Here is a 113,221-nt window from a genome sequence, read left to right on the forward strand (position 1 = left end):
ACATCATCTAGGTCAGTCTTCTCAAACATGTATACAAATTAGGTAGGGATTTTCTGAAAACGAAGATTCTGATTTAGAAGGTCTAGGATGGGACCCAGATTCTACATTTCAAACCAACGTGGTGCTGATACTGCTGGTCCACTGGTTATAATTTGAAGAGCAAAAAGTCTAGGCCTCATTTTACAAATGAAGTCCAGAGAAGTGAAATGAGAATGATTTTATCATTGATCCAGTGTTTTTCATTCTTTAGCATAAATTTAAAATACCATGAATTTGAAACAGAGATTGAGTGATTTCTGTCAGATAAAGGAAAAAAATTAACTTCCTAAAATTCTGAGTTTTGTTTTTTATTTGTTTGTTTTCCATGACCTAACCACATGCTTAAAAATGCTGCCTGTATTCATTGTTATTAGAGAAACACTTTAGCCCACACATAATTGTTCATATCACAATCAATTAACAGGTTCACTGTGTTCCCATAGAGGCATAACAATGTACTGAGTGTCATGTCATGGCATATTCTTTCTTATTCGACAACCTTTTATTTAGTCTTAATTATATATACATATATATATATATATTTTAATTTACCTTTATTGTGAAAAGTATTACATATGTCCCCCTTTTTCTCCCATTGATCCCTCCCCCTCCCCCCCCCTGCCTTTCCCACACTATTGTCTGTGTCCGTGGGTTTTGCATATATGCATATAAGACTTTGATTAATCTCCCCCCACCACCACCACCTATTTTAACTCAGTTAAACAGTTCCAAAGATGCTGGTTATGTTCTGCAAGACACTGTTCAGTATGAGGCTGGGTTATCCCATCTCCTTCCTCCACCTCAAAACTAGAAAGAAAGCTCGAGATAAGAAGAGAAACAGGATGTCTTTCTCCACTTTCTGATTCAGTAATTTAAAACTACAACTCAGAGTTCCCTTGAGAGTTAGTTTAATTTACTGAGTCCTTGGTGGAACTCTGCCAAAGTTTTTTTTAATGCTTTTAATATAATTTTAACACTTTTTATAGTAATATTAGGAAATATTTTAATATATATGTGAATTATTAGGTCTCAAGTCTCGCTATTCCTCTTGGAAAGCTAATAGAGGATCACTAGAAAATGAGAGAAGGTGCTTCTTTCTTAGAGCTTCTCACCCTGAGCATCTGAGTGAGCTGCCTTATCTCTGGAAGGGGGGAAACAGAATGAAACTTAGGCCTAATAGCTTCTTACTTTAAACATGAATTATCTAAACACGCAAGTAATATCAAGAAACATCTGCTCTATGTCCACTAGGTACAAGGCTCTACATTTTAAAGAATAAAATGTAAACTCCAAAATTTTCCCCTGAGTCTGGCTGGGGTAGTCAATTTGGGAAGGCCACACATTAACCTGTGATAAATAATAATTCAAGATTATATGATACTCCAAAGCAATAAAGCAGTACAAAAGAGATTGCTAATTTTGTGGAAATGCGGGTAAGATCTATAGAAATTCAGAGAAAGAAATCATTATGTACAGCTAGGATGGAGATTTTTAAAAAAATCTTTGATAGCAGTTATCTCAGGTGATAAATGTACTATGAAACGGAAGCATTCTTTCATCTGGAAAGTGCTTTATCAAGGACTAACTGAAAAAAATCCTTTGCTAACGTGTAATAGTCAGAATGTAAGTTCAAAGGGATGTGAGACCCCCTGGGAAATTTACATGAGATAGGGCAAAGGCTGCTATTTAGCCTTCCAAGGTCTGCATTTCTGGCAAATGAGGGGTACATGATCTCAAAGACCATTTCAGTCAAAAACTGTAAGATTCTGGGACCCCTTGGAGACTTTTGATTTGAAAAGTTCACTAGACAGTGAGCTTCCCCAATACCTAGCAAAGTCTATGGCACTTGGTATTTGTTGGTTAATAACAGGAATCTTCAATCAGCTTTTCATTCACTGAACGTGTTTGTTGAGGGTTTACTATGTCATAGTCCCATTGTAGACATGGAGGTAGGAATACAAAAAACTTAACCTCAAGGAGCGCACAGTAGCAGATGTGTGCCAATGTTTATTTAAAAATTCATGGTAAGGACCAAGATAATTCAATGGGGGACATAATAGGGATTTTTGTTGTTGTTTTTTTAAGCAAATGATGTTGTAACAACTGGATATCCATATATAAAGGAATAAAGTTGGAACCTTACTTAAACCATTTACAAAAATTAACTTAAAATGGATCAAAGATCTAAATGTAAGAGCTAAAATTATAAAACTCTTAGATGAAAACATAGTAGTAAATCTTTGTGACCCTACATTAGGCAATGGTTTCATAGACTGCACACCAAAACACAAATAACAAAAGAAAAAATTAATTGCACTTCATTAAAATTAAAAATGCTGGTATTTCAAAGGGCACCATCAAGAAAGTGAAAAGCCATCCCACAGGACTGGAGAACACATTTGCAAATCATATCTCTGGTAAGGGAGTAGGTTTCAGGTACATAAGTAACTCTTACAACTAAACAGTAAAAAGACAAAACCTCAATTTCTCTTTGTGGGCAAAGGATTTGAATAAACATTTCTCAAAAAAAGACATACAAATGGCCAATAAAAACATGACAAATATTCATCATCTTAGGGAAATGCAACTTAAAATCACAATGAGAATCCACTTCACATTAGGTGGACTATAATCAAAGACGAATAATAACAAATGCTGGCGAAGATGTGCAGAAATTGGAACCCTCACACATTCCGGTGGGAATGTAAAGTGGTGCAGCTGCGTTGGAAAACAGTTTGACGGTTCTTCAAGATGCTGAACACAGTTACCATATGACCCAACAATCCCACTCCTGGTTATATAACTAAGAGAATTAAGAACATGTCAGCACAAAAACTAGTGTATGAATGTTCACAGAAGCATTATTTGTAATAGCTAACAAGTGAAATCAAACCAAATGTCCATTAACTGAAGAATGAATAAACAATATGTGGTATTTCCACAAATGGAATAGTATTCATCTATAAAAAGGAACGAAGTACCGAAACATATTACAATGTGTATGAACCTTAAAAACATTAAGTTAAGTGAAAGAAGCCAGAGAGAAAAGATCACATGTTATATGAATCTGTTTGTATGCAATGTCCACAATAGGCAGATCCATAGACACAGAAAGCAGAGCAGTGGTTGCCAGGGTGGCAAGGAAGGGGGAATGGGAAAAAGAAATTTTTGGAGTTACGAAAATGTTCTAGAATTAGATAGTGGCAATGGTTATACAACATTGTGAATATACATTAAGTTGATACAACATTGTGAATATACATTAAGTTGTACACTTTAAACAGATGAATTTTGTATTACGTGAATTAAATCTCAATTAAAAACAAACACCTGGTAAGTACTGTTAGAGGAATATACACAGAGTTCAATGGGAGCAGCTAGCTCCATCTGGGAGAGGCTGTGAAGGCCGAAGGAAGAAAATGTTGAACAGAATCTGAAGAATAATGCAGGAGGCGACGGTGGAGAGAGTTAGCATATGGAACAGGCCTTCTGTTTTTTTGGAGTTGGACTTGGATTCCAAAGCTAGTCCTGCCACATACTAGCTGTGTAACTTTAGACAGGTTACTTAATGCCATTAAAATGAGTATCCTCATCAGCAAAATACCTACTTCATGAGCTTGCTGTGCAAATTAGATAGGACACTGTGTAGAACACTCAATAAGTATTCAACAACGGTAGCCTTCTCTTTCTTCCCTCAACCTCTACTTATTGCTATTTTAGGTTGGAATTAATGTTGAGTGTAAATGCAAAGCAGAGAAAAAACCTCACTCGTTTCTGGTGAGAAATTCAATGAGGCATAAGTACAAAGGCAGTTGGAAGTAGGGGAAGGTGTTTTAGAGTCAGAAAATAAAGACTCTGTAAGCCAGGGAAGGAGCTTTGGATTTAGTCCTGTGATTTAGTCCTAAATCAGCTAAAGGTTTAGGGTAAAGAGGAATGTAAAAATATTTGTTCTTTAGAGGAGAACAGAGGAAAGCATGGCTCAGAATGGACGAGAATGGTATCTTTGAGACCTCAAGAGAGGATGCAGATTCTTAACTTCATTATGTGTAAAACAAGGCCTGCATCTTAGGGGACTTGATGTGGCCTACTTGCTGATAATGATGAGGTCCTAATGATTATTTGATGACAGATTTTCTATATTTTAATTGCTTGCACCATCAAGTATTTTGATAAAATGAAACCTTTGATGATTCCAGCAAAAGAAGGTACTTATTGTGGGCGCAGTGCAAACTCCAGTCTGAGCACTGCGTGACAAAATTGAAAGCCTTTGTTCTAATTTTGACTCAAGCAGGTTATGTAACTTGCTCTGTATTTATTTCCCTTTCAGAGAGCAAATGACACTTTAGCCTAACTGACTTCAAAATATTTTGAAAATAAATAAACATTTCAAATCTCTTTGAAGTTCATTGATGGAAAGTACCCTTTAAATACAAAACTTCATTATATAAATAGACAGTGAATTACTATTCTTTTCCTGAATCAATTTTAGTGTTCCCCGTTTCTGGTCTTGCCCTTGAATATTTCTACAATTACAACAACAACAACAAAACCTTCTGAATTCTTATTCTGAAATAATGTTTCTACAGTATATTGCAGTAGGTGTAAACCTTAAACACACGCACACAGTGCATTGCAGTTATAAAATACTTTGACAAATACAAAGACAAATACATTTAGATTAATTGATTTCTCCCAAAAGCTCATCTGGTAAAAAATTACTGTTATTTCTGCTTTAGTGATGATCAACTTGGTACTCAGAGAGGTGAATGAGTTGTCAAAAAGCACTGGCTGGAAATGCAAAGGACCAGTTCTTAAACTAAGCTTTTTAACTCCAAATTTCTAGCCCTGCCTATCTTCTTGCATTGAACTAGACAAAGATTTACACACACACACACACACACACACACACACACACACACACACACATTTAATTACCTACAAAATATTCCATACCTGTTACAGAAAATGGATTCCTTCTGGGCTCTTAAATATATCATATTGAGACAGGAAATTTATTGTAGATTAAGATTAAATAGTATGGTATTGGCTAAGAGAGAATTACAGCTTTTACATATTTAATTTTCATAAAACTACTTCAAATAAGTAACCTAAGCATTTCTCAAAATATGTCAATGTTACAAAATTACTTGAATAAAACTATATATACATTAAGTCATCATAGCAGAAATTGTTCTGCAATCAATGTATATTATACTATGCATTGTATAAGTAGATAATGTATTTAAACTACCACATAGCAATAATAGTTTATATCTTTCATCTGAAGAATTTAATCAGGAAATAAACCTTCATAATGCTTAAACTAGGTTAGAAATGTATTAAACATGCTTTTTGGCAATATATTTTATGATATTTTGACATCTGGATCTTGGTGATCTTACTGACAGAAGAGAGACTACCCCTCCCAGAGCTAGCTAACTTCTCGAGACAGCAAATGACTCCCTGTGAATGTGCTTCTCATATAAAAACCAATGAATCCAAAACTCATATTTCCAACCACCTCCTTTAGCCAGCTCTAACACACCAAGTCAATATTTTCCCTAAATCACCTCAGGGCCAGGTACTGGACTAGAGACCATCCCTATGGATCAGAGCCTGCCAACATTATTCAAACTATCCAATACCAAATTTTCTCACACTTTCTTACACTGCTTCACCCATTCCTTCCTGAAGAAAACACAATAAAGGCTCTTGACTATGCTTTCTCTTTAACTCTTTCTGTCCCTGACCCAGGTACTTCCCCATGTGGCCCTGCATGGTATAGCATGCCCCATTCTCTTGGGAACTGTAAATAATAAACTCCTCTTTTAAAGGCAGTCGTCCCTGTATGTTACCTTACCATACCTGATTAAAACAAATCCCAGGTACAAATCCAGACAAGTATAGTATTGTTTCTTCACTAAGAGTAAATGAAGAACTGAAGAAAAAGGAAAGCAATGCTCCATTCATCATGCACAGGAAGTGAAAGATCGAATACACTTTTTTTCTCCCTAGTGTGTTACTTACAAATTTATTTATTTTTACAACACTTATTTACTGATAGCTTATTATGTGCCTGGCACTGTGCTAGGCACTGAATATACGGTAACGAACAAAACAGGTGTGATGCCTGTTTTGAGATTCCCATTTCAGAGAGAAAAAGTAGGTGAGAACACAAGTGAACAAACACACAATTACAAACTGTATGGTACCTGCTTCAAAGGTAAATATGATATAGTGATAGAGAATTTTGGTGGAAAGGAGTCTATAAATAGATCAGGAAAAATCTATACAAAGAAATAACATTTATGCACAGAATTAAAGGGAAACAAGGAACTATACTTGCAAAGTATGATGAAGAATATTTCAGGGTTGTATGGAAGGCCCTGAGGTAAGCAAAGCTTGGCATGTTGAAGGAACTGAAAGGAAACCATGACACTGACATGGAGAGATACACTTTTAAGCGAAAAAAGTTGCCAAAGAGTATGTGTAGTCCAATACCATTTATTAATAAAAGACATATATACACTTATATGTATATCAGTACATGCAAAATCAAGATGAATATACAATGGGCTGTTAATAATGATTATTTTGGGGCATGGAAAAAGTGAGTGGATCATAGTGGACTTTCTACTTCATATATGTTCCTGCATTATTTAAATTTTTGCACAATTTTATATTCAGGATAGACTAAAGCTAAATATTAAAATTAAATTCTGTATCTTTGTATACTGTCAAATAACTTTCCCCAACTTTTCATCCCTTTTCTATCTTTGCATGTTCCATAACTGTATGTTTTTCTGCCTTCTGTTGTCTCTGGCATTTTATGTATTTATGAGAGACTTATCTCTATACTTACTTATCTCTCATAAATGGAACATTACAATTAAATTTTAATATCAAACTGATATGACAGTTTATTTTTATACATTAGGAGCATACAGGCAAAAATTTATTCTCTGATACTGACACTAAATATTTTACAATACAGCAGATGCAAGTTTAAAAAAATGTATGATGCTAACTTTAAAAAGTAAGCCCTATGATTAAAATCATAACCTTTGGAAATAGGATAGGAGGATTAGTTTCCTTTACTTTAAGCATAATAATATGAAGCAAAATAACAACAAAAAAAGGTGAGCATTTATTACACTGTATTGTTAATATACATTATTTCTATTTTTACTTAACTTCAACAATAACTGTGTGGCAATTATCTCTGTTTTTCAGATTAGGAAACTGGGGATTAGAGAGGCTAAATAACTTCATTCAATGCATATTTATTGGGCACTCAATTTAAAAAAATATATATATCTTTATTGATTTCAGAGAGAGGAAGAGAGAGGGAGAGAGACAGAAAAATCAAGGATAAGAAAGGCATTGATTGGTTGCCTCCTGCACGCCCCCGACTGGGGATCGAGCCTGCAACCCCTGCATGTGCCCTGACCAGGAATCCAACCGCGATCTCCTGGATCCTAGGTCCATGCTCAACCTCTGAGCCACGTCAACTGAGCAGGCACTTAATGTTTTAAGAACTGGGAATACAGTGAACCAATGAGGAGCTTACTACCTGAAGGTTGATGGGAGTAGTGAATAAATAGACCAACATGTACATAACGTAATGTCTGGCGCGTTGCAGAAAGTGAAGTGAGACAGGGAAAGAAAGTGACGGGATGGCCATATTAGGGGAGGTGGTGGGGAATGCGCTCTGAGAAGACATGTGAGCAGAGCCCCGAAGGAAGTGAGGAAGTGAAATCTGTGTGAAAGACACTCCCAGCTGGGGAGTAGCAAGAGCAAAGGAGGAAAAGCAAGGAGGCCAGTGTGGCTGAGGTGGAGTGAGCAACACAAAACTCTTGGCTCTCTGCTAAGTGTGATGGGAAGCCACTGGAGAAGTTGAGCGGTGACAGGATCTGATTTACAATTTTGAAAGTTTACTTAGGCTGCTGATGAGAATAGATTACAGAGGAACAAGAGTAGGAGCAGGATGACCTGTCAGGAGCGACTGCAGTGGGCCAGGAGAGAAATGCTGGGCCTAGGCTGGTAACAGCGGAGGTAGTGAGAAGTGTCACATTCAGTTTGTATTTTGATGATTTCATGTGTGTCCATGGTGGTGTGACCAGAGATGAGGTTATATTCTGAAGGTGGAGCAGACAGACTTGCAAAAGGTCACACAGCTAGTGAGGAGAAGAGCCAGTATTCATATCTAAGTTTGTCTGATTCTAAAGCCTTGCTCATAACAGCTCTTTTAGGCAAACACTAAGCATAAGAGCAGAGTGAAAGTGAAAGTACACTGCGTCTCCAAGTGTTGATTGAGCACCTGCACGCTTGAAGTAAGGCTTTGGGGTACAAGGCAAAAAACTCTGGACTGGGTGGATAGGAGATCGGAATTCAAATTCTTCTCTTGCCATGGATTCTTCCTCCGTGTGGGTCACATGATGTCTAATGTTCCTTCCAGCTTTAATGTTCGGTGTTTCTACTATTCAACACCTGGGGAGATACAGCTGACTGTGTATAGTGCTGCCCACAGGTTTACAAGGGAAGATAAGACTGATAATCATATGATTAACCTACTGAGAGATGGCAGGACTAGAGACTGTTTTTTCAGTTTCAATACTATTTGGTTTAGTAAAAGTATTTTGTTAGTATATTACTTTCAAGGAAAAGACACAGAGAGTCTATACATGGTCTCATTCTAATTTATAGGGTACACTAGAATTTCATGCCTCATTCATCCAGTTATTCAAGTAGTCATTTCCTCAACAAGCATTTATGAGGGAACTCATACAACTTAACAAAAGGAAGACAAACAACCCAATTAAAAAATGGTGAAAGGACCTAAATAGACACTTCTCCAAAGAGGACATACAAATGGCTAAGAGGCATATGAAAAAATGTTCAACATCGCTAATCATCAGAGAGATGCAAATTAAAACCACAGTGAGGTATCACTTCACACCTGTCAGAATGGTTACCATCAACAAATCAACGAACTACACGTGCTGGTGAGCGTTTGGAGAAAAGGGCCCCCTAGTACACTGCTGGTGGGAATGCAGACTGGTGCAGCCACTATGGAAAGCAGTATGGAGGTTCCTCAAAAGATTAAAAATTGACCTGCCATTTGACCCAGTGATCCCACTTTTAGGAATATATCCTAAGGAACCTGAAACACCAATCACAAAGAACTTATGTAGCCCTATGTTCATAGCAGAACAATTTACAATAACTAAGATCTGGAAACAGGCCAAGTGCCCATCAGTGGATGAATGGATACAAAAGCTGTGGCACATTTACACCATAGAATACTACGCAGCTGTAAAAAAGAAAGATCTCTTACCCTTTGGGACAGCATGGATAGAATTGAAGAATATTATGCTAAGTGAAATAAGCCAGTCGGAGAAAAACAAGTACCACATGATCTCACTTATATGTGGAATCTAATAAACAAAATAAACTGATGAACAAAGTGGATCCAGAGACATAGAAGCATGGAATAGACTGAGGGATATCAGAGGGAAGGCGGGGAGGGAACAGTGGGTGGGGAGAGATTAATCAAAGAACTTATATGTTTATAAGCATAACCCATGGACGCAGACACTGGTATGCGGAAAGCCTGGGGGTGGGATGGAAGCGGGGAGAAGGGGATCTGTGGGTATAAAAAGGGGACATCTGTAATATTCTCAACAATAAAGATAAACTTAAAAACAAACAAACGAAAACAACAACCAAAAAAACTACTGAGTATTAGCATACTCAATAGTATTTATTGAGCAAATCTAGGTGGAGGGAGACCTATGAGAGCTCTCACAGGCTAGTTGAAGCGTAGAACAGTGTGTGTGCTGTATTAACTACCCTGAAAGGGCCCAGCACAGCTGATCAGTGACATAGAATAGAGGTCAGCAAACATTTTCTGTAAAGGGCCAGATAGTAAGTAGATCATTATAGTGTCTGTAGCAACTTCTCAGTTCTGCCCTTGTAGCACAAAGGCAGCCATTGACAGTACATAAGTGAATGAGTGTGAATGTGTTCTAATAGACTTTACTTATGGACACTAAAATTTAAATGTCACGTAATGATCACTTGTCACAAAACATTCTTTTGATCCCCCTCCTCCATCATTAGCAAATGTAAAAACCATTCTTAGCTTGATTGCTGTACACAAACAAGAAGCAGGCTGTATTTGGCCCCGTGGGCTTGTGTTAGTCTGTCTGCGCTTGTGATACTGCGATTTATAAGAAATATATATTAGGTCTTTGGCCCCATTCCTGGCACAGAGTTCCTAAAACCCTTGTAATCCCCTCTTCTCAAAGGAAGGGAGAGGGACTGAAAGTTGAATCAATTACCACCAATAGCCAATGATTTAATCAATCACAATTATGTAATGGAACCTTTTTAAAAACCCAAAGCACAGGGTTTAGAGAGTGTCTGTGAGGTGAACCCATGGAGGTGCTGGGACAGTGACATGCCTGGAGAGGGCAGGGAAGCTCTGTACTCCTCCTCGCATACCTTGCCCAATGAGTCTCTTCCATCCGGCTGCTCTTGGAAGAAAGGGACTTTTTATACTCATCTTTGTATGTTTCATCCTGCCTCATAGTAGTTGCTATATATTTGTATCTATTAGAAAACCACATTAGCAAACTAGTGGTCATCCCCGCTTGTTCCCTGTGGAATTCTGGTTTGCAACCCCTACTAAGTGCTCAGCACACTCATGTCGAAGGCGTAGGATAATCAGGATGAGCCCTTAACCAGCCACCGCACAAGCATCCTGAACGCTACCTTTGAGATAGAGGAACGGCTGGTTCGGACCCCCAAACTCCAATCTGCCCTGGGGAACAAGCCTTGCAGCCACCAGGGCATTTCCTTTCCCTCTGAGACCTTCGCACCCAATTCTGTAGTTTCTTTCCGCTCGCTCTTTGCAGTTTGCATAAACTTTGGCATGCTTTATATGTTCTTCAAATTTTTAACTTAACAGAACTTTTCTAATTTTGGTTACAGACCCCTCTCCAAGAGGAAGAAGACCCTGGGCAAGAGAAAGAGAGGAATTGGAGGTGAGACATTCTGGCATCTGAACCGCGCAATCCGGTCAATTCCGAGGCCGCAGGGCCAGAGTTTGGAGGGGGAGTGGAAGCCCACGACCCCACGTGACCCCGGGGGCCCGGGGCTGGGCCGACCCCGCCCTCCGCCCGCCGCCGCGGAGGCTGGGGTGAGGGGGGCGCATGCGCAGCCCGCGTTAGTGATGGAGGAGAGAAGATGGCGGAAGCGGAGTGAGTGACTTGCTGGTGACTGATGTCGTAACTGGGGGGCGAGTGGGGGCAGCGACACGTCCTCCAAGGGGGAATCTCCGGGCTCTCTCGCGGGCAGCGCGGGGAAAAGGAGACCCGAGAGTTTCCTGATCGTGGAGGAGCCCGCTTGACCCGTGTCGGGGGGTGGAGGCGACCTGTGAGGGTCCAGTTACCTCCAGGCGGGAGCGCCCCTTTCGCTAACTGGCCCTGGATCAGCGGGGCCCTGCACTCAGGGTCACCCCTGGGACCCCGGCCGCTAGGGTCTTCCGAGGGATGAACCCCCGTGGGCCTGTCAGGCGCTGTCATCCCTGCAAGTGGGCCCCGCGGGCAGCCTTGTGACGGCTGCCTGCGCCGGGGGCCCGCGGAGGCTGGCGAGGGCTGGGCGGGCACTGCCAGGCCTCTTTCGCGCTCCCCTCTTTCCCGCTCTGGCGCCACCCCGCTCCACCCTGGGGGAGAACCCGAGACCGGGGGCTGCTCACCGCCCTCCCCCAGGAGGCGTGGAGGAGGCGTCCCAGCGCCGGCCTTACAGCGGCGGGGGCTCCGTGGGTCTGGCCAGGCTTGAAAACACCCTGGAAGGGAAGATCCTTTTTCCCTCGGGTCTCGGGCAGCAGGGTTCATGCGTCCCCAGGGGGCCACATTCCTGTGTGGCAGTGTGGTGGTATGCCTAGTTAGAGACGCAAACTTAGTGTCTACGGGGTAGGCCTCTTGGGCACCAGGACTACCGGCTGTGTTTTGCACGCATTACTATGCATAGACCGTGGAGTTACAAAAATTGTTCTTCTGTGCCAGGTCTTCAAATGCATTTCAGTGGTTTGGCCGATTCCACTCACCGATGTTTAGAATTGTGCCTACAATTTGGATTCTCTGTGACCATTTTTGGTTAGTTACCGAACTGCTTAACATAGGGTTTGGGATTGAGGTATGGTTGAGCGGAATAGCACTCTAAAGGCACCAGAATTTAAGCTGGCTTTTTGCATATCACCGGTAGGAGGTTCAAAAGTGTTATGACAGACAGCCAGTAATTTGGAAAAAGTTTACTTTATCTACCACTAAATCTGTATGATGTTAAACAGTTACTATAAGATGCTGTGATTTCATGATTGGAAGGCAGTTTGAAAAACTATTTAAAAAACCAACAAAGAAGGGTAAAGAGTCATTTACTAATCAAAAAAGTAAGTGTAGTCATTTCCCCCCCTTTTTTCCTTTCACCTCTCTGCTTATTAAATCGATATTTTTAAAAAAACATTTGATTCCTTGAAGAGCATGTAAATATTTTTTACATAAATGATTTAAAGAACAAAGAAAACTTGTACATAAAAGGACACCATATGGGAATAGTGTATGTGTACACAATTAGTGCCAGATTCCTTTGTCTTTTCCTGAAGTAGAAAGTGTTCTTGTTATATTCTTGTCAATGCTGCTGCTAATGTGAGGTGGGCCCGATTTTGTTTCTTGGAAGAAAAGACAGGTAAGAAAGGCAGATAAAATCAGTATAGTCTCTGTGCTTTTCACCATTGTGGTGCATTTCTCACCCTATGCAAAAACTACTTGTAGTTCTAGTTTCTAACAATATTGAGGCCCTCAGAATTGACCTAAAATAAAATGTTTGAATTTATTCAGGTAAAAATTCTGTATTTGGTAGAATTTTTTAAAAAAATATGTCTTTATTGATTTCAGAGAGAGGAAAAGAGAGGGAGAGAGAGACATAGAAACATCAATGATGAGAAAGTCATTGATGGAGCCCACAACCTGGGCATGTACCCCGACCGGGATCAAATCCTGATCACCTGGATCCTAGGTCGATGCTCAACCGCTGAGCCACGCCCGGTCGGGCTGGTAGAATTTTATACAATAGTGAAGTGAGTTTTTAATATTAGAGGGAAATAAAGTCTTGTACAAAAATGTACTTTACTCGCCATATCTGAGGGAAGTGACATAATTATGCTGTTTTCAAAATTTGGGACAATTCTTTATGAAAAAGAGATTTTGGTAAGGAAGTGGGGAAATTGTCAGCTCTTCTCTACCCAGTCAGAGTAATCTGCTTATGAGTGTAACTCATTATACTTATTAGATGTTGTAAGGACAGTGTTGTAGAGTAGGGAAAAAGGCAGTGTGATTTTTCTTACTAACTTCTTTTCTAAAATAACTTATTTTTAAAGCAAGTGTATATGGTAGCCAAAAACTAAACTATTTATCACAAGCCCTTAGGCACCCTATTTTAATGAATAGATAAAAATGACTTTAACTCTAATTAGTATGTTCAAAAGAATGTAAATATATATTTTAAAGCACTTTTATGTTGCTGGAGTTTTATTTTCCTAAGTAGTTTAGTATTCACTCATCACCTGTTTTGGTTTCAAAACACTCATCTTTTTCAGTAATGAAAAGATAAACTTTAGACCAGGCTTTATCTGAGTTACATATCCTGGATCATTTGAATTCAAATTTAGTTGGTATTAAGTATTAAATATGCTATATATTTGTGAAGTACTTTTTCTTTCTAAGTGTTTATGGTGACTGTGTGCTGTGTTTTGAGGGCCTTCTTAGAAACTTAGATTGTTTCTTTGAAATTATTAAATATTCTTTAAAACCCATAAGATAATGCTTTTGCCAGTACAAACCCTTTGTGTTATCTGCCAGATTTAAGGACCACAGTACAGCTATGGATAGTGAACCAAACCCTGGAACATCTTCTGTGTCGACAACAACCAGTAGCACCACCACTACCACCATCACCACTTCCTCCTCTCGAATGCAGCAACCACAGATCTCTGTTTATAGTGGCTCAGATCGACATGCTGTACAGGTATTTCAATTAAAATGATGGGTAGACTAAGATTCAGGATGTCATTATTTTTTGCTTATGCCAGATGAATCTGTTGTTTCATATCCAATGAATTATATGATATCCTCTAAATAAGTACAGAGTTGTTAATGTTTGAAACAATCAAAAAGTTATTTAATAATCATTCTGTTGAGAGGGCTTACGCTTGTCAGAGTGTAGCTTATAAAATATGTAAGGGAAATTATGATCGGAAGGTCTCTAGCTACTGGGGCAATGTGGAGATAATCTAGGGCTCCAACATGCAGAATGGCTCTAGGTTTTTTTGGGTTATTTTATACTTGAACCCATAATATAGACTTAGGGAGATCTATTCAGGTCTGTAGATGTGTTAAGGGGTTCATTTTAAATGTAAGTGGTCTAAGAACCCTAAACAGAAGGATTCATTATAAAGCTCTTAGGGGCAGAGGTGGAAAGGAATATTTAAATAGGAAAAATCTTAGGCTCTTCACTTAGTTGAGAAAATTAAGTTTACTTGGTTAACCTTTATAATAATGGAAGCTGAGGCAATATAGTATTGCATAAAAAGGACATGGGCATTGCAGTCTGATTCGCTCTTTGTTTGAATTCCACTTTCTTTATCACTAGTAGCTGTATAGTCTTGTGTGGGAGACATAATAGCCTCAGGAAACTATTAAATGAGGATGAGACCACCTACTTTATTAGTTATTATGAGGATTAAAGGAAGCATCTAGAACTGTGTGGGCACATTAGATGTACTGAGCAAGTAGTAATAATAGCTAACATTTATTGAACAGTTTCTATGGGCCAAGCATTTGATAATGTTTTGCATGGATTATTAGATACTATTACTATCTCCATTTTACAAATGGGACAACTGATGTTTTAAGTAGGCTAAATAACTTTCCTAAACTCACAAAGCTAGTAGGTTCTTTGATTTTAGAGTTGTGCCCTTAACCACTCTGTGAGTTCTTATTTCCATTATACCTGCTTATTCTCTCTAGAATCCCCATAATTGCATTCTACCCTGAAAATAACTTTGCAATATAATCCTCTCCCTGTTCATTTTTCTAGAGTGGATATCCCAGTATAATGGCTATTTAACTGTTGTATGGTTTAGGATTCTGAAGTTACCATGGGTGGAATCAGAGTTGTTGGAGACCTAGTCAGTTCAAAAATTCAAACGGAAATGCAGAATGTGTTTTTAATGCTCTTTATCTTTCTCTGAGACATGGGGAAAGAGTATTGAGATCTTTGAACATATAGATGATGTGATATTTTAATATGCCATTTTGTTCTCTAGTTTTTACCTAAGCTGGATGTGTTAATAAAAAGTAGGGTTATGTACAACATAGGGAATATAGTCAATAATATCAAAATAACTTTGTATGGTGATAGAAGGTTACTAGACTTGTAGTGGTGATCATTTTGAAAGGTATATAGATATTGAATCACTGTGTTCTAAACCTGAAAGCAATGTATTATTTTATGTCAACTGTACTTTACTAAAGCATTTTTTAAAGTGTTACTAGAGATATGTAGATATAGATATATCTCACAAATAGCACTAACACTAGTTTGTATGATATCATAGAATTGCTTCCCCTAAAATACAGTTAAATCAATATTTATTGAACTACCTAAGTAGTTCTTTAATGCCTTCCAACTTTCTTTTTCAGTCCTGTGAATTTTCTTTATCATTCTCATTCCTTTAGAGGACCAAAATAAGAACAGTGTGCTCTATCTTTAACTTGTATTTAAAAAGCCTTTCTCCCATCAGTATAGCATTGAATGGCAATGAAAGTCTATGCTGACAATAGAAAAATTACTATACTCTGACAGAAGTATCTGTCAATAGATTATTCATTTGTTACAGAATTAGAAGAACATACATAGATTTACCTGACCAAAAGATATACTGTTATAATCCTAAATTGATTCTGGTCTATAGTTTCCTGCAACTAGGGGTCAGAAGCCTATAGTGCTATTGGGACAGGAGTCTGTAGCAAGTATAGCAATCTGTAGTTGGAGACATAAGTTAAGAACATGTGAAAGTAAACAACATAAGGAAATATGCTTTCATGGAATTTGGATAAAGAGACTCATGGCTTTGTGGTTCAGGTTGTCCTCAGACCCTAAAGCTGTAGGATATGGCTCTATTACTCCCTTTGCTCTTTTAAAACACTGTGGTTCAATGCTACTGTTAGGGTTCTGTGCTGTTTCAGAGTCACTGTGGGCATGATGTGACTTTGAGATGTGGTTGCAGAGGACTGGCATAGTCTGACTTACTGATTTGGACAGATAAAGAAATTTTCTCTGTTATTAGAATATTTGTCTTCTTTATGTTTATTTATGAAGTTTCAGGCTCAGATTTTATATTTTACTAATATTTATAGTAACACTTTAACAGGAATTTTTTTAGTGAGAATAGTTTTATTCTATGTTGAAACAACTGAAACAAGGAATCTGACATTTAAAAAAAATTTTAAGTGTTTGAAAAATTACATTTGAAAAGTAATTAGTAATTTTCTAAAAAGTAAATTGCTTTGTAATTTTATATGATTATTAATATAATACCTACTCATTCTAAGTTTTTTTCAGACATTTAAAGAAAAGTACAAATGAGAGGGTAAAAATCACCTCTAATCCAGTTACCTATCAGTAGTCTTTTAATGTTTTCCTGAGTATTCTTTCAAAATTTTTAATATAAAAAGGCATTTTATTCTATACACTGCTTAACAATCTGCTTTTTTCACCTTATGATATATTTGGGAATTTTTTTGTTTAATAAATATAGATATATATGTACTGTTTAGTACAGTAGCTACTAGCTGTATGTGGCTATTTATATTTAAATTTAAATTAAGTAAAATTAAAAGTAAATTCCTTAATTGCACTAGCCACATTGTAAGTGCTCAGGAGACACAGGTGCTAGTGGCTACTATATTCGACAGCTCTGATCCACATTACTATTTGTAATGGCTACAAGGTTATACATATTCCTCCCTACACCCAAGCCATGAATTCTACCAAGTTTTATTCAAAACGCTTATACCAGTTTACATTTTTATGACCTTTTATGAGAGTACCTGTTTCCCCAGTTAGTAATAGTAGTATTTTAAATCTTCATCCATCTTAAAGTTGGAAAATAGTATCCTGTTTTAATTTGTAAGTTTTGTCTACTAATGTGATTGAAGATCTTTTCAAATACTTGTTTGGACCTTTTATGTGAATTGACTATCCTGGGTAATTTTAATTTGCACAGATTTAATTTGTACAATCCTAGTGATATGTAATTAGGAGAGATATTGAATACTAAAGTAGTGAAATTTTAAACTATCACTTTTTTAATACTTTATTTTATGGTTACAACTAAGGTTAAGATGGTTTGACACTGGTTCAATTGATTTATCACAGGTAATTCAACAGGCATTGCATCGCCCCCCCAGCTCAGCTGCTCAGTACCTTCAGCAAATGTATGCAGCTCAACAGCAGCACTTAATGCTGCACACTGCAGCTCTTCAGCAGCAGCACTTAAGCAGCTCCCAGCTTCAGAGCCTTGCTGCTGTTCAGGTGAGACTGAAATAAATGAAGAATTATGAGGCCAAAGTTGACATTATTTGAGGAAAATAAATTGGGTATTATTCCAGAGTTCTCAGATGTTTTGTGATGATTTTTCTTAGGGAAATATAATAGGCTGCCAAATGGAAGTTAATTTTAAAAAAATGATGGATATATTTTATATGTTTTGTCCCACTGCTTTTTAACTACATTGCAGAAATGCTATGCTGGTGTCATGATTTTGCGTGTAAAATTCTAGGTACAACAGTGAAAACTTAGGGTTACATAAATTGTATTTACATTTTAACAAAAAGAGGATTTTTTCAGTATGCAAGTAATTTACATTATTTAAAAAATCAAATCGTATAAAATGTTTATAAGAGGTAAACTAGAAGTATTCCTTTTCTACACCCACTGCTGTTTTCCACTCTTCAGAGTTGGCCACTGTGCCAGTCTAATATGTATCCCTCCAGAAACTTTCTGTATAAAGATATGCATATGCACTTTCTAAAATCTAATCATACTATTCCTACTGATAACAGGATGACTTTATGATTAAATGCTTTTGTTTTAAAAAAGATTTTCATTATTATTTTACTGTTTATTTAAATAAAACTATATGTGAGATTTAATCTTAAATCTTACTAGAGGAAGATCTTAGTTGACTGAACCTGTAAAAGTTTTATTTCTATTGTAATCACATCCCCAGCAGTTGCTTTTTCTTGGTAGTGTAATTTTAAATAACATTGTGTTTGTGATATGAGTTAGGAAACTGAAACCCACTGGCACTTGATGTAGCTTCATTTTCTTTTTTGTAATGTTGGAGTGGTGATTCCACTTCAAAGAAGACAGAGGCTTATACAGTAAAACAGACAATGAGTGCAACTATTAAAATAATATTACCCTTTGGGTCCTCTGTTTCCACCATTCAGCTTTTTTGTTTTGTCTTAATCTGTTTGGCCAAAGCTTAATCCATGTTGACTGTAAAATGAATTGGTTCATACATAGACATTTTGACTTTTATTGTGGTTTTGTGGTAGCCTGGTACCAGAAAGTTTTTAACTTAAGGTTTTTATAGACATAGTATAAAGATCTTATTATTTTAGGCAAGTTTATCCAGTGGAAGACCGTCTACATCCCCCACAGGAAGTGTGACGCAACAGTCAAGTATGTCCCAGACATCTGTAAGTGCCCTAAACTTTTTCCTGGATTTAAAAATTTTAATTACTGCTTTCCAGAAGTAAACTGTTAATATTTACAAAGCTGTTAATTGTGTATTTGTCAAAATGCTATTTAAATAACAAGTACCTAGAAATAAGAATGATAAGGTTGAAGAATTCAGAAATAATGTTAAACTTCTGAAAATCTGAGTCTTAAAAAAAATATTTTTGTATTACTTTTTATACATGTTTTCTCATGGATTGTATTCAGATTCTTTATGGTTCTAAATGATTGCAGTTTTCAGCATGTATTGAAAGCCTGAAATATACAATGCAGGGGTATTAGGCCCTGCATTTACTGTGATATACTACAAAATGTCATATCCTTGGTAGACAGCTAAATGTTTTTAGTTTTTTCTGTGAAATTCACATTTTAGCAATTATACTTTTCATCTTATACTTACTTGAGTTATCAGGGTCAAATTCATAATTAATCCACTGAAGATAGTGTAATTTATTTTGAGACAGGAATAAAAGAAAGCTGGTTTGCTCTATTGTATATATAATATACTGGGAAATTGTGTTTAACTTTTCATTTTGATATAATTTAAAATTGCAAGAATAATAAAAAAATTTACTCAGATTTACCAGTTGTTAGCATTTTGGCTCATTGCTTTATGATTCATTTTTTCTCTCTACATGTTTACGTATTATCTTTTTCTGAATCATTTATGTGTAAGTTGGGACATGTTCTTTTACTCCTGAATATTTTGATATATGCAGTATTTACTAGAAACAAAGTTGTTCCTTTACAAAGCCACATAAAAATGATCAAATTCAGTGAACTTAACATTGCTACAATGTAGTGTATATTAAATTTTATCAGTTGTCCTAGAGTTCTCAACCGCATGGCTATAGATGTTTTGGACCAGATAATTCTTATTTTCTTTTTAAAATTTTTATTTATTGATTTAATAGAGAGAGAAGAAAGGAAAGAGAGAGAGATGTCCATTCGTTGCTCCACTTATTTATGCACTCATTGGTTGATTCTTGACTGGAGGTTGAACCCACAGCCTTGATATATCAGGACGATACTCTAACCAGCTGAGCTACCTGGCCAGGGCTGGGCCCGATAATTCTTTGTTTGGGGGGCTGTCTTGTGCATTATAGAATGTTTAGCAGCATCCCTAGCTTCTATCCACTTAGATACCAGTAGACTGTGGCCCTCCTCCTTCCTCCATTGTGACAGCCAAAAGTGTTTCTAGGCACTGCCTAATGTTTTCTGGGGACAAAATTGCCGCTGGTTGAGAATGATTCAGTTAACCTAATAATGTCCTTTCTAGCTATTTTTTCCTGATACAGTGTGGTAATACTTTGATGCTTTGTAAAATTAACTCAAATAGAATATAGTTTGTAGATTGCTAAGGAATTGAAGGTGAACTTGTGCTGTACTTCTTTAATAAGGAAAGTATCCTGGAATATAAATAAAATTAGTTAAAAAAGAAGTTACTTATGACTTGAAAATATTAGACTGAAGAAAATGAAAAACCTAAGAAATGTAATATGGCCCTAAGCATTAATATTATAGTTATGGTTATTGATGTCAGATATGTCTAATTAATACTTTGGTAGTTAAGGAAAGGACTAGTAAGTATTTTGTGGGCTGGTTAAGAACCTTATAGACAAATTCTTTATTCCATGAAATACTGGAATAACATTAGACAACATAGAGATAAGTGTTTTTTAATGTTTTTCGTCATATTATTACAAGGTATCCTTTTAAACTCTTTTTCTCTCATGATTTTATGTATGTGACTTTCACAGAAATTACAATTTCATTGGTTGTGCTTAATTTTTATGACATTGTTAGTGCTACTTGTCATAAATCAGGCCATCTTGTGTGATAAAGTATGCCAGAGACAGTGAGTGGCTAGTGGGGAAAAAGAAGTAAGTAGGGGAATGGATATCCAGGGGGAAAAAGGAATAACATATTACATTTGTTTTATCTTCTATTCCAACTGAGCATTAGCTCAAGTGAGTTGACTAGCAGTTCAAATTATGATACCCAATGTTGCTTAGTAAACTTAGGTCAAACTTTGAAAGAGGGGCAGAGCATGGTAGCAGAAATCTCTAGATAGTGACTGTAATGATCTGTCAGATGGCAGTCTAGTAGTTTTCAGAGTTTAGGTTGTTTTGAGGTAGGTTTCCAGATAACAGTGAAAGCCATGGGAAATGGTCCAGCCTCTAGTAGAAAAACGGGCTACAAGGTAGGTTGTCAGATTATCAGCCAAAAAGGCTGGGGTTTAGAGTAAGAGTGGGATCCCAATGGGGAAATGGAATATTGTGTTTTTTAAAAATGGAGTCAGAAGGGGTCAATGGGGAGAAAAGGGAACATCTGTAATATTTTGAACAACAAAAAATACTAATAAAAAAATAAAATAAAAAGTCAAAATCCAATGATACCACTTGGGGAAACGATGTATGTAGAGAAATCTATTGTTAATTGAATGTATAGGTAAAAAGTGGATGCCAGCATTCTCTACTTTCCCCTCATTAGAACAGAAAGACTAATTCTAGACTCTAATGAATAGTAAGTCAGTAGTGAGTGTTGATTTTATGATTGTTTGGCTCTAAAACTAGTTGGGACTAAGCCTTTAGATGTCTTTGTACTTAAAATTTAGTTAAACTTGATTTGCTAAAATGAAATCTAAACCAATTAAAAATTCTTCTGCAAAAAAAAGACATCAACAAAGTTAAAATAAAAAACAAAATGGTTGAGAATAGACCATATTTATCAACCAGCTTATGTTTGTGAAATACCAAGGGCTCTTTTGCATCAGTAAGATAAACAGTGAGAATCCACAAAAGACCTGCATTGGTAATTTTCAAAAGAAAGACTGTTTTTGGCTTTTAAACACATGAAAATATATTTATCATGTTAGTAATAAAAAAATGTATGTAAAAACAACGATGGACTATTTTCACTTCTCAAATTAGAAAACAAAGAACATTGAGACAATACCCATTGTTGGCAAGGACATGAGAAACTAGGTAGACTCATTCACTGTTAATGGGAATATAATTGGTACAGTTTTTCTAGATGGTTATTTGGCAATGTGTATGAAAATTTAAACTGTGCATACCCTTTCACATGGCACTCTCATTTTTAGTGATATCATTTACTAAAAAGGACAGATAATTATGCAGAAATGATATAGGTAATTATGCAAATAGACAGGGTTTATAATAGTGAGAAATTATAAATAATATATATGTCTTTTAATTGAGGATTAATTAAATAAATGATAGTTAATTTATACAGTGGAATATTATAGCTACTAAAAATGCTCTGTGTATTTACAGAGAGGCTTAGATTTTCATTAGGTATTAAGCTGAAAAAAAGTAAGAATATATAGTACCATCTCATTTAATTTATTTAGGTTATTCTATTTTTCTTTCAGTTCTAAACTTCCCATTTGGTTCTTCTTTATATCTTCTGTTTCTTTGGGGAGAATATATTTTTCCTTTGTTTTAGGCAGGCTCATAACTGCTTGTTCAAAGATTGTTGCTTTAAAATCTTTGTCAGATAATTATAATCTCTTTCATCTTGGTGTTGGCATTTATTTATTGATTGTCTTTCAGCCTGAGAGGTCTTTCTAATTCTTAGTATGGTAAGTGATTTTTGATTGAAACCTGGTGTTTTCAGTATTATGTTATGAGACTATGGATCTTATTTATTTAAGCTTTCTCATATGGCAGTAAGGAAGTGCATGTGTCACTTCCTTACTGCCATATGGGGGTAGAAGTCCAGGTTCCCCATTTGGTCTCCATTGACACCCAACGGGGTGCTCCTTGTAATTGCTGAGTGGAGGTGAGAGTTCTGGCTCCTCACTAGGCCTCCACTGATGCTTTCCTGGCTGGCAGGGATAGGACTACCCTTTACTGCTTCCCACATGGTCTCTTTTGGTTCTGCAGGATCAGGTGGGTTTGTGGTGGTGGTCTATTTCTATCTGGCTGGGATGAAAGTCCTGGCTCTCTACCTGGCCTTCTCTGACATTAACCCTTTGGAAGAACTAGGGGAGTTGGGGGTGCCTCATTACAGTTTGGCGAGGTCTTTGCTGCCGTGGGTGTGGGTGGGGCCACATTTTCTGTGGCCGAAGTGGAGCAATTAAAAAAAAAAAGTTTTCTATGTTGGCAGGCTGTCTCTTTCCCGGTCGTTCGGCTAGAAATAACAGGCTTCTGTTGGGACTTCTTTTTGTCTGCACCCATTGGTGTTTCAGTGTTACTGATTTCTTTAACTCAAAGTTTGGGTTATATAACACAAAAAGAAAACCAAGTGAGATCACAATCACATTGTTTTCTGGGTCCTGAGGTCTCGGCATTCTGCTTTTCTCCACCTTTGGGATTGTCTTGTGTTTGTTTTATATGGAACATCCAGGGTTTTCAGTAATACTTAGGAAGAGGAATAAGGAAAAGCATGTCTATTCCATCTTCCTGGGAACAGAATTCCTGTCATTAAAACTTATTTTTTAAAAGTTATATCTATATATCTGATTATGCAGGAAGAAAATCTATAATATACAACAGTTAATCAGTGGTTATGTCTGAGGAAGTAGATTGAAAAGCTTTATTTTGTTAATTTTTATATTGCCTAAATAAAATATGAATATACTCTCATTGTCTAAGTGACAGACAATACAAATGTATAGAGTAAAAGTGACACTCCCCCTTCAGTAGTCCCTTTTGCCCTGACAGTTTTTTGTGAAGCTTTCCTATCTTATTACTGTATGTTTCTATGCATAAATCTAAATAGATAGGCTTATGGTTAATTTTATTTGTTTTCATGTAAATGAAGTGCCATTATTCTATATACTTTCTCTTCTATGTCTTTGGGCATTTTCAGCTGGAAAGGATTATGTGGCTGGAAATTGCAATCATAAGTCTCTAAATGACTCAAGGACTGTTTGTGTCTCATTCTCTTTCTCTTTCTTTGTTGTTTTTTGGTCCTGGAGTCTACATTAATCCCAGATGTTTTGACTTTAATTTACTATACTGTTCTGTCAAAAGGGAAAAACCTTATTTTTGATAGCTTTCTAGTTATGGTGCTACACAACATGAGCTTTTGAAGCCTAGTTAGTTTTATGACTTCATTTATATATTCATACATGAGTATTCATTCAACAAATATTTACTGAGCATTAAATATGTGCCAGACACCCTTCTAGCAACACAGCAGACAAAATCTCTGTCTCTATGAAGCTAGGAATAGACAGATAGTAAACTAGTATATAAAATGTCAAATGGTGGTAAGTGCTATAGAGAAATATAAAACAAGGAAGGGGAATGGGATGAGTGAGATTGCTATTTTTAATTAGAGTGGTCAGGGAAAGCATTACTAATAAAGATGACATTTGGAGGATGGTGAGAGGCAAACATGCTCAAGGAACAGAAAGGAGGGCACTGTGGTTGGAGTGGAATGAGAGAGTGGGAGTGGGATTAAGAGGTGTTAGAAACGTAATTGTGATCCTATCATGAGGAGATTATAAAACCCTTAAGTTTTGCTTGGGATGAGTTTGGAAGGTATTGGAGAATTATTTCAGTGGGGAGGTGACGTGATCTCACACAGGTCTTAACTGTAATGTTGAGAGTAGGTTCTAAGGTACAAAGGTAGAAAGAAGCAGGGAGACAAGTTAAGTGGTTCTTGTAATAATCCAAAAGAGAGTTACTGGTGATTTGGACCATGATGTGACAGTAGGAGTGATGAGAAGTGGTTAGCCAGAGTCTGAATATTTTTTTCTCTAATATTTTATTATAGAAATTTGGATATGTTTTGAAAGTAAAGCTAACAGGATGTGCTGATGGATTGAATAAAAGATGTGAGGAAAAGTGAAGAGTTGAGGATAACTGTAGTATTTTGCTTGAGCATCTGGAAGAATCTGCCAAAGCAGATGTTGGAGAAGAAATTCAGGAGTTTGGTTTGGACATTTTAAGTTTGTGATGCATATTAGACATTCACCTGTAGATGCCGAGTAGGCACCGGATATATGAATTTGGAGTTCCTTTGGGAGGTCTGGTGATTATTGATGTCTTGTGCATCTTATTGAAAATTCAAGTCATGAGAGTACATGATGACTTTACTATCAGTTATGGGACATTATAAGAGAAAGTTTGGTAGAATGGAGATGAAGGACCTGGGTTCTAGTCTTAATTCTATGATTGACTAGTGACGTGACTTAGGGCAAGTCATTTAAATTTTCTTATAGTCCAGTGTGTGTTTTTAAATGTAAATTTAAGGTGTCTAATTAGGTGGTTTTTAGTCTTTCATTCAGGTATCTCTGGGTCTGAGTCAAGGATAAAGTGTAGAAGATGGTGCTATGCACTGAATTGCATCTTCTCAAAATTCATATGTGACTGTATTGGAAATAGGGCCTTTCAGGAGGTGATTAAGGTTCAGTGAGGTCATAAGGGTGCGTCCCTGATCCAATAGACCTGGTGTCCTTATAAAAGAGGAAGAAACACCAGATCTCTCTCTCTCTCTCTCTCTCTCTCTCTGTTTCTGTTATGAGAGGGTACAGTGAGAAGGCAACCATCTGCAAGAGAGCTCTCACCAAAACTAAATTGGCTGGCACCTTGATCTCAGACTTTTCAGCCTCTAGAACTTTGAGAAATAAATTTCTGTTGTTTAAGGTACCTTGTTATGGCAGCCAGAGCTGACTCAGATAGATGGGGCTCTGGGCCTTATCCTGAGCTATAGACAAAACAGTTCTGTGATCTGTTCGAATCTGGGAGTTCTGAATAAGACTGCATTTAAGGAAAGATTTCTATTAAAAAAATGTTTAAGAACCAGTAGCTTAGATGTTAATCTATGATTCTGTCAGGGTTTTAAAAATATTTGTTTATATGTATTATAAAAACAGTGCCTGTCACATAGTAGGTGTGTAATAAATTTTTGTTGAAAGCTGAAGTTATAAGAGTTATAATAAACTAGAATATGTAATGCATAATATTAATTTTAACGCTTGATTATTGAAAGTAGGTTATCTGCAATGCAGAGAATCATTTTAGGATATATTCTGATTGCCTGATGTTGAGTTATAGGAGAGAGCCTATACCCTTATCTTAGTGATGAGATTCTTTTGTTGCCAGTTATAGGCAGACATCCAATTAGCACGTACTATATATCTATTGTCTATAGTGCTGGTTTTCCTGGGGGTACAGATGAGTAAAAGTCCCTTCACTCAGGGACAGTAATATACATTTGAAGAACTATACCTAGACATATCAAATACTGAGCAACATAACAGTATATAATTAAGTAATAAATGCCATAGGGGTTAACAGAAAACAGATCTTTGGGGATTGGAATAGTTGGGGAAGGCTTCTTGTATGAGACTTAAGCTGAGCTTTAAAAACTGTGTAGAATTTGCGGAGAAGAGGACTCATAATGAGATCATGATCCTGAAACAGCAGTACTTAGTTTCAATAATTTATTCCTGAGTGGGATTCTCTATTAGTCTCCCATGCTCATGGGGATAGTCTGTGTCACTATTATATATATTAGATATATAGGGTGACCACCTAAATGTATACACACACTTTGAGTAATTATAAAGGCAGTGTTTATTAAAATACATTTCATTTTCAAAATTGAGCTATCAGCTATTACAGTATGTATACATTTTTTTGAGATACCCTGTATATCTATGATAAAGTTTAATTTATAAATTAGGTACAGTAAGAGATTAACAACAATAACTAATAAAATAGAACAATTATAAAAATACACTGTAGTAAAAGTTATGTGAATGGCATTGGGGCCATTATTAAGTAAAAAAAGGGTTACTTGAACACAAGTGCTTCAATATTGTGACAGTTGATTTAGTAGCCGAGACTGCTACTAAGTGACTGACGGGTAGGTAGTGTATACAGTGTGTATATGCTGGACAAAGGGATGATTCATGTCCCAGGTGGGATGGAGCAGGATGGTGCAGGATGGTTCAAGATTTCGTCATGCTACTCAGAATGACATGCAATATAGAACTTATGAATTGTTTATTTTTGAAATTTTCCATTTAATATTTTTGGACTACCTTGCAGAAAGCAAAACCACAGATAAGGGAGGACCACTCTATGAATTATTGTTTGTATATACAGTGCAGTCACCTTTCTCTCAACATGTTCTTCTCATATGTGATTTATACACACACACACAGACACTTGTATGCATTTATATAAATAAGGTTATATTACATGTAATTCTGTAGTTTTTTCACTTAACCATGGGTCATTAAGATATTTTCATTCCATATAATACATCCTTATTTTAATGTCTGTGTACTGTGTCTCCCTGTAGATATACTCAGTTGATTCTGATCAGTCAGTTGTTAGCAGTGGCTCTGAAATGGACTTTGGCTCTAGAGAGTACTCTGGGCCTGAGACCCTGTGTAACCTCCTTTTGGGGACACCAAGGCGTGGTTGGGAGTTAAATGGCTCTTCTTAGCAGACCTGGCTTTCTCTGATGACTCTTGGAATCAGTGCCAGTGGGAAGAAAGCCTCCAGAAATAGGGCTTAAGCAGTAAGTTCCTTTATGAAGTGTGGGGCTTGAGGTATGAAGTGCCAGGGTTGGCCAAGGTTTTAAAGTGAAAGGGACTTAGGAGTGTTGGGATGTAATTGACAGAGAACTTGCTAAGGGTATCTGGCTCAGGTCAGCAGAACAAAGCAGAAAAAACAGGAGAGCTTTATCAGTTGTGGAAAGGAAGGAAAGTTTCTTTTAGGCTAGCTGTGGAGATGGACTTCTTCCAGAGGTGAGTACTGATCTACTTACTCTCATGGGTTGGGCATTTATTAGTAGACACTGCCTGACATGTTATTTGCAATATGGAACTTAAAAATAAACATGATGTTTGTTCTTTGATCTCACAACTGAGACAAAGTGGAATGCAATGCAGGTGGTTAGGAAGTAACTATTTAGTTTTCTCACTTCCTTTTTTTCTTTTTTAAGACAAAGAAAAGCATTCTGTCTGTACTTTGTGTTCTACTTCCTTTAAAGAGTACATCAGGCATTTTAGCTATCAGCTAGTCACTTTTTAAAAAGACTTTCATTATGTTTTTAAAAGAGTGTGTGATGTTTGCTTTCTAGAGTCAGTTAGCCTCTCTTTTCCTCTCCCTTTACATCACTGACTGAAAGAAAGTGCGAAGGTATTGTTACTGCAGAGTGACCCAAATTATTGAGCTTTCAAGGTATAGGAAAGCCCCCTGAATGCCAAAATACATGAGTCTGAAAACCTGGGTTCAGTTTTACACTGCTAAGTGATTTAATATTTGGAGCAAGGCTTTATTCAAAATGTCTGTTTGTAGAGTGATATTGAAAAAGATTATGTTTTGCCGGGGTTACTAAAAATTTATTATATAGCACATCTCTACACTTTTGCTCTGCTTTGTTAAAAGCTAAACCAAAATTATTGTTTCCCCCCTCCCTCACCCCCCCCCCGCTCTCTCTCATAGACACACAGTCATGCTCTTTGTGATGGGCTTATGTATTATACAGAAAGTCTGAAGTATGACTTAAAATAACATGACATTTATTAACTTAATAAACTTATTGAGTAAAGGCACTTTTACAGATTTTGGATATATGAAGATGAATAACACATGGTCCCCACCCTTAAAGAAATAAGTTATTGTTTAGAAGTGTAGAAATATATGCCAGAAGTATCTGGAAGATAACAGACAAAAAGGAGAGGAAATAGTTTTATTCCGGGATGCAGGGATGCCTGCAAAGAGCTGAAGATTTTCGAAAGGGAGTTGTTCACTACTTAGGTGGAGTGGGGGTGGGGTCTGGGGGTCAAGGGATGATCAGTCCAGTCCAGAGCATTGTTACCAGGGCCATAGAGGCCTCACAAATCATGATATTGCAAATAGCTTCATATGGCTAATGTGAAGGATATTGTATGTAGGAGTAGGAGGACATGATACTAGAGAGTTTGGGGAGGTTGAATGTTATCCAGAACATTTGTAAATGGTTAATTAATGTTAATAAAATCAGGGAAAGATTATCTGGCAAGGAGGAGAAGGCAAGATTTCAAGTAGGGGGATCAATTTGCAGCTGCTAAAGAAATCTAGGTGGAAGTGACATGGGCCCAGACTCTCAAACTAAGTGATTGAAAATCAAAATGAAAATGAGGAGACTAAAGGTAGAGAATCAGTAAGATACATGTGTGATAAAGGACAGGGAAGAATCAGGGTAAATCCCAGGTAATCTGTTCTGGGGGATTTTAAAAGATGCTGGTGGCCATTTGAGAAGCAGTTGGTTTAAGAGCGAATAATAGTGAGCTTGGTGTTTGAGCATGTTGGTTTGGAGTTGGTGAGAGACATCCAGTAAGATGTGTTCTATAGGTATTTGGACCTGGAGCTCAGAATAGGAGTTTGTCATTAAGGATTGAGAGTAATCATGAGTGAATTTTTTGAAACTATGGGAATAGATGTGATAATTTAGGAATTTAAGAAGTGTTGAGGACAAAGCATGAACATTTTGGAGATGAGTCAGAAAGAAGGTCAAGAAGGAATGGTCTGAAAAAAATTCACTGAACTTGTCAGAGGGCACTGGTTATTATTGTTAATGGGGTTTTAGTAGTGTGCTAAGGGTAAAAGCCATATTGCAGACTAATTTTGTATATTATATTTATATACTGAATTACAGGTTTAGGTATTTTATTAAAATTAAGAAATACATAAAAGATACAGCCACATTTAGAGGATTAATTAACCAGCCCTTGTATACCTTCTATACAGTTTTAAAAAAAATTTTATTTTAAAATAGTTGTAGACTCTTTGGAAGCTACAAAAATAGTACAGAGAAGTCCTCCTCTATAACCTTCACTTAGCTTCGTCCATTCACTTGTTCAGTTTAACAAATGTCCTGGACTAGTGCAAATGCTAATGTTTGGGATGGATTATGGAACTGTACAGGTAGTGTAAATTTGTATTCTGTACCCCAACATGGTGTAAGCCTGGAATTTTTATTTTCATAGGAGCCTCTCTTCCCCACACTGGGAGCAAGGCAGATGGCAAGCTGCCTTACTGTTTCTCAGGGCATATGGGTGGAGCTTTTCCAGCTTCCTTTTCACATATTGAGCAGCCCGTTTGAGGATCTTGGCTCAAAATAGGGGTTTTACTTGCAGCTCTCCTTGAAATAGGCTCAAAATTAGGTCTATATCTGTAGGTCAGTATCCCCCTAGACTACCTTGGTGTCAGCTGGAATTTTAGGTCTTTGAATTTCTTCTTTTCTGGCACCCAGAAATCCCCCCCGTTTTTAAAATATGTTTTTATTGAGTTCATAGAGAGGAAGGGAGAGGGAGAGATAGATAGAAACATCAATGATGAGAGGGAGTCATTGATTGGATGCCTCTTGCATGCCCTTTTGGGGACTGAACCTGCAACCAGGACATGTGTCCTGATTGGGAATTGAACTGTGACCTCCTGGTTTGTGGGTTGATGCTTAACCACTGAGCCACAGCACCCTCCCCATTTTTTCTCCTCACCTGAGGATATGTTTATTTATTTATTTTTAAAATATATATTGATTTCAGAGAGAGGAAAGGAGAGGGATAGAGAGATAGAAACATCAATGATGAGAGAGCCATTGATCGGCTGCCTCCTGTACGCCCCCGACTGGGGATCGAGCCAGCAACCTGGGCATGTGCCCTGACCGGGAATCGAACCCTGATCGCCTGGATCCTGGGTCAATGCTCAGCCGCTGAGCCACTCCCGGCCGGGCGAGGATATGTTTATTGATTTTAGAGAAAGAGGAAAGGAGAGAGAGAGACAGAGAAAGAAAGGGAGAGAGAAACATCAATGAGAGAAACATCGATTGTTTGCCTCCCATTTGCACCTCAACTGGGGAATGAACACGCAGCCTTTTGGTGTACAGGAAAATACTCCAACCGAGCTACCAGGCCAGGGCTCCCCTTTTTAAATCTAGCTATACTAATTTTTCATGTTGATTTAGCATTTCAGTGAGTGTATTTGAGCACATGTATATATGAGTCCAGTTTACCTTGTTGCTTGAATCAAAAGTTTAATAAATGATTTCTTAATTTCTTACTTCTTAATTTTATTTTCTGCTTTGTCTACAAAAAGGATTTGAGGTCATTAAAAATATTATTTAGCCCTGGCCAGGTGGTTCAGTTGGTTGGAGCGTCATCCTGAACACCAGAAGGTTGCAGGTTCAGTTCCTGGTCAGGGCACATACCCAGGTTGTGGGTTTGATCCCCAGTCAGGGTGAGTATGGGAGGCAACTGATTGGTGTTTCTCTTTCTCTCTCTCTCCCCGCCTTCCTCTCTCTCTCTCGAATGAGTAATAATAAAAAACATATCTTCTGGTGAGGATTAAAATATATGTATATGTTATTTATTTTTAAAATGGATTACATGAATGTGGTATGAAATTGGAAAGATAAAAGAGTATACAGGTCTCCCTTTGCCCTGTTCCCTACTTCACCCAGTTTGCCTTCACAGATACAACCAGTTACTAGTCTCTTACATATCCTAGAACTGGACTGTGCATTAGTTTATTCTTTAACAGTAGTTTTAAACTTTAAAATAGTGTGTATAATTTAATTTTATAACCAGTGTTCAGGATTTTTTCATCTGCTTGACAAGTAGCAATTGTAGTTTCTTCTTTTCTGAGAGCTTTTGAGGGAGATTGTTACACTAATTATATGTTACATGTATATTTTTATGTATATGAATGGATTATCTGTGTTTTAATTTTTGTTCACTTCAAAAACCCCTCAGAATGTGACAGAATCTGACAAAATAGTGTAAACTGTTGATTTGAATGTTTTAAGTTATTATGTGGAATATTAAAATAATGGAACATGAGGCCTACTTTTTGGGAGGTAGTGAAAATGATATTTTAAGGTACTGGAATCGTATTAAAACACATTGAGGCTAGCCTTCAGAGTTGTTCTAATTACTAACCAGTAAATGCTATTGTTTACATATGTGCAAAAAGTTGCCCAAAGAAGTGAGGGGGGTCTGTCAAAATTGAAGTCCTCCTTTTTAGGTTCTTTAGCCACTGTGTGTATATACTGTTGATTGCCTAACTGCAGCTTGGTGAAGTGAAATTCAGTGACATAGAAGCCTATGACCTAATATGTTTTCTTCCTTAGATCAACCTCTCCACTTCTCCTACACCTGCACAGTTAATAAGCCGTTCCCAGGCTTCCAGTTCTACCAGCGGCAGTATTACCCAACAGACTATGTTACTAGGGAGTACCTCCCCTACCCTAACTGCAAGCCAAGCTCAAATGTATCTCCGAGCTCAAATGGTAAGATGTGAGCTACCAAATTTTTTTAGTGTTTAAGGACTTAAACACTTAAGACAGATCAAAATGTTTCTTGATTTGATGCAATAAGAGACATTTTTAATATTAAGATTTGTTTAACAGATTTTTTATGTGCATGTGCTTAGCTATTGTACATTTATATCATGAAAATTCTTTTAATTGGTAGGCCTTCTTGGTGTATCAAATAGTAATCAGCAACATTGGGAAGCTGACAGATCCATAACAGAGGAGAGATACTTTTTAATATCAAATTTCATTGATTTCAAACCTTTTTTCACATTTTAACATCTGAAACTGAGATGCATTTTATAATTGATGGCATCTTACAGTTATAATTGGTACTTATAGTGATACATAAAATCATTGTATGTCTTTGACAGATTTGATGAAATAGAAATGTTAAAACTTGGTTGTTAACTATAAATTAGAATTCATATTGTAGCATCTTCTGAAATCTGGATTGGAATTTCTGGTAATTTACCAGATGATTCTTAGCTTTGGTTATTCCCATCTCAAATTTTGCAAGGTGATTTGTGTTCTTAAGCTCACATTGATCTTTTATTAATACAGGAATGTAAACTTGCCTATTCTGATTTCCTAATTTAACTGTTGAACTTCTTTAAGGAATGCAGAAATTGGCTGACATTTACTTTATTTGATGTCTTTACAGGTAGCTAGGCAAAAACTTTGGCCCTTGCATATATTTATTTACTTTCTTTTTTGGTCCAGTGAATTGAATATATATCTGGATCCCCAGATCTCCACTAAAGCTACAAAGAAAGTTCCCCATCGTATTTCTGATAGGAAACAGTGACATGACCCACCTTTTATTTACAGATTATTCAGTAGACATTGCCATATTTCTGTTTTTTTCCACTATAGCTCTTATTTAATTAATAATATGCTTCAGAATTAGGCTGAAACATTTGAAATGATTGTAATTTGACTGTTTGTGACCCCTTGGCAGTTTCATATGGTTCAAGTTAAATAGAACATTTCTTTAGGTTTAGTGCTTTCAGCTGTTTGCACTGGAAATTAACTTCTCGTGAAAGTTGTACTTCTTTGTTTAATTCACTTAAATTTAATATACTATAAAGAACTGAAGTTTAATTGGTAATTTTAATTTAAACAGGAATGGTTTTTGAGAAACTGAGTAACTCAGTGCTATTTTGAAATAGAGTATTTACACATTCTTGGAAACAACTGTCATAATTTACTAAATTGGATTGGATAATCTCTGAGTGGATTGTATTACCTTTTTAAATTAATGGCATTCTGTTTCAGTATTGAAAAAATCACTTGAAAGAGATCTTGATTATTAGTAAATAAATCAAGTATGTCCTTTATTATTATTATTGTTTTTTTCATGTGAAGCTGTTTTTGCAAGCTGTTTTGTTGTAGAATTTTCACATGTTCTTCTATTTACATTTAGAATGAGTTTTTCTTTACAGATGGTTTTAAAATCAAGAGCAACATAGGTTTGTACTGTAGATCCTATGTAGCTGAGTGAAATATTGTAGTATAGTATATGGTATAGTTATCTTTTGTGGTAAAGAGGACTGAAAAGACTTCTGGGGGTTTCTTTTCATGTTTCTCACTTTAATTTGTATTCAAGAGTAGTGACTATGCTTGTCTATTATAATTTACGTTTTAGGAATCCTGCCACGGTTGTTTTGAGTTGGGAGAAATTTAAGTATAATAGCTTATTTGGGGCAAAATTTGGTGTGAGAATTTCGTATTACTGAAATACATACTCTTTTGAGCACTGATTTATTTTTCTACTCATCAGAATCACACGCTGTTTCAAAAATGTCTATGATTTTTATTTTTTTTAGTTCTCTATTATCAGAAACTTCTCTTTGTCATGTAAAACCTTTTTGCTTAGGAGACAGTCCTAAATTGCATTGTCTTTCTGTCACAAATTTCAGTCTCCCTTGCCTGCTATACATTGTGTGTGAGACATGTTCTTTTGTCTTAGGCTATATATTTTTTTGGTTTTTCTGTCTGTACAGCTGATTTTCACACCCGCTACCACTGTGGCTGCTGTACAGTCTGACATTCCTGTTGTCTCGTCATCATCGTCATCTTCCTGTCAGTCTGCAGCTACTCAGGTGAGCTTGTCTAGCTTCGCAATGTGGTACTTGAGATCTGGATCTTCAGGTTAAAAGATAAACACACTGGTGTTTAAATTACTGATGGTTTTAGTTCTCTTTATCATACATTTCAGATTGAAATTTAATAAAACACAGTAAGAACTTCAAGAAAGTTGTTTTTCTTCTATAGAAATTATAATACCATTAAACACAAATATTTAGGTTATTTTCCATTAGTGAAAATGAGCTTTTGCTATGACATTGTGTTTAGTTCTGTTGTAAAGCAGATTTATTTCTTATTTTGTGAGATGAATTCTTTTGTGTATAAGCAGTTATGTAATAACAGTCAAGATGGATTTTAAGATTAAAAATGAATTAAATTGGGTAAATTTTGAATTTAAAAAATAGAATAGAATATTACTTTGTTTGGTACTATGGAAAAAGTGAGCCTTAACTTTCTCCTCACACCATTCACAAAAATAAAATAGCAGTAGAATGTACACCTAAAGGTAGCAGCCAAAAGTATAAAACCTGTAGAAGAAAATATAGGACATAATCCTCACAATTCTAGGGTGGAGAAAGCTTTCTTAGGTCACAAAAAGCACTAACCATAAAAGGAATTAAGTTGGACTTTATCAAAATTAAAAATTGTTCTTTAAAAGACATTGTTACAAAAATGAAGAAGCAAGTCACAGGCTAAGGAAAATATTCACAATACATACATCTGACAGTGGACTTGTGTTCGAAACGTGCCAAGTATGCTTGCAATTGAACTGTTCAGTTAAAATTGGGGAAAAGACTTGAACACTTCACAAAAGAAGATATACAAAAGGTCAACAGCACATGAAAAAATGCTCGCCATAATTCATCATTATAGAAATGCAAATCAAAACCACAGTATCACTAGAATGGCTGAGATGAAGGAGACTGATTTGTGAAAATGTGGAGCAACCATATTCTCATACATTGCTAGTGAGAGTGTAAAGTGGTACAGCCACTTTGGAAAACAGTTTCAGTCCTTATAAAGTTAAACATATGCTTATGTGACCCGGCAGTTTTACTTCTACATGTTTACTGTAAGAGATTTGAAAACAAATTTACATAAAGATATGTAAATGAATGTTCATAGCAGCTCTATTCAGAATAGCCCCAAACTGGAAACAGCCAATGTTCTTTAACTGGTGAATGGAAACAAATAGTGGGATATTACTGGTGGGGGGAGAAAGGGACACAAAAAAACTGCTAATGCATCTTAGAAACATCATAATTAGTAAAAGAAGCCAGACACCAGAGAGTACGTACTCTGATTTCATTTACATGAAATTCCAGAACAGACAAAACTAATCTAGAGTGAAAAAAATCAGATTGGTGGTACCAGGGGCAGACAGTGGGGGAGACTGACTTGGAAGGGGCATGAGTGAACTTCCTGGGTGATAGAAATGTCCTATATTTTGATTGGAGTGGTGGTAATATGTTGTATACATATGTCAAAACTCTCTGAACTGGTTCATTTTATTGTATGCAAGTTACACCTCAGTAAAGTTGGTAAAAATGAATTGAGTAAATTTTAAATGAAAACAATTGAGTAGAATATTACTTTGTATGGTACCATTTTGGTATTTTTCCATAGAAGTTAGTATATCTTAGGATCATCCTTGGCTTCTTATTTTTAATTTCAAGAGTCTCAGTCTTCTGGTAAAAAGCAAAAAATGAGATAATAATAATATTCTTTATACTTTTCATAGACCCTCTTATATATTATTGTATTTAATAATAAAGGCTACTTTTAATATATTAGCATATAAAGATGTTGACCAATTAAATTCCAAGTTTTTTCTAATGCGCTCTGTGACCCTCCACAATTCCTGAACTTCGTTGAACTTTAGTTTCCATATTTACAAAATGAGACCAATGAGACCTTTGTCTTTTAACTTTAAGGTTTTTTTTAGCTCTAAGTTTTTAAAATGTCTCTTTGTGAAATGGATTTGTGGAAGTAATGATTTTCCTGTTTTGTTTTTTTTTAAAACCTAGTAGAGCTAGACTATTATCAACTTCCAGAATATTTTGTTTTATTTTTTATTTATATTTTGTTCCAACTGAAATTTTAATTTTTTTACAAGTTGTATACAATAAAACAAGATAAAATAAATTGAAAGCATGCAAGAAAAAAAGCACAAATAAAGGCAAGTGGCATGGAGGTAGGAGTGAGGTGGCTATTTAGATTATATGCTTGAAGTCTTGCATGGTGCTTAAGTTCAACTCCCACTTCAGTTATTTAGTAGTTGTATGGCTTTAGACAAGTTGCCAAACATCTCTAACAGGCACATACTTGCCGGGTGGGTTGAAAAGTGAGTAATATGTATGTTTAGTGTCTAGAACATCATAGGCACTCATTAGTACTTTTTTTGCAAGTGGGGGACTAGGAAGATCTGGGTCCAAATTCTGACTTCAGCGACAGTTGCCAGTTTTGTCACTTGCCAGTTGATTGATTTTGGACAAGTTCATAGTATAGCATAGTGTTTATAAGTTTGGACTCTGAAACCAGACTCTCTGGGTTCAAATACATGCTTTCTCACTTTCCCATTGGATATCCTTAATCTCTTGCCTCGGTTTCAACAGTATAAAATAAAATAAATATTTACAAAATAATTATAATGCTTATTTTATAGGTGGTAGTGAGGATTAAATATGTTAATAAATAAAAAAAATAGAACATTGTTTCATACATAGTTAGCACTCACTAAATGTTAGCTTTTATTATTACCTTTGCTAAGCCTCACTTTCTTCACTGTAAATGAGAAGCGATAGCTCAGAGTTGTTAATAAGGAATAAATGAGACAGTAATCAAAGTACTTAGTATACTGACTGGCACATAAGATATTACATGCCACTAATTACTGTTTTTGTTATATATTGTCTAAAGATGAGTCACAAATGTGGTTCTTAGCTTTGAAGTAGCTAATAGTGAAGAGAGACACAACCATTTAAAAGATTTACAGTTTCCAAGGTAAAAATAAACGAGTTAGGAAAATACAACTAACATGCTCTCTAGAGCACAATCTGTTTTGTGGGTTCTCATGGAGAAAACATCTTACAGTGTCTTTAATAGTATAATGAACATAGTAATTTATAAAAGTGGCTTCAGTTTGATGTGATACAGGTATGACGCTCTGTGATAATCTAACTTAATTCAAGGGTAGACTTTGAGGAGCCTTTAGGAATTTCTCTACAAAAGTTTTTCTCTGCTATGCTTTTGAAATGGCAGTGAAGGAGGCTGGCAGTGGTAAGTGATGCTAATACTTTGAATATTCTAGTGGTAACTTTCTTCAAGTTCAAGGATGTTAGTTTTGGAAAATTTGTGTTCCACTTTATTAATTTTAAAGCTTATATTTTCAGTTTTTAAAATAATTAGTGTGTAATTAAGAACTACCAAATTTGAAGTTTTATTTTAGTACTCTTTAAGTGATAAAAGTCAACATAACAGTTAATTTTTCCTTAATATTAAAATTTATAGCATATTGTGAAAAAATGAGAAATTTGGAGTATTTTACCCTTATTTACTATTTTATTTTTATTTTTTATTTTTTCTCTTTTTTTTAAAGAAGGAAGGAAGGAAAAAAGAAAAGAGAGAGAGAGCCTTATTAACTATTTTAAATGCTCCATCCTTTTCTCCACAGTGTAAAAAAAAACTTTTTTTGGTTAAAAAATTTTTTCAGAAAGCTATCATAGAACTAAAATATGTTTATAGAAAAGAAATCTTACTTACCATGCTATCTGGGGAATGCTGTGAGAAGTGAGAAGAAAACAGCCCTTTGGATTTAAAATCTAGAAATTCAGCTCTGTTGCCAAAAATGTGACATTAACTCTTAGTTTCCTCATCTGCAAAGAAGGGATGCTGCAGCAATTCACACAGTATTTCTTAGATTCAAATCGAAAAATTGGTATGAGAATATTTGGGTAATCCACTGTAAAAATGTAAGGTGTGAATTTAGCAAAAATACTTCACTTGAAATTTAGTCTTCTTCAAAAGTCAGAAAGTTTCCATAATTTGATCATAGGAAAAGTTTAGATGAAATGAAAGTTGGACTTCAGAGTACTCTAATATTCTTTATTTAGAAAGGGTGTGTTCTCTTCAAAAGTGAAGCTCTGTCAATGAAATTTGAATATGTGATCTTCTTATTGATAGCTAAGTTAACTTTGTAATGTACTTTAGAAGTATAGTTTACATGTTTGAAATTTATTGTAATATTTAAGCCAAGGTGACCATAGATACGTATTATAGCCATAGTCTAAAGTTTATCTATTCATATAAGTAGTATATGGTATAATATATAATATCAAAAATGAAAATATAACATATATTTTCTTTCAGAATTCCAGAAAACAAAAGGAAAATTAGAAGAAAAGAGTATATTATTTTATAGAAATAGACTTCTGCAGGTTTTAGGGTTCATTGTGTCAAATCTTCATTTACATTGTGAATATATATGCTTTTCATTTGAAGAAAATTTTTTAAATTTTCAAGTTTTTAATGTGTCTCCACTAGATAGTTGTTGAGTTTTTTGGTAAAATATGAAAGGAAAACCATAAATAGGACTAAATACAAAAAAAAAAAAAAAGAGCCATGTAATATGTATTTCAGAATCAGATACAGAAGAATACTTCCAACTGTGACGTTTCTGTCATGTCTGCCTGTGGGAAGTACAAACATGAATGTCAGAGATGAGAGCCTCCCAGCCAGAACCTCCCCCTTTCACAGACACAGACATGAATAATTCTAAAATAAGCTGGCCATTAGTCGGTGCTGTAGGCCACTGGTCCAAATTCTATGGGGGAAGCATTAGATAAGGGAAGAGAAATTATTTCTAACCAGGGACTTTGGGGAGGATTCTTTGGGATTTTTACTGGGCCTTGAAGAAGCGTTGAGGAAGAATGGCATTTGAGGCAAGAGGAACTTGAGCAAGGGCTGTAAATGAAGGAAGTGCAAGGTAGTTTGGAAAAGGGCGAGTAGAACAGTATGGCTAGAATGAGTACTATGGACTGGGATAGTGGAAAATGCGCTTGACGTGGCTTGGGCCTTGACTTTGAAGGGCTTTGAGTGGCAAGCTAAGAAACCTGGGTTTTAGCACATTTTATTTTGGCATTACATTTCAATAATACAGCAGTTTTTAGTCCATTTATATTGTTATGAAATATTTGACAAAAATCAGAGAAGATGCCCCATATGATCTCACTTAGAAGATTCTTTCAGTAGCTTAGAATAGAGTGATGAAAACCTCAACTACCCTGAAACATTTGTTTAGCATCTGCTATTGACTGATCACTGCATTTGGCCCCTGGAAAGAGAATGTATAGCATTTGAACATCAGTTAAAGATATAGTTGTAGAGACAGGACACACATGAAACTTAAGAACATTTATAAAGGGCAATATATCATTTGCTTTGTCACTTTAGAATTTCTCTTACTTCAGTTTCCCTCCCAGGGTTAGTGCCAACATAAATGTATTTGGTGCATTCATTCCAGACAGGAAAAAACTTAGGCAGCTACTGGAGAGGCATATTCTGCCTGGATGTTTGGAAATGTTATAAACCTCATGTGACTGTAATTGGGATGATCCTTGCCACCATCCAGACTGGCCATATGTTTAGAATAGCACCAAGTATAGACAGGAGCCATCACAGAAACCATTTCAAGGCCATGCACAATCTTTTCAGTTCATGAGGTCCGGTTCTCAAAGGCAAGTGAGTGTTCCATACAACAACAACAACATCTAACTAACTTATCTTATAAAGGAGTTAATGGGAAATTATTTTCATAATTATCACAGTTGGGTAGGTGATTTGATGAATTAGGTTTTTTACGATTAGTGTTCCCTTATAATCTCTATAGTGCTGGTAACTTTTTTGTTATCTTTCTTATCTTTATTAAGACAGCAGTATTGTATCCACATTCTCCTAATTATGTAAGTTCATGAGGTACTTGTAAACTTAAAATGTTTCACAATCCTGGTATGGAACAGTTAGATTGAGGCTGAAGGAATTGCTCATTCTGCCCTCTACACCTTGGGCAACTTTGCTCAATTTTCCCCTTTATTTGGAATGACCTTCCTCTTTCTTCTCTTTGGCTGTCTCCAAGCTGGTAATAATTTTAAAGTGCAGTATGTTGCAAAGTAGTTTACTCATAGTTCATAGTTCACATATATACACATACGTACGTGTGTGTGCATACATATATATACATTCCATTTTTATTGAGTTCTTAATGATTCTTTCTTTCCCTTAATGTCTTTTTAAAAAATATCACTTAATATTTAAGATTTGATTACTTAGAATAATAACTCCCCTTTCCTTCAGGATTAATCAGTTGTTTCAGGTACTTGGAGCTTTATGTATGAGAAGCATATTATAAATGTGTTGTCATTTTTATTATAATGGTAATGATTACCACATCAATTAATACCATCTGTTTCATCCTTATTTTTTGTTATGTGGTTCTTAGGTTCAGAATTTAACATTACGCAGCCAGAAGTTGGGTGTGTTATCTAGCTCACAGAATGGTCCGCCAAAAAGCACTAGTCAAACTCAATCATTGACCATTTGTCATAACAAAACAACAGTGACCAGTTCTAAAATCAGCCAACGAGATCCTTCTCCAGAAAGTAATAGGAAAGGAGAAAGTCCAAGTCTGGAATCACGAAGCACAGCTGTCACCCGGACATCAAGTATTCACCAATTAATAGCACCAGGTGGGATAAAACTTTTGTTGAAAATAGTTGCATTATTCATTTTCTCAGTAGACAGAGAAAAACAAAAGATGTCCATTACGTAAATAAGAACGATACTTTGAAAGCATTTTAAAATGTGAATTTAATAAGTTAAAAAATAATATCTCAATATTGTAACTTGAAAAAAGAGAAATCAAAAGAGCCCAACAGCTAAAACAAATTATAATAATAAAATAGATTTTTTGGGGGTCAATTGACATTTGATTAACATCTTCATTATATGCTGGTCTCCCACTATAACAATAAAACCTTTTAGCTTTAGAAACAAGATTTGCCTGTGGTTCATTTAATATGCTTCAGTAGAACAAAAGTAAAAGCCTTTAAAAGAAGTATTTTGTTGTTGTTTAAGATTGTTATTAGTGGGAGGAATTTATCACTTTCCAAAAATAAGGATTAGGCACAGTTATTTTCCTTGCCACGTTGCTTTTTTCCATCTCAGATTTCATCTCTGAGAGGAAGATGTCAGGGAATCGACTAAGTTATTTTCATTCTCATCAACCTTTGAATCCCATGTGCACTCCGTTGCTATCTACAGATAACCTTGCTTCATGGTTCTCATGCTGAAAATGTTGGGGCCATCAGAGCCAGTTTTCTTACCATCTCTTCTATTCACTTCAGAATTTGTGAGTGTTGAGCTTTCTTCACTTCTAATAAGATAAGGAATTATCTGCTTTGTTCTTTCAAGTTAGCACTTTGTGCTTGTGTCATTGATGGCATCATTTTTACCGGCTCCTGATCTTCTCTTATAGTTATTACAGCATCTTTTGTCTCCCTCATGCTGGATTTTTTCCTTTGCTTCTCCAGCATACTTAGGTCTCCCCTCCTCTTAATATATATGTACATGTTTTTATACCAGTACAACTATTGTTTATTGAAAGTATGTGTGTGTTGTGTTTGTGTGTGTGTCAGTCATGCACTGGGCAAGACACTTCACATACGTTTCATTTAAAAAAAATCCTTCTCTTATCCAACCTCATCAGGCAAGCATCTTCTTTCTAGCTTTTTATAACTCTGCATTACTTTTTAAAGATTTATTTTATACTACTAAAGTCTGCATTTTCTTCACCTAAACCTATTTCTCTTTATAAGTTTCCTCTGTGCTAATATAATATTGCCCACATTCTCTAAATCACCCAATCTCAAAATGTTGGAACTGTTTGATTCCCCTAGTTACAAATCTCTCATTGCTCTGAACTTGGATAGCATTTTAATGCTTTTTTATGGCACTTTCTCTTTTACAGTTATTTATATACTTGTTGATCTTAACTTCTCTAGTAGGCGGTAAGCTCTTTGAGGGTACTTGTGTCAGGCACTTTACATTTATTAACTCTTTTAATCCTTTTTTCAGAGTCACCTTTTCATCCTTTTATCTTGACTGTCCTAAGTTATGCCTTATATGTATGTCTCTGCAGTAGGTGGACAGTAAGTATTTGTTGGATTAATAGTTGATTTTTTTCTGTTTGAATCATGGACGTTATAGCACATTTTTTTCCATTTGTTTTAATTAGGTATCACTGCTTAGAATTCTTAAATCTGAATCTTAGATAAGTACAGGCTTTGTTATAATGTGTAAATTAATAAATTTATTCATAGTTAGTTAGATGTGAATTCTTTTTTATAAACATCTGTGTGCCAGGTTCTGCTCTCTGTATGGCTTGATAACAGGGTTTTTATACTGAATTGTCTGGAGTATCCTTAGCCTCAAATCAGCCTCTGGCCAGTGTTGATAGGAGTCAGTGAGGAGTAGCAGTGATCCACTGTGCTTGGAATGACTGCCTGGGACAATTTCTAGTGATTCTGATAGTTTTGATAGATTATAATGGAGGGTAGGTTAATTCCCTTCCAAAGAGAATGCTACCTTCAGAGAAAGCTAGGAACTCTTTCAGGGTTAGTTCAAGCAAGGAGATCTTTCCGATTTCAGTCTCCCTGAACTCCCAGTACCTGGTTCTAAGTTGGCACTTATTCTTCCCCCTTTTACTGATAGTGCAATAATATCCTTATAGTTGTCTTCCTCTGATGGCCAGTGTTTTATGCAGGTATGGAGGAGACCAGTAAGCTGAAACCATCAGTCTCAGGACAATTGCAATTCCAAATTCAAATGTTATGTGTATTAACCAAACTCTAGTATTCTATGTTGTTGTTGATTAGAAACAAAACCAAATAGAACATCCTAAGTCATATAAACTGTTGCAGCTACCAAATTATACATTTGTTAAAATGTGTTCAAACCTTACACTGTGGTTATTCAAAGCAATTTGTATCTTCTGGCAAAAGCTATATTTTCTACCCTTTTAGATTTTCTGCTCTTGTTGGTGGGAAGTTAGTTTGAAGCTAAGCTTTTTTTTGGGAGATTCGTAGATTAGTAATTTGTCCTTTCCCTCAATTAATAAAATGCTTGTTCCTACAAGTCACTTTCAAATATTAAAAAAATCTACTGTGTTCCAGTGTTCCAGTGTAGTCTAATAATTATTATAATGGACAAGGTTATTGATTCCTTCTATGTATTTTTAGGGTGCTAAAGTTTGGTTTTCTTCATTTCTTTTTTTTTTTTAAATCCTCACCCAAGGATATTTTTTCCATTGCTTTTCAGAGGGAGTGGGAGAGAGAGAGAGAGAAACATCAATGTGAGAGAGACATCGATTGGTTGCCTCCTGGCATGCGCCCCAACCAGGGTCGGGGATTGAGCCTGCAACTGAGGTACGTGCCCTTGGCCGGAATCAAACATAGGACTCTTCAGTCCACGGGCTGGCAATCTAACCACTGAGCCAAACCGGCTAGGGCTCATTTCTTCTTGAAGGTGGAGTTCCCACTTGATAGTTAATAATCCTATTTTTATTATATAAAATAAGGCAAATGTCTGGAAATTAATTGTAACTATATTAGACCTAAGTTTTTTATAGCAGTTTTTAGAGCTTTTATGAAATTAGTCTAGTTGGAAAAAATATGTACCCTTTTCTTGCAGACATAATAATTCATTGTGTAATGAAAAGCCTATGTTAGTCTCCTCAGACTGCCATAAAAAAATACCATAGACAGGGTGGTTTAAGCAACAGTTCTGTAGGCTGGAAAGCCTAGGATCAAGATCTGGCAGTGTTTAGTTTTTGGTGAGAGCTCTTCCTGGCTTGCAGATGGCTATCTTCTTGCTGTGTTCTCACATGGCCTTTCATCTGAGCACTAGCAGAGAGGATAGTGAGCTCTCTGGGGTCTCTTCTTACAAGGGCACTAATTCTCTTAGGTCAAGGTCCCACTTTTCTGACCTCATTTAACTTTAATTACTTCCATAGAGGCCCCATCACCAAATAGTCACATTAGGGTTTAGGGCTTCAACACACGAAATCTGTGGGACACAGACATTCAGCCCATAATAGGAACCCAGACTCAGTTAGGACTATGGGTTTTTGTGATTTCAGCCTAGTCACTTAATGCTCAGAGTTTCTTCACCTGTAGTATTTTGGATTAGTGTAGTACCCTATCTACCCTAGTTGTTGTAACTATTGAGTGAAATAGTGTATTTAGTATTTAACAACAATATATTATTTCTACTATTCTACTATATAAGTGAGAAATGATGCCAATCATAAGTTCTCCAAATATAATGCCACCCTGACAATAAAGTGTTTATTAAAACCAGAAAAAAACAAGCATTATATGATTTTCCAGAGCACTAGGGCTTTTCTTGTACAGAAGTATTGTTTCAGATAGCCTCATAATTATTCTGTAATAGATGTGCTTGTCAGTTGGACTTACAGACTAATGTAATAGACTCACACTTTGATTTTTGGTTAAAGAAAATTTTAATCTAGGTGAAAGGATAGACTATTAATCTGTTGAATTATCAACTCTAGAATATAAAAAAAATCGCTTACTTCTAGAGCAGAGAAATAATTTTTATTCCTGTGAATATAATATCCATTGTACTTAAAGAATATGTTAAATTTTAATTATAACTTAAAAATTGAATTAAAATGGGTCTCTGCTGTTATGCTTGCAAACACTCTATTTCTTTATTTGTAAAAAGGGACTAATACCTATCTAATTCATAGGCTTTCTTTTTTTAGCACAGTGAGTGTTGTGAAAGTACCTTGAGCCCATTGGAGGAAAGGCACTCTATAGAAATCCAGAATTTTATTGAGTAGTCATTATAGAGGCTTTATCAACACATTTATGAAATGCTGACATAAATTTTCAGGTTTAGTTTGAAGTGCTAGTCTGGTTATGTGAAAATCATTTTGTTAGATGAAATTATAGACCTAATTTCCATTAAAAAAAAGTTCATGGATATTTGTTGAACCTTCTAAATGCCTCTTTTTTGAGATGTTAATCAGATGTTAATTTCCTTAAAGGATCTCCAAAATTTTTTTAAAAAACCAACCAAACGCAGAAATGTAAAAAAAAAAGGTTGTCAGAAGTTTTTATAAGGCCTTTGTCACAAATGTGGCTGAATATAAAAATAGATGCAAGATGTTTCTCTATCCTAACAGTCTGAAATTAAGAAAAATTTTTGCCCTATTTTTAGATCTATTTTAAATGTGTATAATTTTTTACATGATATTAATATTAAGCAGTCTTTTCCGTTTATCTTCTAGTGAACCCAGTTTCTTTTTATTTTTATTTTCAATTATAGTTAACATACAATATCATATTAGTTTCAGGTGTACAGCATAGTGACTATACATTTATATATAGTGAACCCAGTTTCCAGTTTTATTTAGATTGAAAGGATTTCACCAGCATCTCCCTCTATGAAAACATAAACTATGCAAAAGAGGCATAATGATGGGGATATTTGATTTTGTTAATGTTTTATATATGTTATCCCTTTCGTGAATGGTTCCTTTGTGGAGAAAACTGGTACTGTCACTTAAAAATTACTGTAGGTTTTTTTGTTTGTTTATTTGCTTGTTTTTGTCGGGGGTAGGGGGAGGAAGTAAAACAAGATTCTTTATTTAGACAGTGTAACTTTTTTACTGCCTTGTTGTTTCTGCAAGCAAAGCTCCTAGATTTGGAAGGGCCCCTGAAGTTTCATTTCTTAGTTACAGAGGTCATTTGACAGTGTGCCAGGAACTATACGTTGGTTTCGCTTAATTGGATTAACTTTTTGTACAAAAACATTTTATCCTTCTGGGTCAGATAACACCAGCTCTTTGTCTTGGCACAATTTTGTAACTTATTTGGGAAGGTTTATAAGTAATTACATTCATGAATAGTTGGAAGAATGTTTACACGCAGATTAGAAAGCATGAGATTTTTATTTTATGGATTTAATATTGCATTTTTATGATTTTGAAGTTATCTTATATATATTATACTTGGTTAGTGATACTCCTCTTCTCCCCAAAGAAGGAAGTCAAGTGGATAAACTGTGTTAAAAGTTAATACAGATTTTTCTGGGGACCTATAAAATTTAATAAGAATAAATCATGTATAGTTTCAGATTTATAAATTAATTGTTTTAGGCAATTTGATCACAGTGCAGCTTATTTTATGAAATCTATAGTTTTCTAAGGAGAAGCTGTTTGTCATTACACTTTCAAGTCACTCTTGTCTGGAAGACTTTCAATAGATTTCTGAAGATTATGACCTGATGTAAAAACTTTCCTTCTTTAAATTTGTTTTAAAAATTCTATGTTTTTGAAATAAATACTAATTGTCATTTTTTCTCTCTCACAGCTTCATATCCTCCAATTCAGCCTCATCCTCTAATAAAACATCAGCAGATTCCTCTTCATTCACCACCTCCCAAGGTTTCCCATCATCAGCTGATATTGCAACAGCAGCAACAGCAAATTCAGCCAATCACACTCCAGAATCCAACTCAAGATCCACCCCCATCCCAGCACTGTATACCACTCCAAAACCATGGCCTTCCTCCAGCTCCCAGTAATGCCCAGTCACAGCATTGTTCACCAATTCAGAGTCATCCTCCTCCTTTAACAATGTCTCCTAGCCAGTCACAGTCAGCACAGCAGTCTGTAGTGGTGTCTCCTCCACCACCTCATTCACCAAGTCAGTCTCCTACTATAATTATTCATCCACAAGCACTTATTCAGCCACACCCTCTTGTGTCATCAGCTCTCCAACCAGGGCCAAACTTGCAGCAGTCCACTGCTAATCAGGTGCAACCAACAGCACAGCTGAATCTTCCATCCCATCTTCCACTTCCAGCTTCCCCTGTTGTACACATTGGCCCAGTTCAGCAGTCGGCCTTGGTGTCCCCAGGTCAGCAGATTGTGTCTCCAGCATCACACCAGCAATATTCAACCCTGCAGTCCTCTCCAATCCCAATTGCAACCCCTCCGCAGATGTCAACATCTCCTCCAGCTCAGATTCCACCACTGCCCTTACAGTCTATGCAGTCTTTACAAGTGCAGCCTGAAATTCTATCCCAGGGCCAGGTTTTGGTACAGAATGCTTTGGTGTCAGAAGAGGAGCTTCCAGCTGCAGAAGCTTTGGTCCAGTTGCCATTTCAGACTCTTCCTCCTCCACAGACTGTTGCGGTAAACCTACAAGTACAACCACCAGCACCTGTTGATCCACCAGTGGTAAGCCCTTGGAAGCTCTTTGACTTTCTTGCTGAACTGAAAGTAAAAACTATTTTCTCCTACATTATGTTACATTGCTAGAGCTACATGCCTGTAAATTTTAAAAGCTTGAAATTTACATCTCTCAGTGTCTGACAAACATACTGTATGGGCAAAAAAATGGCCATTTGTTGTAGTATGGTTGCATGCTTGATAATTTGTGATGGTTATTAAAGTCCCTCGTTAATTTTATTACTATTTAAACAAATCCATCTGCTATCTTTACAGAGTTGATTTTTTTTCCCCAAGGGAATACATTTGAACCAGTGTCATCTGCACAAAGTTTTTTCTCTTAAGGTGATTATCCTTCATAGATCCCTTCTGTTGGCTTGTATGTTCTTAAACGTATGGTTTATCTAGCTAACCTTTTTGGTTGTATGCATTCTGAAGTCCTGGGCCTTTAGAAGCTTTTGTTTCAAAGTTGTGGTGTGCTTGTATGATACAATTTTTGGTAAAATTATATTTTGTAATTAAAATTGTAAAAACATTTATTCTAGGAAACAATGCAACTTTGCAAAAAAACTAAATGTAGATCATCTTTCAGAATTATTAAACTTCTAATTTTTAAATTTCTACTAAGGGAGAATATATACTTAAAATACTTCTCAATTAAAAAGCTAAAAAAATGTCAGTGAATGAATTGAATACTGAGGATGAAAAAATCCATTGGGAGGAGTAAAAGTTTTGAATAATTGAGATTGTGGTGAAATCAGAATAAAGCTCTAAAAATGGTACATGTTGCCTAGAAAGGAAAATTGTCTTGAAAAATGTTTTTCACATTTATAAAATAATTTACAGTAAAAATAGAATAAGGTCTTGAAATTTTTAGTCAGAATGATGAAATTCATAATTAATTTATAACTAAGGAAAACAGACTTCCCAAAAGGAGGTTTATATCTCTGTATAAAGATCTCACTGAGGGGATTTTATCACTTAAAGACCAATACCCATTTGCTTAGAAAGGAAAGGATGTTCAAGGTCTGTTCCTTAATGGGAAACATTTTGGACCTCATGATGCAAATTTATAGATCCTTTATTCTTGACTGTAATAGGCATAAAGAGATTGAATTCCATGTCCTGTTCACTTTTATTAAAAACAGAACTTGACAAAAACAACAATGGGCATCTAGAAATAAGCTTGTCATTCAATTATCATGTCTCTGTATTTTCTTTTAATGGCATTATGGCGAGTGTACAATGGCTATTTTAACAAAAACACACACAGGCTTCTAAGTGTACAGTATCTTCAAAGAAATCAAATTTAATTAAAGTTTGTATTCTTACTTTTTTAGTTCAGTGAATTGGTTTTTAATAAGTAAAAAATAAAATTTCTTTCTATGCCTTATATTTTTCTAATTGTTTTTGTTAGGGTAAACTTTGGAGGAACACATTTGGGATAGAAATATCAAAAACATAACACTTGAATTAAAGTTAAAAATATGTATGGTCTAATTTGTTATTTCCTTCTCTCTTAAAATTTTTTAAAAAATTTATATTATCTCATTTTTGGAAGGGGGGTGTGTGTGTGTGTGTGTGTGTGTGTGAAAATAATTTTCTCTGCTGTCACTGTATGGTCATACTTGCTATCGATATTTCCGTGTTATCTTTCTTATGCCTTCCTGTGAGTACCATAGCCTATTTATTAAATTGATATATTTTTCTTTTATTATCTTTGACCAAATGTGGTTTTTTTAAATCAAAACATTTCTTCACCAATTAATACCTTTTTTCACAATTTCCTGTTGATCAAATATTTAAAGGTAGATATATTTACTTCTTAAAAGATTTGAAATTTTGAAAAATAAATGTGAATTATCAAAGTAAAATAAGTATGTTTTTAAATAGAAATATTTGTAAAAGATGTAAAACTAAGGTTTTTGATTGATATTTGGATATGATAAAATGTGGTGAGAGTAGATAATTTAGAACTAATCAATATTTTATGGTTTAGTCAGGAAAGGAGACAGATGGCACTAATGTACTTTATTGAGGTAAGTCTGGCAGGCATTGCTTGTTTTAGAATAGTTATTATGAGCTAAACAGAAATTGTGATGTGCAGTTTCCTAATGATCTTACCAGCAAAACCTCCACCACTTTGCTTTATTCAATATTTTAGTTGTTGCCTTTAGATTTTTTTTTTTATGCTGATGGTGCCAGATGTCTGTGACAGATGTGCTTTTGTCTAATTCTTTTGTTCATTAACTTATTTTGCCTTTACATGGGCAATTTGGAAGAATGTATAGTGCAGCTTAACTATAAAGAATGAAAAAGTATTTTACGGTGTTCTTTGATGGGTTATTTCAGAATATACTATTTGTGATATGCCTCTTTTTATCCTTTAAATCTCTCATTATCATTATTTTTTTAAAAGCAGAATTCTATGCATGATCAAACTTTGAATCCTTAAAAGGTACTGTAGAAGGTGTTTGAAAAACTTGTGACAGATTAATATTAAAGAGAGTTTAGCATTTTAAGAAAAGATAACAGTCTTTGGAGGAAAAGTAATATCTAAGAAAGGAATGCTACACAGATAAAGTTGAACTGGTTGATAAATTAATACTAGTCTAACTACTTCTGCATCAACATCCCTACCACTCCACCAAATTAAGGTAATCACTACTACAGCAGATGCCCCTCACTAGAAGGTTCTCTTTTTCCTTTAACCTCAGGACTTTTTTTTGGATGACTTTCCCTGTATTGGACATTAGCATCATTTAAAAAAAACTTATCATGTAAAGATATTAGCAGCTATCATTATTGCACACTGTTCAGTAATGAACAACTGCTTTCACTTCTGAGGATCCAGACATGAGGCGAGGAATCTGTTGGTGAAACAGGTTTCCAGATGTAGAGTTGTGAGCAAATGCTTTGAAAATGTTGCTTACTTAGTAGCTGATATTATATTTGATATAAAATTATCAGTAACAATAGGATTAAAAAAAAATTTAAGGCAAAAGATTTCTTAGTAGAGGCTTGGAAAGTTAGTTTAAAAAAACAACTATCGCTGTTGTTAAATATGCCTTTGTGGATGAAACTTTATAGCCCTTTTTATATAACATTGGGTTTATTCTGGTTTCAGAAATCTTGATCATTTTTATATTTGATTTTATGTATTTCAAACTTTATCAATTGATTAAAAATACATACAATATTAGATATCATTTAAAGTTTTTTGTTAATGTTGAAAGGTTTTTGTTTTAACATTTATTAGAAATATTAATCAGTTTGGGCAGATCTAATCTTAAAAACTCACAGCCTTTGTAAATTTAAGTAATAAGCTTTGTACATAAAAAGAAGGGAGGTGAACTACTTTGTGGCTTTTAAAAAAAGTCTATCATTTTTTAAAAACAATGGTTAAATAAGTGATGACAAATTAAGTACCTGTGTCAGCCTCTAGAAGTGGACTTTTAAAGTTCAGTATTAAAGTTATTGAAAAATTAATAATAAGCTCTATTTTGTTAATATGGTTCCTTCTCTGAGTGCTTTTGAACCATGTTTAAGTATAACTTTTACCACTGAATAACAAGGTAGTTAAGTTAAAGACTTAAACACTTTCATGTGTAATTATAGAATAATATTAAAGAATTAAAATTAATGCCTCAAATGGGTTTGGATGGTGTGTGTGTGTGTGTGTGTGTGTGTGTGTGTGTGTGTGTGTGTGTGTGTGTATTATTTCAGGGACAGATATTTTCTCATACCTGATATTTGCTTATAAAAAAAAATCATTAGATTCTTGAGTACTCAGAACATTAAAGAAAGAAGTAATTGCATACATTCCTTTTTGTAGGTACTCAGATATTACTTTTCATAATTTAATCTTTCACATAAATATAATAAAGAACCTGGGGTGTAGTTGTTTAGGCAGTACACTTCCTGATATATTGTGTTTCATTTTGGAGACTGACTTAGTGTGCTTGTGGAAAATAGTATCTATTTTGATTTATCACAATTAGAAGTTAACAGAAACAATAGTAAATTTCTAAAATAGACTATATAAAATCAAAACATTTCTTTTACTTCTCAAAATTAAAAATATGTCCTGACTTGACAGTCACCTTTTTGGAAACATTAGTTATTTGTAACATAGATACTTACTGATCCACAACTTGCTTTTAGTGAAATATTGTCAAGTATTTGCAAAACTTCATTTTTAAAGTTTTCTTTTCAACCCGTCAAATAATCATTTGCCTTGTTTTTAAATTCAAAACACTCGAAATTTACTTTTTTTAAATTAAATTAGGAACACCTTACTAAATGTATTTTTTAGCAACATTTTAAGGCAGTGTGGTTTGTTGTTGCAGGTTTATCAAGTAGAAGACATGTGTGAAGAGGAAATGCCAGAAGAGTCAGATGAATGTGTCCGCATGGACAGAACCCCACCACCACCTACGTTGTCTCCGGCAGCTATAACTGTGGGGAGAGGGGAAGATTTGACTTCTGACCATCCTTTGCTAGGTAAGGAAATATCTCAGTTTGGGGGCATTTTCTATTAGATAAATGTTAGTAATGGGAAACTTGTTTTTTTCCACTACAGATGGTATTAAACTAATTTGTTATGTAATTAATTTCAGTAAAACAGATTAGAATTAAAGATTTTTTTTGAAGAGGAACAGTTAGACCAATTGATGAGGAACTGCCCAAATGAAAAATATATTGTAGCTTCCTAATTTTTATTGATTTGCACAGCTATGTTTCATATGATCATTCAGATTCATGTGTCAAACTATTTCTGTCTTAAAAATTGGAATAAATCAAAGTTTTATCAAAAGATTTCAACTATACTTTCCCTAAATCACAAAGCATTCTAAGTAGTATTTGGCATTCCTCCTAATTGCTTGTGCTCTAGACTGAGTAAATGCTTTTGAAAGTGTTCTTTCCCATACATACTTAAGCCTGACTATTTCTTACTAGAGATGGATTAAAAAATTATTGAGCTTAAGCATTCAAATTCTGATTCACTACGTTGGTGCTACTTTAAGTTCAAGTATATCTTTTATATGCTCCTCCTCACAATATCAAAGTGACTGTGAATCCTAGATATTTTACTAAAACATTAGTATGATCTGTTGCCCAGTGTCTAGGTCCTAAAAAAGATACATTCTGTGTTTGTTTTTTTAAATTTATGAATATTTTATTTAGGTCAGGGTTTGGCAGACTAGCTCACACTTTAAATCTTTCCTGCTGCCTGTTTTTGTTTGACCCATGAGCTAAGGATGGTTGTAAATTTTTTAAATGGTTGAAAAAAAATCAAAAGAAGAGTAACATTTCATGTTCTGTGAAAATTATGTGAAATATAAATTCCATTGTTCTTTAATACAGTTCTCTGCAATATAGACACGTTCATTTGTTCAAATACTATCTATGGCTACGTTTGTGTTATTGCAGCAAAGATGAGTTGCAAAGACCATATTGTCCTTCATAAAATGTTTGTTTACCCCTGATTCTGTTAACACTAATGTTGGTTCAGGCTTTGTTGTAAGTATTCCGCTCTGTTGACCATCTCTTGGTCCCTGTGATCATTTCAGGTAAGAAGACCTGAACAAGCATGGAAACAAATTATAATGGGGCACTGACTTTGCTGCCACAGTAACCCTTGCCCTCTCTTTTCTTCAACATGCCACATCTCTAACTCTTCTTTTCTCTCCAGCTTTTATTCCCTTATTACAGATGTGAATCTCTGGAAACATAGTAGGGGGAAAATCAGTTTTCTTCCAATTTTTCCCCTTCCTGAAAAATAGAAAACATTTAGTCAATAAAATTATATAAAATATTTAAGACAAGTTTAATATTATTGCCTTTGTATATTCAAAACAATACTTCAAAAGATAGATTTATGCCCGGCCGGGCATGACTCAGCGGTTGATCGTCGACCTAGGATCCAGGCGATCCGGGTTCGATTCCCTGTCAGGGCACATGCCCGGGTTGCGGGCTCCATCAATGATTCTCTTGTCATTGATGTTTCTATCTCTCTCTCTCCCTCTCCTTTCCTCTCTCTGAAATCAATAAAGATATATTTAAAAAAAAAGAAAGATAGATTTAAGAAAATCTATAGTATGAAATTTTTATGTTTTCTGTACACTGAAAATGGATTTATGTTGCTGCAGATTTTCTGGAATTTTGGTATAAAGGCAGAAATAGAAGTATATGGTAATTGGATAATAACCTTGCATTGAGACTGATAAGCATCACTAATGGTACTCAAAAGAAATTGTAAAATTTTTGAAATATTGGAACACAAGAATATCTTTACACATGAGTCAAGGAATGTAGTCTGAGATCCTGTCAAGCATATCTCTCTAGCTAGATTGTCTAAATACAATGTAGACTGTTGAGTCTTCCTATAATTTACTTCATACTTATTATTCTTTTGTAATATAGAAGGGGGGAGAGCAAGAAGGCTGATATTTAGGATAACCCTCATCAAATCATGCAATAAACTAACTTGCAAAATAGACTTGTTTCCGTCTAGGATTCCATTTTCATAAATCTCTGCTCTTTTAAAATTTTTCTCAGATATCTACTCACTGATATTCCTAGCTATCAGCTGGTTTCATCTTTCCACTTTCATGCAGGCAGTAAAGTTTCAGTGCTTTCGAATGGCTGGATAGGTACAGTCTCCATTGCAGGCAGTCGAGGCTGTCTTACTGTGGTCTCCCATAGTTTGAAAGGGAGGAATTGCAGTGATCCAGCCCAACATTTTGCAATTGCCTGGTAGTACAGTGTTCCCCAAATTGACATATACAGCACCACTGAAGAGCTTAAAACACACACAATAAAACAGAACATTTGTGCATGGATTTGGATTAGCCTTACTCCTTGATATAAAGGTGATGTGACCTGTGTAGTTCATTAAAATGTTTACTTATTCTGTGGATTTCATGATTCTTTTTTATATAAGCATACTTTCAAGGTGCTTTTATTCCCCCATACCATTTGGAATATATAAACAGTAACATAGGGAGTTTAAATCTATGTAGTTTAAAATTTTTGAAAAAGCAACAATTTTAGTAATCTTAATTTGACATTCTAAAACATATTCATGTCTTATGGGACAGTTCTTTTTAGCTGTGGTTGGAATGATAACTGAGCAAGTTATCTGAGCAGATTAAATGAGATAATAAATACAGAGTTTTTAGAAAACCTTTTAAGCACCAGATATGAGCTAGTATTGTTATTAATGATTATTTTTAAGTTGTCTTTCATATTTGCCTGGGCAGAATGCTAAACATTAAAAAAATGATTTTTTTTTTCCAGAGCAAGTAGAATTACCTGCTGTGGCATCAGTCAGCGCTTCAGTAATTAAATCTCCTTCAGATCCTTCACATGTTTCTGTTCCTCCTCCTCCACTCTTGCTGCCAGCTGCTACCACAAGGAGTAATAGCACATCGATGCCCAACAGCGTTCCCAACGTAGAAAACAAACCTCCACAGGCCATCGTTAAACCACAGATCTTGACCCATGTTATTGAAGGCTTTGTGATTCAGGAGGGATTGGAGCCATTTCCTGTAAGTAACAAGCAAATTTGTATTTTAAAAATAATTTGTGTAACATTATTTTAAAATGTAACCTATTTTCTAATAAAAAGCTTGTAAAAGTTGTCACTCTTTTATCTAGAATTTCTCTCTCTATATCATGTCTATATTCCAAATATACTTCTAAAATTTTATGCTATTTAGATATATAAACTAAGGAGGAAAACTTGAGGATATAAAGATATCGGTTTTATAATTTTTAGAGAAAAGTACTTGGAAATTTATTCCAATGAAATAAAACCTTCCTATATTTTCTTTTTTAAAAAAAAATATTTTAAAAATTGATTTCAGAGAGAGGAAGGGAGAGGGAGCGAGACAGAGAAACATCAATGATGAGAGAGAATCATTGATTGGCTGCCTCCTGCACACCCCCTGCTGGGGATCAAGCCCACAACCTGGGCATGTGTCCTGACAGGGAATCCAAATGAGATCTCCTGCATCATAGGTCGATGGTCAACCACTGAGCCACATGGACTGGGCCCTATTTTTTCTTTTCAAGGGGAACTGAAATGACACCTAAAGTGTATTTCTTTAAAAATTGTGTTTCTAATATAATGTGATACTTAGTGAACTTTAACTTGAGTACAGAAAATAACAACTTCCCAATGACCTAATCCTTCTGAAGTTACCCAGTTGGTGGTTTATAATTAGCAAATAGATAGTCTCATTATTCTTAAATATCGACCTTCATCAGATTTTTAAAAATGCTTTAAAATGTTCACTTCAAAGTATCTATCACTAAAAGTCTTATAATTTGAGACTAGCTGTATATGCTCCTCTCTAGAGATGAACATTTTTCCTTAGAAAATAACTTTTAAAAGAGTGGCCAAAATAAAAGAAAACAAAATAGTTTATTTTGAAGGTCTTTGAATCATCTGATTTTTGAGATTCATGGGTAGTGAAGATCTTACATTGTGATAGTTGGTTGCCTAATTAATTGCTTTTTTTCAGTTTACCCTGGATGTATTAAACATAGATGTCCTACAAGAATCCTGATTTAGTGAGGGGAGGAACAGTCATTTCTCTCTACTCCTCAGTGTTTGGATCCTGGCTCTGCAGCGTACTGACTGTGGGAAGTCACTCAGTCTTTTTGATCTTCATTTTGCTCATCTGGCAAATGGAGATGATACTTTGCTCTTAAGATTGTTGTAAGGATTAAATATGCATAAATGCTTTTGTGTAGTACTGGCACTTAACAGGCATAGCTATTATTATCACTATTACTAGTGACAGTTACAACTTTTTTTTAAGATTACAAAAAAAACAGAAAATTTGGGAAATGTACAGAAAAACCTCCACTAATACAGCGATGTGTACATTTATATATATATATACACACATATATGTATTTTCATATGATCAAGATGATTATTATATATGTTGTTTTGCTTCTTTCACTTAGTATGTCTGGAGCACTTACTTTGTCATATGGTTAATAGTACTTTGGAAACATTTTAAAAGGTTATATTATATTCTACTTTATGTACAACCGTAATTTATGTAATCGTTTCGTTACTGTTGGACATTTAGGTTTCTGTTTTTTCACTATTCAAATAGTCCTGAAGGGAATCTCTTTGTATATAAATTACCCACATTTTAAACAATTTCTTTGGCATAAATTCCTTAGAAGTACTGGTATTGGATAACATTATATTTGTAAGATTTGATATATATTACTAAATTATTTTCTGGAAAGATTATTTAAATTTATTAACACACCAGAAGTGTATACCCTTAGCAGCACTGAATATTATAGTTTTTTACAGCAATAACTTTTATAAATTTTACTTGAGGCATATTAAATATACCAACTGAAATCAACACAATTTGAAAGCCTGTTGTGGATTATTCTCTAAAGTTAAATGTAGAAATTTTCAGTAAGCTATTGTTGGCCGAGTGTAGCAGATATTGGAGAATTAACCAGCATTCTTTTTTGTTTGTTTTGTTAATCCTCACCTGAGGATATTTTTTCCATTGCTTTTTCAGAGAGAGTGGAAGGGAGAGGAAGCGGGAGACAGAAACATCGATGTGAGAGAGAAACATCAACTGGTTGCCTCCTGCACGTGCCTGTGACCGGGTGTGGGGAGCAGACCTGCAACCCGTGGGTACGTGGGCTGATGCTCTAACCACTGAGCAGCATGGGCCAGGGCTTAACCAGCATTCTTAAATAGAAAAGAAGTTCTATTTTTCAGATTAGCTGAGGGTTCACTAGCAAATCAGTAAATATTTTTGATCTGGACTGTTTTTGCTGACACATTTCTAAATTAAGTATTATTCATGACTTAACTAAGTATATTGAACGTAAGTGAATTTTTTGTTGTTAATTCTAATGTTTGCGGATTTTTCCATTTCTTTTTGTGATTCTAGTGGATTTGGTTGCTGAACTAAGAATCTGGAGACTTGGGTTCTAGTTCTGTTTTTGCTGTTGTCAAGAAATCACCTAAACACTTTGAACATTAGTTCCCTTATCTCTATTTACTTATTTTAATTTTTAAGTATAGTTGGTATTCAATATTATATTAGTTTCAGGTGTACAATATAGTGATGTGACATTTATATATCTTATGATGTGATCACCACACTAAGTCTAGTAATTATTTGTTATTGTACAAAGTTATCACAATATTATTGACTGTATTCATTTTCACCTTTTTCACCCAACCCCTCCCCCCTTCCCTCTGACAGCCATCAGTTTGATGTTTCTTTGAGTCTGTTTTTGTTTTGTTTGTTCCTTTTGTTTGTTTAGATTCCACATATAAATGAAATCATATATCTTTTTCTTTTTCTGTGGGACTTATTTCACTAATACCCTCTAGGTCCATCCATGTTGTCACAAATGGCAAGATTTCATTCTTTTTCACGGCTGAATGACATTCTATTACATATATGTACCAACATCTTTATCTATTTGTCTGTGGATGGACACCTAGGTTGCTTCCATATCCTGGCTATTGTAAATGATGCTGCAGTGAATATAAGGGTGTATATATCTTTTTTTTTTTTTTTTAAATATATCTTTATTGATTTCAGAGAGAGGAAAGGAGAGGGAGAGACAGAGATAGAAACATCAATGATGAGAGGGTCATTGATTGAGCCCGCAACCGGGCATGTGCCCTGACCGGGACTCGAACCCTGATTGCCTGGATCCTAGGTCGATGCTCAACCGCTGAGCCACGCCTGGCCGGGCAAGGGTGTATATATCTTTTTGAATTAGTGTTTTGGATTTCTTTGGCTATATACCCAGTAGTGGAATTGCTGGGCCATACAGTAGTTCCATTTGTAGTTTTTTTTTTGAGGAATCTCCATACTGTTTTTTTGTTTTTTAAAATATATCTTTATTGATTTCAGAGAAAGGAAGGGAGAGGGAGAGATAGAAACATCATGATGAGAGAGTTGTTATTGATCGGCTGCCTCCTGCACGCCCCCAACTGGGAATTGAGCCCACAACCCAGGCATGTGCCCTGAATAGGAATCGAACGGCTATCTGTTGGATCCTAGGTTGATGCTCAACTGCTGAGCCATGCCCGGTGGGGCTGCGTGCTGTTTTTAATAGTGGCTGCACCAATTTACACTCACACCAATAGTGCACAAAGTTTCCCTTTTCTCCACATACTTGCCAATACTTGTCATTTGTTGAGTTCTGCAAATAAAAAGCTTCGTACATAAAAAAAATCTTGAAAAAATTTAAAGAAACTAGCAAATAAAAATTTATTATTGATTTTTAAAGAAAAGACTTTTTCTTAACTACTTGACTAAACTAGGATGCTAGATTCCATTTGATAGAGATTTTGAAGCATCCACATTGCTGACGACCTGAACTATAAAGTGCTTATGTCCAGATAGCCCAGCCTTTTCTCAAGGAATAAAGCACTTAATGACTGTATCTGATCAATTGAATGAGCAAAAGACACAGATACCATTCTTTTCAAAAGGTTTTTAACCAACTTATTTCTAAAAGTCTTTTGAAAGATTATTTCATTTTATTCTCTCTCTGTTTTAAAGGTGAGTCGTTCGTCTTTGCTAATAGAACAGCCTGTGAAAAAAAGACCTCTTTTGGATAATCAGGTGATAAATTCTGTGTGTGTTCAGCCAGAGCTACAGAACAATACAAAGCATGCAGATAATTCATCTGACACAGATGTGGAAGACATGATTGCTGAAGGTCTGTGGATTTCACTTAAGATACCCTTTAAATTAACTGACTTTTACTGCTTCAAACAGGACATGGATTTTTATTCTGCACAGATTTTTTTAAAAATTAATTTTATTGTTGAGAGTATTACAGATATCCCCCATTTTCTCACCTTTGCTCCCCTCCACCCATCTCCCACCCCACCCCAGGCCTTCACTTGTCTATTGTCTATGTCCACTGGCTATGCACATATGCTTATAAGTGCTAGGGCAAGAGAAACAACGGAAAAAGTAAACAAATGGGACTACATTAAACTAAAAAGCTTCCGCACAGATTTTTAATTGGAAGTATTTACTCTTAGTCTAATGTAATACATTATCTGGCTAAAATAATGAAAAAGCTAACCACATTCTTAATAGCTAAATAATAATAAAAACAAGATTGGTGTTAATTTGCATAATGTCATTTTGACTTTTGAAAGAATGTGGGTGGGAAAAATTCCATTATACATGAAAGTAATTAAAAATTTTACCCAAGCAACTAATTTTCTGTCTTTGTTTTTTTAAGCCAACTTAAATAAATGACTATTTTATTGAGTTTGCTAAAAAGTTTAGAGCTTCTGAATTGATTGGTTTTAGACTTTCCATATTCTGATGTTTGATATCAGTTGGGTATTACAGCTATATTAAGGATGTACTCTTCAATCAAGAGGTGATTAAATTTGTCCAAAGGAAAATTTGAATACTGAATCTTCTTAATGTCAAAGGATCTTTTTTATAGACTTAATTATCATAGTGAATATTCCATCAAAGTCAGAGTAGTATACAAAATGACTGCAGGAGAACAAATACAAATAAATGCAAAAATGATATCTTTTATCTTCCATTGATTCTGATCATAGTCCTGACATTTCCTGTAGCCCAGGCTCTGGTAGCAGATGATGAACACGGTGTCTCAGGAATTGCCTTAGCCATCCTGCCAGAATGCCTTCATTCATTTGCGGGGGTACTTTCAATCCTCGTCCGGGGAGATGCCCTGCGTCTAGCGCAGGCACCAAAGCTCATGTCCCACGAGGTGCTTTTTGAAGTGGTCCTCCTGCCGAGCGATGACTGTGTCTTACTCATCTTCATCTTTTTTACAGTGCTTAATAAAGTTATTTGCACATGTTGGAGTCTTAGCAAAGTGAACCTTTAAAATGTATTGCCTATGTTTATAGAGAAAACTCCGTAAAATTTTTATGCAGGACAAGGAGGGAGTTTATGGAGGTGGTTGGTTTTGGAGGCTTTGCCCTGCCAAAGTGGCTGTGAATTGAAAAATTTGAAGATCATTCCTTTAAGTTTCCTGGAAGGTCTGAACTAGCAAGCATCCACCCAAAATAGAGGCTAAAAGAAAATTTGCCAGTATTAAGTTTGTAAGTTTTTTCCTTTGTTTCCTTCTTTTTTAGAGACATTAGAAGAAATGGACAGCGAGTTGCTCAAGTGTGAATTCTGTGGGAAGATGGGATACGCTAATGAATTTCTGCGGTCAAAACGATTCTGCACTATGTCATGTGCCAAAAGGTATTTCTTTTATTTTGAATTTCCTAACGCACAAACCAACACCACTGTAACAAAACTAAAAAACTTGTAGAGCTTACCAGTAGTCAAAACTAGATATTACAAAATAGAGAAATACTTTCAAATAGACATTATGTGGAACTACTTTGCTATTTAGTTATTAAATTTTGCTCTTCGAAAAGCACATATTCATAACACAGTTAATTTTACAGTATAATCTAATACTGAAGTAGCAATCTCCTAGTGGTAAGAATATATGCTTAGGAGAATCCCTCCTGTTAATACACTACTAGTCCTCAAGATATCAAAACAATTTTTGTTTTATCACCTGACCTTTTTATCAGTATTGAAATACCTGAACTTACTTTGTTTTCTTTTAAAATGTTTTGTTTTAACTGTATCCTATTAATTCTAGATTTCTAAATAGAACAGCTGTAGTATGTTCTCCACATTGTTATATTATCAGCAAAATATCTATCTTTTCTAAATCTGTATTTGCAATAGTAATAACTGGTAAAGTAGTATTGATAATAAAACAGGTAAAATAGTATTGATAATAAAAGGAATGTTTAGTATCTTTATTCACCTTGTTTCGTTTAGTTTACATTTTTTAAAAATGCCTCTGATTCTGATAATGGTGAAAACTCATTAACAGGAACGTCATTTAAAGTGAAGTAGAGAGGCCAGAAAAGGGGAGCTCTCATGCCCGATGTTGATCACAAGGCATAACAGGGAAACTTTGTAATAATACCCTTCCCAATTTACTTTTCCCCTGTATGTAAGAATTTCCTCTCCCTCACTGAGGAAATGGAATAGAAAAATAGAAGAGCAGAAGGAAGAAGTGTCTGGTGCTTTGTGTTTCACCATGGTTGCATGTACTGGGTGCATTTCCTCGTTCTTGAATAAACCCATTTTTGCTGGAGAAATACCTGGCTGACTTTTTGTTTACAGTCAACATAATAAATCCTAATATTGGTATTTACCACTACAGGTGAAGTGTATGCACAGGTTGATCATTTTGAAATTTGTTCTCTGTTCCAAAAAGAGTTTAAGACCTTAATTTTGTACATCTAGGGAATTTCTTGCTTGAACATAGTATTTAGTATGGCGCTACTAAAATATACTTAGTAAAACTTAGTAACTAAGTTTTATACTACTAAATAAGTAAGAGAAGTATTTTCCTCCCAAAATGGGTTTTGATTTCTCAGTTATCAATCAGTTATTCAGATATTCTTTTGTTATTGATAATCCTGATAAAACTATCTAACTCCTAGTTAACTTGGGAGTTTTCCAATTTGTGTATACCACAAGAAAGAATAGTGGCTCTGTGGTTCTAAATGATTAAAAACTCTGAGGGAAAGGGTTGCTTTTCAGAATATTTTAATTTCTTGACTTTTTAGAAATATTTCAAGACATTAACACTACCATCACTCTTCTCCCAGAGATGGTTGCCGAGTTGCCACATTGTTACACCTTTAGGTGAGCCTCTGTAGGAGGTTGGGACCCTAACAGGGAAAGCAGGCGGGAGAGCCAGGAGGAGAGGGTAAATTAGGTCAGGGAGGGGCTGCTGCCCTTTATACAGCTGTCTTGGAGATCTAAATATTTGGGGACTAAACAACAAGCATAAAGTTCCTCTTTTTTCTGATCTTTAGTCAACGGGGAAAGGAGTTTTGTCAATTGATAGGAATGGAAATCAGAAACTGATGAGTTGAGCCCATTGAAGAGCATAATGAACATAGCAGAAGCTTGTTAAATTGTTTTAGGGTAAAATGAAGTGGTTATAAGGACACTTTTTTGTTTTTTATATTTTTTTGGGGGGGGAAACCATTCTTACAGTGCTCCTTACTTTCATCTGATATTTTCATAAAACGTACATGAGGAAAATTTATTTTCCATCTGTATATTGGCCCTAGAACAGTTATCAATAGCAAAGTGAATTGGGATTTATTCTTGTCATATTTCTGAAAATCCTTAGAGCAAAAGAGTTCTGAATATATGAAATTACAATGGCAATTTTATATGTGTAAAAAAAGAGGAACTGCATGTATTTTTCTTAGCCTTTCTGTAGCTTTTCAGAAATTTGTCTCTTATATTCTTCTCACTATTCTTTCTAGGGACATGGTTGGTCTGCCCAGGCTGTCATTCCTGTAGCCTATATTTATATGGCCCCTAAGCTAAGGATGGTTTTTAAATTTGGGGGTAGTTGAAAAAAAAATCAAAAGAATAATATTCTGTAAAACATGAAAATTATGGGAAATTCAGATTTTAGTGTTACTAAATAAAGGTTTATTGGAACACAGCCATGCTTATTCATTATTGTCTATGGCTGCTTTCATGTAATAATTGCAGAGTTGACTAGTTGTGACAGACTTGAGTGGCCCATAAAGCCTAAAATATTTACTATCTGACCCTTTATAGAAAAAGTTTGCCGGCCCCTGTTTTAGGTCCTTGGAATCCTATAAATGGCATAGGACTGTTTTAAGCTGTCATTATGCCTTATAAAGGTCTATATTAAAAAATATTAGATAGTCTATCAATTTCAAAGTATTATGTATTTTTAAATTTCCTGAAGAATGAGCTATGAATTGCTTGTGTAATTTTGAAATCTCAACTTTACATTTTCACTCTTTGATTCAGTAATATACTTGAAAAATCTTCTAGTAGCCATTTGAGATTTTCTTGTTTTCTACTGTTTTAAGCTTATTTTTATTAATCTCTCTTCAGAAATTATTACTTGGGAAAATATCGGTTTGGATGAACGTTTAAATAGTTAATCTATAACTTCTTTTTCTCCTGGAACCTTGAATTACTCTGCTGCTGTAAACATCAGTTGCCCTCTCTGTTTTGCAGACAGTCTCCCACTGTCATGCTGTTATTAGGAAAGAATATCATTACCTGTCCAGTATTAGATTGAGAGCTTATTATACAGATACATACAGAGGCCAGTTTTTGACTGTTCATATAAGTAAATCCATTGACCACTATTGTTTACTGTCTGAGGTTTATAGTTCTTAATGAAGTATATGCCACTTACTGATTCACAAATTCACTTTAAAGTCATAACTAACTACTAAATAGAGTGTCCCATATATCATTTAATATTTTTTCTTACTTGAATTTCTTAGGTACAATGTTAGCTGTTCTAAAAAATTTGCACTTAGTCGTTGGAATCGTAAGCCTGATAATCAAAGTCTTGGGCATCGTGGCCGTCGTCCAAGTGGCCCTGATGGGGCAGCAAGAGAACATATCCTTAGGCAGGTCTGTAGAAACCTTGCTTCAATGTACAATACCCTTTTCAGTAATGCAAGGAAAGTGCAATGCTGTATTTTACTTGTACTACATTTTCCAGCTTCCAATTACTTATCCATCTGCAGAAGAAGACTTGGCTTCTCATGAAGATCCTGTGCCGTCTGCTATGACAACACGTCTGCGCAGGCAGAGTGAGCGGGAAAGAGAGCGCGAGCTCCGGGATGTGAGAATTAGGAAAATGCCTGAGAACAGTGACTTGCTACCAGTTGCACAAACAGAGCCCTCTATATGGACGGTTGATGATGTCTGGGCTTTCATACATTCTTTGCCTGGTATGTAATTCAGCACTTTGGCCTTAATGTTTTTCTTGTGCATTCACATACAGGAATGATGTTAGATCCATCCACACCTGTTGCACGAAAGGGCTAGAGAAGTGCTTATGTACATGTATTTAGTTAAATGACATTTGCTATTGAAATGTGATCTGTTTCCTCTTGCTTATTCCCTCAGCACAACTGGGTGTTTTCTCATATCCCCAAGTCGATAAAAACTGACTAGTCCTGCTTCTGCTGTGACACCTCAGCCGGTGAAGATATTAAAGGTGCTCTCTTCTCTTCAGTCTGATTTCTCTCGAGAGGTCAGTAGAGAGATTGAGTCAGACACTTCTTCCCTTCTGCTCTTCTATTTTTCCATTCTTTTTCCTCCTTATTTCCTAATTTAACCTTTTTTAAAATAAGAGAGACTATAATTTTTTTAATATTTTTGAAAACTAACCAAGACCTTTAGAGTATGTTAAACTTTTGATTTCTTTTAGAAAAATCAGGCTGGTTCTTTTAAAAGAAGCTACATTCTTTGCAATAAGTAGATATCAAGAACAGTTCCAAAGTTTGATTTTTTAAGTAGACAACTAACATTCATTTATGATATTCTATCCCAGTATTGAGGTAACTTTCTTATGTTTTTCTGCTCTCTCATTTTGGTATTCTTTCCATCAGCTTAATCTTTATGTTCTTTATCTTTTTTCTTTAGTGTGACAATAATCTTCTATATCCACTTTCTCCAAGGGGTTGGCTACTAAAGACATCTGCACCTTTGCTCACGATGAGAGCCACACTGATTATATATGTTAAGATAATATATTTTTTGGCCTTATGAAAATGGAACACAAGGAGATTTTAAAATATTTGTGCCATTTGGGTTTTATTGTGAATCATACCATTTATCTTGACACAAGCTTTCCAGAAAAATATATCCCCTTTGAGGTTGTCTACAGGCTTATTAAAATTAATCCAGCTATTTTTGCTAATTAATCTTTCTATGAAAGTGACCACTGCCTCGAAGCAAAATTACAGCTGATGTGCTGTGAGAGTGAAGAAAGTATATTCAGCAGTATTACTGCTTTAAAAAAAATTTTATCAGCCATTTTACCTTATATACAGAACTCTGAGATTTTATTATTTTTTCAATAGCTATTTTTAGAAATGCTAAATAAGTTTTATTTGTTTTTTTAAAGAAAAACAAGATATGATCACTTTTAAAGAAAGAATAAATTGTTTAAAAAGGAATACGTTTTCCATGGGAAGATATTTAAGCATGCACCTAAGAAAATTTAGGTGTGAGTTAAGTGCTGACCATGTGGGTTTAGAATCTGCTTTAAAACTGATGTATTAGAGGATGGTGACTCTTTACTGTTTGTGGTTTTAATACTTAATGAAACAGATTTTAGATTTTAGACCAGTTTAGATATCTTGAGATTTAACCGTAAAATCCATAGTGATCCCCTGGGCTAAACTTTGATTCTGTCATCTTCAGAAGTAGTATGTTTTCCAAATGGGGCATATGAGCTCTTTGTTAGCAGAGTTTCTCCTTCGGTGGAAAATATTTCTTTTCCTTTGGGAGTGAGGGGTGGTTCACGTCCTGAAGAAAGTAGTTGTCTATCTAATAAGTAATAGATAGTGCTGAGTCTTCTGTCACTTCACATGCTTTTTTAGGGCTAATTTTCTAATTTCCCCCAGCATCTATTTGCCGTGAGGCTACTCTTGGCTGCTTTTACTAGAACAAAGGCTAAACTCCTTTGTCTCATTCTTGCTTCATTTGAGTTTAAAAAATATATTATTGCTTATAACTTGAGATGCTTGTCTTACTGAGTTCATCAAAACACTTAATTTTATTGCCTGTGTTTAGAGAACATTACATGTCATTAAGAGGAGACTGCTTTATAATTAAGAATTGCTTGGGTCTGCTTAATATAACTGCTTTTCTTTTACTGATTAAATGGGAATATTTCCAGACTGCTTTGATAGATTAAATAACAAGCTTATTTTTATTTTTGTGATCGTTGTATCTTCTTTCTCAAAGTTTTTCTGTGTATAATGCCTGTAGCTTCAGGTAAATTTCATACCAGAATAAGCTTTTATCTTCATTTCTCTATGTTCTTCTGGCCTTTGTAAACTTCCTTTTGAGCCTCTTTCAGCTCATTCAGGGCTGGGGTTTTTTTGTGTCTGTGTTTTTCTGAGTAGTCTATTCCCAAGGTTTTTTTCATAGAATGAACAAGCTTGTAAATTTTGTCATCTTTTGTATTTTGTTTATTTCCAGTTGAGGATGGGCTTCCGTCTTTTATCAGGGCACCTATGTTTACTCCTAGAGTTTTCACTTGTCTTTGTATAATGTCATCTTGTGAACCGTTCTGGCAGGACCATAATAGAGGCTGGATGCAGTCAGTGCACCTGAACCTCAGAGCTGTTAGCAGGATGAAAAATTTTCTTCTAACTTTTTGTGCATTAAAAAGTTCTCTACGGAAATGATTCTTTTTCAGTTAATTGCAGTTATCTTCTTTAACTCTTCCTTCAAACACTGAACTGCCTTTTGCAAATATCAGTTTATTCGGTACTTATTGACCTGTGAATCTGCAGATTTGATTTCTCTGTAGGCATATGAAGTGTCGGAATCATATAAAACATGACTATTAACAGCTTTTCATAATACTAATATTGGGACTTGCTTATTCTGTAGTCTCCAGTGGCAGGTAGTATCTTTCCCCCCCACCTACAGAGGTCATTTTTTGTGCAGAGTGAGTTTATTTTGGGTTTCTCTGGAAAAGTGACTGGATGCTTGCAGTTCAGTTGGGACCCATGTCCATGTTTCTGGTCTGTGCACATCCTGATACTTGCTTCTGGTGACATAAAGGCAGCTGCGCTGACTGGTTACTGCAGCTGGGGTCTAATTTGTACAGATCCCTAGGGTGCCAGCCATTTTACAGTAGATTCCAATGTAAGAAACTCATTGAACTTTAGGTCAGTATACCTGAGCATCCAGAATTTAAAAAAAAATTCCTTTTTCTCTAATGATTTTCTGAAAGCATATTTATTTCTACTTTTTCTTTTTTAAGTTTAGTTTTTCATTTCTATACTAATGTAGTACAACCCCCTTTTTTGGTTGGCTTAAGAAAGTTGTGATCTAAAATTCTGAAGATAATGTATTCATATTTGATCATGTTGTTTCCCAAACTCTTTTTGTTCTTTATTATTTTGCTAATACATTTATTGTCCACCCACAAAAAGACATTTGAAGAGGGATCTCATAATGCAGAGGAACAAGAACATGCAATATATTTTCCTCATGGAGAGCTCCTTGTTTCTATTCCCAAATGTAGCTCTTACGGTCTTCATTACTTCTCATTGCTCCTGTTTTCTGAATCTAAGTAAGTCCTACCCTATCTTTCTCTCTCTTCTTTTCTTTCGTGTGTTCTTGTAAGTAAGACTGAAGAGAGAAGAACATTAGTTCTTTCATATAAAGAAGGATGAAGTCACAGCTAGACGCAAGATTAGTCAGTTTTGTCTGCCCAGTTTTGAGAGCTACCTCTGGGAAAAGAAAAGGGTCTTTTCTACGGTGAGTAATCCCTTTTAACTATATAATTTATTTTATATCGTAAATGGGGAAAATCATAAAAATTTTGCATAGGATACTTTGGAAATGTCAATTTTTAGAAGTCTGAGAAATTACTAAAATACTAGAGAAATTGATAAGCTGGCTGCTGTGTAGGAAACAGGAAAGATACAACCAACAAAGAAGGCAAAAGAAATAACCGAAGAGAAAGATGGCCACACAGCCCAAACCAGAAAGTGTTTGTGTCACTCTTACAGGTGGCTCTTCTGCAGCAGGTTCTGTGTTTTGCTCACTGTTTATTTGCTCATTCAGTCCTTCACTTACAAGAGGATATATTTGAAAGAAAGGTAATTTCTTCAAAGTTGTGGTATCTGAAGATGTAACGTAACCATTTCCATTTTTATTCTTTTTCTTTTTTTCCCTTAGAATGCTGATTTGGATAAAATAGAGTTTAGGCTGTATTTATTCTTAAATTTATTTTTATAATTTTACTGTCTGAGGAAGCTTCTACATTTTGCATTCTCTTCTCTCTTGGTTCCTTAATTCATTATCTTCCCTGCTAGTTTATCCTTAGTGGGGAAGTTTATTGAGTAACCTGACTGTGCAAAATTTGGTAGATAATAAAAACATTTGGGGCTCAAGTAGAGGCTAGCATTGTGTTTGTTACCCGGTAAAGCACCTGGTTTAAACTGAAAACTAAAATATTGGTTATTTGGCAAGAGATTAGTTAGTAAGCCCCTAATTTCAATGAGAATTTGTGTTTCAAAAATGGAGATGAGTCCAATGATATTAAGATTTAAAGTTACAAGTTGGGCAGTGTAATACATTTCAGCATTACTGCAGTAGAGCAATACTAAAATCTTGATGGACTGGTTCTATCCTGAGTGAACAATAAAAATGTTTTAGATGTGCTTGCCAATTGAAGGTTGTAAATTAAAATAAGGGACAAGCAATAAAGTCATACTCTGGTACATAAAAAAATATTGTTAAATTGTTATGTAAACGGCAGAACATTATATTTTACTCCTCTATACCTACATGTGAAGGGTATATTATAGAAAGACAAGTTCATGAGGTATAACAGCTAGTTAGTCTAAACTTGTTACATGTGTGGCATGCTTTGAGGTGACACCATCGTCCTTTTTGTGAAGATATGCTGTATCTAGACTGATCAATCTGTACATTTTACTTGACTCTTACTAATTATTTCTGTTATTTTTAGAACAAGAATTCCAAGTGAATTGCTTTACCTGGATTTGTATTAATTTTTATTTTCAGGATGCCAAGAAATACTCTCTTCTTCAGGAGTGAACCTAAAACTACCATAAATAAATTTCATTTATTTCTCAACCTGTATTTCAGATACTCAGACCCAGTGAGAGCATAACTGTGACTATTAGGAGTAAAGTCTAATTGTTGTGTATTAATTCTTTCTTCCTCTGATCAAATTCCAGGCTGTCAGGATATCGCAGATGAGTTCAGAGCACAGGAGATTGATGGACAGGCCCTTCTCTTGCTAAAAGAAGACCATCTTATGAGTGCAATGAATATCAAGCTCGGCCCAGCCCTGAAGATCTGTGCACGCATCAACTCTCTGAAGGAATCTTAACAGGATCATGAGGCTTTGAGATAACAGTTTTACTCTTCTTAAATGAACTTGTAAGGTAAAGGCTCAGGTTGGCCTAGAATATTATCACTTACTGTGGTGAATAGCCAAGCACATTGGGATCTCCACATCAAAAGCTGACATTTCTTCTACAGATATAATAATTCATCGTACATTTTCATAATTAGCCAACATCGATGAAATTAATTTTACAGGTTACACAACATTGAAAGACTTGTTATAGAGGGCCATGATATTTTTCAAAGAAGCGTGTTATAGTAGACACTTTTTTAAAAAGTAATGTTTATCATTAATATAAAGAATCCTTTTTAAAGTAATTTAATGATTTACATTTCTCCTCTTTTGATCCATTTTTGTTATACATTTTTCTATGCTCTAAGTTTTCCATAGGTTGTAATGAGAGATAATTTAGGAATAATTTAGGAGTCCAGTGACTGGAATTGTATGCCATGAGATATCAGTGTGCATTAAAAAAAAAAAATGTTAGAAAGTTGCTTTGTCTATAAAAAAGGATTGCATTGTAGCAAGAATAATACTCACCTGGAAGTCAGAAGAGTTGGTTTCTATTCCAAACTTGACCAAGAGTTTGGTGTAGTTGAAAAAGTTTTCCTCTTAGTTTTTGTAGAGCAGTGGTTCTCCCAGAGATGAGTGTTTCGTATGTGTGGGTTTTTTTTAATTAAAAAAATATGTTTTTATTGATTTTAGAGAGAGAGGAAGGGAGAGAGAGAGAAACATTGATGTGAGAGCAGGACATCGATCAGCTGCCTCCTGCGCACCCCTTACTGGGAATCAAACTAGCGACCTCTTGGTGCGAGAGTTGACGCTCAACCACTTAGCCACACCTGTGACGCCTGGAGGTCAGTTTTGCTGCCCAGGGGACATTTTGGTTGTCGTAGCTTGGGGGGCGTGGGAGGGTTGCTATCAGTATCTAACACATGGAGGACAGGGATATTGCTGTATATCTTACAATGCACAGTATAGCTCTCCATAACAGAGTTATGTGGTCCAAAATGTCAGTAGTGCCAAGGTTGAGAAACTGATGTAAGAGTGATAAATGTTTCTCTTTTTTACCCAAAGGGATACATTATACAATGGAAGTATATTAGACAGCATCAGTATCCTGGTGAAGTATTTTTCTCAGTGTATGCACACTAGAAAAAGGGGGGGAAATCCATTAAATTGGCCGGTAAAATAAGGACAGCATACAAATAATTTGACTCAGAAGACATTGATTCATATTATCTTTCATATCTCTCTGCTCCTCTGTACTAATTAAGGCATAATCTGATTATACCTTATGAACCAGTGTACATAGAACCTTTGCTGACAAGGCAATAGTTTGTGGCAGATATATGTATTTGGTCTTTGGAGTTTTTCTGATGTTGAACATGCTGGGTCTAGCTAGAAAGCGTATTCCTTTTTCCTGACTAAACCCTTGCATGCCTCCTGCAAAGCACTTACCAAGTGATATCTCTTGGAGAGTGAGATCTCATTTTATACGGACATGTTTTAGAGGAAAATTTTTAAAGCAAAACCTTTCACTGAACGCTTAGCGATCTCCTAGAATGACACTAAAACAAAATAATTATGGGAGCCCTGAGAGCTTTATAGTCCTGGACATCAAAAATTTGTTTTAATCTTTTTTTTAATCTTTACCATACAATGGAAATGTTTTAGTAACTGACGGAACACACATAGATATTTGGCAAAAGTGGGGAAGAGTCCATGGGTTTCAGTCATTGTCACTGCTCTTTTCAAAAAGATTGTGTTGAGCTAGTAAAAGACTAAAGATGTCATTAAAGACATCACAGATATTTATCTTTTGGCTTTGTGTACATTAGAGAATGTTGATTATTTTTATACAAAAATACAGCGGGTAATTTTTTTAATCTTTAGATGCCTCTTGTTTGAATGTATGCTTTGTGGGATTCTTTTGTGTAGTAATGTTTTAAAAAATGATGTTTACTGATAGTTGCGTGTAGGATTAGAATGTGTAATATAGTGTAAGGCTCATGTTCCAGACCTACGATAGCTTGTAATCCACGTTACATATTTCTTTATATCACATTTTTAATTATTGGATTAAAGTTTCAAGGAAAGGTAGGTACTCTAGTAAACTTTCACTTATTAGCATTTAATCATTGTGACAGAGTTGTCATATGCTTGACTTTCCCCCTCATGTTGCAATTTCAGAACACAAGTACAGGCTAGACAGTAGTGGGAGATGGTTCACTGTTCGGCGGTAGGGGCACAAACAAAAATCTCCCTTGGAATTAAAACTTTATCATAGAAAATCCACAGACAATTAGTATAAAATTATTTGGGGACAGATTCCCCTTGCAATAATGATTGCTTCCCATAACTATATTATCTTTACCTTTAAGGTGCTAGCTTTGAACTGTTATAGGTTCTTTTATTTACACCCTCTTCTAATAGCAGTCATGATGTACTTACTAAAGCCCCTGTGCCTAGCACTGTGTTAAGTATACAAGAAAGCTTACAAGAGGGGTTTCCACTGAGAGCGCCTTACAATCTTAAGTCTTTTAATAATAATCTGAAGATTAAGTTCAGATTTTTTGTTGTCCCCACTCGAAACATACCAGAAAATATACCTGTGTTCTTCAAGTGAGTCATTTTATTTAGAAATGGCTCATTTGCTTTTAGTTGGTTGTTCTGACCTTTGATGCAGCTATTTCTCTCAAGATGATTAAACCATCTTAATTTCAGTTACACATAGTGGGTATAGATGATGACACTGGGTGTCCCCCTCTCCCCTGAGCTTTATAAGCAGTTTTAATATGATACAGGTGGGAAGAGTGCTATTATTTTCATTTTCCTTCACATAACTGTTTTAGGATTTTGATTGAGGACAGGGAATGACAGGCAGAAAGGGGATATGGGAAGTTCTTCCGACTTTTGCTACTTAGGTTTGCATTTTCTGACTTGTTTAAACTGATGCACTCTTTTTCCATTGAGGGGAAAAAACCCTACACGTTTGAAATTTTATTTGCTTTAAGCCGTGTGTTCTAAGAAAAGCTGAGAGAGAGAGCTGGTTTGTAAAAATTATTTTCTACATGATGTGGATTTTCATCAAACCTTGTATAGGGATGTGTGTGACACAGCTATGCAGCTTTGATGGAATCAGTATAGTATGAGACAGACTGCTGTCCCCATACCTGTCACTTTTTAAGTGGCATCTAGCTATTTCCAAGATGGTACTTTTAATTTGCTGTGGCATCCTCTAAACAGACATTTTTAAAGTCCCACTTTAAGGGCTGTCACCTAGAAGTAGAGAAGGTAGAATGGGAGAAAAGACATGTTAGTGAAGAAACGAGAATGCGAGAGAGGCCGACGAGACCTGCCGCTTGTTAGTTTATCCCACTTCAACACTGAACAAATGTCTGCACTTTTGAAGTTAATATTCATGTTTTACCTAGTTTTAAATAGAAATGATTTTAAGTAGCCCACTGTATGAAATAAGTATTGTTATGCCCATGCCTTTGAATAATTTTTTTTTTTAATATATCTTTATTGATTTCAGAGAGAGGAAAGGAGAGGGACGGAGGGAGACAGAGAGAAACATCAATGATGAGAGAGTCTTTGATCCGCTGCCTCCTGCACGCCCCCGACTGGGGATCGAGCCCGCAACCCGGGCATGCGCCCTGATCGGGAATCGAACCCCGATCTCCTGGATCCTAGGCCCACGCTCAACTGCTGAGCCACACCCTGCTGGGCGAATAATTTTTGACATAGCTAATCTTCATATATCCAGTGTGAAATTATAGTCAGACATTTCTTCAGGTACCAGTCTTAGATTGAAATGTCATAGTGCCTCATATCACTGATGTGTTCAATTAAATGTTAAGTCCCACTATTGGCATTTGCAGGGTGTTGGTATCACCATGGCACAAACGTGGTAGGGCAGTATATAGATTGTATAGTCTTAGGCTGTCAAAAACTCAAAGGTTAATCGTTATAATTGTTATCAGAATTGAGTATACTTTCAGATGCCACGATTGAATCAATCTTATAGATTTTTATAAAGAAAAGCATTTTTAAGGTCGTATTTTATTTGCTAGGTTGTGTCTCAGACTAAGAATTGGATGACTAAGAGCTATAAGTTTCTCTTCATCAGTGTGGATTTCAATTAACACAAGCCTACCTCTATTTTTTGATGCACAGTAGTGCGGATCATGAAATAAACTGTTTAATTCACATTCATCAATATTGGTATTTTATGGATCTATGTAGAACATTTGATTTCATCTTAAGGATTGCGATTCAATTTAGATAAGCACAAATGCAGTATTAGGAAAAGAAAATATGCAATTTTACTAAAATTTAATTTCAGCCTATTAAAAGCTGTATATCTTTAAAAGAATTCTTTGGGAAGATAATTCTCTTTTGTTAGAAGTTCAGAAAATGTATCACTATATAATTTCCTTCAGAGCAGCAATACAAGCCATTACATCAATAAAAAGAGTTAAAAATTATATTATCTTCTTTGAAAAAAGTTTCCTAAATTTTTAAGAATTCTAAAATTTTACATATTATTTTTTAGAGCTTATTTAATCTAGCTTAAAATAATGCTGTGAGAAAGTTCTGAAATTTGTAAAGCACTAATAGGATGGTAGTTATTACCATCATATACCAGAACAAAATGTTTGGCTTCTGAACTTTCACTTTAGTACACATACATTAAAAGCGAGTGACCTCTCTCCTTTCCAGATCTGAAGCCCAGCTTCTCTAATGAAAATCGTCCCATTCTACTTTAACACATGAACCTTTTAAGTGCCATGTTTATGGAACCTTTTGAGAAATGTTTTCTATGAATGTTTTCTCCCTTTTTATAGCTTATGGACATTTAATTTTATTTAAAGATGACAATTTTTATCTCAGATGTTAGAGAGGAGGTACACTAGAAAAATACTTTTTCCTACTATTTTTGAAAAGTACAATTGCTCTCAGTGATACTGGTGGCGTAAATATGAATCCATAGAAAGAAAACCTGTGCAAAGGTTTTTAAATGTATTGTCTAAAAGAAAGTATAGAATGAATCTTAATTTGGAAAAAAGAAATCAATATAAATGTAAAAGTTATGCTAACATGGCATGGTTTTAAATTTAAGAGTGATATAGTAAGTCCTTTTAGACTACCTATTCATAGACTCCAGTGATCTTCTTAAGGACTGATAGTAGCCATCATTATTGGCTTAAGTTATACTTTAGGGAATATTATCAGTGTTAAATCCATGTTTTTTGGAGCTTTAATTGATGGAGGTGAAGAAGTTGGTGTTTCTGAGGGTGATGGGGCTGGTAGTGAAATATAAACATCAACCTACTTTAGAAAGGAACTTTTTAGTCTTGCCTCAAGCAAACCAGAAGTATCCATTGCTTAAAATTTGTTTAGAATGGCTTAAAAGTCATAATTCTTTTTGTTTCAGATAGTACTAAATAAATAATCTACTTTAATAGTTAATAGATGAACATAATCATTAAATATGACAAATGACTGAGGTTCTACATCAGTTGGAATAGCTGTGTGTGACACCCTAGGCAGTTACTGCCTTTTAACCTGTTCCTCTCCCGAGTATGTAAGTGTGGAGTCTGTACTACTCAAAGTGCTGATTTTGGTTTATCACCTCTGAGGTTCCTCCCAGCTCTGCAACTATGATCCTGGCCACATGACGAGGTGTATTTCAGTTGCTTCTACTTAATTCTCATTCCCTTTTTAACAGTTCATGTTACATTTCAGAGCTATTGCTAAGATAATTATTTATTAAACATTATTTCCTGGGTCACCTAGTCTTTGTTGTCCTAAGGAACAAGGCAGAAAATTCAAACAGACAAGCAAATGAGGACATTTTTCTAAATGCTTCTTGCGCGTTACCCATGGAATATGTGAGCACATGAACATCATTCGTGCATTTATCCATTCATTTTGCAAACCGTTGGAACACTTACAGTGTGTGGTATACATCATAAGGAACTAGTAAACAGTTTTGTTCCCAAACAAAATTTTGATTGTAGTTTAAACAGACATGGACATAATTATTACTTAATGTACTGAATGTGAAGTTGGAACTGAGGGAACTTTTGTATGCTTTGGGGGAAGGATTAGGCTAGATGACAGCTAAAGGGTCTGAGTGAATCACATCAAGTCCTACAACATTTCACAGACTAAACATCAATCAGTCATATACCTGATTACGTTATAAAATTAAGGGTATTAACATTAAGGATATCTATTTCAAGACTGTGTAACAGCCCCTATTTCTAAGAACTATTTTCACACTGGCATCTATTCCAGAGGTGTTGCTATGCGGGGTGTGTGACAGAATAAGACAAAGAAGCTGGTGCTTACTATACATTTTTAACTACAAAAGCTTTACACCCAGTACTGACAATGCAGTAACTGTCTAAAACTGAAAAATCTCAAAGGAGATTACTGAACAGGTTTGTTTTTTATTTTGTTTGGGTTTTTGTTTATTTTTAAAGCAAGAAAGATTACATAAAATAAATTTCATTACAATTATCGACTTTTTAGAAAGCACACATTATACAGTAAAAGGGTTTCCTTTAAAATGTAGAACTAGTAAACATAAAAGAGTTCCATGTTTAAACTGACAGGTATTTGAGGAGCAAGCATTGAATGGGATCATTTATTAACTGGGTCGAGATTCCTTACCACTTGAGGATTCTGTGAATTACACTGTAATTCCTACTGACACAGCTTTACATAGTAACATTGCTTGATACTAACATTCTCTATAAAAATAAAAAATGAAAATAACTAATATTAAAGAGACCTTTTACGCATCATAGTCACAGCTTCTTAAAGCAGGAAAATGTCCACATGTTGGATTAGAATCTTTAACAAATTGATTAAAGAAGGAACACTAACATCCAAGTCACCAATAGACTGGGTTACATTTTTCTTCCATGGCACTGTTTAAAATTTAATTTTAAGATGTTTTGATTTACCCAATTTTAAAAATATTTTATGCTGTTAAAATATATATTGCTTAAATATTGTTTATATACATATTAAACATTTTAAAGTGAGTGGAGTATGCAAGGATGGTGTAATTTTGGATATCTGACTTCTGAAACGTTTAACCAGATTCCCAATCACCTTTTTATTTAAGAGCTTTTTGTTTTTTTAGTAGGAAAAAAAAGTGAAAGTAGGTTCCAGAAACTATCCTCAGAGCCAGGAGTGAGCTTGTGCTGAGGGTTGGGGTTGTAGGCAGCAGTGTGCAGGACGGATGCCGACACTGATGACAGGCATTTCAGGCCTCTTTGCTGAATTAGTGCTTTTTGTCTTGCTTGTTAATTTGTTGTTGTAGATTTAACAAAGGCAAATTGTTGTGATAAATTAGTTTTTAAAAAATATTAATTTTTGATGCTTCAAACACATGATAATTGACTTTTTTAATTCCTCCTTTTGGTTCCTCACATTGTTCTAAAATAGGACTTTCATATTATTAAAACCTCAAAAACTGACCCACCCCGAATGAACAAAGCATCACAAGGGGAAAAACATTTTTTATCTTTATAGGAAACAAATGTTAAGATTATATATAGATGTATTCTTTACATTGGATATTGTATTAGAGTCCTCCTTACAGGAAATTAAATAGTTTTAGCATTCTTAGCATTAGTGTTCCTAGATTGGTGTCTATAGCTACAGGTTTCAAACGTATAACCTGAAAATGAAGTTAATTTTGCGTTATAAGAGCACACCACGATCTATGTAAAAAGATTGTCCATTTGGTGTATTTTTTTAAAAAAGAGAAGGCACTTTCATATTAACACGTAGCATGTACGTTAATTTTAGATTTTCATATTTGTTGTGTCTGTACTCAGTGAAGTAAAACTAAGCATTCAGACGTTTGTTGATGGCAACATTAACCATTAAATTAAAGCACCTTATGCTCTGCTGCTTAAACTTGCTTGTAATTGCACCTTTGTTACCTGCACATTTTCACAGAGAATATTGTTGTAACATTGCTTCATGTGGGTCTGGATGGAAGGTTAGTGGGCCTACAGGATCATTTATTTATATTGTTTATAATTCAATAATATATTGTAGACCAGCTGTTAAGTTCATTTCTTTGCAAATAAAAGCCTCTTCCATTTGGCTGGTCTATTGAATACTTTCTTTTTTTCTTTAAGCTTATGAGGTATGGGTAGTACACTAAGTGAACAACAAAAAAGCTTAATAAAGAGTTCGAAAAGTTACACATTTTCCTGACTTAAAATATGCAGAGTTTAAATCTCTACTAATTAAGTACAATATTTTTTAAAATATACTAGTCCCATGTTATGGCCAATTAGAAAGCGATTACGTTCATAGGAAAGTAGCAGAGAAGTGAGAGGGCCGGGTTTAGATACTGACACATTAGATAATGTCTGTGTAGTTCAACTTAATTCACAAAGTGACCAGATTATTCGCCATCCAGATTCCTTTATTCCAGTAGTTCTCAGCCAGGGGCAGTTGTGCCCACCACGGGAGGGTAGGAATGCTGCTAACACCCCACAATGCACAGGGCAGTCTCCCCAAACAATTACCTAACCCAAAATAGCAGTAGTGCTGAGGATGAGAAACCCTACTTTACTTTTACAGCGTGATATGTTGCCAATGTAATATGCTTTGACATTTCAAGTTACATATAAGTTATAACTGAAAATGAATTTAGCACATCATGGAAAGAGACCTAGTCACTACTCCCAGTTCTGTAAGTTAAGCAGCCAAAACTCTGCTTCCAGAAATATTTACATTTAGAACAGAGAGATATTTTTTAAAATTAGCTAAATTTAAATTGAGCTAATCTTCCCCTTATGTTAAAGAATAGTTATACCAAATCACTTTAAGAAAATGATCTTGATTTTCTTGCTCTGAATTTAATAAAAATGTTTATTTAAGTTTATATCAAAGTTGGCAGCAAATCTCAGATTTACATAGCAGTTTGCATCCAGAAGCTTTCTGGATAAAACAAACATCAGTATGGCCAAATGTTAACTCATTTCACTTTTATGTTAATATCTGTAACATGCAATTTTTCTGAACAGGTATAAAATTTTCTCTTGCAATTATTGTGTGAAAAAACAAACAAAAAGAGAAATAATATCACAGCCCTAAAATACACATTTTGTAAAAGTATGAACATTGGAGGGGGGGGCGCGGCGTGGCTGAGGGAGGCTTCAGTTCAGTTCAGTTCAGTTCAGTCTCTGTGTGTCCTGAGTCGTCATTCTTCCGTTTTGTAAAGTTATGATTCTTACTTCAGTTGTAAGTTTTAACCATGGCAACACATTAACAAGTTATTATTGATATAGGCTTTTCAATTTGCTCAATATTATGAATTGCAAGTGGAATGAAGCAGCATTTCCAGTTCACAAATGGATCCACAGGTAATGCGATATCTCTTAAACTAAGCTTGTGACAATTAAACCAGAAAACTGTAGCAATGATAAAACTATTGACAAAGTACAACCATGGAATGTTCATCTCAATATATGCTGGAATCTGTACTTTAAATAAAAGGGTAATTATTTGAAGCAGTACAAATGGTAACCAGGTACCGAGAAAACAAACAATGAACTTGGGCAAGAGTGTTTTTTTAGAGCTCACAGTATAACTAGAGTGAGAGGAAAAGGGAAAATATAGGACAGTCTCATTCATATAGGAAGTTATCCTAATAGCCTGTACCAAGGTAGTAACTTCTGACCAAGAGGTTATAAAAGCCATCAATAAAATCATCACCATGGAAAATGACAGCCAGTAACTTTGAATGCTGACGTAGAAAGGACACTGATAAGAATAAACATTTTGTGCATTCAGGTTTTGGTAGATAGCTGGATCTCCCAAAACATAAGCAAAGACTGAAATCCAAATTAAAACGACTATAAAGAAATAAAATAATTTCTGACACTTAAGTGGAAAGTTGGCTTTAGAAAAATTCAGATGATAATCTATATAAGCTACCAGGAAAATGGGATAATGCAGAAAGCCGTAAGTAAAAGAAATAATTTGAGTAAACAAGCAGATGTGGTATTTAGTAAACCTAATGCCTAAAAGTACAAAATCCCTGAAATAGGATATAATGGAAATGTTTACCAAAAGTAAAAGATCAACGAATGCTAGTGAAATGCAAAAATAGTCCATAAAATTTTGACAGGTGTTTTTTCTTCTCATTCCCAGTGTGAGGATATTTAGTATTATTTTCCCAAGTATAATCAAGACTAGCAAACAGTTACCATCTAAGGGCTGACTTGTTTGATGTAACTGGTACTGAGAAGAGCAGTTCTCTGAAGAAAGAGCAGTCATACTTTTAGTTAAACTTCAGAAGGCCTGCTGAAGTACATCCGAGAAAACACTGCTTTGCTTTATTTTCCATCCCTGCAAAGAAAAGTGAAAAAATCTTGATGCTATCTTGATTCTCTCTCTACTTTAAAACTTTACAAAACAAGCACTACAATTCTCAAAATCTAATTTAATCCAATCATATCCACAAATAATTATATGTATTAAATAGGAATTTATATTTCTCATAAAACATAGAGAATGGAATATGATGAAGAATTAATATGTATACTTTGGTGATTTTTGGAGACCCAGATCATTCAGAATTCTCAGATCTATAACCAAAATTTTATATATAAATTACTAAAACTTCCATATAAATACAAGTTTTAATAACTTGTAGAAAGATAAAATACTTTTACTACTGGAGTGAAAACACAGGCTTAAAATCGCAGCCTGCAGGTAATACAGGAACAATTACAGTTGTTGACCAAGTCCCACTCTGACTCGATAATATCGCCTCACCCGTCCCCCCTTTCATCTTTCTGTCAGTGAAAGAGGCTCTCAAGTTAGAAGCTAAGACTGTTTTCACTCCACCTTTTCTGCACTTGTTCAATGCTAAGCCTTATGAATTTGTTACATGTTTAAAAAATAATATAAATTCCCACAATGTTTAATTAAATGAATTGCAGATTACAAAATTACATCATTCTTTTTAAAGACATTATACATGTATTGAAAAAACTTAAAAGGTACATATTGACTTATTACTATGGTAGTATTATAGGTCTTTTTGAGTTTCTCAACTTTTAAGGAAAAAAGTTAGGAAATATCAAGTATAAAATGTGAAAATAATTTGTTGAAAAGCAGATAACTGATTAAATAATTTCAAAGGAGTAATGAGGATAATGATACTGCCTGAAGGGAACAAATTCAGTGTGGGAGGAGGTTATCAGTTCTGCCGACAGAACGCATCCTAACTGGACAAAGCATCTTGTGATTGAGCTTCTGTGCTCATCTTTCCATTGTCCAGTTTTAGCAAGAGTCCTGCTAAGTCAGGTTACCCAGCATCTCTCACCCTCCATATCTGATCAGGTTCCTCATCCCTTGCCATGCCCCAGGTGGTGTCCAATCGCCCTGACCAGCCTTCAGCAAGAAGCCTGCGAGGGTTTAGACAGAGTCCCCTCTGACCCCTGATGTTTCCTTAGTAATATTCCATCCACTGACCCCCCCCACCTTGCTCCTTGGCTATCTATAAATTCCCACTTGTATTTGGAGTTGAGCCCCATCTCTTCCTGTCATTGCAGAACCGCATCACCGCGGTCCCTACACCTATCGCAGTGGTCCTGAATGGCTCTGCCTTACCATTCTTCAACAAGGGTCGTGAATAATTTTTTCTTTAACATACTCTGATGGCCATAAATACACCAATGTCATAAATTCACTTATTAGGGAACACAAATAATGTATCTATTTACACACACACGTGTATATCTAAAAACAGTTAAAAAGTCATTTAATACCCATATTTATAACTATCGGTGAAAAAACCAATGAAACAAGTTTTCTGTACAAATTTTTTTCTATGCTCAAATATACCATGTAGTTTAACGTGACCCTCTAGTGAGAAAGCTCCATTCCAGGTTTGATATGCAATACACAAGGGCATGGACTCACGGTGAACACCTTGACAAAGGCCGCAGGCTTCGTCAGTGGCGGTGCTTAACTAAGGAAGCACAGAGGGGATGACAAGACCACGTGATGCCCTCCTGTGCCAAGGAACAAACAGGCTTAGCTTTAAATGGCGAATGTTGGTTTGGAATGGAGGTGAGGAAGGGAAATAGTGTGGACTCATATTTATGAAGACCCAGTTTTTAAAAAAAGGTACATCTTTAGTATAAAGTTAAAAAAGAATTATCTGTATAAAATGATTTTATCCTTAATAACTCCTATGCAAGATGTAATGAGCAAAGCTAGGGAATCCACGTTTAAGACGGCAACATGCAAGGGCCGCTTCCTGTTTCCATTTCATCGCAGACTCACGGTGGGGCCGGGTGGGAGGCCAGCAAAGCAGGCTGCTGCCTGGCGGAGTCTCCTTGGGCTGAGTGAGCAAAGGTGCAGGAAGCAGAGGAAGAGGAGGGTCGGCTGCCGTCCCCAAGGCAGTAACCAGGCCGCTCTTAGAGGACTGGAAGAGACGACAGAACAAACCTGAGCTGGACCACACCAGGGACCGTGAAGCTGGAAGAAACCTGAAGAGGCGAAGGAGAAAAGGCCCAGGCGAGATGCGCAACTTGAGGCAATAAAAGCAGTGGAAGGGAGCTTTGGCAGTTTTACACTGGTTCCTGAAGATCATCACGGAAACCAAAACTTTCTGAGGTGACATCAACTTTATACGCCAGGTCCTCAATAAACCACTGAAAGTAATCAAAACGCCAACATTTTGTTCTTTAAACAACGCCCCCAGGACAAGAAAAAAACCTCTGACAGGCTACCCGTCCCCAAAAATGTTAACATTCACTCCAGAGATTCAGAGATTTATAAGACACAGTTCCTAATTTTTTTAACCAATGGATCAACTCAACGTTACTGTGAAAGTCCTTTTCAAGGCCCCTTTGGGCTTGCCTGTGATCTGCCCAGTTTAGAAGTATTAGCAGGGCCTGAAGGAAACAAACCATGATTTATTTTCACAGACCCAGTCTCTGCTTTTCTACTTACTAAGAACCCAATTCTTAACAACATACCATACTCACTCTGCTTTCTCCAGCAGGTCTTTCTCGGCTGATGATCTTCCTATTTTATTTCAATTTGGCGCCTTCAATTATCTTACTTTTGGTTTCTGACGTGCCAAAATGTCACATGAATAAACTCTGTGTGAAGATGAAAACAGAAATAACCATCATTAATAGCTATCTTAGTAACTGGAGTTCAATACTGGCGCCAGATCTCTGTTTAGAAAAACTGTAACTTGCTGTGGGATTAGAGCCAGTAAGTAATTGCTTATAATCTTTTTTCCCAGCAAAAGGAAGAAAGGGGATACTTAGTTTGAAAGCCCACCAGACCCTGAGATGTGGGTGCATATAACATGGCATCTATTTGAAGAAGTCTTGCTTACACCGCAGTTTTCCTACAGGCTTCAGAGTCTAACTCAGCAGTTCTCATAGTTCAGTTACAGGACCTTCTGACACTCATTGCATGTTAACATAAGTAACGTTTTTTAAAATGAAAAATTACTATGTTCTCCGATACCAAAAAATTGAATGAGCGAAGTGGCATTGTTTCACATCTCACAAATTGTCTGGCTCCATAGCAGAAGGCTAAAATCTCATCTATATGAATCAGGCATGGTATCACACTTCATGTAGCTTTTGGAAAGTCCTCTGTACATTCATGAGTTTGAGAGTAAAAAAAAAAAAACCTTTTAAAAAATAGGTAATAAGCTTAATAACTTCACAGTACTATAATCAAATAGTTGTGTTATGCAATCTCAGAAAAGTTTAACAAAACCATGTGCATGAAACAGTAGGACGGGAGGGGGAATGAACAGTTAACATTCTGGTGAACTACCGTAGAGAACATGAAATTAGCATGGTAGCTGGATTTGCTGATCCTGAATCGAGAAAGCCTACAGGAGAAATAATGTACTGAGCCTCTCCAGGGGTTTTACATACCTTTCATCTTAATCCTTAGAGCAATCATGAAGGTATGTATTATTTTTCCCCGGGAGGAAAAGGGCTCGGGGTTAACAAGCATGTTTCCTGAGGTTGCATGACTGGTAAGTGTTGGAGCTGAAGTGCAGTCTCAGGTCTGATTTCAAAGATCACGATCTTCAGTAAGCCTCAATTACGGCTCCACTCACAACTAGAAACGTAGGACCAATTCACATACGTGAAAGAGCTTCCCAAAAAGGTAATATCCAATTGAAGTGACTGTTGATTCCTGGTACTCAAAGGACCATAACTAACTGATTTGTATAATGTAATTTTATTCCTCTAACAGGTAAATATAATTTTTTAAAATGTGGTCTGTGCTCGATATGCCAAAATTCAGTGGAAAAAATAAAATGGCATTCAGTTGCCCGACAACTTTTAAAGAAATCGATGTTTTCTCATTCATTCACATAGTATAATTAGATTCAATATATAAAATTAAGAAAATACAAGAACTTTTTATTTAAGCTTTAAAAGGTAATGGAAATTTAACAGGTAATATTAATTTACATAGTCTAAAACTCAAGTTACAGGAAGTGTATACAGTGAAAATAACTCATCCTACCCACTCAAAACCTCTCAGCTGCACTCATCACTATCCAGTCCCTCCCTAGGTAAAACCAGGGTTACCAGTTACTTGTGTAGCTTCCAGAGAAATCTTAAAGCAGGGTTTTAAAAAGAAAATCATTGTTACCAGTTACTTGTTTTTAATTTTTATTTTTGTTCAAAATATTACAGATGTCCCTTTTTCTCCCCAGTGACCCATTCTACCCCACCCCACCTCCCTCCCCAGTCCCTCTCCCCACCATTGTCCGTGTCCTTGGGTTGTGCATATATACATATAAGTTCTTTGGTTACTCTCTCCCCCTCACCCACCCGCCCTCCTCCATCTCTCTGACATTTGTCAGTCTGATTCATGCTTCCATGTCATTGAATCATTTCTGTTCATCAGATTATTAAGTTCTTTAGATTCCACACATAAGTGAGATTATGTGATGTCTTTCTCTGCCTGGCTTACTTCACTTAGCATAATATTCTCCAGGTCCTTCCACACTGTATTAGATAAACGTTTTCCGCAAGAAAGCTGTCTGAATTACGAGTCCCTATTATGTCAGTTTGTCTCCTCACTGGTGGTGTGAAGTTAGATCACCAAGTAAGGTGATCTGCCACATGTATCTATTGTGCCCGTGCCTTTTCCCTTTTGTAATCAATAAGTAACCTCCAGGGCAATACCTTGTTCTACAACAAAGTTTCACCAAACAGTTCCAGCATCCACTTATCATCCTTGCCTGAATCAATTACCATCTCAGGAATCACAAAACTGTGATTTTCTAATTCTATGGTTACTTCTGCTTTTACGAGCTGGCAATTTCCCCCCCGGGAAATATATTATGGATTCATGGACTTATTTTTACTGAGTGTGTTATAATCACTGCCACCCTTATTCTTTTGAAAGCCTAAATTTTCCAAACTCATCCTGTAAGAGTTCCTTCAAGCTGGCTCCTGGGCCCTCTTGACATTTCCCAGTCTTTAAACATTTGTTTGCAGAGCCACCCAATGACCTGATATTCCATCCTGGACTCTTACCTGTGAGAAATAAATGTACTCGATTTGAGCCATTACATTTTTGGTCTATTTTTACAGCAATTGAGCCCATCCTACTTAATATGAAATACTTCTAATTGTTCTTTTTCACAGTCCTTCCCTCTTGCTGTGTATGTCCCTACTTCTATCACCACATTTTTATCCACTGTGAGCCTTCACTGTCTTTTTGCCTGCTCTCAGCCTCACATCAGTATTCTTAACCAGACCCCCAACTTATGGAAAGTGTATTCTACATGTACACATATTACAGTTATCAATGGCTGGGCTACCTTGTGATTAACCATGGCCCAGGGGCTTCTCTTGCCAGGAACAGGAACAAAGCCAATCATTCTTCATTCTGAACTCCCTACTTACAAAATTAATTAGCCTTCATTTGACTTTGTGCAATTTGTAAGTACCCAACTTATCCAGGTTATTTGTACTCCTGTTTCTAGTATCTCTGGCATACAAACATACACAATACATCACTGGTCACGGATTAAAACTGATTAAATAGAACTGGGCCCCAGACTGACCTCTGAAAGGTTAACAGCTGTCCCATACCAACACTTTATCCTTGACAAGGCCTCTGTATGACCTTCCTGCTATCTATCTATGGAATTATATAAGTTAAACTGCGTTTCCTTGGGTCACTGATTACATATCCTTAATTAAGTCAATGGCATCCAAAAGTCAAGATATATGTGCCCTGCTTCCTCCAGATCTTTATGACGTTCTTGAGAAAATTAGGTTACACTGATACGATTCCGTTTTCCATACAGCCACCATTAATTTTTACCCAATGCCCTGTTTGCTTGCAAATTAATATTCTGGTGATGTATATTTTCATATAGCCCTCCCTCACAATGTTACTGTGTCTTCTTATTTACTGCAAATTATACATATATATTCAGTTCATCATTTTGGTGGGAACAGATAACTACTACAAGTACAATGTTCCGAATGAGGAGGAAAGGCATCCCATACTAGACATTCAGATTTTGCTACCAAATTTTAAGAAAGATATCAATAAGTAGGGATATGCCTAAAGAAGTCAATAAATATAGGAAAAGCTTATAAGAAAAGTAGTTAAAGGGTTATAAGAATGGGAGTTGTTCAAAAGTAGGATGTGTAGTTTGGGAGCTAGTGTTTGCACCGCCATCAGAAATGTCCAAATACATATGCTTAGCAAACACGCTTACAAAAGAGGTTTAGTCTTCAAAGGACATACGAATTAGAGATTGCTTCCTAGTTCTCAATGGTTATCATCAACTTTAGTCTTGCACTTAAGCAAAGGAAGGAGTTTAAGCATACAGTGACCTAGAAAGCACCAATCAAATCTGCTCAGTAGTTCCTGAGGCCTCACTCGCAGTTCCAACCTACTGAACACTGCTCTTGGAATGATTTAGCAACCAGAGATAAAGACACCACTCAAGTTCAGTTGTTTGTTTATTCCAAAACCATGGTTCTGTTTGTCATATCTGAGAAAGTGAACCAGGCGAGTCACCTGAGGAAGATCCTTCTCTCGCCACCATACCATCTGGAATAGCCTCCCCAATCTACCAGGACCTAGTTCTCCCATGAGTCTTTGACAACAGCATCCCGGACCTGCGCCAAACTGTGAAGACAAGTATTATGTTTATCTAGTTAGAGGGTAATGTTTTGTACATTTCTGTATGAAGAAATGATGTAGCTTGCCCTGATTTTATTTTTGTATTTTGGGGGTTTTTTGGTCAGCTTCAATATATTTATGCCAGAATTTCAAACCAACAAGATTCTCTTCTTGTTCAAATGTACACTGAAGAACCACATTTATTCAACGATTGATGTTGCTTTGTGGTTATTTGTACACAAACCTTTTCTCAATTTTATAGACACAGAGATAAAATTAATATTAACAATTCACTTTAACCTTTTATTACCACAGTTGCTGTCTCCTCCAGAATTTTTGAATATTAATGAATTAACCATATACACTTTGCTAATATACACTCACCTATTTTGTTTCCATTCCCTTACGAATCGGAAAATACAACATACACATCTCCTCAGATCAATTTCTTTAAAGTATGAGACTGATGGTAGAAGTTTCAGAGATTAAGTTTTGGGGGACAGCAGGCAGGCCACTTAAGTCAAACAATTCTACCTAAATACATATGGTGCTGCCCAGCCTCTGTGGCTCAGTGGTTGAGTGTCAACCCATTAACCAATAGGTCACCAGCTCGATTCCTGGTCAGGACACATGCAAGGGTTGTGGGCGTGATCCCCAGTACGGGGTGTGCAAGAGGCAGCCAATCCAGGTTTCTCTCTCTCATCGATGTTTCTATCTATCCCTCTCCCTTCCTCTCTAAAAAAAAAAAATTAAAAAATCAAAATTAAACACATACGGTGTTTTTTAGTTTATAAAATGTTATAAGGAGATTATCTAGTTCTACGTGTCTATATTATGCTCCTAAACCTACCTACCTTCCATGAAGGATGCCAAGATGTTCAAGTGTTAGAACTGAGGAATTATGGAATTTCCTGAATGAGGTGAGGAGAAATTGCCAACAGATGAAAAAGAGACAGTCACATGAACAAATAAAGGAAAACAAACCATGTGGTCATCTTGAAAGCTGCAGAAAAAGCTTTTGACAAAATTCAATACCCATTCAAGATAAAAACTTCTCAGCAAAGTAGAAATTGAGGGGAATTTCCGCAACTTGATAAAGAACCTATGAAAAATCTATAGCTGGTATCACATTTAATTATGAAATACTGACAACTTTCCCGTGAAGACTGGGAACAAGACAAGGATATTTGCTTTTATCACTTCTATTCAATATTGCAGGATGTCATAGCCAGTTCAGTAAGGTAAGAAAAAATGGCATAGACATTAGAAAGGATAAAGTAAAACTATTTGTAGATGATGTTTATATATACAGAAAATTCTAAGGCATCTACCAAAAATTTACTTGAATTAATAAGTTAATTTAGTAAGATTGCAGATCAATTTTTAAAACTGCCTATAAACAAAATTTGAAAATGTAAAAAGTACCATTTACAATAGACTCAAAAATATAAAATACATAAGACTAAGTCTTTTAAAATATGTATAAAACATTAATGCTAAAAGCTATAAAACACTGCTGAGAAAAACTAAAGACCTAAAGAAGATTAAGATGTCAATACTCCCCAGATTGATAGATTCAGTGTAGCCCTGATCAAAATCCAACTCATATTATTTGTAAAAATTGATAAGCTGATTCTAAAATATATATGGAAATGTGAAGGGCAAGGACAGTTAAAAAATTCTGAAAGAGAATAAAGTTGAAGGACTTAGATTACCTGATTTCGAGACTGATAAACTACAGAACCAAACAGAGAGTTCCAATAGTCCACTTGATTTATAAGAAAGTATCAACACAATCCAGTGGAGGAAAGTCTTTTCAATGGTGCTGGACCAACTGGATAGCTGTATGAAAAGGAAGAACCTCAATCCCACCTCATACCATGCACACAAATTAATTCAGGATGGATCACAGGCCTAAACATAAAAGCTAAGACTAATGCTTCTAGAAGGAAAATGAAGAATATCTTTGCAACCTTGGGGTAGGTAAAGAATTCTTAAGCAAAACACAAAAGCACTAACCATAAAAGAAAAAAACAAAGTGGACTTAAAATTAAACATTTCTGCTCATAAGAAAATGAAAAGGCAAGAAACACACTATGAGAAAATATTTACAACACATATATTGAACAAAGGACTTGTGCTCATACTACTAGACCACACATATATAAATAGTGCCTACAAATCAATAGTAAAAGACAACTCAGAACAAAAATGGGCAAAACATTTGAAAAGATACTTCTAAAAGAAAATGTACAAATGGTCACTACCACATGAAAAGCTTAACATCAGTCATCAGGAAAAAAGCTAATTAAAGGATTAGAAAAAAATGTAAAACGGTATAACCTTTGGAAAACGGTTTGACACTTAAACATATACCTATCCTATGATCCAGTACTTCCACTCCTAGGCATTTTACACAGGATAAATCAAAATGGGTCCACAAGAAGACTTATACGACAATACCAAATGCTGGCAAGGATGTGGAGCAACAGGAACTCTCACCGTTAGAAGGAATATAAAATAGTACAGCCAACTTTGGGAAAAAGTATGGAAGTTTCTTACAAAATTAAACATATTCTTATCATACAATCCAGCAATCACACTCCTTGGTAGAGCTGAAAACTATTTCCACACAAATATCTGTGCATGAATGTTTATAGCAGCATTAATCATAATTGCCAAAAGCTGGAACTGTGATCATTTAGTTTATTCCCCCTCTCCTTCCCCCAAGCACATTGTCTCTGCCTTTCTTTCTCCTAAGCTCAAGGGCCTTTCTTTTGAGAAGGTCCAACATCTGGTGCCATTCACCGTTAACACAAGAAGAATGGATGAGTAAATTGTGGTGTAATCAAAGAATGGAATATTAGCTATTAATAAGGAACAAACTACTGAAATGGGCAACATGCATGACTCTCACAAACATGTTGACAGAAGCCACTTTTGTTCTATTGTATACTGTATTCCATCTATAAAAGTCTACTCTTTTTTTGTATTACTGTGTTGTATTCCATTTACAGAAGTTAAGTACAGGCAAAGCTCACTTGTGCTAGAAATCAGAACAGCAACTACCTCTGGGTAGGCAGATTGACTGCAAAGGGGCATGGGAGAGCTTTCTAGAGCATGACAATGTTCTGTATCTGTACAGGGATGTTATGTACATGGTGCATACATTTATCAAAATGCAACAATTAAGATCTATGCATTTTACTATATATATGTACATCAATAACTTTTAACTGATTAAAAACGCCCTCCCGCGAAAGACTTATTACTAAACTATGAACTGATCACACTTATTTCCAGAAGGAACAGTGTGTGTGTGTACCTTTTGGAAATTATAACATGTCAAATAGTTAATATAAATAAGTGGGTAATGATTTAATACTTATTTTTAAATGTTTTAATTGCACATGTGATACACACATATTTAACATATGTATATTATAAAACATAACCAAATTAATTTATTCTTTGTATATTCATTCACTCATTTACTCCAAAAATATTTATGGAAGCCATCTAAGTTCAAACTAACTCAATCACAAGTATGATGCTGATGTTTCACTTTTTCTCTGTGGCAGAATCTGAGTGTATCTTACAGAATTAAGTTTTCTTACCAGGAGCCTCCTGGTCTGCTCATGGGAGGAAAAGTGTTTGATAACCAAACAGACGCAGATTTATGAAACAAAAATAAGTTTGGTGCCAGTCAGGTCCAGCAGATTCCTCATTTCAGGCCTCCACTGACTAAATGCAGGCCCATCAGCTCCTCTCTTGATCCAGCAGAATGTGCTTCTGTGAATACACCTTCATGCAAGCTGCTGCCTGGTCAGTGGCGTGTCTTACAGCTCAGGACTCAGGCCAGGAGGAAGGAAACACCTCCACCACCCACCCTTCGATAACTTCCCCTCCACTCACCCAGTCCCCCTCAAGGTCACACCTTAGCGTGTGCTCTAAGCCAGGTTTGGAGGTGTGATGATTAACAGACAAAACCACTGCTCCTCAGAGACTGTCTACAGACCACACTACCCAGTGCCAGGAAAGGAGTGTCAGGGCACTTCCTATACTCCTGGTGCATTTTAAAGACTGTTTAAAATGTTCACACATTTTGACTCCAGGAATTTATCATAAGAAAATAATCAGATTTAAGATAATAATTACTGCATGAGCAGCTCACTTCAGCATACTTGTAACAGCCTACAGAACACACTCTCGCCCCAAAAGAATCAAAACAACTTAAACACCTAACAAAAGGGAAAGCAGTCCAATGCATTTCGATAGTCATGAGATGGACTACTGCTCTGCAGCCACGAAAAACAAGCTTCTCAGAAAAATTAAAGAACTGGAAAATGCTGACATATAATGTTAACTGATAGAAGCAAGATAAAAGCTATGTATCAGGGCTTCTCACAGAGGGATGTAATGGAATTCCCCCTTCTAGAGATGCTGCTGATCCTGGAATCAGTCTTACTGAGGGGATGTGCTAGTCCACAGACAGTCTGACCAAATGGGGGATGGGAGATCGGTACAGAATGAGCTGCCCCAAACCATGCCACTCGCCATGAAGATTATTTCACCTGAAAACAACCGAGGCCCTGAAGGCTCAGGAAGAACCTTTGACCTTATTCCTTACTGCCTAAAAGAAGTGAGACAAAAGACTTGAAGCTACCATCATAAAATGACTATATTTAAATATGAACTAGCTGTGACTGACAGGGAGGAACAGAGCAAGGTCCATTTGAACAATGTCCTCTCTGTGTCACTGTTTCAAGGTGATCCAATCTATATTTGTTTACTAAACAGTTACTCTTCATCTGAAATGACACACATACCCCATTTTGCCTTACTGTCTTTGTAATTTTCATGTTTATGTGACTTCCCCGTGCCAAAGAATTAAAACTTGATTTTCTCCTGTTAACCTGAAGTTAGTCATTTGAATTATTTGACCAGCCAGAAGAACATAATGGGAAAAGAGGGGAGATTTGCCTACCCACCCACAGAGTATTATCCCAATATTAGGTACACAGAGAAAAAAAAAGTATGTATATACATAGATCAGAGGTAATTAATGCCAGGCCACCTGGTAGGTAAGGTGACTGGTAAGGTCATGGCCTTATAGACCACTTGCTCCCCAACTTGAATGCAGAGCTCGTTAAAAGGTGGATTCTGATTCACTATGTCTGGGTGGGTCTGAGAGTCTGCATTTCTAACAAGCTCCCAGGTGACACCTATGCTGCTTGGGAAGGCCAGGCTGTAGATCGCCCCCCCCCCCCCCCCCCCCCCCCGGGAGGGAGAGCACCAAGCTGTGTTCACAGTGACTAGCTCTGATGGTGCAGTAAGGGTGTGAATTTACTTTGCATACTCTCCTATGTTTACCAGATTTTCCACGGTGAAAATGGATTGCTTTTGTAATCAGAGAGAAAACTTTACTATTCAATACCTTTGATTCATTAATTATTCTTGTAGGAATACATCCCAAATAATGTGAAATGAAATCAAAAAGTAAAAACACTGTCTCTACTCAAAACACTTCTGACACCAAATGTGCTGGTTCTTCTACACCAAGCAATTCTTTTTTTGTTGTTACTCCTCACCCGAAGGTATGTTTTCCACTGATTTTTGAGACAGAGTGGGAAGGAAGGAAGGAAGGAAGGGAGGGAGGGAGGGAGGGACATTGATTGGCTGCCTCCTGCATGGCCCGACTGGGGCCAGGGATCGAACCTGCAACCCAGGTACATGCCCTTGACTGAGAATAAACCAACGGGGGCAAACGCTCTAACCAGTGAGCCACACCAGCCAGGGCTACACCAAGCAATTCTAACACTAGCTATGCAGAGTTCTCAGTCCTACAAGAATGCCACCCACTGCAGATGCCAGTCACAAGTCCCAGGCTGTCGCCTGCACTTCTACCAAGCAGCTGTAAGTCAGGGATTCCCATGACCCCTCCCCAGATTCAATCATTTGCTTTAATGACTCACAGAACTCAGGGAAACACTTTACTTATGTGGACCCTGAGAAGAAAGACCTATTTGATGTGTACCCAGAGAAGAAATTTATCTGCTGAGATGGTGTCCCCATGGTGGACTGAAGGCCCAAATTTTATAAATAGAGTCTAGCAAGCCAGCAGCTGGCAGGGGCTTCTTGCATACTCTGTATACCAGGAAAAACCTCAGACTGAACTCTTAGCTCCCTGCACTAAGTATGCCCTACTCCTTTATGCTGTCTGAGTCAGCTACTATAAGGGAGTTCCTGGTTTGTCTGACATCTGACCCATCCGATCAGAATGGAACAATTATATCCTCATGTGCATTAAAACCGATCAATCAGAACTGCTCCATAATGACCAATCAGGCTGGGTAATGCTGACCAATCAGGACTGCATTCTCGATTCACACCAGATACGCATCAGTCAGAACCCTATGAATCTGGATATCTCATTTACAACAGACCTAATTGGGGACCTGGGTGGGAGCTTCCTCTAGAAAAGGTGGCCTTCTCTTTGTCTCCTCAGAGCACTTTCAGTTTCTGCCAGAGGCTGCACCTTCCTGGTTTGCAATCTGTTTACATGAATAAAGTCTCTCCATTTTCTCATATTCTTCTGGGGGATTTTTGCTGACACTATTACTGATTTAACATAAAGGCTACAACTTGGGAAGAGCCAAATGGAAGAGATGCATAGGGCAAGGTACAGGGAAAGGTACAGAGCTCCCACATCCTCTCTGGGCACACCACCCTCCCAGCACCTTGATGATCTCACCAACTCCACTGTTTGGGGTTTTCATAGAGGCTTCATTATATTGACACGATTGATAAAATCACTGGCCACTGGTGACTGAATTCAATCTCTAGTTCCTCTCCTTGCCCTGGCGGTCAGGGTATGGGACTGAAAGTTCCAACCCATTAATCACAGGGTTGGAACCATCCACCAAGAAATACCTCATTAGTATAAACTCAGGTACCGTGGGAAGGGACTTATTATGAATAACAAGAGGCTCTTCTCACCAAGAGCTCTGTACAAGGAACTAGGAATGAAGATCAAATATATCATAGAATCAAAGGTTTATGTAGTCAATTTAGAGTGATTTACAGTATCAAAAAAAGAGCAACCACTTAGTTCCCTAATATTAAGAGAAGAGCTAAAAAAGGCTGAAAGAGCATGCAATTATTACAAATGATATCTGTAAAGACTAGGAAAGTGCTATGATAAATTTTAATCACAGTATGACAACTTTGTTAAAATGCTAACATAAAATGAATTAAATTTTTATAAAATGCTTATTACATTCATAGAAAACAAAAGCAAAGCAACACAAAAGTGGAAGGAAATATGCCAAAATGTTCATGTCTCTGGATCCTTGGATGGTGGGGTCATAGTTCTTTTTTCCCCTTCAACTTCCCAGAAGAAAATAAATGGAAGGAGGGAGGAAGGAGCCTATGTAGTAGGAGGCGATGGAGGACAGGATACCAATGGAAAATGGCAGGAGCAGTGGAAAGAAATCTGTTCAAGGGCTGGTTAGAAGGGAAGAGATTTGGAGGCCTATCAGCTGAGGGGGGGAGGCTGTTTGATATTTCACAGGAACACTTGGCCACGAGTGGAGGAGAAATAAGAGGAGAAAGGCAATGGGTTTAGTGAAGGTCTGGACCTGGGGCAGGAGGAAGTCCAACAGCTCACAGCCTCCCTTCCTGACCCTCAGCTGGCACTTCTATGAATGGGTATGGGCAGGAGCTGTTAACGGGGGACCTCTGCCTTGGCTGCTAGGAGCGGACTGGCTGCCCCTCCATTCTGTCTTCCTGGACACAATGGATGCTTCCAGCTTCCCAGGAACACCTAGGCTATCAATCTCTCCCTTTCCCTCCCCAGGATGTCACCGTTCCCTATGTTTCCTAAGGGCATAAGGAACACAAACTCCTCTCACCTTCTCTGATCAAGTAAAATGAATAACCCATTCCTATGTTCCCCTCTCTGAGCTCATTTCTGGCCCGAACCTCAGTTCACTTTTGTACTTCTGACAGGCAGAAAAGGTAGGAGAAACACATGCAAACAAATAAACCTGCACCCCTGGTTAAAGGCCAAATTAGATAGCCCTTTTTAAAACTATAAAAAATGCTATGTAAATATCAGTTATTAGTATCTTTAAACCTGCCGGTGTACCTGTTATATGATTTCACCACTAAAGGGCAAGCAAAACACAATACTTCCCTGGGCCTGCGTCAGGACTTCATAAAATTTCTGTTAGCCCTTCACAACGTTCCCATGAGGTGTGCTTATCCCCATGAGGCTCAGGGCACAAAGACGACTCAGTCAGCTGTGCCCCCACCAAGCGCTGGCAGCCATGGGACTAGGTCTCCTGCATCTGCCCCAGTTCCACGTGGACATCAGTCTGCTCTTCCACAATAGGGTGGAGTTTGTACCCACACTGAATGCCAGGGGATTCCATCTCTTTTCCAGAGGCAGTGCAGACTTTAATCCCTAAACAACAGAGCCAAAGCCCTGGGTTCAAAGCCAAGGGCTCCAGTCCAGTTCTCTTCACCAACAGAAGCTGCTGCTTCTCCCAACTCCCTGACAGCATTTGTCATGGAGAACATTTCTCTAAGGCCATGAGGCAGCTCAGACACGGGCAGCCCATGGCTCACTCTCAGAGCTGGGAAGCACTTCTACCCTGTAGCTTTCTTCCTGAAATTATGGGGGGGGGGGGGGGACACACGACGACAATGGACGATGGACGACAAAAGTGAAGGAGGCAGGGCCCTAACAACAGCAACAACAGTTAACCCACAGCGAATCCTTATTCCACGCCACACACACATGTGCCATTTACTTCTCACTGCCCTCTGCGATAGGTGTTATTAGCACTTCCACTTTACACAAGAGAAACTCGGGTGCAGAGAGGTTAAAAAAAGAGTCAAGGTTACACAAGGAGGTGAGTGGTGGGAGAACCAGAAACAAGTCCTGTGATCTGGCTGGAGTCCATACTCAGGAACTGCTCCCTCCCCTTTGTTTGTTCTGGCAGATAATCAATCGGCCCACTTCTCACCATCACCTGCCTGTCTGACCAGGGAGCTAGTGACCACCTACCTGAGGGAACGCGCACCCACAAATGTGAACCCCAGAGTTCTCTCCGAGAGGCTCCGATCAACCAGTGGCTAGGTGTTTACAAAACACCCCGTCTTGTCTCTAAACTTCTTTCCTTCAACCAAACAAGGCACTGCACTTGCAGCCCTCCTTTGTTCTTTTCTTACCACACTGGGGTATTGGGAAGGGGTTCGGAACCAGCTGCCCCAAGGTGGGCAACTTTGGCATGTGAATTATTTTGAGCAGAAGGTAACTGAGACCCTTTTATCTCTCCCTTCGAGATTTTAAATTGGGGACTCTACCCATAATAAGTTATTACCAGAAATAACATTTTATGAGCTAGCTAGCTATAGGACAGGGTCAACTCCTAATTACTGAACATCTGTTCTTACCATCCTGCGAATGACCTTACCTCATTTTTGGCTTAGGATGCCACATATACCTCATTTTCCCTTCCTGTCTGAAACCCTCATGTATGTGGGGTTCCCATATGTATGTATGTAATTAAATTTGGTTATATTCTCTTGATAATCTGTGTCATGGAGATTTAATTATTAGACCAGCTGAAAGAACCTTGAAGGGTAGAAGGAAGTTTCTTCCTCTACACAAGGCACATACCTGGATAGTTCCAGTGATCAATTCCTGAAAACAGCACCTGACGTTTCCTCGAAACCACTCCACAAAGCTCCACGTGTGGTGTTTCCCTTTCCTTTTCTCTGCCACCCCCCAACTCACCTCCAGCTGGGAGCACTCGGATGCAGGGGGAGGAAATAAAGATATAAACAGAAGCTTCAACTGTAATGAAATTCTACATACAGACAGATGTGAGAACATCTGTCCCATGACTCTTAACTGAAAGTTTCAAGATGAGGAAATTAGGCCACCCTTGGACTTGCACCACAGAAAGCTCTCAAAGGCTAGACAACGGGCATTTTAGTTCCTCATCCCTACAGAGCACTCAGACAGGGAAATGCCTAAGCAGTGTGTGGGAGCAGCCCTGTCATTAGCTGGAGAGGGGTGGGCAGAGAAGGGGGAGAGAAGAGGACCGTCCCAAGTCCTGGGAACCCTCAGAGCAGCTACAGAGAGCCAACACACAAGCACAGGATCCATTCGGACTCCAGTATCAGACTGCTTAAAGAAAGAGGGCTTCTTGGTGTCCCATCCCCATAGGACACCCTGGAGAAACCTCTACGCGCACAAGAGCCATCTTCCCACTCACAGAGTTAGTTTGGGGTTTTGGAGGCATTCCTTTTTTCTGCTGCAGCTTGCCCACACATGCACTCCATGTTTGTTGTATTTCAGGGGAAGTAAACCCTAACGTCTAGAGTAAATGAAGTCATGAGTAAAGGTAACGGGGTGTGAGAAAAATGATGACATACCTTCTATTTTTCTGACATGGAAGCTACAGAGGAAACACAGGACTCTTCATTCCCTCAAAGGAATATGGTCTTTCCCATTTTTTTGGGGACAAAGTCTCTCAGTCTATCTATTGTTATCCCATTTTGGATAGACAAACATGTAGAAAGACCTCAAACGACAGTTTGAGTGCAATTGTCCTCAGGCTCTAGGATGGGGGACACTTTAGGGAATGGTGGAGACTGGGGGACCTGGAGTGCACGGCCCTTTTCTAGAGAGAAGGCTGCTCAGTCCTACCTTCAGGAATTCTTGGCAGAATATTTGAAACCTCCCAGTTTTCAATGTTGGTTCAGTTTTCTTTTTACCTCTGTGTTGGCCTAATAAGACATCTCTGTTGGGTGGATGTGGCCCATGTCCCCAGTCTGTAACCAGGGCAGGTGAATGTGGTCAAAAGACAGCTTGCCTCAACAAGCCAACCAGCTCTTCTTGGGTGTGCAGCTCTACTGTCTGCTGAAGATAGTGTGGCTGGAAGCTCTAAGATCCCACAGGTTTGAATTTAAGTCCTGGCTCTACTTTCACTAGCTGCAAGACCTCAAGTGAACGATTAGCCTCTCTTAGCTACAATTCCATCTGCAAAATGTACTGATAATACCCAACTTCAAGACATTTGTGAGAATTAAAAACGTGTGTGTGTGAAGACTACTTGATAAATTTCCTTCCCCGTATCTCTAAAGAAACGACTTGGCAAGTCTCACTTAGCATCTGTACATTTCAAAGTTCTCATCTGTTAAAAACTAAAACAATCCTCCAGCACCACTGCTCCACCTAACAGGATGGGACGAAGTATGTGGACGACAGCAGTGTTTATCTACTAGAAGAGTTATTGACTTGATTGCCAACACTCCTTCCTCTCATTTCTAATCTGCTCTTCCAATGTATTTATACCCTTAAACAACGTGACAGAGGGAGAAGATGGTGTCACATTTGTGGTAATTCCTTAAAATGGTTACTAGCAACCTACTCTCCAGAGCACAACTCCACCATCCTCACAGAGAGAATGGTAAATGTTATTAAGTCACTGCCTGGTCACTTAAGGGCCAGGAAAGTTTCTTTTCTCTCTCCATGCTCATTTTGGAGAACTGAGGCAGAAAATAAAGTCCCTTAACAGTTTCATCTTTCTTTTAGTTACACAAAGAAAACTAAGCCACTTATGTACCATCATGAATTCACTATGACATTTTGCAACTGTAAAGGGACTACTGTTGGGTCTCTCATTTCCCCATACATTGCGAGGAAACTGGAACAAGCTTTGGCATTTCCTCAACTGAATTCTTAAAGCATCTTTACAACTTCTTTTAAACCAGCAAATCTGCTCTAGGCAAGGTCTAGACTGAAGGGATTCATCTGACTTCAACTTGCAACTATCACAGACAGACTTTACTTGGCTCGTTTTCTCTTAAAAGCAAAGAGGCATTAAAATCAGTTCCACTGAAACTACTAAGAAATGTGGGTTTATCTTTGAGGAATATGTCACCCTCCCTCCTTCTACTGAACTTTACTATCTCCCTTGAACAATCATCACTTTTCCAAATTACTAATTAAGCATGACAGATCGAAGAGGAATTATATGACAAATCCAGAGCAGGGGAAAAACAAGAAAGTTGGATGGATGTAGTACAGATATTCCTCCCCACGTCCCTCTTCTTCAAAGCAAGGTTTTTGGAAAGGAAAAGAACCTCACAGAACATTTTAGGAATCAGTTCTTTGCTAAATATTTACACATCACAATGCTTGAAGCAAACAAAGTAAGGACATTAAAAAGACAACACAGATAAGATCTCTTTCAGGTAATAAGAACTACTTACTTTGTGATTTGTTTTATAATGCATACTTTTAACTGATGTACACAATGCTTCCAGAAGTGTATACATATTCTAAGTGTATATGGGTGTGTTCACTACTCTGAGCTCTGTTTTTTGATTAGCATAACTTGGAAAGGATTTGGGCAGTTTGGAAAAATTGCTAACACGTTTTACACAAGCTGTCCCTTTGCAGACAGCTCAAGCTCCAGGGTTGCTAATACCCTTTCTATAAGAAAAAGCTGACCCAGCATCCACCTGCATCAACTTGATCCACTCAGCTCTGTCACACTCTGTCAGCAAATACCCTATGCCTTCTGAACAAAATAAAGTGGCACCCCAGGAGAGAGAAAAAGACTTTTTATGAGGCTAGAGAGGCAGCCTCCACACCCAATTTACAAAGGGTGAGGGTCTGTGGAAGGCCTTGAATCTAGAATCACTGGTGGTTAACTTCCAAATCTACTTTCTGCACAAAAAGCTTCACAGGTGGCTGTGGTGGTGGTGGTACTTACTTTTAAAGGAAAATGCCAAACATATAAAAGTAGAAGCAACATTGTAAGGAATTTCATACGCCATATCCTTAACCCAGACTTTCATCGCATTCCCCCTCACTTCTCCACTTGCAGTGCTCCTCAAAACTGGATTATTTTGAAGCAAATCCTCAACCTATATTTCAATATTTCTAAAGGACAAGTGTTTTTAAAAAACTGTAATTATGATACCATTACCGAAAGTAAATAAACAAAACTAATATCCTTAATGGTACTAAATAGGCAGTACAAATTTCCTCTATTGGCTCAATTTTTTAAAAACTTTTTTTTTTTTAAATCAAATCAGGATCCCAGGCTCATACATTGCATTGCTGTGTTACTGTACGCCGTGTTATATGTCCCTTAGTTTTTAAACCAACAGGTTCCCCCCATCCCATGCTATGTGATTTGCATAGCAGCCAGGCTGATCCCCACTGGAAATTTTCAATAACTCTTTATCAGTCGTTTTTATAATTAGAGAAGTTAAAAAAAAAAAAAAAGATTCTGACAAACCACACGGAAACGGTCTGACCCGAAGCAACTAACAAGTCTGAGAGCCAAAGACTCATTCGCACCTCCTTTTCGACTGTGGGGCGTGTGGGTGTATCTCCGGGATTACAGCAACACCCCCCGCCCCTAACCCGAGTCTTCTGCACAGGGCAGGGCGAGGCCGGCGCGTTTCTCCCCGGCTGGATCTCCCTCGGCCGGCGCGTTTCTCCCCGGCTGGATCTCCCTCGGCCGGCGCGTCCTCACGGTGGCCGCGGGAAAGCGGGAGGCGGCCCTGGGCCACCTACCGAGACCACCGGCCCAGGTGAGAAAACGCGCTTCGGCCAACGACTTCCGGAGGGAGGTCCCTGGTTATTCAGAAAGGATGACGAACCAGTCCAGGCTGGTCACAGAGCAGGCAGCCGTGGCACCAAGTCTCCAAAAACAAACAGCGCTGCAAAGCCCTGGGCGGACTCCCGCAGCGCGGCGTGCGGGGTCCCCGACTCCGGAAGGCAGAGCGCCGCGCGGTCCGCCCCACGCGCACGCCGCCTTCGGCGCCGGCTGGCTGGGTGGAAACCACACACCTATTTCTACAATCTCACCTGTTTCAATAGTGTTTAGGAACTCTCTCCCTTGGAAGCAGAGGGTGCGAGCATCCGCCTAAGCCAGGCCACCAGGTCCAGCCGCAGTCTCCCCGGTCCCCAAACCTGGACGGCGCCAGGCGCCAAGGCTACGCGAAACCCCCAAGGCAGAGCGGTCCGGCTCGGGCGCCCGTGGCTTTCGGCCAGGAGCCCCGGCCCCACCCCGGGACCCCTTAAGTAGTAGAGAAACCCCAGCCTCCGAATCCCTGGAAAGGAAATTTCTCTCCGAGGACGCGCAGAGCGCCCGTCTGGGAAGCCGCGATCGGCGCGGGTGCCGTTGGCCACCCGGACCGGGCAGGGGAAGCAGAGGGCGCCGGCGCCCCGCACTCACCCGAGGCGCTGCGGGTCCCGGCTCGCGCTCCGCGGCCCCTGCGCTGGCCGCTCGACGACACACGCGACGAGACCGCCGCCTCCGCACCTGCGGCGCTGTCCCCTGGGGGAACGCAGCGGGAGGGGCGGCAGCCGGGAGAGCCCCGCCCGCGCGCTCCCGGGAGAAGGGGCGGCGGTGGTGACCACGGCTCCCGAGACCCCGACGCGACCCCAGCCGCCCACCGGCCCGCTCGGACCAGGAAGTGCGGGCACCCGCCCCGGCGCCAGGAGCCTTCGAGCGCGCACGCCCCGTCACGACCCCGGCGGGAGACCCGCCCGAGGGCGCCGCCTGCCGGCGTGGCGGCGAGAACCCACGAAAGCCGTCCCTGCGGATCCGCGGGAGAGGAACTGGGCTTGAAGGTGGCAGTAGGGACACCCCCAGGTGCAGGGTGGAGGGTGGCGGAAGCGGGAGCCCCCTGGCGCTCAGAGACCCCCTTCCTCGTACCAGGCCTTGAGGCCCCCAGCCCCAGCCCAAGGAGCTCCCATCTCCCCAGCCGGGCGGGCAGGGTGGCCATTGGCAGTGGTTTCCAGTTGGGGGTATGTATACACAGGGTGACAGCACTTGAAACATGTATGCCACTAAGCAACCGCCTGTAGTGCTCTATGAATTCCGGTTTTTAAATAAAAACTTGCAAATAGCACTTTAAACAAATGTTTGTTGAGCACCTAGAACTTGCCACTTAAACATTTAAAATAGGGCACAATTCCCTCCCCCTCCTTCCCCTGTAGAGCTTTGAACAAGGGGAGTGGCCTGGGCCTTTCTTAACCACCCTGGACTGGCTTGCAAGGAACTTAGCAAAGACCTGTGGAGGGTGCAGTGAGTACTGTGATAGAAGTGTGGGCTGCTAGGGGAACTGAGGAAGGGCTTGACCCGACCTGGAGAGGCCAGAGAGGAATTCCTGGAGAAGGGAGATGTAAGCTGAAAAATGAACTACAGGATTCACCCGGATGTGAGGTGTTTCCACCAGGAGTCCACCGGGGGCAAAGCCAGAAGCAGAAAGCTGGGCACAGAATGCACATCCTGACAGCAGAATGGGAAGTGAGTATAGCTGAGGAGATGATGTGAGCTGGGGGGGGAGGGGGCGGGGGGGGGGGTCAGGTCATGCTCTTATCAAAAACAACAGCTGCCATCTATGGAATGTCTAGTATAAGACAGGAGCTGGGCATGCATCACTCCAACCCAGGCTCACACCAACCCCACAAGGCAGGGTTATTGCTCCCCTTACAGGAGAGGAAAACAAGGACTAGAAAGGCGAGGGGCCTTGCTAGTGACAGGGCTGGAAGGAGGTGTCCTGAAGAGCTAGCCTGCACTCTTAAGGCCTCTTTCCAGGCCAATCCAGGAGGCTGCATTTGTCTTCAAATGCTCCCAGCATCCCCCAATATCCCCAAATGCCTACTTCTCTCCCCTCCATCCCCAAAGCCTGTGTCACCAACTGCCCTCCCACCCCTCTTGTCCTGAAAAGTATATGGCTGTGCACACTACGCTCCTTTCCAAGGGGAACCCTGTCTCAGGGGCTGGTGGAGAAACTGTGACCGAGCCCCTGGTTGCTCCCCAATATCCATTCTCTCCTTCCGTAATAACAGAATTGAAGCTGAGCCCAGGGCTGCTTAGAACAAAGGCTGCATTTCCCTGACTGTCTTGCAATAAAATTCAGCAGCAGTGGCGCCCGGAGTCCCTAGAAACCACTTACTCCAGAAGCCCTTCTGCGGCAGCTGCTCCTTCCCCACAGCCTCCATCTGTCAGATATTCCTCACAGGAGGGACCGACACAGCTTACTGTCCCTTCAATAGCCACGCCCCCTCCTTCGTTGCTAAGGGAGCTCAGGTTTTGGTCACCGAGGCAACGTAGAGCACTAAAGTGCTCGCCTTCCCAGAGGGCCTTGCGGGGCAGTCACATGACTCAGTGCTGGCCAATGAGATTCAGGAGGAAGTCGCCGGGTCCTGGGAAGGTCTTTGCGGGTCCCACCGGCCCTTTTGCTGCCCCCTGGCCGCGGGGCGGCTGTGAGGTTGGAGCGGGAGCGTCCGCCCGCGACCACAGCGCGGTGCTAAAGAGGAAGGGAGACACAGGGCCTACCACGGACTTCCTAGCTTGAGACTTTTTATTACCTGAGAAAAAAATAACCCACTTACTGGTTTAAAGCACTCTTGGTTAGGGTTGGTTATAAGCAACCGAATGCAGCCCTAATCGATACACTATTCTTTCCCAAGAAAAGCCTTAAAAGCCCATGAGTAGATGAGTGGATAAAAAAGCTGTGGGATGTTTACACCATGGAATACTACGCAGCTGTAAAGAAGGATCTCCTACCCTTTGAGACAGTATGGACGGAGAATATTATGCTAAGTGAAATATTATGCTAAGCCAGGCAGAGAAAGACAAACATCACATGACCTCGCTTATACGTAGAATCTAAAGAACTTAATAAACTGATGAACAGAATAGATTCAATGACATGGAAGCATGGATGAGGCTGATGAAAGTCAGAGGGATGGAGGAGGGCGGGCGGGTGGGTGGGGGGGGAGAGAGTAACCAAAGAATTTATGTGCATATATGCACAACCCAAGGACTCGGACAATGGTGGGAGAGGGGCTGGGGAGGGGGAAGGAACGGGGTGGAACGGGTCATTGGGGAGAAAATGGGACATCTGTAATATTTTAAACAGTAATAAAATTAAAAAAAGAAAAATCGATGCAGCCCGCGGTGTGGCCCAGCGGCCGAGCTGGGGCCCGTGGTCGCGGTTCGTTGGGTCGGCGCAGGCCGGGCGGGGGCTCCGTCCCCAGCAGGGGGCGTGCGGGAGGCAGCCGCTCACCGGCTCACCGAGGCTTCTGTCGCGCTCTCCTCCCTGAAATCAGTACGCAGCTTATAAAATCCACCTCGCCACCCCTGCTTAAAACGAAGCGTTACAGCGGAAAGACGGTGGGTTTGGGGGCGAGACAATTCCAGTAAGACTTTCAGCTCTCCCACTTTTCTAGCTAAGGACCTTGGGCAAATTTGTGAAATTAGATTATGTACTGTAAAATTTAAAGGTTGTCATAAAACACAGGGCACAGCGCCTGACAGGCGGCGAGTGATTGATAAGTGATCGTTGAAATAACCCTCGTTGAAGTGTTTGGCCAAGGTGTAGGTTCAGAATCCCGTCTCCACGGCCCAGCCTTACCCCTTAGAGAAGCCTTGCGTGCCTCTGCGGCTCTCAGATGCTTTGTAACAGCAAAGTCAGTCTTCAGGCTGCGCTAAAAACCACCGCTCGCCTAGCATCTTGTTTCCTCATTTCTAGATTTTATCTACAAAATGCTTTGTAAAGACCGGTCATGAATTACTGACGCACGAGTCTAACAGGTACAGGTGCATGTTTCTGTTTGGCTCTGTTTTTTAAATAAGAAACTCTAATTTCAATGCTTTTAGGTTTGTATTTTTAACCAAACAAGATCTCTTGGTAATCCAAAAACATGCTTTTGTTGAGACTAGGACATACTCCTCTATGCTAAAATTGGATAGCATTAAAAATTAGTGTTATTTGCTTAGATTTTTAATTTTAAAAAATAGTACATGCTTTCAATCATTACAGAAGTCTTTAAGTTAAAAAAAAAGTGCTGTAATTTATTTAACCTGCCTGCTATTAATGGACATTTAGGGTCTTTCTAGTTTCTCTCAATTACAAACAATACTGCTTTGAACACCTTTGTCCCCCCAGTCTTGTCCATTCATGTAAGCTGACCACTTCTCCCCACTCCCTGCTTCCCACTTGCTGTCTCTTTTTTTGGGAACTCTCTTATTCCAAATCCCACATGACTTAGTCCTTCACTTCCTTCAGGTCTTTACTCGCGTAAGAGTCGTCCCTGACCACTGGTCTCAAATTAGGAAGTACCTGATTATTCCTGGTCCCCTCCACGCTTTCTCCTGTCCCCTTAGCACTTTTCATCTTCCAACATACTGTATCTTTTAAGTGTTCACCTTTGTTACTGTGTTTTCCCTCCTCCCTTCCATCCCAGAATGTGAGCTCCAAGAGGGTAAGGATTTATTTTTTTTGAGAGTAGGGATTTTTGCTTGGTTTGGTTAATGCAGTATCTCCAGCACCTAGCCCAGTGTGCAGTAAATACTTGTTGAGTGAATGAAAGTGTGTTTAAATATGTAGGATAAATTCTTATAAGTTCAATTTCTGGGTCATAGGGATTTATGTTTAAAATTTTAACCAACTGCCAAATTGCCCTTTTAAAAGCTTGAAACACCATTCCTACCATCTGTGTATGAGCATCAGTTTCCCCTCACACTTACCACTTTGACCACATACATGGTCTTTCTTAACTTTTATTTGAATGGTTTATTTGTCAGAGTCTTAATGACAAACAACAGAATCCACTGTGGCTGATTTAAGGGGAAAAAAAGTGTTTGGGGAGGCGGGGAGGATGATTACAGGCTCTCTGGATAGACCAGAGAGCCAGGTGTGCTTCTGCGCCTGAACCACACCACAGTGGCTGCTGCAAGGAACCTTCCACTGCTGGCACCTCCAGGCCCAGACGCCCTGCTTGCCCTCCTGAGCCACCGGATTGGATGTTTACACTGACGGGTCGACCCTGCAACTCATTCTGCTCTGTAACAGTAATTCTTGCCATTGTTTACCTTAGTGTGATATTTGAATGGATTCATTGCTCATCAACAATTAATTAAGGCAATGTCTTTCCCATTCTTAAATTTTTTAATCCCGAACTGTCTTTTGGTTGTCTAGATTTTGGAAGCAAAATTTTCCAAGGGTTGATGGGTATCATATTTTCTTAGTCATATCTCTCATCTCTGATCATTGTCTTGTCTTTTTTTTTTTTTTTTTTTACCTCTGCCTTCTGTTTTTTCTCAAGCCCGTCTTCCAAGTCATTGGTTCTTTTTGCAGGTGTATCTATACCTCTTCCTGGCTGATGCCATTTTACTTTATCTTCCTCTCTGATTTCTCATATTTCCTCCTGAAGCCCTTTTGCAATGAATCATATTCTTGTTAAATTCTTTGAGAGTGAAGTATTTTTCCTAAATATTCTTCTATACTTACCTCCTTTTTTAGCCGTGCTATGCATATGACTTAAGCTGCATTGTTTTGTATTTGATCTCTATATGTGAACAGTTATGTGTATCTGGGTCTGCCTTGAGTTCAAAAACAATTTGGAAAGAGTCAGTGGGGTGAGCTGGCATAGTTTATAACTTCAAAATGAAAATGCTGCCTCAGTGCTCTTTCCAGTGATCTAAGTTGTTCTTATTCTCAGGGGAGTAATTTCCTTCCAGGTGAGCAGGTTGCCCAAGTAAGGGGTTGTTGTGGTCAACTGCAATGAGTCACAGATAACAGGTGTTTGGTCTACTGATTTTGTGTTTAACTGTGCTTAATGGGCTCTGGTGCGCACCTGCAAAGCCAGTTTTGGTTTCCTCTTTTCTCCCTCCTACCAAGTAACTTCATTAAGATAGAACCCAGAACCAAGAGAAACAAAAATATCTTATGAATTCAGTTTTATCATCAGCCCACGTTCCTCTCTGCCCACAATTCCGTTGTGGTTGGGTCTTTTTTTTTTCTTTTAAATGTTCTTAATGATTTCAGAGAAAGGAAGGGAGAGGGAGAGAGAGAGAGATAGAAACATCAGTGATGAGAGTCATTGATGGGCTGCCTCCTGCACGCCCCCTACTGGGGACCGAGCCTGAAACCTGGGCATGAGCCCTGACCAGGAATCGAACCAGGACCTCCTGGTTCATAGGTCTACGATCAACCACTGAGCCATGCCGGCTGGGCTTGTTTTTGTTTTTAACGGTTAACATTTATGGAGAGGTTAATACGGGCCATGTTAACATGAGTTCTAAGTGATTGATATGTATTACTTCATTTAATCCTTACAACCAGCCCAGATTATATGACCCTCGTTTTAAATATGAGGAACCAGGGGCAAAGAGAGATGAAATAACTGGCCCAAGCTACATAGTTTGTGAAGAACAGAAACAGAATTTGAGCCACCGAGCTGTTGTAAATAAAGAACCTCTCAGGAACAGCTATTATACTTCCTACTCACTATAATCTTGCTCAAGATCTGAAGTGCCACATTTATTTATTGCCTGGATTTTAGATTTTGCAGTTATTTCCTTATTTGTAGATGGACTTGTCTAATCTTTTTATTGTTGTTGGTTTCTTGTTCATATCAGTAGATTTCCTGGGGAATCCCAGAATATACACATTGTACTTCAACTTTTACCAAAAATCTTTGGTAGCATTATTTTCAAGTAAATTGCAATGCAGCTGTTGACTTCCCTACCCTGGGGTCTCTACAAACCCCAGAGTCTATATGGCTATTAAACCCTTAAAATATTTGCTAGTCCAAGTTGAGATATACAGTTTTGTAAAATACTGCATTTCAAAGACTTACTACAAAAGAAAAAATGAAAATATCTCAATAACAATTTTTATATTGGAATGATAATATTTTGGATATACGTTAAATAAAATATAATATTAACATTAATTTCACCTGTTTCTTCTTACTTTTCACAGTGTATCTAAAAATGTAAGATTACACATGTAGTTCACATTATATTTCGGTTGCACAGAGCTCCTCTAGGGCTTTTTCAAATGCAGCAATGGCTTAGGCATGACCAGGGTGGGTGGGGGTGGGGGGTGGAACGGTTGTGGGGGACAATATGGATTCTCAGACCAGTGATTTAAATACATTGGTGGTGAACATGGGGTGGGGTGGTGTTAGAGAACAAAAGGCGGAGATGGAATGCTCAGGACACTTGACGGTAGACCCACCACATTCTCTCATCTGCAATCAGAATGTCGCACTCACAGCGTGTTATCTGCCTGTGCAAACGCTGCCAGTGATCCATGCTAGTCCACCTTCTCTGTGCTCCAGACCACACAGCCTATTCCCCTTCCATGTTCCTGTTTTCCCGAATATCTTGCTGACCAAGTTGTGTTTGTTTATTTTATTGATTTGATACATTCTACATTTTAGCAACAGAACATAGCATTCAAAATATCCCCAATCATATGTGCTTCAATACAGAACAAGAGGGGGAGAAGTCGAAGGCAATATCCATGAAACAGGTTGGCTATGAGTTGATCATTGCTGAAGCAGGGTGATGGGTATTTGGGGGATTATTATACTACTCAGTCTACTTTTGTATATGATTGAAATTTCCCTTAATAAAAATTTAAAAACAAATCCCCAGATATGTATAATTAATACAAAAATCTGTTTTCATGGTTCACGGTCCTCTCATATAATTTATCCTAGCAGTGTCTCCCTTTTAAAATAGAATAAACTTTCTCTTGGTCAGTGCCCATTTGTGGAAGGTAAGATACACTGTGCAATGAAGAAAACAATGCAGAGCTTTCAGTGTGGCGGAGAAGACAGGCTAAGTTCACGGCAGGCAATCGCTTCACAACTCGAGAGTTTCTAGCTTATTTCTCTTTATAGGAAAAAATTTGGTACAAAGTCCAAATTCAATGGTTAGTGCCTTGGGCCCACAGGAATCTGGCCTTATCAGTAAGCAGTTTTCCACAGCTGCTGTTTTCCTGTGAAAGCGTGCACGCAGAACTCCGAAACCAGGACACCACGTGGAGGCCACTGATGAATTGGAAAGTGCCATTCGTTTCACTTTGTCTTGCAGCAGTGCTCAGAGATGACTTGTCAGCTCCAGCATAAAGATTAGGGATGCTCTCAAATTCCGGATGACTTAGAGTTATCTAAGTTTTTAATGCCTTTTTAAAAATCTGCAAAATGGGAATAATAAGGCATATCTGAAAGGGTGCTGTGAGGATTAAATGAAATCATGTGTGAAATATGCTTTGTAGCGTATCTGGCCCAAAGGATGGACCCAATTAATGTTGTTTTTACAGCAAACTCTTGTTTATTCTTAGTTGCCTGACACTTTACAGATTCTCTGGCTAATTAAATATTCTGGCCTCTCTACATAATACGTGAGAAATTACCAATTTTCAACTAATTAAATGACTGTCTTTTCCACTAGATTCAACTCTGCTAGAAAGGATCCATGTATTATCTCAGTGTCTAACATGATGCAGCTCCTACTCTTTTTTAAAAAGTCATATTGAATGTAACAAAATCCACTTAATTTAAAGGTCTGAGCATTGTTCTGATGGTTATAAAAGGTTGAGGACAGTTTATAACATGAAACAGATGTGGCTTTTGTGTTCACCTTTCTTGGGGACCTCATTCAACAGGTATTTATTAAGTGCCTCCTTGAGGAAGGTGTTGATGAGCTGTGTGCTCGGTGCCTCGTCAGGAAATAAGACAGACACAGTTCTTATGCCCACAGAGTTTATTTTAACAGGGAGCCAACTTTGCATGACTACTTACAAAATCATGTGTGTATAATTGGAGGAGAAGCGTGGGGTACTGAGACACCTGCCTGTTGGGGGCCTCTTGGGCAGTGATGTGCAGGATGACAGCAGAAGCAGGAGTAGCTGAAGCTGAGCAAAGAAGAGTGAAAGAGGTTAAAGGTCAGGCTTTCTGGACACTGGAAACAGCCCAGCCTGAAAGCCTCTGGACCACAAATGTTGGAGGAACTGAGAGATGGCTGGTTTGACTGGGTCTGCACAAGGGGACTAGCCAATTGTGATCTGTAGTTGGGGAAGTCAACAGGGATTAGATCTTGGCAAGCCATGTGAAGCATTTAGAATTTTATTCTGAATGCATGAAAAGTTCCCCCAGAAAGCTATGACTTCTGGAATTTGCTTCAAATAATCTGAGAACATGGGAGAAAGTGGGTGGTGTACACATGAAACAAAATTGGCTGATCATTGATCATTGTTGAAGCTATGTGATGGGTACATGGAAGTTTATTATACTCTTTATTTTTGTGACTATTTACATTTTTCCATAATTTAAAAAAAAAAAAAGGAGAAAAAAAAATCTCTCTGGCTACAATGAAGAGAAAAGATTACAGAGGAGTAAGAACAGATGTGAGGAGGCCTAACTTTGCTATAGACCAAGTGAAAGTGAAGGTAGTCTTAAACTAAGGGGGTAGCAGTAGGATTTGAGGGGAGTGAATAGATTCTAGTGATAATTGAGAACTCAAGTAGATAGACTTTGTGATTGATTACATGTGAGGAGGAAGAGGCGATGTCACGAATGGGATTTTTCTGGTTTGAGCAATTAGCTAGAGAAGCTCTCAGGGGGATGAGTGACCTGCAAAGGGGAGGATTTTAGTATAGTCTTAATACCTCCTCTCACTAACTCTGCCTACCATCTCAAGGTTGCATGTAAGTCTGCAAACATTTGTTACATTCTTCCTATGTGCTAGGCACCATATTGGGAGATATGGAGTGGGGTAGAGGCAAATGCAGTTACAAATACAATACATTACCATTAATTGTCTGTGATGGAAGACGAATTTTACATATATTACCCACAATCCTCTTGGCATCCCTGCAAAGTAGATATTATTAGGCCCATTTTATAGACTGGGAAACTGAGATTCTCAGAAGTTATATAACTTGCCCAAAGTCACGCAACAGGTGTCTGAGATGGAAGCCAGGCCAACTTTTTGGTTCCAAAGTCTGTGGTCTTTCCGCTACGTAAAACTGCCTCACAGGGGTGCTGAAGAGCAGGTGAATGCAATGCAAAGAAACTTCTGTCCATTTCACGGTTGTTTTTCTCAGATTTGTACTGAGGTCGAAAACCAGTTTCATGATCCAAAGGGATTCGAATGCTAATATGCTGCCTGGAAATTAATGCATGAAAATTCTGAGATAGGTCAGGCCAATTCATCACCTCCATCATAAAGAACCACAATTATCTCTTAATCAAATTAAACTATCCTTTTCCAGATATCTTTAGCCCTTTGAATCCAATTACTGGAATAATGTTCCAGAGTTTTCTGTGTTTCCTCCCTGGAGGACAGTACCATTATGGTTTCAAGGCTAGCAGCAGGAAATCTATCTAGCACTTTGTCTTCCCTGCTGTGACTCAAGTGACTATAGAAAATGACTGTTTTGTCAAATATTGGTATGCTTGCATCTATTTATTTTTAAAATCTAGGTAATTATTAAACAGTAAAATATATCCAAATGTTAAGTTTGTTTCAATGACATAAGGTGCAACATGGGACCCTTTCCCCCCATAACCTTTTCTTTTTAAATATGCAAAAGCAAAAATAAAAATAGAACAGCATACAACAAACCCCTGTGTTCCCATCACCCAGCTTCAACAATTATTAACTCATGGCCAGGCTCGTTTCATCTATACCCACCCACTTCCTCCCACAGGGTTTGTTCAGAAGTCAATCCCAGGCTTCGTGTCATTTCATTTGTAAATATTTTAGTATGTATCTCTAAGAGATCAGGACTCTTTGGGGGCCAAGTGTTTTGTCAAGTTATTTCCTGAGACTGGTTTGTGGGAACATTTGCCAAGAAATGGCTCAGATGTCTTCCAGAAAGCTGCACTTGAGAGGCAGGGAGAGAGGTCAGAGATGAGGGCTCTGGTGAGTAGTGATCCTTTGGTAAGTGTGTGAGCACCCAGCCCCCTCACCCATGCTAGAGTCACAGAGGACCATTGTGGCAGCTGGAGAGCATTTTGAGCTTTCATTGGGACTTCTTGAACAAAAAAGAGGGATCTGGGGGTTGGGCTCCTGGTAATTTTGGTTATTGAGTCTGCATCAGACCACTTTGTCCCTCACTGTCAACACTATTATTGTATTTTAGCCCTAGAATGAAGAATGGGATAGAAGACAGGTCCAAAGCCAAGCAGGAAGCCTTTGGTAGTGGGGCTGATTGTCATGACAGAGTCTAGTCTGGTTCTGAATGACTGGTTTCTGAGGTGGATGCTGTAGTTCTGAGAGCCAGGACTTTTTACAGGGAGGGCTGTGCTCTCCTATTGTTCAGAGAAGAGGGTGACTTAAAAACAATAAATCCTTCAACATGGGACATGTCATAGGCCAGCTGTTTTCCATCTGAACACCCAGTCTTAAAGGTGATTATGTGTTTTTCCCCAAAAGACAGGAAAGTTACTATTTCAGAGCAAGAAACCCAGCCCTTTGAATCTCCTAGCTCTGCAGAGAAGCAATAAAAGACAGTGGCTTGGGGCAACACCATTTAACCCAAGTCACATCCAGGGTGCTTGCTTTTGCTGGTGGCTGCTCTGGAGGAATTATCTCTGACTTGCAAGAAACCAGTTTACTTGAGATCTGAGCTGCTAAGGTACAAAGGGGGCTAAGGCAGGCCAACTAAGCTCAGGAGTCCTGCAGCTAGGAGGCTTTTCAAACACTTCTGCTGTTCTTTCGGAGAAGTCTTGCAGCTGATGCTCTCAGACCTGAGCTGAATGTCAGGCCCTGTGGGTGATCAACCATTTCTTCATTAATTGGTCACTTCCTATGTGCTGAGTAGTGTGCTAGATGCTTTGGGGTAGAACAAGCATTGGACTGGAAGTTGGGAGACCTGGGTTTTGTCTCTCTGGCTCCACCATTAGCTGCAGCATGACCTTTGCAATGCCCTTGAACCTGTCTGTGCAAATGTTTCTTCATCTGTAAAGCAACAGGGGCAGACTCTATACATTTAAAATCTCTTCCAGTTCTAAAATTCTAGATTCTAACAATTAAAATAAACATATCTAGAGATTTTTTAAATTGAACATCCACTAAGTGCAAGATACTGTGAAGATGTTAGATTCCCCAAATTCCTTGGTTAAAACATTTGGGAATCTTGCTTTTGAGGCTACAATATAAAAGAAACTTCAGCCCGGCAGGCATGGCTCAGTGGTTGAGCCTTGACATATGAATCAGGAGGTCACGGTTCTATCCCTGGTCAGGACACATGCCCAGGTTGCGGGCTTGATCCCCAGTCGGGGGCGTGCAGGAGGCAGCCGATCAATGACTTTCTCATCATCGATGTTTCTCTCTCTCTCTCCCTCTCCCTTCCTCTCTCTGAAATCAATAAAAACATATTTTAAAAAAGAACTTCAAATTAATGAGGTTTAATTTATAAAATGTTCTACCCAGAAAAGACTTGACCTAGGAGGCTAGGCTCCGTGTCATTCTAGGTCCCCCGCTGTGGTGAAGCCGAGGGCTGAGAGTCCCCACAGCTGTACTGTCC

The 113,221-nt window shown here is 37.5% G+C and overlaps 2 protein-coding genes across 8 annotated transcripts; one reads left to right on the top strand and one right to left on the bottom strand.

Moving 5' to 3' along the window:
• The first annotated feature begins 11,279 nt into the window (after positions 1-11,279).
• PHC3 (polyhomeotic homolog 3) lies at positions 11,280-77,773 on the top strand. 7 transcript variants are annotated; one of them, XM_016202998.2, is made up of 16 exons: positions 11,280-11,303; positions 13,962-14,127; positions 17,542-17,697; positions 18,792-18,869; positions 32,017-32,175; positions 34,206-34,304; positions 40,787-41,033; positions 46,743-47,614; positions 47,903-47,950; positions 51,955-52,108; positions 54,908-55,158; positions 59,188-59,347; positions 60,762-60,876; positions 63,999-64,131; positions 64,223-64,454; positions 69,462-77,773. In XM_016202998.2, the coding sequence occupies exons 1-16, from the start codon at positions 11,290-11,292 to the stop codon at positions 69,614-69,616; spliced, it is 3,039 nt and encodes a 1,012-aa protein (XP_016058484.1). In that variant the 5' UTR covers positions 11,280-11,289; the 3' UTR covers positions 69,617-77,773. The 7 variants fall into 7 exon arrangements, with proteins under 7 accessions (XP_016058484.1, XP_016058487.1, XP_016058490.1 ...); XM_016202999.2 differs by lacking the exon at positions 11,280-11,303 and adding an exon at positions 12,038-12,200; XM_016203001.2 differs by lacking the exon at positions 47,903-47,950.
• A 780-nt stretch (positions 77,774-78,553) lies between these two features.
• Positions 78,554-82,762, bottom strand: GPR160 (G protein-coupled receptor 160). Its single transcript, XM_016202985.2, has 2 exons — positions 82,687-82,762; positions 78,554-80,032 (listed from the first exon to the last, which is right to left on the bottom strand). Exon 2 carries the CDS (start codon positions 79,958-79,960, stop codon positions 78,947-78,949), a length of 1,014 nt encoding a protein of 337 aa, XP_016058471.2. The 5' UTR covers positions 79,961-80,032; positions 82,687-82,762; the 3' UTR covers positions 78,554-78,946.
• Between the last annotated feature and the right edge of the window lie 30,459 nt (positions 82,763-113,221).

This window comes from Miniopterus natalensis, chromosome 6, assembly GCF_054644295.1.
Source record: "Miniopterus natalensis isolate mMinNat1 chromosome 6, mMinNat1.hap1, whole genome shotgun sequence".
Taxonomy (NCBI): Eukaryota; Metazoa; Chordata; class Mammalia; order Chiroptera; family Miniopteridae; genus Miniopterus; species Miniopterus natalensis.

Excerpts from the sequence above, each read along its gene's own strand:
- PHC3 (XM_016202998.2), top strand. Across the intron at positions 47,615-47,902 it reads CACCTGTTGATCCACCAGTG|GGAATACATTTGAACCAGTG; the intron begins GTAAGCCCTTGG and ends TTTTTCCCCAAG. Across the intron at positions 47,951-51,954 it reads ACAAAGTTTTTTCTCTTAAG|GTTTATCAAGTAGAAGACAT; the intron begins GTGATTATCCTT and ends TTGTTGTTGCAG.
- GPR160 (XM_016202985.2), bottom strand. The coding sequence starts at position 79,960 with ATGACTGCTCTTTCTTCAGAGAACTGCTCTTCTCAGTACCAGTTACAT.